Source organism: Labrus mixtus, chromosome 7 (assembly GCF_963584025.1).
Source record: "Labrus mixtus chromosome 7, fLabMix1.1, whole genome shotgun sequence".
Taxonomy (NCBI): domain Eukaryota; kingdom Metazoa; phylum Chordata; class Actinopteri; order Labriformes; family Labridae; genus Labrus; species Labrus mixtus.
Window position 1 is genome coordinate 25,241,225 of NC_083618.1, and position 144,179 is coordinate 25,385,403.

Consider the following 144,179-nt stretch of genomic DNA (forward strand, 5'->3'; position numbering starts at 1 on the left):
CACTCCATGAAGACACACAAAAAAAACGTGTCTTCTCCAATGATTAGGCCTAATCGAAATAATTCGTTTTTGTCGTAATAATATTGGCCTGATTTGAACTGTGACACGCTGTTGATGTGAAAACCCAACGAGGCATCTACAAAGTCTCTGTCGGTCACTGAAGGCAGCATTTCTGGGGGCGAAAGTTTGGAGTTATTCCCTACCGTAACTACTCTGATAGCTGCGCATTTACATTGAGCCTGACAAATAAAAGCAATGTTGCTGTTCAAATATAAAAGTTCGATATACATTACAAGTGGTTCCATGAGAAGGATTAAAATCATCTACTTGTAACCTCTAAGTAGCCTACAGCATACATGGTTACAAGAGTAATGTCAGACATGAAATGGCCTTATAGGAGGAAATGTTTGTTTCCATACAGAGGCTAAACGTTTGCAGACAATATACTATTGACCCAGTAGCTATATTTCCAACCTCAATTCCTCTACACAGCTTTTAAAACGTAAATGTCAGTCAGTTTGGTCCGCCTCACATAGGAGAGATGTTTACTCTTAAAATGGAGTTAGAATATAAAACAATTGTTTTTACAGACTGTGTTGGAGTCATGGCAAGCAAAAAGTTGAGAAACTGAAGTTTTTGTATTCTAGAGCAACGGTATGCTATCTTCTGTACTGGTCGGTTCAGGAATGTTTTCCATGAAGTTGGGAGAAGTGGCAACAGGGCTTATACCAGTCCATGTTGGGCCAGCCCCAAATACAGGCATCATTCCAGTGGAGATAAGAGTTAATCCTAGTCCTCCAACCTAAACTGTGAGTGAAGGACCAGGACACATCAGCCCTGCAGGCCAAAGAAGCATTTGAAGATAATGTCCACGCAAGACCCTTCTTGAGTTTCAATCATTCTGGGCCGCATGGCTGAATGGCACACAAATAATGTGGTGAAACAAACAAGACGTAAAAGCTTAATAACTGAGCTGTAGATATCCTTTTACTGTGTCCTCCAGCCAAAACAAGGCAAGCTTTTTAACCTTTATAGTATTTATGCTAAGCTAAACTAAAAGCCTGCTCATAACTTTATGGTTAGAGAACTAATATGAGTGGTATCAATCTCATTTTCAAACTCTTAACAAGAAAGCAAATAGAGTCATATCCCAAAATAGCTATTTTTACATCTTAAAATATCAGCAAAGCCTTATTTTCCTTATTTTCTTGAACAAATGATGTACAAATGTCTTGGTTGGAGATTGTTTGCAAAGTAATCCACGCTTTTTGTGACATTAAAAGGTTGGTTCCGAGGTGTCCTTGTTACATCCTATCACTTTAGTCATGAGCCATTTACATGGCCTCAGCATAGCATCATGACGTCATTATCACCATGCTTCTTTAGATATGTCAAAGGCATGAGGGCAATGTGGGAAACACCTGTAAAAAATTATTGCTGTTGTTTTTTGCTAAACATGGGAAGGATTTCACTTAGGGAGGTAAGAAACAGGATGTGGGTCAATGGAAGCCAGATTTACCCCAAAACAAAACTGCAAAACACTATATGTACTAAGTCAATTCTGAAAAACAAAACAAAATTTGCAACCATGTGTCTTTGAATGGCTTTTTAATGCACTGCCCTTTAGATGTAACAAAACAAACTATTTAATTATTACAAGTTTATTGAGTTATTATAAGAAAACTCCTGTTTCTAATTTTGACAGGTCATATAGCTGTGTAGTTCACACTTGAACAATCCTACATGAAGCACACCTGCCTGGTTGAGCACTGGGAGCACGATTCATCTTGTGGAGTCTCAAATTAACCCATCTTTTCATTTTTATATTTTAGCACCAACCACAAAGGTGAACCAACAACATAAAGTCATAGGAATCCCATAGAAAACCCACACAGCTTTATGAGGATTATTCCATCACAGCACATCTTTTTGGAATCCTTAAAGAAAAGGAATGGGTTAAAAATGAAACAAACAAGCATACAAAAAAAAGCTGCCTGATTGGAGCACACAAACCAGTAATTCCAGCACAACATGGCGAGAGCAGTTGACTGAAAGATAACTCAATATACAAGGAAATAAGGCCATGTTCTGTGTGAGTCAAATTAGGAGCTGATTGGAAACAAGCCCCTTCCAATTAGCCATTACCAAAATAACAGACTGAGGTCATCGTTATTACCTTCCCTCACAGCGGAAGGTCATAACTAAATCTGGCTTTGGTTTTACGTAATTTAACGTTATGCAGAAATAAAGTACTTTTCAGCACTGAATTTGAGATGCAGGGTTTTATCTAAACAGATGGCCTCATGAGCAAAATTGTTCTATGATGTTGTTCCTTTTCCTTTCATGTGAATAACAGAAGTACTTTTCAAGTTGGATTTCATGTTTACTTTTGTAGCTATGTTTTTCCTTGTCTGGTTTTCTTTTTTTTTCTGGCTGAAGTCAGTCTACTGCTGCCAACCTGGCAGTGTTTTCTTCTTACGCTGTGAGCTGTGTGAAATCAAACTTTCCTCCAGTTTGAAGGCTAGTACAAACCTTAATGCTATACAATATAAATGTATACATTGATAAATCAATAAAGAACACACTATTGGTCTTTCTATGATGCATGTTGTATAACTGTGATCACAGTTCGAGATAAATCTCACAGCGGGAACAATGGGTGGGCTCTGCTCAAAATAACATGCAGTAGCTTTGGTTTAAAAATATCAAATGCAAAAATATGTTAATTTTGAATAAAAAAAAACGAGTTTCCTCTTCAGCATTCCAGTTTCTGACCTACTTGTAAAACATAAATGAATAAGGCTTTATAACGTGTGTATTTGGTATAAGGATTCGAGAGTGTTTAGCTTGAGGCAGCTTTAGGAGTGTGTGTCTGAACACTTTTTGCAAACCTTTTGGCTGCTGCAATATCTTAAGAATTAAATGCGATTTTTTTGGATGGCACATTGCAAAATTTAGAATATTAGAAAGTGCATGTCTTATTTTCAAAGTAAAGTTGAAGTGTACATACCTTGTATTATTCTATTATTGTATTTCTTCTCCCTTTATTTAACTGATATGTTTGATTTTTAACTTCTTGTTATTTTTGTTAATTATATTCCTGTTTCCTGTTTCTTGAGCTGTTGTGACGAAAACATTTCCATGGGGATCAATAAAGATTATCTTTATCTTTTATCTTTTAAAAAGAATCTCGTTACACTTCATGTCAGCCACAGACGCCAGACAAGTCCAGATTAGCATCCTTTTTACTGAAGATATTAGAAAAGTTTACTTGATAATTTTCCTAAAATGAGATGTAGAATCTTAAATACAATGTCTATTTTCAACAAACTTAAGTTAACTTTGCACAAATACAGTAAGCCTCAGGGAGACAAAGTTTCTTCACATACAGGGTTCAAAAGAATGAACAGTTAGCACTGGAGTGAGGCCATTCTACCTGTCGCAAGTTATTTATTACTAGATTAACTTTAAAAGTACTATTTTATGGCAGGACAGTTATTTGCTGCTTCAAGCATGTTTCTATGGGCACTTACAAACAAAGACTTAAAGCATGGACAGTGATAAGCAGGAGCAAAGATAACATACACAACAGTCCAGTCAGTGCACATTACATAATGCAACAAAGCCAGTAAGCTTTAGCTAAAGAAGAGACCAAAGAGTAACTACTCCTCTGAACATGTTAGTTAGAACATATCTTTAGTCTTGTTAAAACCATCCAGTGCCTTTATCTTTTTGAAGGTACCAAATTTATCAACTAGATTACTACTTACAAAGTGATCCCTAAAACAAGGAAAGTTGAATAAATATCAAATACACCTTCTTTTATGTTGTAAAACTAAGTCAAATATTTGTAGACTATGCTTTTTTTGTATTACTGGCTTTTGAAAATTGGCATGGGCTTAACACATTGAGAAATTGAGAATTCTACATAACACAGAAGATTATCTGACAAAATCAATCACTGTAAACTCATAAAATGACATACAATATTTACCATCACTGTCATATTACATGAGAATATTTGAAAATATAGCTTATCCAGTATGCTTGATATTCCAATGAACATTATTGCCTCTTTGCCTGAGTTATTCATGTGTGAACTAAAGATGATAATATTTCACATGAATTTAGGCTTTAGAAAGTTTGGCTATAGCATAATACTTTCATGAGGATAATGTTCAGAAGATCTATTAAAGGCTATAAGTATGTGTTTTTAGATATTGTAAGGCAGTTTGAGATGCCTGTGCAAATTTGTATGCTGGATCCAAATCCTTCTTTTCTCATTTATTTACTGTATGTTGACTCTGCCTTTGAATGCAACATGGAAAACAATCTATATGTTTTATATAGTTTGCTGAAAAGAAAGTGGTTGTCTCCCTTTAAGTAAGTTGGTTTAACATTTCCAAATGGTTAAAATATCAAAATAAATTCCACAGTTATTCATCTATCTCAATATATCTTAAAGTAAACTTTTTGCTGTTCTTCAGTTGAGCATCAACTCTCGAAGCGAAAGAGAAGACGAGTGAGAGTTTGTTCTGGGTTTCAACATAGATGCTGCCCTGCAATTAGTGTTTGAGATTTGGCAGCTGCATTAAACCACAGAGTACATACAGTAAATTTGTGGAGTCCCTAAGTTCAAAGCTCATCATTAACCTTCTGGATCGGCACCAGCAACAACTGAGTTCCACTTCTACTGTCCACTGTTGCTTAGTGATGGACAACCAACCACACAAAACAGACACACAAATCAACTTTGTACCACGTATAACACGGACCAACTCTGCTTTTGCCAAAATGCTATGTTACAAAGAAGGTTTATAAGAAAGCTAGTGAAGGAGCTTGTTAAAAATCCTAAGGGCAAAAACTTTAGAGCTGCTAATGATTATGCCCTGCAATGCACAGTACAGGCACACAACACATTGGATTAAAGGCTTTAAAGCTGATTTGTAAATGGCATATATTTTATTTGTGTAAGTGTTGCTCCACCAGCTGATGTTTATTCTGTCTGTTGTACCCAAGCTTAACCAGACTGGTGAAAGCTGAAAACCTCATGGCCCAAGAGTTTGTAAACTATCTCAACCACACGTGTGCAGCTAGGCAACTGCATCTGAAATTAAGTCATGATCTAATCCCCTCGGTAAACGCATAATTAAAAGGGCCTTGATGAGCACCTGGCATTGGTTCGAAAATATTTGTCCACAAATCCACAAGAAAAACAGAACAAATAGATGTAGAACAGCATTTTTGCTTTGCATCTGCCGTGTGTAAGCTCCTTTCTGGAGGAGCATGCAGTGAGCAGTTTGATACTCAGGACCTCAGCTGCATTACATATGTCTTCCATTACAGGTTTTTTTTTCCAAACAATTCTTCAATACTTGTGGGTTTTCAGTCTGCCTGAGAAGGAGGATTAGGCCCTGATGAAATTGATTTATTTCTATGCCCTAACTGTTTATTAAATATAACTGGCCATCAAAGTTGTCATAAAGAGGAGGGGGGAAATGAGCTGCTACATGTACCACAAAAAGGGGAGATTTCTTTGAAAGGCCATTTATCTAAGAATGTCTTAGTTAAAGGCTAGACTTTGAGGCATAAAAAGTGGGACACTTCACCCATTAATTAGAGACAAAGTCAAATTAAATAAATAGGAGGCTTTACAGTGCTTGAACAAATATTGGTTACCTTATTATGTTCCCTAAAAAAATAACAGTAAATCCATCAATCTTACAATATTGGTAAATTCAGTTCTCTGTAAATTTACTGATGATTTTAGAGAAAACGGTAAAAAGCCCTATGCCTGTGAGTGTGTCTGTTTTTATTTAAAAATGGCTTCTGATCCTGATTGCCTGGCATGAACTATTGCAACATTCAAAGCCTTTCACATCCTTGATGGTCAGATCGACAATGTGTGTCATAAACAGATATGGGTCTGTTGTCTTTAAATGCCAAGCTGAGAGCAGGCACACTGAAAAGGAAATTATTTTAACACTCAAAGAGAAAATGATAAAGCTATGGAAACATTATTGATTATTGTGTTCTTATGATATCAAAGATAACTTTCACCCTCATGGGTTTACCCCATGTTTGCCTATCTTTATTCTATATTAAGTGCATTAAGGACACATAACCTGAACATCTTTTAGCGTATCTCTTGGCATTTCTGATTAGGTCAATATGAACCTCTAACCCTTTCAAAAACTTACCAACAAAGTCACATTCAGCTTCTCACAGTGATAAATACCATTAAGACGATACAATTTGATGATAGCAGGGAGAAATCAGCTTCCAGGTCATTGTATCAGACACAGAAGCAATCGCAAATGATCTGTGTCATTGGTGAAAGCTTCCCACAAAACTTAGCTGCAAGCTATTTCTCAGAACACTGACTCCAAATGATTTCCAACATCTGGAACAACTATGGAATACATAAACAAAGAGCTTGGTTGGGGTTGGGGGTTGGGTGCCATCATCACAAGGAATTCAAAGAAGAGTTGGGCAGTTTGAAACACGGTTTCTCCAGAGTTTAAAAGATGGAATGTAAACAGTACTGACGGAGGGGTCAGTAAAGCTCTCTGGAAGTCAGCTCTAGAGTTGTAGGATCCCCACTAACAGGCCCAGATTATGAGGAAATGGGATCTTTGCTCTGTGGAGAGCATTTTCTGCTCATGCTGTGTTCTCATAGAGTATGAATGTCACATCTGAGGCTTCCTTGTGTGTTTTTTCTCCTGACATTTAACCTTGCATTCCACTTGGGTAGTAGATAATGTAGTTGTAATAATAATACATCACATTCCACTTTTCAAAGCCCTTTCAAAGCGTTGCTCTCTTAACTGGGAGGAATGGATAGAGATGGTAGCCTGCTGTCATGATGGAAATGATACTTAAACTGCAATGACAAAGGGGTGATTTTAAATGTAATTTTGGTGTGGTAAAATCACTATCTTCTAAGTAAATCAATACATATAAAGCATATACATTTTTCTTCAGTTGCTGCATTGTAAGTCTGACCCTATAGGAGCTCTATAGACCGCATGAGAAGACAGAGGCAGGAGATAGGCAAAGCCTATAGAATGTGGGCATTTAATTACTCATCTATTATTATTCCACCTGGACACTTATACAACAGCAAACCCTAGATGGACTAACCTACCATTTTCTTCTTCTCTGGATCTCAATGGTAGATGTTATCCATAGCTGTTGATTTACTGCCACCTTCTGGATTATATTAGTTTAACAGGGCAAAGTATCCCTTTCCGTAATATTTCCATTGTTGAACTCGGACAAACGTCTGGCTTTGCTCCAGTACATCCTCAGGGATAAATCCAACTCATCCCCAGTCTTTCCCAGCTCCTCTTCCTTTTTAACACTGACCTCTTCCTCAGTTCTAACCCCAAGTTGCTCCCGCTTCTTCGTTAATTCTGTCTGTGTGATTAATTAACTCCAATGGGCACTTTACATAACAGCCTCTGCCATCAGTTTATTTAGCTGTGACCTGTGGTGTAAAAGCGCTTTGAGCAGACAGGAGAACACAGAGCATCTGCACTTGGGGGGTTGATTCTTCTATGACAGCCATTATTGCTGCCTTTAACTGTGGATAGTGCAGATCAAGTGAGACGTTAAAAGCAACCCTGTTGATGATATCATGCATTGTGGGACTTGGGATACCAAATCCTTGTGATACAACACGATAGGAGATTATTCTTTTCAGACAGGAAAACTCGAACCTCCAGATCATAACCCTACCTTGTCAGATGTATAGAGAGCAGGATGTGGGTGAGATTGACTACCATGGGTACGGCCCTAACCAGCTGAGGTCACCAAGGTCTGGTCCTCGCTCAGTTTTTCAAATACCAGACAGAGAAAATTGTCACCAATCAATGCTAGATGGCTTTTATTTTCAAAATACTCATACAGAAATGCTACACAGTCACGCTGCCTCTGATTGCAGTGTTTCTCGCTGGGCTTCATGGTTAAATCAGCCGTCTTAATAACATGCATCCTCAACCTAGTTGTGAAAAAAAAGTCTGCAGTTGGCTAGAGGGCGAGAAAGAGATTTCCGCCGTTAAGTCTCAGTGTCCGTTATTCTCAATTTCAAATGCAGTTTTCTTGTTGATAACAAGTCTTCCCACACAAGGCTCACTTGTTGTGATAATGGAGATGAAGTTGAACGTTTAAAACCAGAGTTCTGTTGTGTTGCATATAGCAACTGAAGGCTCAGTTGACGCAAAAATAAAAAGCCATTTGCAAATCCCATGGTAAACATGTCATGTTGTGCATGCATTTACAATCTGTGGGCATGGTTTCCAGTGCAAATCCGGAGATGTTTACAAATCCATGAGTTCTGTGAGGTCATTGATCAGACATTGTCAATTATTTCCGTGCAGCATATCAGCTCTCTCGCTCTTACACTCTCTCTCAGGCAAGTTTGAGAGTCAATGAAACCTCCCCGAACCCTCTTAAAACTATAATTCTACAATTAATTTAGCAAACGCTTTTGCCCGAAGCAGCATACATCAGAGAGTAATTACAGCACAAGCAAGGATCTAGGAGAAAACAACATTAGTAAGGAAAGCCTTAAGTCCGATCGACAGGTGCTGATGGGCAGTGCACTGAGGCAAGCAGAGGTTAACAAAGTAAAGTTAATATATCATCATCAACCACAACATCGACATCTGCTCTTGAGAGTTCTTATCGACGTCAAAACAATCCTAAAAAAATGATGACGATCATCATCAACATCACTGAGTGCTTAGATGTTCATGAAAGAGTTTGGTTTTTAACTTTCTCTAAAGGTACAAAGGGACTCTGCAGATCAAATGGAGTTAGTTCGTTCCACCACTGGGGCCCAACAAACACAATATCAAAAACACTAACCAAGAAAAAAACTATAATAAAAAGATCACTGTGTCACAGAAAATGAATCACAATCTGGATTATTTTTAAATTGTCTTATTGTTTGCCATTTACAAGTGCATCAACAAAACAAACTACTGCCATACTTAAAGGGATACTTCACTCATTTGCATTAAGCTTTGTATCATTAGAAACCTGGTAGTGTTTTTGAATGGTCGTGCATCCCGCCCTCATTTTCCCCTGAGATGGGAAATCTTTGTATTTCTAAGTTTGAAAAGGAGCTTCCAGTGACGTAAAATTAAGATTTTTGCATCTCTGGAAGCTGTTGCGGTTAGCGGGGTGAAACTACAACGCTAGTTCCTCATATTTTCGACCACTGAAGCTACAGACCAATCACAGATCAGTGGGTCGAAAAGAATCAGAATCGAAACTTAACGTCCGCCATAATGCTTGGCAGCTATGCTAACAGGCTCTATGGGGAACGCTGATAAGAACTGACAATGGCGAAAAAAGTATGTTTCAACTTCAAACTGATGTGGCTGAAGATATGATAAGATATTAATTTCCTCATTATTTTATTCAGTCCGTGTCACGCGCGTGTTAGTGAGAGATTCACATTTTGTCTGAATAAAAATCCAACTTCTTTTAATATTATGCGTTAGGCATACTAGCCTATAGCCTATAACATGAACTGTTTTGTCGAAATTACTAAAATAAACAGGATAAAGCTGAGAGGACAACTGGCCTATGTGTGACACCAGCATTATGTTGGGGATAAAGCGAATGCACATTCAAACAGACACTGAATGAAGTTTATTTTGTTTAATATGTCAAATATGTTAAATATGTTAACACTTTTTTACATTCCAGAAAATCTAATACCCTAACCATCTTCTGACACTCACAGGAAAGCACCCGGGGAAATTGACGCCATCAGCTTCTGCAGCCTGAAAGCTGCTTCCCAGGTAGGGAATAGTCTGAAAACAAAAAGCCATTAGTCAGGCCCTGACCTGTCTAACGAGATGTTTCTGCTTCAGTGACATGTCACTGATATGAATGATTTACTATGTTGAGTATCACAGCCTTACATCGTGGGCCTTGTCATAGAATGTAAAATGTTTCGCTAGAGGGGATTTACATTTGTAATGAGAGGCCTCTGTCAACCTCACTGCATGCCACTTAACATAGTCTTTCAAATGTTTTGGACATTTACGACAAAGGGAAGTTTGAATCATCCCAAAACTGTGTTTCTCATCAATAATATGCCTTAAACAATGGAAAATACATTTTAAATAACGATGAAAATTACATTTAAGTCCAATTAAAAACATTTCTATGTTTGGGAGAATTCTGTTAGTCGAAACGCAACAACGTTCATATTATGCTCATTGACTTTGTAGATTATTCACTGCAAAAACAACTTTCTGTAGTTACCTATCAGTCTTTATTGTTTTACTTGTTTAACTGTCAAATTTTAACATTTCTATTTTTTTTAAGAGAGAGCGAGAGAGAGAGTGTACAAATTCTTAATGAGGAGGTTCACACAGTGCTAATGGGTTCTTCTAAAAGTCTGTTGAGAACAGACTTTACTGTCAACAATACATCCTGTTCAAAACTTACCAACTAAAGTGCTTTCATTTTCAAAATAGACATGCTCAGTCAGCTGCGCATGAATAGTAAATAGAAATGTTGTTGCCATTTTATCTGTGTTATGATTGGCTTGGACACTGTATGAGATTACTTTCTTGAAGTTTATAAGTATGTGTTTTGACACGGCTGACTGACATTGTTATGATTGCATTCCCATGTTAGATGTAAATAAAAATGTGTAAAAACCTCAGTCCAAGGACAATAAATGATCAGAAGGATAAGTCAGTCTATATACTGTCCTGTTGGAGAATAACAATAAACTCAACCTTGTATTAAAGTCCCTTCTCAAGAAACATCCAACAGAAACCCCCACAGCCCCCCCACATTACAACAATAACAGTAAATGTTGATGTTTACAAAGGTAAAAATGAAGTAAAATATTAGTTAGCGGATCAAACTGCTTCATGAATACAGGGCCAAAGCTATATAACTAGCAGTGGCTCAATAAGGTCACTAAACAGTCTGAAGCTAAACTGTAGAAATAAAGCTTTATTGTCTCTGAACGCCTACATGTTACAATAAACCAGGACATCTGATTATAAATGCCAGTTAAAGTATTTCATGCAGAATACCCAAAAGAATACAAAAAATAAATAAAATTGTTCCGTTTGTTAATCTATCTTAAAGTGCATCACTTATTATATCCTACAGATCAGTACCATGCACTAAAGCAAGTTCCTTTTAATTCAATCACCTTTCAATTTCTTATTTGAATTGACATTAACCAAGCTTCACTTTAAACAGAAAATGTCAGAGGCCTGATCATAGGGATTGCCCAGCGCAGGGTGATGTGATTACCTTGGACTTAACACCAGTATGACTGGGCTTCCTGTCTCAGCTCCTCAAACCTTGTAGAGCAACATCTGTTCTTGTTTAACAGCAATACATGTAGGCTCCTGTCAGCCACATCACAGTAACGCTAACCTTCAGACCTCAAGACTCACAATCATCATCATATTTCAGAGTGAAAAGTAAGCCTTAAAGTTGTCACTGGACATCAAACATAAGGTCATTATTTTGTGATTGCAGTCTTCCCCATACTGACAAACTGCATTATATACATTATCCTACTATTTCATTATTTAAAGAGATCTTGTCTCCTTGAAAATGTCGTTTGCATTTTGTGGTTTTGTGACAAAATGTCATTGGCTTGTCTGCTGCTGTACTTCTGGTCAGTTACCAACTGGGGGTTTGGCAACAACTGAACTGACCTGAAAAACTGCAGATAGAGAGAGGTACTGACTGTGTCCCAAATATGTCACTTTAGGTTAGTCTGACCCGTCACGTTTCACTGTAGGTCACCATACTGATGACGAGTAGGAGGCAGCAGAAGCAGCAAAACGCTGAAGAGATGGGTTCGGAAATTAATCTGTCCTTGACCCTGGTGATTCATTCTGTGAATCAGTCTGTCATAGGAACAACTGGGAAACGGCCGGAGGCTATGCTGTGTTCAGTGGGTACAGTGTTTCCTAAAATGAAGATGTGTGATAGCCCTTATGTTATTCGCTGTTAATGCAACTTTTTAGGCAAAAATAAGCTGAAATGAGTTGAAAAACCATTTGCAATATAAAAGTTTAAAAAAAATTCAACCACAAGGATTAATCAAATATTTGCTGCTGTGACCTGTACCAAGGCTTGTACATTTGTACCCAGGTCAAAGTAATTCTCAAGCCACTTCCCCTGAGTAACACACATGTTAACAGAGATTGGAGAGCGTACCGACAGCTTAATTAGACCCTACAGATACCAGCGGAGGGACTTTCCTTCTTTTAGAATCAGCAGGGAAATGAGGAGCTAGAGATTCAGATGGAGTAGATTAGTGGTCCAGAAGCCACTGTGGTTGGTGGAAAATGTGCTTCTGATGATAATGAGTTTAACAGGACATCCACATTAACCTCACTACCGCTCCATTTCTGCATGATGTCGCTGCAATGATATTGACTCAACAGAACTATATCCTATAGCAGTCATGCTGCCTCAAGCTCAAAGACATCTGTGTGCATTACACAGATGAATAATTAGCGTGGGACTGACACTATCCAGACATTAACAATGGGATGTAGGAGGTTATGGCACAAATTAAAGTGGAGCTTATCAGCACATTAGCCGTGATTGTGCCAAAATGTTTTGACTTCCCTCAAGGAAAGCACTCAAAATCAACACCAATAGACATAAAAGCAGTTTCCCTGATTTCTTAGACATCATATGATATTACTTGTGGCAGAATTCCACAACATATTAAATTATAAACCTAATTGTCCCTCTGCTGGATGGTTGAATGTAAATGTTTTGCAAGTTTATGTGTAGACAAGCAGGCACCAAATAATTGAACCTCACAACTCAAGTAAAAGTATGAGGTCATTCCTGTATGGGTTTGCAGTCAAGGAGAAAATTTTGAACATTAAAAGAACATCTGGATGAACCACTTTTTCTCGTTAACGTGGATTCCCTGCACAATTCCTGCCTTTATAATTCTTGTTTACAAGTCAGTGTCATAGTAGCAACAAGTATGCTCAAGCAAGGATGAAAGTGCAGATCCCATAATTGCCACCGGAAGTGGTAACGTAATCATTTATGTAATACAAATTTTAAGCCCAATAAAGATTAGGAAACAGCATGAACAAATTGCTGTGAAAAGAGGAAGTACTGGAGCAATTAAAGTCATTAACAACATCCATCTCTCTGACCTTAGTCTGGGCTACAAAAACACAGAGAACAGGAAAGCGGAATCCATAAAAGTGGAAGGGGTGGGGGAGGATTGTAAGGAATGCTGGAATCTCTTAATGCATACATCCAGGTTGAAAGCAGAAAATAGCAACATGTCTGAACAGCAGTTGGAGGAATCCTAAGTGGAGCTTCAGATGCAATCGCCATCAAGCTCTCTTTTGCTGTAGGGCTCCAATAAAACGTTGTAATATCCCATAATATAAAGAAGTAAAGTCAAATGAGCAGAAACATCCACTTCACAAGTCAAATTAAAGTTAAGAGAAATGCTATATAAGCCATATTACTTGATAAGCAACCAGACAGATGATGAAAATGTCTGGAAAAATGAAATCATCTTTGGATAAAAGACAGCTGGATGTTCTGTCTTCAAATTGAACCTTTTCTGCTATTTTAAACGGCAAAGAAACCTTCCAAATCAGCAACACTGTTTACAGAAGATTGTCTTCTATTTACGTTCTCAAATTTGAGTGTTAATTCCAATACTGGCTCTATGATCATTCATCACTCTCAGATCATTCAACCTATATTTATGAAACATCTGTTGTTGCTTCAAGAAAGACAATGACTGGCAACCAAAGGACTGAGGATTGATTAGAATATTGCAAACAATAACAAAACAAGTTTAAAATAACTTAGCTAAAACACTAGACAGACAAAGACATCAATGTTTCCTGTGACCTCTTGTCGATGTCTGATAGGAAATTTCCAGGTTATACACGTGAATGTTAGGCCATCATTTAAAACATTTTAAAACATACAGTAATACGTACTTGTAGAGACACAGATGCAGCTCAGTAGAAAGTTGTGTGCAGACCAAGAAGAAATGTCATAAATGTGTTTGATTTTATAAAGGTTCTTGTAATTCAATTTGTACAGGCACAAGTCAGCCGTCTTACCAAAATATGTATTTCGAACATGTCCGTTTTGTCCGTGACAAAAAAAAAAAACAACCAACAAAAAGAATAGTGCACAAGACAACAGGTCATTCTAATTTCATGTTCGAAAAGGAGTGGGAAGAAGTGTGAAGTTATTTAATGCCTCTCGCTCTTAATTCATTATAGGCGTCCCATATCATCCCAACTTATAAATACATAAACAATAAAATGTGAATATATATTTGTACATAAACAAATACAAATATATATATGATTTATAACCAAATACGTCCTGCAAAATAACGTTTCATTTATCCACCATTTATCTAACATATTATAGCTTTTACTGTATATCGATTTCTTTTGTCTTCCACTCCCATTGTCATTTATATAATGTGTAATAATTTAAGCTATTATGTATTCTCCGGCACCCACGCCCTTACCAAACCTATCTACATATTAGCATATACATATATGTATCTACATTCCTTTCAGCAAACAAACAGAAATAAATAAATAAACATCCAATAAAACCACCATCATAACAACAGTGAGTTTTAGAGCCCTTCTACGTCCTTGTACCTTGTGAAAATACACACAGTTTTTAAAACCTGTTCGTGTTTGGACTATGCTTCAATTTGACATTCAATCTGTTCTATAGTTTTACACCAAAAGTTGATACGCAAAAACTTCTGAGAGTGCCAGAATTTTTAGATTTGGTTTCCTCAAATCATAACCCCCTGGCCCCCTGCTCTGTCAAAGAAAGGTTTTTGAATATTTGCTGGTGGTAGACTGTTTATTGCCCTGTACAGTATTGGACCTGTTTAAAATATCACAAGATCTGTTAATTTGAGTTTGTTTTGACTGTAAGAGTAATGAGTAAGTGTGATCCCAATATCCAACATTATGAACCAACCGTATGTCGCCTTTCTGAAGAATGGAAAGTGATTGCAGTGAACTTTTACATGTGTTGCCCCAAACCTTTACACAGTAAGTTAAATATAATAAAACAATTGAACAGTAGAGAATATGAAGAAATGTGTGATTCAGAACATACTTGGCTTTACTCAGGACTGAAAGGCTTCTTGAACATGATTTATGTGAGCCTTAAAGCCTTAAAGCTTTTATCTAGAGACAGTTAGACAGTCTCTAGTCTCTTGACAGTTATCTATTGAACCCCAACACATTTGTACTCATCCACTCTTTCGATGTTGACACCATCTATTTCTATCTGTATTTTTGTATTTGCTTTATAATTACTAAACGTGATTATTTATTTCGATCAAACCACTTTTTTTTAATTTTCCCATTTCTGTGGTGATCACCTTTAATAATTGCTGTAGATTCTCACCCAAACAATTTTTTTTTTTATATCATCCGCAAATAAGACCAGCTTCAGTTCTTTGGATACCGTACATATATCATTAATATGTAACAGTTAGAAACTAACACTGACCTGGGGGGACGCCACAAGCAATGTCCAAACACAATGAAGAAAACTCTCCCAACTTCACAAAATTGTTGCCCGCCGCTTAGATAACTACTCAATTCAATACTATGACCCTGATGCCATATCGTTTATTAATCAATATTTCATTGTTTATATTGTCAAATGCTTTTTTTAATAGTTTGGTCTGAATCCATACTAACTGTCGGTAAGTCATTTGATCAGCCTGTCATTAAAAACTTTTTCTGGAGTTTAGGAGTTCTGTGGAAGGTAGACACACATTTTTGGAAATGAGTATGACATGACCCAATGTTGACATTAATTCTGATGGCTGTTCTTGAGAGTTCTAATCAGCATAGAAACCAAATCGTCGTTATCAAGCAAAACCATCGTCTTTTTCATCATCATCATCATCAATAATATCAAAAACATCGTTATCGTCATCATTAAGGTCGTAGATATTCATGAAAGAGCTAAAGAGCTGGGGGTGCACCCGAGAAAGAGGGGTAACTCCAGCCCGTTCCAGAGGGAGAGGTTACTTTAGCTCTAAGTCAGTTACTATGGTAACTGAGTCTGAGAACCTGACCTGTTCGGGAGCAGGTTTTCTTCAGTGAACCCCGAGTTTCTCTCGGTGTCCTCCCTCTTTCAGAGCCAGAAATGCTGTTTCATTTCCTCATTCTTTCATTCAGTCCGTATCACGCGCGTGTTATTGAGAGATTCACCTTTTGTCTGAATAAAAAGGTTGTTTTAATATTACATGTTTGGTAGGCTACTCTAGCGTATAAAACAAAAATGTCTTTTAGTCGAGGAGCCTCAAGATGAAGGAATAAAAGCCTACATTTATATCGGGAGATGTTAATTTAATTAGAACTAATGAATAAACTAAACAGAGGAAGGATGAGAGGACATTTGGCCTATGTGTGTGAATACACCATTATGTTGAGGATAAAGCTAATGCAAATGAAATAGACACTGAATGAAGTTCACTTTCTTTATTAGGCTATGTCAAATATGATTAAAATAGGGTACCACCATGAGGCCAGTTTCTTCTTATAGGCTATTTCATTTTGAGCTGTTCGCTCTTCTCCTGCTGGATTGCTTCTTAATGAAAATACATTTTCAGTTTAACACCGTTCCACCAATTTCGCAATATTTGAATTCTGATTAAATATTAGGCTAAATGAATAGACTTCATTACGCGCTGACGCAAGCAGCATTTTTCTACCTCTGCAGGAGCGTTACTTTTTTTCCTTCTTAAAGCCTGTTCATATTCGCCACATGTCTGCATGAAGATGTGGCTATAGCCTATTTCAGGAGGGTTAAAGTCGGTGAAAGTACGAGGATCTCTTTTTTGTCACCTGTTGCCGTGGTGAATTGTAGAATCGGGGCTCCATTAATGTTGGCTTTTTATCGTCGTTGTGCACGCGCTGAACACCGAGTGAACCTATTTAGAGTTGATTTAACAAACTCAAATCAGCTGGTCTGGCTGGATTCCCACCTGAGGGTAAATCAACTCAGAGCTCGGGGGTTAGACTGAGAGTTTGTTGAACCTTCTTTCTGAAACGGCTCCTGGTCATATCAGTGTGATCACCCTAACCAAAACACACAGTAAACACACAACAAATAGTAAGCAACTGACAACAAACCCTGGAAGAAACCCACATCTCAGTGGTCCTGCTTCATTTTGTCAACACAACTCCTAAATGGTTAAATGTAAAAAAACAGGAACAAGAGGATGATGAAAAAGATATAGGTTTTCAAACTGACACTCGGATGAATGCTAAACAGTAACAGAAGAATATCAGAACTGTTGCTGTGAAATACCAGTGTTCCTGAAACCAAACAAACACTGTGAATGTACACTTGATTATTGAAACTTATTTTATGGTCATTCACTTAATCATGTAAATACTGTATTATCCTCCTCATTTGATATCACATGTGTATGTAAATACTGTAAAAACTCTCTACCTCATGTAAATTAACCCATCTGTTACACATTCATATAATTTAAAATTGTGTTAATTTGAGCATGCTTGCACTATTCACACTATTGTATGTTTTAGTCTTGTACATACAGTTTTAGTCTTTGTTTATTGTGTGTTTATTGTTATAATATAATTTCATACATTTGTACATGGAAAGTATGGTTTACCAGTCAAATTACTCGTATAAGCCTACCTGGACCCTCTTTCAGGCTGAGCCATTAAAGCTTATCCTTCAGATGTGCAAGGCAAGAAAAAGTGAAAGGAAATCTGAACACATGACCCTCTAAAAGGATACGCGTCAACTGGCTTTTTGTGTTGGCTTTGCTTCACAGACACCAGGTGCAGGTGCAAATATTTTGGGGTAAACACTGGGGATTTTAAAGGGCATGTGGTTTGTTCTCATTATATATAATAAGCTTCATATCAACACTTCACAAAATATTTAAATCATTAAACTGAAAAAAGTAACACAGATAACAAAGAAGCAAATGTGTGCATTATTGATATGTGTTACATATTTCCTCACACAGCAGTGGGGAGATAGACTTTAGGAGGGTTTCATCAACTAAGAAAACAACCTGCCAGAGTAAATGGACTTATAGTTACAGTTACCTATTTGACAGAAGTAACTAATCCCATTCATACATGCATACATTCATGCCCAAGCACACATTAGACATGTTGTTACAGAGGCTGGAGATTGAACCCCCAACCTTCTGGTTGAGAAATGCCCGTCTCTACCAACTGAGCCACAGCCACCCCGTGTTTGTATAACAAGAGAGTGTGTTTAACAACACTGGCTCACACTAAACATTAAAGAAAGACAGACAGACACTAATAGGTGATAATAGATTCTGGGTCAACATCTGGTAATTCTTACATCAGCAGAGGGGAAGCTTTGATATTTCCCAGACAGTACAATACGACATGTCTGCAACAAAGAAGGTCAACTAAATTTAAAATAGTCTTACTAGTCTTAAAAATAAACAATAGAATTTTTTAAGCTTTTGAAATTGAGAAAAACATTACTTCATCAAGTATTAAAGGCAGAGCAGATTAGAAGGCTGATAATAAATTCCAATGGCATGTTTTCATATTCGTGGCAGTAACAGCTTATGTTGGAAATTTTGAACAAGTATTGTAATTGTTAAACTGGTGATTGAACTCTAACCAGGTAATCTGTTTCGGCAAAGGCAGAAGAAGAATTTTCCGCAGGTGTATTTATAGGATGGTTTTGGTTGCTTATGGGTTTGCGTGTGTACACTTGCATGTGTAAAACCACAGTCATCAAATTCAATAGCATATGATTGTTGTTTCACATGATTTCTCTATTTAAAGGTGTGCAGAGTTTATGGACGACCCCTTGCAACTTGTCCTGCACGGTTGTCTGTTAAATGTCCAGAGGCTGCGAATTTTGTTGTTTTCTGCTTTTGCAGACTCAAATGATCCAGTTATTCAGAAGTATGGAAGCCCATTTCCGCCAGTTAAAAAACATAAAATTTGTTGAGATTTTTTTTTTTTTTGCCTATATTAAGTCGAAATTGTGAGTTAAAAGTCGAAATTATGAGATAAAAAGTCGTAATTATGAGATAAAGTCATAATTATGAGATAAAAAGTTGAATTTCCTATTTTTTTTATCGTGTCCCTTGCTCATGGGTTTAACAATAAAGTGTTTTATTCCATGACTTCTGCTCCAGGGGCCTGTGTGTACATTCCTTGAATTTAGTCTTAATGTGACCACGAAACATCCTTGAATGTCTTATTTATGTATTTATTTCTGTTGTCCTTAAACTGTGCTTTTTATCTGGCTCTTGTGGGTGTCATTGCCTAAAGAGACCACACGAGGGCATCAGCGTGCGCTTACCTTTGTCAAATACTGATTTGTTTGTTTGTCTCTCATTAATCTCCTTCTGTTGTTTGTTTGTAAATGTCTGGATTGTCTGGGCGGACTGTGGAACCAAATTGCCCTCCGGGATGAATAAAATTGTCTAACACTAAGAAATTACGAGATAAAAAGTCGACATTATGAGTTGGTAGGTGTGCATGTGCTCCAGCTGGCATTGTAGTCCCTGCATCCCCTCACTCACCCAGCCATGTAAATGATATGCCATCCTAAACAAGGCAATCCTAATTCTGCCAAATGTAGTAAATGTCAGATGCATGATAATAACTATGTCTTTTAATTCGGTTGTCGTTAGAACTGAACACATTACATTACTGTTTATGTAGCGTTGACTGTACTGTTTAACTGTCTATGCACCATACAGTTATTTTGTAGGCTAACATTCAGGGTACTAGATGGTGTCCCTGATTTTTTATCTCATAATTTTGATTTTTTATCTCATAATTTTGATTTTTTATCTCATAATTTCGACTTGATAAGGGAAAAAAAATAAAGCAAACTGGCAGAAATGGGCTTCCATACAGAAGCCAATTACAGCAAAAAAGCTTATAAGAACAGAGGACAAGTCTTCTCAGACAAGTGTTGTTTCCTATTTCCAACTGGAATCTGATTGGCTGTGATACAGTCAGGCTAGAGTGAGAGGCCAGAGATTACAGAGGACTCCTGTGCTTTGATGTTAGTCTGGCAACACAATAGCGACTACTGCAGTCTGACCTATAAATCCCCTCAGCCCAAAAGTTGGCAGCTAAGAGGCTAACCTGGCATGTAACCTCAGATGCTTGTTAAGCAAACTTTGCACTATCATGACCTCCCGATCCCCTCAACCCTTCTCCTCACGACACAGCCTTTCACAAGAAACCATGCTAGAGCTGTGCATTCCTCACAGCTTGGCTTGGAGAAAGCCTCCTGAACCACAGCTGGTTTTGTTTAGCGGAGAGCTCTGCCCCATTCAATTGGGACTTAACAATACAGTTCAAGTAATAAATGGAGGGGAGTCCATCTTATTTGTTCACTGTATAATGAAATTACGTGGGCTTAAAATGATCACTTCCGTAATTGCATTGGAAGTAATTTACAGTTACATTTACTGCTTTTGGGATGCCAAATGAGATCAACTCTAATAGTTATAGCAGTGGAGTAAGTCAACATTTATTGAATCTTCCCTGTGGATTCTGTTATTTTAGCTCAAGGAACATGTGTGCAAAAAATAACTGATAGAATTGATGAGGGCAATGGCATACTGAAATTAGTGTGTGTGTGTGTTTGTGTATGTTGGGGAGGAGTGTACATGTGGTATACACTGACTTGTACTTTCACAAGAGAGCCACTGGAGGGCAGTATAAGAACTGTGTGAGGCAGGCAAGCTCATCGCTGCTCAAGTATGTGCATGTAAGGCCAGGAAACAATCTTTGGGATGTGAAAGAGAGGTCATCATCGGCATCAAAACACAACATGAGGGTCTTAAATCGGCTCCTTTTTCCAATGTGAGTTTAGGAGACTGCAGAGCTGAAGGCGGTTATGAAGCTGCCACTGAATAATATTTTTTACAACAGGTAGAGGCTCATTCAGTACAAGATCTGCCAAAATATGGTTTAATGTACCTGTACTCGAAAATAAAGTTATGTTATGGCCATGGCTAAACAATGTTAAATTGTTGTATTTGCTGAACACTGGGGACCATTTCTTTTGTGTGGAAAACAACTGAGACAGATGTAGAAGGATTTAAACTCACAGTAATGACAACAACCTAATGGAGCCATGGAAGTTAAACAGACTGCAATACACAATGCAGACTCTCTGTTGAATGTACTGCGCATTTAATAAGGCCAGTGTTGCCTTTCAAGACTTTCCAGTTACTGGCAGGCAGACAAAACCTTTTTTTTTGCCAACAGCCGTTATTCTTGAAGAGGTAACACCAAACGGTTGCAGCCCTTCTTGATATAATTATCAATATTTACATGTAAACTAAAGATAGTGTTAAGTGAACCAAATGACTGTACATGCAACCACAATTGATATCAAATTCTTAATTTGTCAGTTTAAAAAAGACTCTCTGCAGACAAAGCACATTTGTATTGAAGATTCAAGACTAGTAAGGTGTTTGCATTTAATGTCATTTTGCACAGTGGCATTGGAATCATGGGGTGCCTGCTTTACTGGATTCATGTCTGGAACCTTTACAGTAAAAGCTTCAGCCTGTACTGGTGCCTGGTGCTTCAAAGGAAGAGTGTCTTTTTTAGTGCAAATCAAAGCACACAGCTTAACAGCTCAGGTCATGCGCTCATACATGCAAAGGTCACAAAAGGACTGACCACAACTTTCATAAAAATCTTGCTGTGACAGCAGCTGACAGCTGATCAAGTTGACTTCCATTTTTCTTTTTTTCATGCTGTCAATCACCTGTTAATTCATATAACATCACTGAGAAAACCCTGACGGTCAGTATAATACATTTGACAGGTACAGTTCCCCTCCAGTCTTGGCTTACCTTGTAACTTTTCACCCAAATTGTTTTGCATTGATTTTTTTGGGGGGATATCCAATAAAAATCTAATCTTTTATTGTGAGCTAATACATATCACTATTAATAAGCAAAGAGATATTCAGATCAAATAGGAACCATCTATCAAGTGGGGTATTGGAAAATAATTTTCAAATCTTTCAACTCGGGGGTAGAGTTGGTCGTCCCTTCTGGAAATGTCGGGGGTTCGATCCCCAGCTCCTGCAATTACATATCTGATATGTTCATGGGCAAGTCACTTAACCCAACATTTTTCTGTGAAATTCTTCAAGAAGACTTCATACACATTCAGAACATAGTCAGGCGACTAGGAAAGGGCTATACAAGCTCAAGTCCAATTACCACATAAGGCTCATGTAGCGATGGTTTCTGGTCACGGCATGCAAGTAAAAATGTGGTAAGAACAGAAAAGTTAAGAGAATTGCAGATGAACAAGAGATATGGGTTTCATTGATAACATTGAATCAAAGTGAGATTTATAATCAGAAACATGAAGTGATACTCAAATTTGAGCTAATGACTGTTTGGTGTCGGATAGAGGAATAACTACTGTATGTATCACAGTAATGGTTTTCTACCTTATTTTATTGAACTGTATTCACAAACACTTCTAACCTCTTCACCAGTTTCTGTTATTTCCACACATACTGTACCTAAACCTATGCTCTCTTTCTGCACACAGCTGCTTGGGCGATCTCTTTCCGTCCCTTTCGCCTTGTATTTTGTCTACTCTGATGCCTGACTGTTTATGACTTGGAAACTTGTACAGCACCTTACAAGCTTTTAAAAAATGAGTATGCATGTCTCGATTAAAAAGGAGAAGTTGCGATGCATTTACAGTTGTGTATCATTGTGATGTTATCTCGGCAAGCTTAAGACCCATACATACCGCTGAATTACGCCAGCGTGAAGCCTTTGACGTATTGTTTACAAAAAAATGCTCATGATAATTTGAACTGTATTGTGATAGGACATCCGATGCAAGAAAAAGGAAATATTGTGGGAAATATTGTGACATACAAGGAAGAGAAGAAGGTCAGAAATAAAAAAAATGTTCCTCTGCACAGAGGGCTATATACACCGCACATGGTGCACACACTATTCCAACTGGGCTAAGAATGCACAATAGTATTTTTATTATTTTTACATTAAAACTACTGTTTAACCATATTTGGTAGAAACGTTCTGTCTGTTAACTGCTACAGTAAAGGCTAAGAGGTGAAAGAGATAATGCCAGAGCTACAGTAGCAGATAGGACTTGACTGCAGTATTAGGCTTGTATCTTCAATCTCCTAACGCATTTAAGAGTAGTTATCTTTCCTTAATTTGCTTTACTTCGGATTTATAAACTCCCCATTCGTAGTGGGCAATTCATCGAGTCTCAATTTCAATAATGATTTTGACTTCCCACAATCATGAAATGAAGATAAGTGAGATGAAACGATTACTGTTTATGTTTGTACATAGGTTTTGTCAAGTGTGGTCAGTGTTTCAAAGTGTTTGTTTGGCCAGAAGAGTACATCTCTACTACCTCAAAAACATAGTCAATTTGTATTTATTTATTATTATATTATTTTTTATGAAGATATTTTTCCACTTTTTTGATTTTATTTATTAATTGTTTTTCAAAGTGTTTACAAAGTTAAAGTGTTCAGTGTTGAAGTTAGCTTAAAACATGTAATGCAGATGTTGTAAAATAAATTAGTAATTGGGTATGTCTCAATATCAATCAACATATTTGTGATTATGATTTTCGCCATAATTTAGCAGCCCTACTCTCCAAAGCACTTTTTTTTCTTTTTTTTTTTTTTTTAGATGTGTGACTGCCTTTTTTCTCCAATCAGACTTATTCGTCAATTGAATGCACCGTACCGTGACATCAGAACCGTGACGGTATGGGACAAATACAAAATCCTGCATAGCATGCAAACGCCTCACTGCGGCATAGAGAAAACAGAAGTTTTAAAGTTTTCCTCTGTTATATACAAAAATGAATTTATTCTGTTTTGAATCAACAATTATAAATATTTTTTTACTGTGCAGCATTTTTGAGAGAAAATGATTAAAGGCCTCTCTCATTCACCAACACCTGTCAGGACGTAGCAGGTTAGGCTCATACATTAAAGAAAACAAAAGCCAATCCCTTTTAACTTTTACAGAATTAAGGCAACAAAACTGGTTGGCTGATTTTGAAATCTTAAACGAAAAATCTGTAAGAACCTTCTAGGTCTAACTAATTGACCCCAAGGTAAGACAGCCACACAACTTGCTTGCTAGTTTAAGCTGCATTTCATTACAAAATACAAAAAGATGAATTAAAAAGTGCTGTGGGAGACATATGCTCAGTGTCATGTTGATAGCCTTAAGTACATTGCACTGAGCAGACTAAAGAAATGATGGCACCAGCACTGAACTGATGGTTAAGCACTCAATTACTGGGGTTATTTGACTGCTTTAAATTTCAATAAATATCATGTGGGAATTATAACAGTAATCATTATAAAACAGTGTTAGATAGTGTTTTAAACCCACATTTAATTTAGGGCAAATTCAGGGCTGGTAATTGGGCATGTTACTGGTAAGTGGACACATTTTTACTCAATATGACTTAATTAAAAAAAAACCAAAAAAACATCATCTGCCCATTAAGAAGGTGTACTTTATAATGACTCCAAGCTGGTCCAATCATCTCTTTTGCCATCCCAACCCAGCCTTCAGCCTTTGTTCTCAGTTTCTCCTGCTCAGAGCAGACTTTCACTGATAGAGGCATTAATGTCAAATCATTGAGCAAAGCACAACTGTAACTCAAAATCTCTCTGCAACAGCAACAGTTGCAGCAAGGGATGATTAGCATGCAGTGAAACAGAGATTTTCAGGGAGGGTGTAGGGGTAAGATCATTATTTTAACCCCTCAAGGTTTAAACCTGGCATATTCCCAATGTGTTTAATCCTGTGGAAAAAGAACCCAAAACTAGACAGACCAAGGATTGTGGTCCGTTGGTTATATTAATAAAAAAAAAGGACTCGCCCAATCCATCTCCTACAGGGGCAACACCACCCCTTGCCCTTCCTCCTCTAAGCTTTCCTGCTCGGTTCTTGAAAGTTTCTGGGTAAAGTAACACGTTAATGTCAAAATTATCCGGTGGAAATACAAAAGAGTAGAAATACGAGTAGTTGTGCTTTAAAGTAAAAATAATTCAAATTAGCCTGGCCAAGCAGTGAGTTATGTCTTTATTGTAGCATAAAGTAAATAACATTATTACCCCTTTTAAAAGATGTATCAGAAAGTTGTTAGAAATGTAATCTCTGCTAATGTATAGGGATTGTTGTTTGTCATCAAATTAAGTTAAATGCTTTTAGTATTGATGCATTTAGATAAAATGCACCCAGTGAGAGTAAATATTGGTCTTAAGTATTTACATTTACATACATACATACACATACATAGTACATTTATATTGAATTCTATTTCTTTAGATTTTCAGGTTTTACATGTGTTCATAAGGGTAGAAAAACATGTCCACATCTCAGAGGTAATTACTGAATTACTGATTACTGTTTAGGAGTAGAAATATAAAGAAGCCTATCATGACATTTTCATACTCAAGTAAATCATTTAAATTTAAGTGTATAATTGCCTAAATTAAATAATTCTGGTAAAAAAAAACTTGAACCTCATTAAATTCAACTGGATAAACTTTGGACAAATTGCTTACATCTTTGGTACCTCTTTCTGCAATGTGAATGCAATCTTCATTTGCCAGCTTGTACATTGCAGCATTTTATGGTGTTCACATTATTAGTAGAATATGACTTCTCTTTCCTTATGACAAATGAAAAATGAAGTCCAAATGTGAAATTAAGGCCATAGAGAAGTTCAGTTAGTGCACATCAAACCAAATTTGCTTCTCCACAGTTATTGAGAAAATTTATGGGAAGACAACTTCCCTATCTTTTTCAACTTTCCAAATTATGACAGAAGAAAAACCCCCCTAGCCATGGGCTGATAAAGTAAGATTAAAACCTTATCAATTTTAAATACGTTTAAAGGGGATATCCTGAGCGAGAAGGCTCAGGGAATGCTGAGCACAGCTCCATCCCACTCTTGTCACAGCATCTTTCTGTGCCTTGAGCCCCCTTTTGCCACATACTGTGGTACCCTCAGTTAGTGTCACAGCAGGTCTCCATGCTTGCCTCCATTCTCTGTCCCAGAACACCCAGCTTCTTTGGTCTCATCAAGTGGTATGAGCCAATTCAGACGTCCATCTCCCTACAGCTGACAGCTGAGTTACCTCTTCTGTTTATATCATCAACATGTGCTTTCTTCATGCTCATGGGAAGAACTGGATGTTTTTTTGCCTTTTAAGTAGTAAAGTAGCAAAGTTTGTTGACTGGACCTTCCTTAGTTTATATGTCTGACAGAAAGGCTGTTTATGGAGTGGGGCTGACACTTCCATCAGCCATAACACAGATATGACACAGCGCTCATAAGCCCGATGAAGCATTGGTTCTTAGCAGTTGGCAGACAATCTCGGGGAGATTGCTTACTGCAGTCACATGGTCATATAGTTCCCACTGACTGAGCCTGACTTCATGAAGTCGGCTATCACTTTAATTTAAAAACTGCAAGGAGAAAAAAAAGTAATGAGAAAGTCAAATTCATAGATAGGATGTAATTGACTTCGCTGAACATCTAGGAATCAGAACAAGTTTGATTAGTGGAGCTTAATCATAGTTTAATTAGTGGACTTTGACTAGATACATTTTCCACAATGCGCCTCATGGAACAGCGGATCAAGAAGGCAGAAACAGACTGTGATTGAGATGTCATCCTGCTGGAGCTCTCCATCTCCTCTTGCCAGATTTGATCTACTTTCTCCCCCTTCACACTCCTTGATTGCAAGCTGCTCTGCTAATAGAGTACCATGTATCTTAAACTGCTGCTGACAGCAATAAAGCTCTCAGCCTTAGACTTATCTTGGGATATTGTATGGGGCCTTGTCCACCAAAGAGTGTCATGGACTTGTCTGTTTTTTAAATAGCTTTTAAAAATGTATACAACGTTCAAATTCCTTGTCCCTCAAAAATATGATAATATATATATATATGTTTATAGGAACTTTTCCAGTTAAGTTTCTTGATTTGCTGACATATTCATCTTTTTCTTTAATAAATGTAATATTCCCCCTGACCTTCCTTAAACGGACACAGCTACTATTCTTTTTACACCATCTCAGATAACGTACCATTTGGTGAGAGGTGGCACCTGTGTGTTTGTAGTTCTCTCCACTTCATTTCAAACAGCAACAAGTATTTTCCACGCACAAAGGATGGAAATAATTCACCTAAATGCCTCTAACAAGACATCTTCTATCTGAACACTGGAAAAGACAACACTTTCATAAATTGACATCCTCCCTTAACCTCCCTCCTCCCATCACATTAATCTATCTGTGTGCACCCTGGGTCATCCATTAGCTGTCACGGTTCAGTCTTCCCCATTTATTGAAAAACCATGCTGGCATTTAAGTAGTCAAAATCAAGCTACAGAGGATATAATTGAGAATGAGAATTAACATTCAGGTCATTAATCCACTGGCACCCTACGTCTTCCAGATGGTATTTCACCAGGGGACATGCATATAAGCCTCTGTGCCTTTGCTGTCGCTGCCACTGTCTATCTTCACACTCTCTGCTACAGCTAGTCAAGATCCTTTCACCCCTCGTCATAAGTGATTTCAATACCACCTACTCTATCCATACATATTTAAGCTTGTGCACATATGAAGGGGAAATACATTTAAATCAAGCTAAGGGAATAACAAGTGCAGACAGCTGCTGGATAGACACATCCATAAAAACTAGTCGTGTTATAGACCACCAAAGACAGAAATCTACATCTCGGAGAAATATTGGTTCTCATACCCCTGCTATGTCATGCTCCACATATTTCATTTCTGCATTGACACCTGTGATGCACATATGAAGGGATGAATGCTACTCCATGAGGGAAGGTTAAAAAATTCAACAGTCAAATGTAGTGCAGAACTCAACAGTCAAGCGTCAGGCTGCCAGAAGGTACAGGTGCAGGTTAAAGATTTTTGTTAGAGAGGAAATAAAATCTGTTCATCTGTAGAACCCATCCAAAGAAACAACTCTCCTTATAAACTGTTAATTTAGAACAAGTTTAAAAGAAACACCATAGAATGATGCCCTGTTGGTTCAGTCAGTATGTATCACCAACATGAAAGGGAGAGGGAGGGCGGGCTTGAGCGACTCTTGTGGTCTAGAGAGAGAGAGAGGGAGAGACACGAGACGGGAGAGAGAAGCTGAGAAATGAACGACTCTTTTCAGTGAGTGATTCAGTTCAGTTCGTTCAGCCAGATGATTTGTTCTTTTTGAACGACACGTCACTAATGTGCAAAGCCTATGGTGAACAAAAACAGAGGATGTGCATCATTATTAAGATTCATGGAGATGCATTTGATTTGCAGTGATGATGTTAAAATCCACAGTTTGAGTCATGTCAAGCTGATATCACAAATGTATTTTTATTGTCCTTTTGTAAAACCGATCAAAAGTCCAAATCCGATCCGAACTGACAGATTTATGATCCGTAACACCACCACGAATAAATTATGATTTAACAAATACCAAAAGGTACTGTATGGAATGATCTGGGTATTTCTGTCATCTGCGCGGATGTTGAATCGATGTTGAAGCATAGCGAACAATATTGAATCTTGACCCAAAGAATCAAAATTGAAATGTGAGGTTCTTCATAATATTTGGCCAGGTATTTAACTTCATTAGTGACAGATTTATCTGATGGATTGACGAGAAATTACACTTTCATGTTCAGGATACATTTCTCCAGGAGCTTGCATATACCGACTTTTAATGTAGCCTTATTTAGAATTAGGAAGCAAAAACATAAACATCCATCATTTGCATTTCATAAAAGCAAGGTTTGGCACACCACGAGCTATTTTTAAATGAGATTATTTAATTTTCATCATGGCCATAAAACCCACAAGTTGCTGATTTTAGTTTTTATCGTTCTCACAAAGTATCAAGTCAAGGCATGTTTCCTACCCGAGATACTTAATTAACACTCAGGGGAATTGTGTATCGTGAAGTTCAACTTAAACTTGAAAATACAGGAACCAGCAGTATAGCTTTGACCAAATCAATTAGACTTGTAATCTTTTAAAGCATCCAAGGCTTGATACAAAAGGTAACTTGACTTGGTTAAATGTCTTGATCAAATTTCATTTCTCATAAGACAGTCTGCAGGCTTTTAGTTCTTGCACTGCATCAACACTAACTTGGAGAAAGAGATGGGATGTGTATTCTTTCATGTACACAACTTACCAATGTGCAGTCAAAGAACAAAACACGATCCTGTTTTTTTTCTTAAATAACTGAAACAAAAGTGAAAAGCACACAGGAATAATAAAAGCCTGACATTGTTCCATAACAATGCCAGTCTTCAGCATACGATCCAAAAATATTTTCTGGCTGCATTGAGTTCTTTTTTTTGACTCAGAGGGCAAATCCAACAGTCTCATTTGTTGATTGTAAAGGGTGTCTTGGGACTAAACACAGCTGAGTCAGAGAAGCTGATTCAAACATCAGGGGAGAGAAAAACAGCACATCTGTTGTGGGTCACAGCATCGTCAAGCAGAGAGACCATATGGGCAGCTTGCGCTCAGCACCACCCATATTTCAGCACCTCTAATCCGACAGGAATGACACCTCCAGAGAGGCTGTGAGCTATGTTTTAATGAACATTTTTATGTTATAAAACTCATTATGTTTAGACTCTCCTAGCATATTCATCCATTATCGCTCTGACACTATTTCCAAGAACAGATACTACTACTAATGATTAGTTACAGCCTTTGGCATTTGATTCCGTTTTCTTATGCTCATTTAGTGGAAACAATGGGCCCGCTTTTTTACTTTCATGGGAATATGGGGTTTACGCAGGGATGCGCTGTGGAAAGGATTAATCACAGATAATCCTCCACCTTCACAATTGACCATTGCTTGTTTTAATCTCTGTCAATGTGAAAATCTACTCTCACACAGGAGCTGAAGGGGTGATTACCTTTATAGCCTTTGCCTTTGAGATGTGGGAACTCAGTCCCCATAGACAGTCAGGACTTGCTCCTCTTATGTGTCAAGTTTATATTTCAGCCCTACAACTAGCCCACAGTTCTATGACCACAATTTTGAGTAAGGTATTTTACCTACCTTTTTGCAAAGTGTCTTGAGATAACATGTGTTATGAATTGGTACTATGCAATTGATTGATTGAATGTCTTAGGCTTTCTATCCAAAAACTCCTGTGGCTTAGTCACCAAAGTTGGGTGCCAGGTCTTAATATGGCGCCGAAGTTTACATGGTCCATAACTTTATACTGTCATCATCTAGCTCCACTTGGCAAATTACACATTGTGGTTGTAGAGCAACTTGAGGACCACTCCATGAAAATCACAACTTTATATAGTGGTGGTTGTATTTCCTATTTTTTTCTGTCACTCCAGAATCCCTCTCTGTAACAACAAATGGACCCATTGCCTTCCGTAAAATCAATGCTTTCCTTCAACTTTGAAATGGTTATGATTATTGCGATTAGGATCATACCTTTCTCAACATGTGTGGTAGACAAAGATGCAAAAGGGCAGAGAAGAGATCATATACGTTTTATTTAATTTAATAAAGTAATGTATTTCAGACAGCATTAATTATATGAAAGGCAAACCCAGAGAGAAAGAAACTCATGTTCTGTTATCTGAATCACTTCAAATAGAAAGGCACACCTCCACCGGGGGGCGCCAGAGGACTTTACGGGAGTTGCAGCATCAGAAAAAATGTACCAAAAAAAGAACAAGATTAAACATCTGGGCTGTATCCAAATTGCCAAGTACCTACTCAATCTGTCAGTAGACAGTACCTACTATCCGTGCTGTATACTGTTTAGTACGTACTATTCAGTAGGCGCGCACAGTAGACAGATATTTGTTCCTACTTATGGAAGTGGCGTCATTTAAGTTACCCGAACCGGCTGCATCCACCCGTTTTTTTTTTTGTTTAGCTTTATTCAAGAAGAGAAATGCGCATATACAGTCAGGTAAAAAAAACAATGTCACAAGTAAAAGACAGATTAAATAACTAAATAACATACAGTACATAAAGGAAAGAACAAATGAAAGACAGTAATATACAGAATATAAAGTAAAATAAACCAATAAAGACACATTTAAATAGTGAAATCATTATTTAAATAGAGGGGGAAAGGTTTTATAATAATGCAGACATTTGTTATATTTTCTGTTGTTAATTAAAAGTAGTGATTTCAGTCGGGACTTTAACTCTTGATTAAAAATTGATTCACGTAATCCACGCTCGTTTGTTTTGATTTGGAGGCGGACGTGAAGTGACGATTTACGTTTAATTTCGCACTGCATTGTGGGTGGTAAAATACAATTCATTTCCTGAAGGCACGCATCCGATCCATACTGCATGAAACCCGGAAGTTAGTATCCACACTGAAATGTTCAGTGTACTGAGGCGGACACAAAAAATGCACACTGAATGACCACGAAAGTTCAGTATACTGAAACTCCATACTGAATAGTACGTACTGCATACTGAACTGTGACTATTCGGAAAAGGGCCCCGGTTAGCTAACCTATGTGATGTGTGGGACAAAATGGATACATTTAAGTAATAACAGAGAAAAAGTCTGGAGAGAGCAGAAAAATAAGGTAGTACAACCTATTTGTGTGGAATTGAATAAGCAAATATATTAAGTAATTGAATAGAAAAATAGCAAAGATAGGCAGAACATACTTTTGGCCCACTAATGGAGATCCTGACCCCAAACCATTGCTCTAAATCATTGAAGCAGAATCTTGTTCAGAGTTCTTTCATCTTTTCTTGTATCTATTTTTCTTATCATGGACTGAAAAATAGCACTTTGTGCATGCATAATGATTACATTTTGCTGCTTGTTCTCATGTTAGTGTGCTGAAAAAGACAAAGACAGAGCTGCTGGAAGTGAAGGGGCTGTTTCTATAGATGGACGAAGAAGGAGAGAAAGTGTAGCAGTAAGAGAGCAAAATACTTTATAGCCCTTGGGGCGTGGGCTGCTGAAAGAGACAGCCTAATGGAGGGTCCCTGTGAGGAGTGTTGACAGTCTATTTGCTTCAACCCAGTCAGCAGCTCTCCATGGTACCACTGAAAGCAGGTGCGCTATAAATTTAGAATGAGTGGGGTTGTGTTTGCCTCCTAATCGAAAGTAAATACACATGTTAAACACTAAAGTAGTCTAATTTTAACCTACACTGTAGGGCTTTATTCATTGTGCATCCATGCTGCAACAATTATTAGATTAAACACAGGCTTAAAGAGAATAAGTAGAAGGTAAGTATAGTGGGTGAATTTCCAATATTAAGCAATTTATGTTCTCTGCATTACATACATTTCAGTGAAACACTTGTTTATATAAGTATACAACGTTGTAAACATGCTGATACAAACCTAACCAATGACAATTAATGCATTTATTTTTAGTTGTTACTTCCCTTACTTCCAAAGCACTTTGTCCTCCCAAGGCAGGCCTTGGGTTTAAGTGTGCATAGCAAGATACCAACTGCAGGCCCCTTTAGCTGCAAAAAAGAGCTTTCAATTTTAAGCAAACCACCAATAACACTGGCGTTATAACACTCACTATAGCAACACAATGACTCTGCCCCCCCCCCCCCCCCCAACCCCATTTTTCTCCTGAAAGGAAAAATGTCTGCCAGGATTCAAGAAACACAGAAAAAGACATAAACTCTCCAGATTTCTCTGGAGATCTCAGGAGGTTTACATCAGCTAGGAGTATATTTTTTTCAGCCTTTACTTTATCTATGCCATGGTCTCAGAATAGACTTTTTTTCTGACTGTGTAGAAGGTGACACTTTTTAGTAAGCAGCTTTACCATTGTGAAAATGATGTCTGCATGTATCATAGCAAGAATAAATTATGATTGTGCTACAATAACAATCAATAACCAAACTAAAAACATCTTTCAAAAAATGATGGTAAAGGATGCATTGAGGGGGGAAAGCCTGTGTAATCGTATTGGCATAGGGATAAAAATTAATGTTTTTGACCTTGTGACTCTTTCTATGGTCAGAAGCATTATTCAAAATTATTCACACCCCAGGTGCAACGTCACCTGTTGTACATTTTATGTGTGTCACTCACACACTTCCTATTTCTATGGACTGGGAAGTTAAGGACAAGGTCAACTTCCACCATCAAGTCACAATAAATGGTTACATTCATTCATAACTGTGATTACATACTTGAACATTCATTTTATTCCATCTCAGTGAACCTGTAACCTTGTGGCAACAATATACCAAATAATTCCCGAGGAGTGAGTAGGCACAACATACAGGTCAAAGGCCATACAGAGGTGAACTCCACCAATCATAGTAAACCAACAGAATACGATCAGTTGAGCTTAAGCTATATTTATATACTGTATATATATATTTAAATAAACCTACTATTTTACAAATGAAGTAAACGATAATACTTTTGTCTTAATTTAATGAATATAATAATTGATTTAAAAGCAAATGTCTGTGCAGGGCTGCAAGGTGGTGCAATGGTAAGTGCTTTTGCCTCACAGCAGGAAGGTTGCTGGTTCCTTGTCAGACAGGTGGAGTTTGCGTGCACATGTTCCCTACAGTCACTCCGACTTCCTCCCACAGTCCAAAGAGATGCTCTCTTAGATTGATTGGCGTAGGCACAATATGTATCTGTCCACAAATAAAACAAAAATGGATAATGGAATAATTAGCAAATCAAAAAGCAGCATGAACAATGAAGGACCTTTGACTGCTACAAAAAGTTCAAACAGTACTTAATGTCTTTGCAAAAAGTTTGGAGGCCAAGTAGGCAGTATGCTTATTATGCTGGAACAGCAGCTAAGACTGTAACACCACAGCAGAACTCTCATTGTGCTCACAATAGCCACTAGCCAAGAGTTTTAAAAATGTATCTTAAGCTCTCTGTTAATCCTTTTTCTTTAAAATATTTATTCATTTTCACGTTTTGAAATGAATAAAAACCTGTTTATTAGACATTTAATTTTCCCTATCAAGATACATTTAATCCTTAAGCAGACTGCTACTCAGTCTACTTATATATAAGGATCATTTGAAATATCTTTTGTCATTGTGGAAAGGCTTTGACAATTTAGACAAATAACCCAGCATCAAATTACATGTAGCTTTTTTTTAAGCCTCTTTAAGCAGATTTTGATATTTTGGTTAAGTGTCCCAACAACTTCTGGATGATTTGTCACTGCTGTTTGAGTCCACTTTCACACTAAATAACAGACACAAAAACTGCAAAAATATTGACTAGTCCACTGTGGACTAACTGCAAAATACTCAAAGCAATACACACCTTTTTTTTTTAGTTTACTGTGCATTAAGCAACAATGCATCGCATAGCAGCACATTGTTTTGCCTCCTAACTCGTGTGCCTTAAATCAATACTGCACAAATCCAAACACAAGCTAGGGAGATACAGATGGCATCAGTGTAGCAGTCAGCCAAGTCTCCCAGAGGAACAAACTGATGAAAAAATAATTAACTGCCTCTGGGCTAAAACAAGATTTTCACAACCTATACTAGATATACGACCTTGGGCTTTGGCCTTGTGCTACGACAGGGAAAGCTTAACAGGTTTTGCATACCAAAATGGCAGGTGCCTCCTTCAGACTAGTGGGGAGCCATATAATAGCAGGGAGGGCAGGTTAAACAATCCCTCCCAACAACGTCCCCTCTGTTTACTTTGTTCTGAACACCTGCTGTCTCAGCCTAACAATTAGAGGGTGTAACACTGCAGCAGTGTACTGTATTTATGGGAGTTCAGCACACAACCAGAACTCAAGCCTTTACAGCTCCAATTCATTCATTTGGAGTTCTGCAGGTACATTTCAGTTGAAGTGGGTGTTTTGAATGGTTGCATGACAGTCCCATACAATGAGAAGAAGGGGTTGAGTATGTTTTTACGTCAATTTTGGTTATTTTTAAATGTACGCTTCCAATAAAATTGATTGGATTTCACTTATGCTCTTTCTCTGTTCTATGAGTGAAAAACTTAAATGTCTTGTCCATGCGTAATGGTGTCTTGCATTGGGTACTATATTCATCTTCAACTAACAAAATGTCTTTTCTTTATGTACTGTATGTTATTTAGTTATTTAATCTGTCTTTTACTTGATTTACATTGTAATATTGTTTTTTGTTTACCTGACTGTATATGCGCATTTCTCTTCTTGAATAAAGCTAAACAAAAAAAAAAAAAAAAAAAACGGGTGAATGCGGCCGGTTCGGGAAACGTAAATGATGTCACTTCCATACTGAAAGAATCAGAAGAAGTAGGAACAAATATCTGCCTACTGTGTGTGCATACTGAATAGTAGGTACTAACAGTATACAGCACGGATAGTAGCTACTGACTATTGAAAGATTTAGTAGGTACTTGGCACTTGGCAGTAGGTACTTGGTACTTGGGGGAAGAGATTGGGGAGAGAGGCTGTTCCCTTTTCCTTGTATCATTTTGGAGTTTGTGTCAAGTGAATAAACTTGTGTTGTTTAAACGTAACTCCTGGTCTCCTCCGCTCATTTGTCACGGTTTTTGAGCTGGTTGTGACAATGTTTAGAAAAATGTTACCAATAGACTATATGTAGGCTAGGTTTTGGTAACCTACGGTCCACACCACCACAAGAATTTTGAACAATTCTACTCTCATTGTAAACACATTAAAACAAGATAAACAGAGCATCATGAAACGCAGCACAATGCTGTGCTACTGAAAACGTAGGCAATACTGAATGAATTAAAACTGAATTGAACACACCAGTTATGAGTCATACTGGTGTACTCTACTTATACCTGTGTGTTAGTTTGCATTTGAGTCTTCCAGCAGGATATTAGCTATCCTTCACAGGCAGTTTCTTCCAGACTCAATGAAGTCATATTCAACACTAATATCACTAAAAATCACTGAGGCTCGGACACTTACTGTACTCCTGCCAGCGCTTGTTGCCATCAGGACTCAGCACCATACCAAGTTTTTAAATTACTGTTTACTTCCTGTAATATCTATACTTCCATTTTACAAATCAAAAGTTCAAATTTGATCTGTCTACACATGACTGACAGTATAATTAAGTCTCCGACACAGATTAGACTCAGTAGAGTATTTAATGTAACAGATGGTAAATCACCAACTGCAATGCCAACACAACTCCCAGATACAGTTACTCATTTGCAAAGCTTGTAATACATTCATGTAATGGTATATTGCCATCTTTAAGAAATTAAATTGTGACATTTTTCATTGTGTTTTTGTCATCACACCACCATAATGAATTTGAAATGAAACATTCAAGCAGTGGTTGAAAAGCAGACTTTCACCTTTAATTAAATTTGACAGAAATATCACATTAAAAACACACTTAGTTGTTTCAGCCACCATGGGGATCCCATCAAAACAACAATAAAAAAAAAAACTGAGTTGGATAATGATGTGAAAATACATTAAAATGACACCCTGCCTTTAAAGCAACTTTGGGTACATCCCGTGTCTTTTAAATTATCTCTCTTCGCTCCTCTCTACTCGATCGAATCAGAAGTATTTTCCGACCTGCCATGTTAAGGAGCGTCCCAAAGCTCTGAAAGGGGGTCACTTCATCCCCTCATTATGCCTGCCATTCAGATTGAAGGTGCAACATGACGGTGACAAAAAAACCTGGTCAAACCAAACGATCGCTACAATGTAGTCTAGTGTTGCAGGTCTTAAAAGAAGCAGCACCCGGAGCGGACCGGAGGACGCCAGCCGCACCCCACCTGAAATAATCCCAGATCGTGGAGCGAGTGGCTTCTTTCATTGGTTCAGCCTCAATATCAGGCACAAGTGGTACAGGCGAACCTGCATCTGTGTCGGATAACGTCGGCTGCACTGGCAGCTCGCCATTAATGAGACTTTAAAAGAGAAGAGAAACCTGAAACGTCCTGCATCACATGAATAAAGTGTTTGATCAAACGCTGTGCAATGTGCACCTCTCATCCGATTAGCCTTCTTTCCAAACATAAGAATTTAACACAAGAAGGTCCTGACACCCGTCTTACAGCCCCCCGGATTTCTTTATTTGTTATTAAGTCACATGTAGTCTCTGGCCTATGTGCGTCTGCTGTGCGCAATTACGCATGTGGCACATCAGAGTATTTATTATTTTAATCTCCGGACATACCGATTAGTTATGATCTAATGTTGATGTTCTTGTCAAGGTTGTGGGAAAACAAGGAGGTGTGGACCCAAGTACAGAATAACAAAAACTATTTATTTTTTTAAACAAAAAGGCAAACAAAAACTTACTATCAAAATCCAAAACGAAAAAACAAGGAGACACTAGTAGACTAACAACTGACACAGAAGGGAAGAAACACAGAGATTAAATAGACTCAGGGGTAATCAAACACAGGTGAAGACAATGAGGGCAATCACACTGGAGGGAAACACACAGAGGAAGGAATACAATACAAGAAACACTAAGGACAACTACAAAATAAATACATGAAACACTGAAGACACTGTAGAATGAAAAATTAAGAAACACTAGAACATAGAGGGAAACACCAGGGAAGAATGAGACCTAAAAGATAAAAAACATCTAAACTGTGAAAAACTTAACAGAACAAATAATGACAGTTCTGTTTTCCTAAATATTTCAGAGGCTAAAAGTTGTATTTACTATCCTCTTGAAGTTTTTCTGTCCTTTTAAAGTAAATGTTTTTATTTTTTCTGTTTTAATTTGTCTCAGTATTTTCTGCAGTGATATTCCTGTGTGCATGAACGTTCAACATGAATTTACTGAAAGCAGCCTCTCTAATCTTTAAAGTAAATCGATTAAACAAACAAAAATTCATCAAATAAAACACACAACTGAAGAAATCACCTGACAGCTCACGCTGCTCAACATTATTTAAAAAGCAATGTAGCCTACAGAGAACGTTTGAGGTGGAGCGTAATATAAAATACATTTTAGATGCCATATCTTATCTAACGGTAAACCTGTGAACCTCTATTTATCCGTCTTAACAAGCACTGTTATTGTATGATCTAATTATTATCCGACACAGACAGATTCGCTGCACTGCAAGACCACACTGAGTTGAAAACGTGCATACATGAACTGAGACCTGCCGTGGGATTTGAGTAAATTCAAATTGATAAGTGCCGAACTTTGCGTGGAAATGACCGTACACCCATTTTTCTGCCGTACGTACATTTGATAAGTGAGTGCCAATGATTTTATACCTGCCTGTAATGAAATTGATCAGCACAGACACACTGTCTCATCTGCAGTCAATGCTGGCACTCTGGAGATGGACTCACTGTGTTGGCTGTTTTATCAGCAAACAATGATTCAATGCTTTGTGGTCTACCACAAGCTGTGCTTCTCACACATCAAGTGGATAGCTATTAGAAAGTACTTGAGATGGGGAAGAGTGGGGGTTGGTACCTTGGGATGAAGTCTCTTTGCATGGCAGGGATTGTGCTTATTAAGCCATTCTAATAGACAGGCCATGTCTGAATTCAGAGCTCAGCTAGATTTAGGAGCACAGCAGCAACGTATGAAAATGCTGCTGCTCCAGTCTGGTAGAAAGGTTTTTGAGCGATCACTTCCGGCATTTGGTACATTCCCTTTTTCCGTAAAGATTCTGTCAATTGTAAATTTGTTTAAAACATGTAAAAGTGTTTTGTTTTTGTTTTATACAATGCAAAAATGTTATCAAAATGTAAATTTGTCTCACATTTTATAAAAGTATTTAACAAGCAAAAGTGGCAGCGGATGGTGGTGTACGGAGTATGGGGAAATTGGTGGTTACCATTACCATTTACATCATGAATTAAAATGCATACAAAGGAGCTGGCCGGTCAGAGGTTTCCCACAGTGAATCACTATAACAACTGGAATTAAAATTAAATTTCCGTCACAAAAAATCGAGGTAATTGTGTATGAAGGGGCGGATAGACAACCCATACTGTTTGCTTGGCAGTGGGGTCAAAAACCAGAATTGACACTGCCGCTTCATTCATCATTTTTGAAAAAGTGTCATTTTTGCAAAAGTGTCATTGCGGTGTTTACTTGTTTTCCCTGCAGTTGACACATTATGTCAGAGTGCCCACATTAATCAGCCTCCTTAGGACGGCAATCACAAGCTTTTAATTTGTTCTAACCTTGTCTGCATGACTTAATATGAATATATGTAATGGTTATGTGAGAGCTCATGTCCACACTTAGTTAACACAGTAAATGCATGCAGGTGATGAAAATGTGCTGAGTGATGACAAGGCAGACCCTGGTGTCTTATCAGCACTGTGATCTATATTAAAACTACATATCACATTGTTGATATGAGCAGAAACTACTGGCATTATGATCCACAGTTGTTGCATGCTTTTTGGTGTTACTTTAGGTTTATACATCAAACAATTGAGTTTCAATACATTCGGGTCCCCTGCTATCTGTGAATGTAGGTGAGACCATGCTGATGACTTATATGGAGGAGTTTTTTTCATATACTTTTAATAAAGATCTGCCAATAAAATGTGATACTTGATGAAATTAAATGTGCATCAACATACAATCACACTTACTGTCAAATTCCACCAGATGTGTGTTCAGTCGCACATGATATTGTAATTACCGCAGGAACTCCTTGGTCTTGGGACTCCACCTCTCCGGTGTTGCTGCTCTGTAGCTTGTTGGCGTTGTCGGAAGATGGAGCGCCGAACCGGAGCAGAGCTGACACTCAATGAACACATATCTGGTGGAAGTTCTAGGTTAATTTCACCCTAGCATCTGTGTCCCCAATTCCCCCAGTCTCCAAAATGTACAAACTATCATGGGTCAGAGTTTGCTTAATGGGGAGCATGTTTTAACCAATCAACTTAGTCTTTATAGATCACAAGCGTTGCATGGGAAATGGCGTGTACAAGTTTCAGGCCAAGTTTCTTTCTAACACTGTGCAAATTTTTTACACAGTTTTCTAGTGTGTGGAAGGCATTAATGTTATTTACTTGTTGGAGTAACACACAAGGCAAGTAGAATCTATGATACTACTTTGATCCTTACATCCTTTTACAGAATCCTGTGTCAGTGCATCAAAAATGGTAAATGGCAATTTGACTTGAGATAATATAGATAATATATAATCTTTTCTAGTCTTCTGACTACTCAAAGCACACACCGATGGCAGAGGTTGGAATGCGAAGTGACCATCAGAGGTAACTAATCCCATTCAAACACATGCATACGCGGCTGACGAAACAGTGTGAGCAATTTGGTTTTAAGTGTCTTGCCCAAGGACACAACAGACATATTGCTGCAGGAGCTGGGCATCGAACCCGCAACCTTCCGGTTGAGAGACCACGGACTCTGGGGATTCTCAAATAGACACCCCTCATTCAATATGAAGAAATCTACTTGAGAGTTAGAAAACACCTTAGTCAATAGATTTGCTTGATGGATTTATATTACACCGAAAAAACAAATATGTTTTCACATTTCATTCACAAAGTTATCTTTTAAATAAAATATTCCAAAAAATTAATGTGCTATTGCAATTCCAGCCTTAACATATTGCAACATGAACTGTAATACAATTTAGGTCCAAGGTGCTTATATCAACATATGCTTATTTAGGCTACAAGGCTTCAGCTGTGGTTAATGTGTAAGGATATGGATATTGCGATGTCAAGCCTCTCTAGCAACTCCACAAGCTTACAGACTTAGGTTAAGTAGAATTTAACAGAGCTATTGAAAAATACTATACCAGTCATATCATTTATTATTTCAGCCTGAATATTACATGGTTTTATTTCCAAAGTGTAGAGAATCTATTGAAGAATCGTTTAGAGATTTAAGAGAAATATAAGAAGCCGACACAGAGGTCAACACTGTATTTGGGTCCACTGCCTCCATCATGTTCGAGCCAGTCGTTGCAGCATGCGGGTCATGTGCTGAGGTATGTCTAGGGTCTCTGCGGTGAAACCACGGTTGAAGGATTAATAGGGTGGGGGTCTGCTGATGCATGCTCTTGCTCCTTTGGGTCTCCATAATTCACATTGTCAGCTGAAGAGCCTGTGTCGAGCACCAACCCGGAGCTGTCGCTCATCATCACACACAGTCAAGAGCCTGTCAGAACAGATGAAGCCACCGGCTCAGCACTGTCGAAGAACATTGAACATTAATTCACATTCTCCTGACCCGACAGGCCTCACTAAATCCAGGTCCTGCCTTGTGAATCTGGCGTCTGATTACGGAAGCCCTGTGTCAAACTCTCATGAGAGCCACGATGCTATAAACTAGATTAATGATCCACTCGCCCTGTCTCCACATCACATGATATTGGCACTACGGGTAGGTACTGTGTGTTGCCTTCCATAGCAGTTTTAGTTTGTGAATGTGCATTAATTCTCACACTGTAAAAATAAAATGTTATTGTTTTTCTTAGGCAAATGCACATGACAACACACTGCAGTGTTCTTTGACAAAGCTATGACTGACAGGAGTTCTTCACATCGAATGTAGCTGGATCTGAAAACAAATCGTCAATCATTCAAACAATCTTTGTTTGTAAAGACCGAACATTAATCCATCATAAGTACCAAGCAACATTTAGCTACTGTCCAAGTTCTTCTAGTTGTCTTGCAGATGTCTCATTACGAGATCTCAGCTAAGAAAAAGATAAGACAAGTATTAGATAAGCCCAAGTTCTTTAAATTGTCTTCCGGTTGTCTTCCACCTATAGATCAACTTAGAAAAATGTAAGACAAGTGCTAGATGCAGTCAAACTTATTAAAGAATCAGAAGTGGTGTTTATGGCCATGTACATTTACACATACAAGGAATTTGACTTGGTGTTTTGGAGCAAAACAATTAACAAGGAAATATAAATCGGCAGAGCACTGTTTGACAGTTTAAATAGAATAAGGTACAAATATAAAGGCTATTAGAAAATATATAATGGAATATGAAAACACAAAATGTGCAATGGAGGAACTGTGCAGGTATGTTCAAGATTTAGTTTTAGGGTTTTCTCATTCATAGATCTGATCTTAAAGCAAAATCAGACAAGTTTGAGATCTAAAATGAGTCTCATTATGATCTACACAATAGAAAACACCTAGGCCTATGACTTCTATACATCTTATAATATAAATCTTATCACCTCTTTGCTATGTTAAGACTAAGAGGACTCATTTTTGTGATGTACGAAAAAGTGTTTTATTTACATGGAGTCTGTGCAAGTGACCTACAGTCAGTTACTTTTTCAATTCAATTCAAAGAACTTTATTTATCCATTAGGAACTCCAGTAGTGTAAAAAGCATCAGTGCGCAGAGTCCTCAGTCAAGCCATAACAAATGACTCAATAAATAAATATGTAGGATATGCAATGCAATAAGTAAAACACTTTAAACATATTTATTATCATAAGTCTCAATAATATCAATATATGGGAATATTATTATTTGACAAATCAAATCATGCACTGACTGAATAATAGAGATACTTACTGCACTAAACCTCGAAGCTGTAAAGACTTGTAGTCAACTCTGTAAATGTTCATTGCATTCTGTAATGAGAAGAGCTTGTTCAGACAAACAGGCTGAAGACCAGTATGACTTACCATGAATATGGATGGACTGTGCAGCTGATTCATTCTTACTTCCAAAGAAATTTAGAAGGATAAGTGACCTTTAAAAAAACACACAAGAGCATTGTTCATGCAGTGCTGTGTCTCTGCAGCGTATTTTATTGTTCTGTGGGCATGTTGCACAATTTACACATGTGCACCTATTGAAAAATAAATTAAACTAATGCACATAGACACCAAAATATACATGAAGAGGGATACAGACATAAAGGGCCCGAATGAGGCTCCCGCAAAGCGTTTTGGCTTGCAGCACAAATGTCTTTCCTATTTCACACCTGACGCAGTCATTTTAACGCCCAGCACGTTGCGCTCCCGCTAGCGCCCAGTGGTGTGTTTGTCTTAAAATGAGGTTTGGTCAGGTGCAAAGCTGGAACTATTGCTATCAGGAGGACGCAGAAAACAATTGCACTTAAGAAAACCTAAAACCTGGTCTAAAGTCTAAATTCTGTGCTCCTTATGCAGGGGTGTAGTGCTATTTTTATTATTACCAGAGCGCACCTATGATGCATGTGCATGTGTGCACGCACACGGTTACAAGCTGTACAGTCACAAGTAGTCAACTGCATAACACACGATTAAATGCTTTATGAATCATTCAATCATGTTGAGTCTAAACATAATGATGTGATGATATTTGATTATGAAAATAGAGTCGGTGATGGTGCACCTGACAAAACACTTTAACTGATGACTAAGGAGGACACCTGCACATATTCATCACATACTGCAAGTCGTGAGTATTTTTTAAAAACACACCCATGTTTTTCAATAGATAATTCATCCACCATAACTCAGAACAAGAAAATAACAATTGATCATATCTGATTTCATTAAGAAACATTTAATTGTGTAATTTATAAAGGAGAATGATTGAAAATGATTGGAAATGAGCTGATCTGAAGTAAAGAAAAGAGTCAAGAACAAAGTAAAATAGGGGCAAACAGCACTGGAGCACAGAGACATGGTTTGCTTTGCAGAGCAGTTTGAAAATACATTTTTGTTCTTTGCTTGTGCTTCGTGTATTGAGAACAAGTGGCCTAAAAATATGTACAGCTTGATGACTTATTTCGACTGAAGGTCAAGTCTTTGTGTTAGCTCAATTGTTGAGCAAGTATGCTGTTGAAAACAATGAAACAAATCGGTACTTTATAAATGTTATTGCTTAAAATTGTCACCAAAAGGTAAGGTATGGCAAATTTCCTTCAACTTCAAACCTAATCAAATCTCTAAATGAACAATTGTTCTCCCATCGATTTTGGAAATAAATAATAAAAACCTACAAAAGAATGTGTAATTATTGTCGTAAATCAATGATAAAAATGTAAACTTTCTTTAACAACAGTTTTTAAATGGCAAGATTTGTTGGGTCTATTTTATCTAAAAATACAGCTCTCTTCTGTTATGACATTTTACATAACATTTAATTGGATTTTCATATTGAAAAAGGACATACTAACATGGTTGATACTTTCAAGGCTCTAAATTTGCAACCTGACTTCCACGCTAGGCTGAAAATATAATGTGTTCATTATCATCTATAATTTAGTTAAAGTTAGTTTCAGCCCTATTTTGCATGGATACAGGGTAGGATTTAATATGAAAGTATTTTTAATCTGAGACTGGACAGAAGCCTTTCAAGTTGTTTTAATTGAAAACTCATACTTTATGGTATAGAAAAAAAAAAAGACACATGAGGAAGATGATCTATCAATGTCAACCACAAGGTCCATGTACTGGATTCATTTGCTGCCATGCACTGCAGCACAATTTAACTGGCAATAGAAATATTAGTCACAGGACATTAAGCTAAATACAATTTGGCAAGTTCATAGAAAAGACTACAGGCACAAATGTAATAAATTTAATTTTCTACATTTATTCTCTCTCTCACACACACACACACACACACACACACACACACACACACACACACACACTCACACACACACACACACATATTGTCACCTGCATACTCCCTCCCGTCTGACCAACCAGGAACCATACAGGATCAACCCCTTAACACAGACTGCTATCTCCATTGCCTCCTCTAGTTTTTGACGACACTTTAAGATGTCCAGGAGGGAGGGTCAAGACGACACAATATGTTAACAGAAGAATGATACTAAAAACAGAAAACATGTGCTGTTGTTGGGAGGCATCTTCCTCTGGTCTGGTGGCCCTATACCTACATGTATACACCTAAAACTGTCTGGGTTTATTAAGGTATAAAGGTAGGACTTGCGGTGGCAAGTCTTCTCCAAGGGTTTTGGGCCTGCTATTTTTGGCCCTGAAACCAAAGCAATCATCCCATCAAACCCCTCACAGCGCAACCCTTTTATCACCAGCAGTGGAGCTCCGATCCTAAAACTCATGCAGCCCCAAACCCTGTCATCTAAACACTACCCAAACCTTCATCCTTTTGTTTGTTTGTTACCTTGTTTCTTTTCTTTCCTAGATTTTTGTCTAAGTATTTTGAAAATGTCTTTACTGTCTCCTATCTCCTAAGCTTTGTTTTGCATTGTCTCACACTTGTACTATTTTTAAACACTTTCATACAGTAAAGTAAAAACAATTCTAAATATACGCCCAAATCTGTGTCATACTTATTGACAATATATTTGGAATACTAAAAAAATAGAGGCACAGTAAGTAGGTTTATAACAATTTCCACATTGTAACACACTATCCTCTCTTGCAAACAAAGTTTTTTAGTATTTTCTTCACATGATTACTTATTTTCCTGGCATTGAACAAAAGCATTTTTCTGTAATAAATAGGCTTTCTACTTATACATAATTGAAAATATTCCAACTATTACCGGACTTTTAGAGCACTGCTTTGAGGATAGCAGTATTGTTCAAAAATTCTTGAATTCATGTTTTTATGATTTTAAGGACTCATTAGCTGTTGCTCCCAGCAAGCTCATCAGCCTGCTGCTTTAGCTTGAGTTTAGAGCTGCAGGAAGTTAATAAGACACAGGCTGAACTAATTCTGTGCATTTGTTAAATAATGCCCTCTATCCTTCAGTTATCAGCACGTTAACATAATCAGTGTGAACACATCCGCATGCTGAGGTTTGCCTTTAGCTGAAAAACAGAGCACAGCTGTTAGCTGCCCCAAAGAGCTGCTCACATCGCTGCTGGCATGGCTACAGACTATTTGTACAAGCCTGGCTCTGCCCAATACTATCAAGATCCACTCATACTGTTAAGTTTGAAGACTTTAATGCCCAATATCTAATTTCATCTACAGTATATGAAAACCAAAAATGTGATGAAATTAGCTCTTCTTCCCCTGCGTCTTGCCAAGATGTGGCTCATCTATATACCACAACTTTAGCCTAAAATTTCTGAATCTAATTCAACTTAGCTTTTTTCTTGTATGTCAGTGGATGGGAGACAGACTGTGTTAAGATAACTGCTTTATATTTTTTAATTAACTCAATATTCCAGCTAATCCTTCTGAATAAATCTGCATCGAGGGAAGTTGGGACTATTCAATTCTTAGATGTAACCATGAAAAAAAAAAAGATGTTCAGATGTCAGCCAGCCTGCTCTTTGATCTCTTTGTCACTTAAATGCAGAGTATAAATTAATTGGTCATTTACATGTTTTTAATGCAGTTAGCACAATGGCAGATTTCTTTGAAGAGACCAGAAGACTTTCATTTCCAAATCCTTATTCTACATCCTAGAGTTGCCTGTAAATGAACGCCCGATTGCGCTAAATAGGCTAAAGTTCAGTTTCTATTTACACAACATGGGCGCTGGGCAAGAAAACGACAACTGCATTGGGTGGAAAATACCATTTACATGTGCACCGTGTGCCAAAATGCTTTGCACCAGATGTAAGATAGGGTCCTATATAAATTTAAGATGACTTTTTATTCGAGTAGACTTTCCCAGTGATGAGCCTTAACAAGTAATTGCAAATTCCGCTGATGCAGATATCTAAATCATATAATAACATCGCAACTGCAGATATGGACTGATACAGTGTATAGGGGGGGACAATGGTGATCCTTATAATAACTAACCAATATCCAAATTGCCCTGTCTGTCAAAAATCTTGGAATCACTGGTAAATAATCAAATAAAAATTACGATTACGGTTGGAAATAGTCAATCTGAGTTTCTGTCATTAACAAAAGGCGTTCCACTGGGGTCAGTTCTGGGCCCTATCTTATTTACAATCTATATTAACAATGTTGTTTGGTCTATCACAAACTGTAACATTCATCTATAGGCAGGCATCATTGTATTACATTGTTCTGCTGACTCTGCACAGCTTGGTGTAGAGAAACTACAATTTGCTTGTAATACTCTTCAGAAGACATTTATCAGCTTAAGACTAGTCCTTAAATCCAGCAAAACCAAGTACATTATCTTCACCAAAGCCACATATATTGATTTTAACAGTCTACAATTATCCACGCTCAAGGCAGCAGTATTGAAATGGTCAGAGTGTATAAATATCTTGGCGTTTGGCTGGACGAATCATTTACTTTTAAGCATCATATGGAAAATCTCACAGGCAAACTTAAGGCAGAAACTTAGGTTTCTGTACAGAAACAAAGCTAACTTCCCTCTTGATTGTAGATCGTTGAAGCAGTCTTAATGATTGATTATGGCGATACCATCTATAGTAAGACTCGTCACTCATCAGCAGGCACAGAGACGTTATAATCACACAGTAATGATAATTTGCAATGGATGAATGTTGTTAGTGTGATTTTTGCAATAGTAGACAAATGGCTGGCTGGCTGGAATAACCATTTTTATTAAGGTATAGCTTAGAAAAACCCAACACAAATTCATAAACAATGATTAACATGCACATTAGTATAGAACACAAAACAGTTACTTTTCAATATGAAAATACCATTCTACATGTCAGTATCTCACAGAGATCATTGATTAATACACCAGTATTAAGGTAGGAGAACACACTATATAAGAGCAATAAGGTTGGCCTTTGATGGCTATGGTTTAAAAATATATGCAAGCTATTTACACTGTTCCAGGTACACTCCTTTCTAATAACAATATAACACAGAAAGCAATAAAAAAGACTCACCTTGTGAATATTAATAGATATGTTTTGTTCTGGTATCAATATATCTAAACCATTTCAGCTGGTGGCCCCAATCATGTCCTTTAGATCGTACTTTAAATTTTATTGAAGCACAAGGCCAAAAACAATAGGTGTGTTTTTTTATATTATCATGACCAGAAGTAAGAAACATTAAGCTAAATCACTATTGTGTAATAACAAGAAAGCTCTGAGAAACTACCACACATTGAAGCACTTTTACTTAATAGCCTATGAGTCTGACATCTGGCTATAAGGTTACCTTATTTGGATATTAACAGATATACTAACATCACTTTGTTCAAGTATTTGCATACACTGCTCTGAGGCTTGGTCACACCAGAAAGTGGCAAAAGGGTTTTCATCTGCATATCTTTGTGAAACAAACTTTGCTTGAGGCTTGTGGTAACATAATAATAAGTCATTTCGTTCTCAGGATTGAAGGACATTTTTTTAAATCAATACAGAAGTGTGTTATCACCGTCAGTGACTTGATTAATAACAGGTCACTTAGTTTAAGTTAATCAAAAGTTTAAGAGAATCAAAGCTGGACACATTATTTGCCTAAAAACATGTCGTCTCTATTTTCTGCAGGTTGTGGGACTTCAAGGAAGGATACAGTTAAAGTGGTGAATGCAACAAAGCAAATGAGCTATGCCAGCTTGCCTAATTTTGGATTCTTCAGTTCCTTCACAGGTAAGCAATGGCAAGACAGCAACAAAAATCAAATGAATTGTTCTCAATGCAAAATTTGACATGGATTTTCTTTTCCATATACGTGATCCGCTAACTACAGCAGTTGAATGAACTGATTTAGCAATTCATTCACTTTAATTGCTGGTGTGACTGAGCTTTTATGCTACAGTACAGTTTGATATACAACTCAAAGAATCAACTGTAGGTCAGTGCTGTAATCCAAAAGTCACTATGTACCAATACAATTTAAATTACATAGAAATAAACATATGTGAGCCGCTGAAGTGGGATTTCTTGTTTAGGCAAACATCAGAAAAAGATTGGATTTGAAGGTCATAGCAGTGAAGGACATCTGAAACATCATTGACTGTAATCCAACAAAACAAGTCCAATAAGAACATCGTCATTAGTCAATCAAGCAGCTATATGGTGACAGCTGTAATGATGGGACAGGAAAATCAATATCCCATTGACTTGTCTGCAGCAGTCTAATCAACAAGCACAGAGCTTTGTGAAACCAGTAAAAGAGCAGCACATAGGACAGCCTTATTATGTTCTTATGTAGGCTGTTTGGACTTTTTATGAGGCCTCTGGGGTCTGCACACCTGTTCAGATGGCTAAGTGAGGACACGCAGTCACCTTGCATCAAGTCGTTGTGCTTTCATTCGACTTTGGGGTAGCAGGGGAGGGGAGTAGGCAGTGCAAAAATACAGACAATGACAGCTTCCAAAGCGTATGACCTACCCAGCCCCATGTTCATCAAAGGCACAGTTATGTGTAGCATTTCAGCTGACAGTATACTTCCACATCTCCAGGACCGCAGTGATCACACCTCAACTCTTACTCAGGTGGGTGGCTTCGAAAGACTCAGTCGCACAGTAAAAGAGCAAAAAGTAGCTCCCTCAGCAGAGTAGCAGTGTTCTTTTGTAACTGTTCATCATTGTGGTATGTTTCAAATTGATGGTAATTGGGTTGGGGTAAAGTGACAGTCATTCATTTCACTCAATTTCATGTCAGGGCTCCACCACCGTGGTTTTAGCATCAATCATTTTGATGCCTTGTAGCTGAAAAATATGCCACAGATGAAAATATATATATACACATACAACTTTCCTAAAGCTTACAGATTTCACATACAGCTTTCCTAAAGCTTCCAACCCTTTCTGACCCTTTGCCTTTCTGTCTTTGACCTCCTTCTCTACATTTGAAGTTTCTTATAACCCCTGTCTGATGTATTAAAAAAGAAAACAATGTATCATCTACTCCTAAGCTATGGGGAAAGGAAAGGAAATGAAAAGAAAGGAAAGGAAAGGAAAGGAAAAAGGGGTGGTGTGAGCTCTAGTGAAGGCACTGTTATTCTTTAGGTCATTGTGCAGTAGGCCTGCTGGTCATCAGGGGTGGTGACTTTGCATGTTTAGTAATATGAGATATGTATCTAAAGACCAACATTAAACAGGGGATCTGTTTGACTTGGTAAAAACCACATGTCTCAATTCTCTAGATTGCCTGCTCTCTTTTTAGACCAAGAATGTGGTGTGTAATATGCATTATTTATGGTAAGATGAGATAGAATGCCAAGAACAACCACAGTACTGAGAAGCCTAAAGTTATGTAGCCTGTGGCTCCCAAATAGATCTAATATCAGTTTTGGAAATATCTGAGTTTCAAGTTGATTAATATGTTATTCATTTCTGATGCAAGCTTTTTTAACTTTTAAGCCCCAAATGGGGGTTCTGTTTTTGCAAAAAGTTGTGTAGATAAGTGTGGATTCCACTTTATGTTTTATAAAGGGAACTGGTTGAGTTTAAAGACAATTAAATATTGATGCAACCATTGACTATCGGCATATCACCAGCTGGAAAGTTGACTTTTAGAAGATTCATTCTTCTGAGTTCCCTTTCTTGGAAAAAATAAAACATTTTTAATGCAAGCAGCCTCTGTCACCTACTTTGGTATGGACTAAAATGGGTTTTAAGGCAGTGGTATCTCATATGATACCAAAATAGATAACTCATGTGGACATCATAACTAAAGTAAAACCTTGAGCCAGCACTAATGACCCTGGTAAAATGGTGAAAAAAAAAAGTATCATGCATACGTATCATCACATCTCTATATGATGATTGAAAAGAAAATAACATGGTCATGTTGAGTTCTGCAGAGTTCAGTCCTTTTCAGTCTTTCCCAGCCCTGAATCTGTAGCGCGGGCCTCGTGCCAGTCCAGTTGACGGTTAACAAAGAACAGGCTGACTGAGGGGATAGTGGGGAGGGAGGGCTCTCTGTAGGCTCTGATTAGACATCATCACCAGATGGAGAAGTGCAGCGCACTGATGAGGACTGAAGGGAGGCACCATGGGCTGATGTGGATCGCTCCTGAGCCCCGCGCTCCCATACCTGCAATAAAAAAAAAACATCTAGGAAACTCTAAAGAATCAAGAGAGTAAAACCTGGAAACACATGATACGTTTCTGACAAGTCATCGGAAGTCATAGATAACTCTGATTTTTTTTAAATGTCTACATTATGACTTGCGTGAAAGTCAGATTTATCAGATAAAGTTCACATCACATCAAAGGGCAGAGCAGCAAATTGAGCTGCCTCAAAATTTTTGCCCAGACGTTAAACGATAGCACAGAGCTGCTTACTATTCTACAGCATTATTCAGCAAGTCAGCAGGGAATAATAACCCAATGGCAGAGATTGATGACAATTTGCACACATTTTGAATAAAAGCGGTTGCTTTTATCAGGGGTGAAATGGGTGATCTAAAGTCAAATTAGTCTGTAGTGTTGCTTAACCTGTGCAAATGAATCAAACAGACACTTGTCTATTTCACATACCACAGGTTAAGGGTTAAATGCACCGCTAACTGTGCTGCAGAGCAAACGTCTCTGTGAGCAGGTGATGTTTGTGCACATTGCCTCTTTTGATGCAAATTGACCTCATTGCAAAAAAGTGTCTAATTCCCACTGGCCACTATCCAGCGCAGTTAGAATGGAAAGATGACCATCTCTTGAGGCTAGGTTATAACCGTGTTAAAATATTTATAAGAGATGTCCTGCAAACTTTCCAGTGATCAGGAAGACAATCTCACCTCTGTATGACTTCAGATTTATTTTTATGTCAATAAAGTCTGTAAATATTACTTTGACATGACTATTATTAATATAACCAGAGGTAAAATCACTCCTGTACAACGGAGGATTAGGGCCACATAAAACTTTTTATTTTTTAGAGATTAAACTCGTAAATTTACAAGAATAAAGTCGTTAATTTACGAGATTATTCTCGTAAATTTACGACTTTAATCTCAAAATTAAAAAAAATAACATGGCCCTAATCCTCCGTCGTACTCCTGGGCTGTCAGCGGCAACACTTCTTCCAAATTTGTGGAGACACTATGGAGCTGTTAAAATGTCGAAAATGCAAGTGTTGTTTTTTCCTCTTGATACAATCAAGGAAGAAACTGTTGGAATGATAAAAGCCATACCCTATTTTTTTAGTCTGGTCTCTCAATAAACTTGAAAAGTTTCCCCTTCCTTCCTAGCTCATTATTTGTATGCCAACAAAATGGTGCTGCTTCAGCATGAGAGTGCAGCTCCACGCAGAGTGGAGGAGTATATACTTCTCCCCACGTTTAGATGCAAAACAAGAGAAAACTGCACGGGGCAAGAAATCTTTAAGGGCATGTTTGTGCCCAAAATCATTAGCGCTACATGCTTTGTGAATTAGACCTTGAGATGGAGCAGATAGTGAGAGCAAAAGTTAAGATGAAGATGAAAAATGCTTTTACCAAAAAGTGTCTGCAATCCATTCTTAGGGAATCAGGTCCAAAGTGTTATCAATTACCAAAAGGAAATGGTACAAAGACTTAAAAACAACATTGAACTCACTCAATTTCTGAATGTGGATAGGTTCACTGCCCACACCTTCACCACCATCACTCATGACCTTGATCTGAATGAGATAGTTGTCATTTGCAGAGAGGTTGAGCTCCACAGTGGTTTTGTCGGTCAAGATGGTGTTGATGTCATTGTAGCGATGTCTCTTGAGCAGCACCTGAAGCAGCGGAGGGTGATGCAAAAAAAAGGTTCGCTATCCAAGAAACGTCATTCTTTATTTTGAAGATATATGTGGGTGCAGCAAATTGGGACCTACCAAATATCCAGTGACCTTTGACTCCGTCTCCGAAGCTACTACAGGATCCCAGTGCAACGTGAGTGTGGAGCCAATCATGGTCCATTGTATGTTGAGTGGGGCCCGATCAGGAGCTATAGAAAAAAAACTCAGAGTTAAATATATGCTAAAAATCGCTTTTCTAATGCTGGTTCAGTTTGTAGAACAATTAATAGAATTTCTGCTCGACTTAAGTGCTACAATTAGAAAGAGCTGCAGCAAGGCACCCTATAAGGACCCTTCTGCAATCTTTGCTGCTGTAACAATGTAAATTTCCCCATTGTGGGATAAATAAAGGATTATCTTATCTTATCTTATCTTATAAAGTGATTCATTCTAAGGTGGCCCTGAGAGATCAAAACACAATAATAATCACACAGTTCAAAAATGTTTATGACACAAGGCACATTTTGAAATCTGGCCAAGTTAGAAAACACAAGTAATTTCAGAAAAACATTGCAACATTGCATGGTCTCTGGCAGCATATCTCAAATATATATTCATATAGCCTACTCAAACACTACTTTTTTCCACTCAACCTTGGATGTATCCGGTTTTCTTTTTGTTAAGGTAAACTGAAAGCTCTCTTGTTAGAACAATTTTCCACAGCCTTATCAACAAAACTAAAGAAATGCCGTTCTTCTCATACCGACAATACAAATTTAACTTAGAGGGGATGACTAAGTTTATGCAGGACAACCATTTGGAAAAAAAACAAGTTCCCCTGTGGGACGGACTCACGTGGTTTCTTTGTGGTGGTGTTGATGGGCGCCAACTGTGGCCCAGGGCCAGCTGTGTTGAAAGCAGCCACAGAGAGGTAGTAAACTGTGTTTGCTTTCAGCCCAGTGATGTTAACTAGTGTGTAGTTTCCAGATATGCGCACTTTTCCGACACTGTCAGGCTTTGTGTCATCTTCCCAGTAAACGACCTGTTGGCAATAAAAATAGTGCAAACTGTAAAAGACCCGTTTCTATTGATCTACTTTATATGAATTGAAATTCCATTATGTCATTTAACTTGCTAATTCAACACTTGCTTTGGGTTATCGTTAATATTCATGTGTCTAAAGTGACAAATTAGTTAAATAATAAATAATTAAATTGAAATGGAAAGTGTGCACTCAGAAATAATCATGTTATTCCATTGCCCATTAATTATTGTATTTCAAAGTTGTTGTCAGTTAAATTTGTGAACCATAAGCACAATTATATTGTTTACAAGAAACTGAAAATAGATTGCATTTGTAGACCTGAGAATATATAATTAAGGAATGATTACAACATATACATTGCTCTGGATCCATACAAAATTGTGGCCTATTGAGATTCAGTGGCTTAAAACCAGTCCAGGATCAGGTTTTGAGATGTGTTCTGAAGGACAATGTGGCCACTGCTATGGCAACTGCTGGGCCAGAGTTGACATATATTGTAAGAGCACTAGGAGGGGGAAAAACAGCACAGCCTTCTTTGTATTCTTGGAAGGTTTTCGGGGAATTTTGATTTTCCTCTTTTGAGTTTGGTGTTGGTGTACCCACAGTGTTGAGGTCATTCTAATGTTTAAAACAAACCTTCACAGAAATACATGCAAAGGTAAAGTAAAATGCTACGAGTAAACCAAGGAGAAAAACTTTGATTAAAGGGTAGATGGTAGCTGTAAGTAGCCCAACGAAAAAGATAAATTATCATGTTATTTGAAAAAACAAAATTACAATATACCTCGTATCCAAGCACTCTTTCAGGGATGGCAGGGAGAGCTTCCCAGATCACTTCAATGTGGTCTGCAGACACACTTCTGGTCATAACCCTCGTAGGAGCCAAACTGGGAACTGCAGAAATAGAGCCCCAGAAGCTTAGACACTCAGACAGCACCATCACACACACTAATGGCAAAAAGACCTGTAGTTTCACTGAAAAGCTATTTCCCCTGCTCTCTTTTAATGGGATCTGTGAATGACATAAAGGAAGACTATCTGCCCCACAAATTCAATTAACAGCATACCTCCCTGACAGAGCAGTGTAGTAAGTGTCTTCTAGGATTTCCTGTAATCTACCAGCATGATAACTAATATCAAGTTGACATTCCCAGCATGAGAGGGAAGGGGAATAACAGTATGAAAAAAAACTCATTTAATCATTTTTATTCAAGGTCGTAGGTGTGAAAAGAGAGATTATAGCTTATTAAAGCCTCACTCTGTGCTGCAGACGATGAAGTATTTCCCATACCTTCCTCTGCCGAATAAACTGTAGCAATCGAGCTGAAGGGCCCTTCCCCCCTGTTGTTGTACGCCCCCACTTTCACATCGAAAGGCGAGAAGGGTGAGATGGTGTCATTGCGGAAGACATAGCGGGCCACGCCAGGTATGGAGATAACGGCTCGCGTCCACATGACTGTGCCCAAAGCCCTGAAGGCGATGATGTAGCCAAAGCCCTCTCCGTTCTGTAGTTCCTCAGGAACAGGCTGGGAGCAAAACACAAAACTATAGTGATATTAAAAGGCATACAGACAAAGAAATAGATAGGCCTGTCTCTGCAGTGTGTTGACAAGGGTCTCTGTGATTTGACACTTCCCCTTTCTTTGCTGTTACTGCCCAGAACACTCAGCAGTCACCTTTTACCTTATCTTTCCTTCTAGCACTGCTATGTAATTGCGGCCAAAGTGCAAAGCTCTTCATAGGAAGTGCTCTCTGTCCCTGCGTTTGGAAGGATAAAATGGCACTTGGAGGCAGAGTCAGAGGTGAGGTGTCTCGCTCTAATGAGGGTCTTCGAATTGCTCCATTCAATTCAGCACAATTAAGCAAAACCATTACTCGGCCACGGAGAGAACAGTAAAACGTGACTGATGACTTACCTCCCATGTTATCACTAATTCAGACTTTGTGCCGCCTCCTCCTCCAACATCAGTGGGGGCTGTATCAGGAACTGAGGCAAAGGTCCAGAGGCAGGCAATTAGAACACAGTATACATGGCCCAAGTACGAGTATTCACTATACTTGTAGACTAATAAAGTGTTGTATTTCACACCACACAACTCCTCCACTTCATGCAAACAGTTACATTTCAGTGTAACTGAAATAGTGTTTTTGCCAAATGTCTCCTTGCATAAACACTAAGCAAAGATTTGTAGTATTTTAGAAAATGACATTTGACTCTACCCACTCCATTCCTATTCCAACTCTACTGCTTGTGCACTGCAAAGTAATGGCAAAACTGATGCTGTAGGTGGGGAGTACTCATTCATGTCCATGTAGTATCCTTTAGTAAGTGGAGGATCACACTTAATGTGTTGTTGCAGCGTTAATGTTTGATTCCCGTGGTTGGCTGTAAGAGGGGGGTTGATGTTGGTAACAGTTTACAGCACATCACCATGTGGGAACCTCAAACTTTACAGTGTTTTTCACGTTTGGCTCTTTTGAAAAACATAAAAACACGTGCACGCTATCTTCGTAGCTATATACTGGCCTTCAAATGCTTCAAATGATTAAGTTATATAACTTCTATGTGATTTCAAATCATTATATGGCATCTTTCTCTGATGTTTATACACTCTGTCTTATGCTGTCACTCTCTCCTACTTAGTGGGTTGCCAAATAAAAGGAAGTTAAAAAGCAGTCCCAAGGTTAAAAATATAGTTACCGTACTTATTATCTTAGCAGCAGACTTTTCTCAACTTCAAACATTTTATTTGTTTTTTTGACAGATAGGCACATATGATATTCTCCAATATCTTAAAATCTGTTTTCAGTGCTGTGTTTTTTCTCTTTTTCAGTTTTCTACAACTCGGCATCTACTGCGTCTTGAGCTGTCGACTAAAACTACGTTTTACACAGTTTATGGACTTTGTATATGTAAATGAACAGTGCATTCTGGGTCAGTTATATAACACAAGAATGTGGGGAAACATCTCAGGAAAGGTAACTCATGGTATGTAATAGTGCAAAGCAGTAGCAAATCTTTCGACACTATTTTCATATATATTCTACAGTGTTTGAGTGGACACTTTAGTACAGAGTTTCACTACCTGCATCCTCTGTCCTGGTCTTGGCTGAGGCTGGGCTGGGCTCCCCCAGGCCTACAGTGTTGCGTGCCACCGCCCTGAACTCATACTCCACCCAGGCATTTAGACCCACAACTGTTGCTGTTAGTATGTTACCGCTGATCTCCTCTGGCACTGTAAAGCAGAAACTGGTTCTTTAGAAAAATAAGTTGTTACACTACAGGTTAGAAAAATGTAATATTTGAAAATGTATTGTATTTTTTCCTTTTATATTTCAAAATGTAACTGATTATTTTACCTAAAAATGCATTTGACTCCATCAACTTTTCAGAATTTGTATTTACCTTGACACTTAAATGCAAATATTAAAATGGCATTCATACTTATAAAGCATTAAAATATGGACCTGAATTAAATATCAAAACACACAAAAGCTTATAAATAGGGAGCAGAGTTTAATGATACCTGTGTCAACAGCCTGCCAGCCCACAGTGAAAGGTGTTCGGCCCTGAATGATGTAGCCAGTGATGGGACTGCCATTGTCCATTCCTGGACTCCAGGAAAGCTGGGCTGTGCTGTCTGTAATCTCCTCCACTGCTACCTTGTAAGGGGGACCTGGCGGACCTAAATCAATTAGACAATGAGATAGGTTAACCTTAGGTGCTCAATCATTGTAAAGCAAAGTGCACTACTTTTTCAAACTAAAAATCTACAACTTCAGGGTTATTGTCTCCAAATACGAGACATATAGAAAAAACACAAGCACATAGACTCTCTTACGAAGACTCACACATGACAGTCACCTGCTGATGGTCACTGCAAGAGCAGCTCCCCCTACGTTCTTTACACTTCATGACTTATCAAGCCCATTCTGTACCTTTAATTTAAGAGCCATCTTTAATATGTGTGCATTCATGGACTTTTCTTTCACTGTGTGTGGATATGCCAGGCCACAAAGAGACAACTCAACATGACTCATCAGACACCGGATTGGATTTTTTATGATAAAGCATGGTGTCACACAGGAGCAGACAATGTTGAGAAGAATAAAAGGGAAAGAGAGAGAGAGAGAGAGAGAGAGAGAGAAAGGGGAATGCATTTGTTTGTAACATGTAACATGTTCTGACTTTGTCCGTTGGTTATTTTTTGCTCTAATTATTCAAATGTTTTCAATGGTATTTTTCCAATGTGTAAATAAGCTAATTATATTCATTTTCTATGATAAACATTGCATTCTCCAAGCACCAGGGACAGCTATTTCAGTTCAGTTAAAGGGCATGAATACTAATGAAAATCACCAGATAGACTTAAATAAGCAGGATAAAAACAGAACATATCATAAGCACTATCCAACTGGGCCAGAAGTCACACTAACCAGTGTGAATGTGGAACATTTGTGAAATTCAGCAACTCGTACCTCTGATTGAAATAGTATTCTTGTGTCTACATTGCAAAGAAAATGATTGGTAGGCTCAGGGGATTTCATTTTATTTTTATTTTTTTATTAAACTTGTGTTCTTTGAACATTTTTTACAAATGTTTCATGCTATATCATCGTACAAGCTTTTGAAATCAAAAGGTTCTCTTACCTTTGACAACCAGGATGGCAGACGTGGACAGGCTCTCAACATCAGTGTCAATAACACATACATATTTCCCTCCATGGTTCAGCTGGATGTTTCGAACCATCAGATCCCCTGATATGCTCTAGAGAAAATGTATATTTGAAAGAAAAAAAAAAGGCTTGGTAAGAGATGCTAAGTTATGTCATCACTCTCCTTTGGCTCTGGGTTGTTGTCACTTTTATAATGCTTTGCACAATTACATCATCTTTAGGCCAATGATTTTTTTTCTCCTCTTCAAATAGTAAAAATACACATGGCAGCTGTACTCTGCACAAACAATGCTATTGGCTGCCCTTCAGGCAATACCCAAGCAACCGGCACCCCAACCCCCATACAAACAGCTACCAGCTAAACATTCAACACACAAAACAAACACAGGCCAGTCAATTTGACATTTTGACATTCCTAATTATTCTGTAATTACATAAGCTCAAGCAAGATAGGAGTGTATTTCAAATATTAATTAACATAAGCTGTTGCATGTAATGCCCATGAGGGAACACAACAAAACATGGTAAGGTGATCTTTCATCAACTTTCCTGACTGAAGAGGTGTGGTTGCTTTAAGGAAAATTTGAAAAGTTGAATTTTGAGGATCACAAGTTGATGATTGTGATAGCTATCAATGCTAACCGGCCACAATGTGGCTGTAACGAAATACTATATGTAACACAAAATTAGCCTAAATCTTGATTGCTTGTGAAACCTGATACCTATAGTGTGACATAAACAACGTAGGGCACAATCGTAAGCCCAGTGCAAATCCTCTTGGCATGCATTCCTATTTTCCTCCTGACACAGTTGTCATGTGAATTGCCAGCGCTCACATTGTTTCAACAGCAAATGGGGGTTGCTGTTAGCGCCCAGGGGTGTGTTTGTTTTAGAATGAGGTGAGGTCACTTGAAAAGTTGGGGGCGTTCCTATCTTGAGGATGCAGAAAAGGACTGCGCCTCAGAGCACCTAAACCTGGTCCACAGTTTAAAGTCTGTGGCACAGCATGTTTCTGATATTAAGAGGAAACATTAGATAAATGGGCATACGAGTTCACAACACATTTCTACTGAGCTTAATTCAAACTCATGTCATTGCATTTGCTGATACATTCCAATTCCATTTTTAATGGCATAGAGGCTGTGGAGCGGTTCTATTTCTGTTTGTTTCCAAGCTCCTCTACCTTGTACACTCTTCCAGTGTGCGTTCTGTCTAATACACACAGAAACACATACTCTAGTTCAGCAGAGACTCAGATTTATAATACATCTTATACATAACTATAAATACCACAGACAACCACAGATCTTCATGTAGACACTGTTCATTACCCACGCATTAGATAATGTAGTCAAGCATTCCAGCAGAGAAGAAGTAAATACAGGTTTACAGCCTGCATGTATTTTGATGTTAAGCCCACTGAACATTAGTTAACATAGATCCTGTACGATTCTGTCGGCGTGTCTGGAGATTTTAATAATTAATTAGGATATGCTTTTGCGCCTCATGCTGAAATATTCACCATGTCTATCTGATCGTTTCTGGTGTTGTGGGAATAATTCAGTGAAATATGACCTCAGTCCGTCATAATCATATTCCACTGTCCTGTGTTTGTTCTATTTAATTTTTTCAGGGGCGCAATGAAAGCAGAGAAGTTAAAGGATCAGGCTGGAGTTCGATCCATCAGAATAAAAAATTCTGCTGTGTACAGTATATAGCAACGTGCAAGCCTGCAGGGGCGCATGTGGCTTTTAAATGAAATGGGATCTGACAATGATTGCTTTGATTCATGTTACACCCAAAACACACCCATGTATAATCAAGTTACATAATCCATCTTCTTTGCACTGCGTAAATACCGAAATATAGCTGCGCACGAATCGCCGTGCGCCAACCGCATTACACAAGACCCTTTATACCATCAAAATCAACCTTTAATGTATGCCATGGATCAAATAAAAAATGTATAAAAACACATTAGATCCAGACATTATCATTACTTTCTCATTCTGACTTTGCATGGTAATCCACCCTCTAAAAGTCCCCTGTTAAAGTGGTCTGTCACAGAACATGTAAACTCATACAAAGAATGAGGCAAGTCACCAGAGGGTTAAGGCAGGCAGAACTCACTGCAGTCAGATTTTACTACCCTCACCTAGCTTCAATCTGCAGCAACTTGGAAAGACGACCAGTTGATGTCCAGCTTGCTGGAGCACCTGATAAAGCAGAGCTGAGCGTAATGGCACCTCTATGCAGCCACAGGCGTAAGAGACGACCTATCCTGCTATCTTTCCTCTTCTGACTCTTTTTTTTTACGCATTGGCTGTTCCATGTTTGATTCTCTCTTGAATGTCACCCACCACCTGTCGACCTGAGAGCTTGCAATTTTGAGCAAGGCGCCCTGCTTGGCAAGAAGGACGCGATGAGCAGATTTGCTTTAATTATGTAAATTAATTCATCAGAAGCTGTTGAGCATGGGGCTGGTAATCTCTCTGGACAGGGGAAACAGATTCTGTAAAAACTTTATCTCAATATATGCCTATGCACACAACAATGTAAATTTCATCCACAACAGCACAAGGGCGTTCAGATATGATATCAGGCTTTTACACAAGAACAACAATGATCGGACAATTGGCCTAGGAAGATAAATGGCACAAGAAAACCAAGGAGGGTGTGAAGTGATTTTATAATGACAGGTTCTGAACAACTGACCTCGCCCTTCATCAAATGGAACAAATATTTCAGGATGATTTGTCATTCATTTTTATCTCAGAGCATAAGGATTTCAAATGAACATGGACTGGTACCAGGACATGCCTTTGGTGAATGCCGGTCAGCTCATTACTTAACTATTTTTGGGCTCAAGCTCTTTAAAGGAATGCAAATTAATGTATGGCGGAGGGAGAAGATAAGACATGTCCTCCTTTGAGGTAAGGTAAATTAAGGTTCAATGGATAAAAATAAAAATACTTTACGAATAAAGACCCTCTATATGACTGAACCTGCATTTCACAATTACATCTTCAAAAGTGTAACATGTGGCACTCATGCAGCCAGTTAAAAGTTAAGGATCCTGAACCCTGACTTGATAGTTACAGTCAATGAGGCTTTAATGGCATATAAAATAAATAATTAGAGTTGAATTCTTTGTGAATATCTATCTTTTTTTAAATATTTCATTCACAATCGACCCATTGAAAAGTTGTAAATGAACCAATTTTGGCATAAATTTCCTTTCTTGGGTATTATTGGTGTCTAAGATCCTTTATCAAGGCAGAGGAGCACACCCTTAAGCATAACACAGTATATCCCTATTAATCCCACAATAGCCAGAAAGCAGCTGAGCTTAGTGCTTTAGATGACTCACCCCACCCACTCTTTCAAAATGATCGCTGTCTCGCTGGAAGTCGATGAGCTGTCCATTGAATGCCCACGAGAAAGACACTTCCAGAGCTGGATCGCAGGCAATCTGGCAGGGTAACACGATGCTCTCGCCAACAATAATCTCCATGTTTGTAGGCCTCATGGTGATTCTGGTGGGCTCTGGCCAAACAACAGATGACAACAAAGAATGTTAATATCTCTACCTAAAACCTTTTTACACCACCATGAGCCCGTCTAACTTAAACACAGCTCCTTCAAAACACTGCCATTTAAGTCAGTGGACGTACATCAGTTCATTTTATTTCACATTGTTTTACCATGATAATGCAAGATTTTGGTTGTTTTCTTAAAATCGTCACTCTTTAATTTTGTTGTCTATGGATAACAATGCAGGTTTTCCTGTGATAAAGAGTTAATTTCTCAAGATTTGGAATAAATGGCAGAAATCAAATCAAACCTAATGACGGAAATTAGAACCAGCGTTGTTATAGCTAGACTACGAGATAAATAAATTGAGATCTTGATTTAACAACTGTGCTGTGGTTCAGTGGTAGAGTCAGTCATGTTCCGCAAGGAAGGTAAGGGGTTCAATCTCCAGCTCCTTCAGCCACATAAAGAAGTGAAATTGAACCTAAATTTTTCCCGCTGCTACGTCCGCAGCGCATGAATGTGTAGACATAACATAGCAGCCTCTGCCATCAGTATGTAAATGTGGCCTGCAGTGTAAAAAGTGCTTTGAGTCATCTGAAGACTTTAAAAGGACTCGACAAGCTCGAGTCTATTTACAATTTAACAAAATACAGAGGAAATATCCTATTTAATGATATCACCTTGCCAGCTAATGAAGTAAAGCAAAGACTTGATCAAGGAGGAAACAGTTAGCCTGGCTCCAACACTTGTGACTGAAATGCATTTTAAAAGTTATAATGTGTTAAGATCCACTGCCTGTGACTGGCGCCGGAATAGGGGGGACACCGAGTCCCCCCACTTTTAGATGTTAGTTATACAAAAACTGTTAACTCAGCTGAGATAGAAAGGAATTATTTCACTCCTTATAAGGCCAGGGAGGCAGAAGCACCATGATAACCAGATGGGCTGTAAATACATAGGGCAGTGATCGTTTCAGCATCTTACATTCTTCACTATGTTCCTCGAGCGATTCTGGCAATAAAATGAACTGTCACCATGTCACTGCTGTGTTATAATATTACCTGCAATGATCTCACAACAGCAGAAAGAAGTGTGAGTTTGCACAATTACACCAGAAGCACCTGGAGTAGTCATCTTCCCGATGGATCCAGAGCTCCATCACCGTGTAAAAATATCAATCTAAGCAGCTTAAAATGTAATTCTGTTTCCTCTGGAGAGTTTCCTCTGTCCTGTCAGGTTTATCTAAACTGTTCCGTGATATTAGCTGCTGTAATGTTTAAAATGCTGAAAGCAGCCTCTTAGATCATAAATGTATATCATTAAAGAAACACTGTATACAAGGGCTTAGTTTGAGTGATTACAGACTATAAATGCACTATGTATGTGTAGTCTGATGGCCATTGACTTGAATGGTGGACTCACCAGTGATAATCAACCTCCCAGTTGTGCTTGCTGCCCCAAACATATTCTTAGCAAAGCATGTGTAGCTGGCTGCATCCTGTTTGGTCACATTGGCGATCTTCAAAGTCCCATTGGGAAGCAAGATAATTCTGAGGAAAGAAGAACATACTTTTACTGTACTGACTTATGTGGACTCTATTAACAAACCCAAAAATGAGATTATTTGTTGTGGGTAAACAGCAGGCAGGGTGAACTCCACACTGGCTCAGTGGTGGGCAAGAGCACTGGTTCACATTAATAAATAATGACTTATTTTACAAACAGTAGCACAGAATCATTTAATGAGTAGATTAAATGTGCCCTACAGGCTTTGCATTGCGAGGTTGAAAAGAACACTCTCGTGCTGTGAGTTCTTTGATTAGTAGGATATATAATTTAATACAAAAATTCAGAAGCTTTGGCGCAATACAGTACTATATAAACAAAGCATTGTCCCATAAAACATGGCACTGTAAGGGTTGTACTACCCAGCAAAAAGTGTTAAACTAAGTGATATTGAATTATACCATCCATAATATGAATTGATTAAAGTAATTTCTTGTACCATTAATTATCAACTAGATCAAAATAATGGCTTTGCTCTGTGAAAACAGGATACAGTATATAACTCACTTTTTTTTTCATTACTGAGATTTGTGGATTTCTTGAAGGCAGGTACATTTCAAATTTGCTTCTCTGTTCCAACTACAGCTACATAAATCATTCAGGATTAAACCTCAGTGAGGTATCTGACGACTTGCTATACCAATGCAACATACATCATTTGTGACACAAAGTTGTGAGAAGAGGACAATGTCGTACCATCAAGCAATCAAAAGCTTGGCTGAAAAGATTCAATTTAGTCTTGTCCTGCCTGTGTGTGTGTGTGTGTGTGTGTGTGTGTGTGTGTGTGTGTGTGTGTGTGTGTTGCTCTTGGTTAGGATTCTAAGTGGGTGTGTGATGACATGCAATGGGTTTAATCACTATCTACTTCTCCTTCCATCCAGCAAGATGGAAAGTCTATAGGAATCATAAATTGCTCAGATGTTTCATTACTTGCATTTAATTTGCTTTGGGATTTTTTTCCCCTTTTAATAGTATTTTTAGTTTTTGAAAATCCAACTTTGTCACATGGATTTAGTTGAGAAGTTACTGGGAAATTCACTTTTAAAAAAAAAATACGTAATGAAGAGTTGGTTATGCTTTCAATTTAACCGTCCAGAGGGAAGAAATTAGGTATTGCAGGAGGTTTTATGGTTTAATTAAAATATTGTGATTAGAGAGAAGCCCGTTTCTGGAAGAGTCTTTTTGAACAGGGTGTTTTGTATCTAAATTACCTTGTTAATGGAGAGGGAAAACGTATGGACTACAACCAATTCAATGAAATGGATGGAACTTTTTGTTCCCTCTAATTCTTAAATCAACTGTTTTCTGCTCTTAAAATGCACTTGGAAAGAAAAAAAATAATTGAGATTCTAAACTGTTAGTTTATCAGCCAGATATAAAAAAAAAAAATCAAAGATATTTACAAAACAGGAACACAAACTAAAAAAAAACCAAACCTTTATTTAACACACTGTTCCTTGGGAAATATTCCATACAGTACCTTAAAGGGAGGATACTTTAGACTGCCCTATACCGTGGGAATTAGTTTCTGGTTTGATGTTGTTGACTTAATCACAAGGTACTGCCAATAAAAAATAATTTATAACTTTCTGGCTAGTTGAAACATGTTAAATATTTGAGGTATTAGAAAATCAGATGAAAGCTGGTCTTTTTGTATATCACCCGAGTCAACAGTCCAACTTTTCTGGTATTGTCATATTGTATCTGTATTTTGGGAAGAGGTTTAAAAAATGTGCTCAAAATAAGTTTCTACCTGGAGCTGGATCTTTTCTCCGTAATGTTGGGGGATCTTACAGAAACAAAGACCTACATTGTTAATTTAATTATATTATTGAGAAAAGGTTAATTTATAAGGCAACCAGAGTAGAATCTTTAAGTGTCTTCAGATTTCAGGGCCTCCTCAAACATCATTTGACTCTTTGACCTCCTTACTCACTCAGAAAGGAGATGGATTTATCTTAAGCAGCAGCGTCGTTTGTTTATCTTCTTAAATATTTAATGCATGCAGTGTTGATACAACAGCATCTTCATCCCTCACATCAAGCTATTTGCACATGGGGTGCAAGCAGCATGTTAGCCATGTGCAATTTCCCCCATGGGTGCCATGTGCTCATTTTCCTCATTAGCCTTTTGTTCTATGCACCTGCACAAATGCCAAATACAATATTCAGACAAGTCGTCTTGCAGTGAATCTGAATAAAAGCTGCTCGGAATATGCGTTTGAACTTTTATCCTACCTTTCAGTTCTCTGCAGGATCTCATTCCCTTTCTTCCACAGGCTAATTGCTGGGGGTGAGGCCTCAGGCTTGCATTCAAGAGTGACTTCAGTGCCTGATCGAGCTTTTAGCAAGGCCTTTAATGGAGTTTTGGAGAAGCTGGGAGGCGAAGCTGCATGGGGGAGAGAAGCAGAGAATGTAATGGGATTTTTTTTTTTGAAAGTAAAGTAATCTGAATCTTTGCTGATCAGACATGCCATATTGACTTTGACTTTAATGCAGCTTTAGCAGCTAAAATCTTATCTTAAACGCAGCAGAAAAACCTATTGAGCTGAAGGCAATAGTTCCACCTGCCACCCCAACTCAATTTAAAACACAATATCCAACCTTAGCTTCAAATCTCAAATAGGTGTAAGCTGTTTATCTGTACCTGAAAGTGTCATATGTATCAAGGCAGGGTTGAATAGCTCACTGAACCTTTCAGATGTACGTAATAAAGCTTTGCAAATAAGTCAATACCACATCTGCATGAGCTAGTATGCACAACTATGAAAAGCAATGTGTTTGTAGTCTTCAAATCAATATGATGATACAACTGAGAGAGACACGAGACACTCTCTCTGATTCATATTTTTGCTGGCAGAGCCCAGTGACAGATCAGATGTGCTTACGAACGATTGCTTGAAGAGAGCTTTAGCAGTCTACTCCTATCCTGGGTGATGATCAAACACGCAGACAGATAAACAGGATAAAAGCAGAGGGAGGAGTGCAATCTTACCTAACACCATTAGTTGGGCACTGGAATAAACAATTCCATGTTTGTTTTCAACCACACACTGATACATCCCGGAATCTGACAGGTCCAACTCCGTTATAGAAAGCGCCCCATTTTCAACTTGCACCCGGAACTGCACAGAGAAGAGAAACAGTTCTGCATGTTCATTGTCCAAAAGCACAGCAGCAATTATTGGCGCACCGTTAAGGGAGGAGGGCGGCAGGAGAGGAAAGAAGAAATTATAGATGACTTCTGTGATGACAGCATGGAAGATGATTCAGTTACTTTTTTTTTATTTTTTTTATTTTTTATTAGGTGATGCAGAACAATACAAGACAAGTGAGGGATATGACAAGAACAAAAGTATGTAGGAGACAGGGGAGACGAATAAAACAAGGCAAACAGACAAGAAAAACAGACAATCATCTGGATTGGGGAAAGAGAAAGAGAAAAGAAATAAATAAAATAAAAAGAAATGCATGCCAAATGAGAGTGGCTGTGATGAGAATTTATGATGATAAATGTGATATGAATATAAGGGGGGGAGAGGAAATAAATCAATAAATAGGTCATAATGAAATGGTGGCTAAAGACAATAATAATAATAATAATAATAGTAATAAAAAGAAAGATTAAATTTGATGGTAAGAGGAAAATAAATTCATAAATAAGTTGTGATAGTTATACAGAAAGGAAACAAAAAGGAAAAAAAAAAAAAAGTTGTGTGTCTTTGTGTATGTGTTTTTATGTGTGTGTGTGTATGTGTATTTATGTGTGTGTATTTGTGTAAGTGTGTGTGTGTGTGTCTTTATGTGTGTGTGTATGTATTTGTATGAGTCTATATTTGTGGTAGTGAATATCAGGGGTTTGAACTATGTTGTTCGGGAAGTAGTGAGGTGAGGATTGGCTCCCAAGTTGTCAGAAATTGGTGTGTTTTATTGTGGATGTAAGTTTTTCCATGGTGATGTGTTCGACAAAGAGGTCTAAACATACTGAGGTGATTCAGTTACTTTTTTAATGTAATGCAATAATAAGTAATGCTCAATGCTTTAGCAGCTCCTTACAATTAAAGACACATGTGGAAAGCATGAACTTTGAAATCTACAAATAGAACATATAAGTTACGAGCCAAGTCAGCTTACTTCCATGACAATACTACCTGTAACTGTTAACAAATCTCATCAGTATTTTCTTGTTATTATCTTGAGAATTATTAGAACATTTTGGACCTAAACATCACCTGAAGTGATATAACACCAAGTTGAACTTTATCTTATCTCCTCAGCAGGCCCCATTAGTGATTTTCTCCAAGTGTATAACTCTCGAAGGGATGAGTAACAACACAAACCTCAATGTTGTGTTTTTTGTCTTGTGGACAGCCATACCTCAGGTGTCACTGGCTCCCCATTCTTCAGCCAGCTGTAGGATGGTTTGGGCTTTCCACTGGCCTTACACTCCCAGAAAAGACTATCCCGGATGGACCGAACTGTGTCAGTTATTGTCTGGATCCAGTGAGGTTTAGCTTTGGATGAATCAAAAGATTATGTTTTCAGTCTTCTAAACCATAGAAGCAGTGAATCAGTAAAGATTAGTATAATAAAAATATAAAGCTGGAAATAAAACCTTGTATTAAGTCATCAAAATGATTGTCTTGTAAACTTGATGAGGACAATGAGATTTTCAGCAGATCTGAATACTGATGACTTTAAAATAATTAGGAATCTGTTTCATAGTACGCTTTTCCATTTTGATCCAGGAACCATGGCCTGCCCTATCATTTCATAGTATCATTAAGGCCCACATGCTATGAGCAAATTGGTTTTCTGTCATACAAATGGGAAAACAGCTGTTGGTCACACATATTTTCTATTCAATGATCTCCGTTACAGACACACATTTGTTCTACGTCTCCCTGCGTTCACTGTCAATCAATCTGAAACGGTACACTAACCATGGAATGAAACACGACCCCGTGCAGCGTTTTTCCCTCGCCGATTCTCTGCCATGCATTCGTATGTCCCTGCATCTTCCTGCTGCAAATTGGGGATTTCAAGGACTGCATTTGAATTCTTCATTTTAACTTTGGTGGGGAATGGGATACCACTGGTTCTCCTCCAGCTTATTTCTGGGACAGGGCTGCAACAGATGGACAAAACATAACAGGAATCATAGTTTGGTTAAGAACTTAAAAAAGCTAGTTGAAAAAAGTGACTTGTGAATTATTGTCAAACTTTCTAAGGTCAGAGTTCCAAAGTTTTTTAAATGAACTGGGGTTTCTCCTCCCCTGGCATACCGCTGCCCTTACTCCCCAATGATTTGAGGAATCTGAGAATTAATATAGTAACACTTGTGGATTCTTAAATCCTGGGTAATACTATATATGGAAGCGCCTACAGCTTATATCACACATTAAATTAGGCTGGCTTACTTTCCCAGAGCAAAGCATTCCAGTTTCACCAACGATTCTTTAGCAGCTGGAACTGTATCAGGGAAATGAACTTCTATTTTTGGTTCGTATTCACCCATCACTCCTATAAAAGGAAAACAAACAGATGATAAGCTTTATAAATGAATGATTAACATAACATGTTACACAGATTACAGAATCCGAAGAGTCATTTTGCCACTGTATTACACTTTACTAATGAGCCATCATCCATGCTGTCATGTATGTTATTGAATCATTTATGTATAGGCTGTATTTCACAAAAAAACTAAGTTTTAAGGGATGCCTTGTAGAGAGCAGCACAAATAACGCCTAGATAAAAATTAAAATTAAAATTAAATAAAAACAGTACTAATAGAATAATAGGTAGTTTTCTGATTATAACGTTTTTTGTTTCATTCAAACCAATATCGAAAAATTGTTAGTCATCCCTTTCCAATAGCTTTTCATTATGACTAAACAGCTTATGTACCTAATGCCACCTTCACAGTCTGACAATGATACCTGAAGTTTGAAGAAGAAGAAGTGGGCTCCAGCGCTAAATACGTTACAAACAATAGGTAAGTCTAGTCAGGTGATTTAGTTTTTCTGACTGATTGGTTTGAACCATGTAAAAATATCATAAATGAGCTAACATACTTGTAAAATTCGATCAGAACATAAATGCAGTTCATGAATATATTTAATTGACCACAATGTAAATTGCTCAAATAGGTTATCTAAAAACAGTTACAATGGGGTTTTTTTTCAACCAAATTGAGCTCTTAACTTTTAATCTTTTTTTGACAAATCTAGGCCGCTTTTTGGTCTAGAAATTTTTGAAAAACTGCCAACACCAATAGTTTTGAATTTGCCAAAATAAAAAAGAAACTAAGAAGGATTATTTCTAATGGAAGTCCAACATGTATCTAAATGAAGGGTGGTGTGTGAAATAACAAAAAGTTAAGTCATTGATTACTGTCACAAACTAAATGTGACATTAAAATGTCTAAAAAACATTAGTAGATAAAGATTTGAAGTACAGCATAGACGTTTCTTGTAATTTAAAGTATTTACCATCACTTCTGAGAACCAGTGGCGTAGGAGAGCTGAGCACCCTCTCCTTTGTAACAGTGTTGTTAACCACACAGGTGTAGTTGCCAACGTCTGAGGGCTCCACTTTTGCGATGTACAAACTCCCAGTCTCTTGAGAGATGAATCTACGACTGTCTTGTTGAACGAAGTACGGGTACACATTGAAGATCCAGGCAAATGTCAAATCTGGAAAACATAACAATACAACACATAACAATTCAAGTTAGAAGAGTGTTTCTCCACTGCTCTACCTTTTTCTGAGCATGACTTATCCGTCTATAAGGAAAATCAACCTGTATGGCATGGGAAGATACCCAACATTGGCCTAAAAATATAAGCACATCACACAAATTTTCTTTCCTTATCTCTGTTTCCTTTGGAAGCGATACCAGTGCAAATGTTAGCGCTAACAGTGCAGAAGAAATGGGACCTTAGGAAAGGGAGCGAAACAAAATGGATTACAGTGCGTCAGTGGCTCTCCCCTGACACATGGCCTCCATTCCCCAGGTCCCTGGGTGACATAGAAGCCTCATGGGAGGCATGAACTAATGGATGGATGGATGGATTAAAGGGTGGATGAATTGAAGTATGGTAGTAGAAATATGTTATTAAGCCCCTTCGAAGTGATACGTCTACGGTAGAAAGAAGAGGCATGCCATTACCAATGACTTCATCTTTTTGAGTGATCACTGCACACATTTGCAAAAGCAAAGCAATGTTCTGTGTGATCTAATATTTTGGAGTTGATAGGCTCAAAGACAAAAGCTGTATGCAATGACCCTCATATCGCCAAGCGTCCTGAGCTTTGGATGGGACAGAGAGCTGGGGGCAGTGATGTAGACACCAAGCTCCTTACTGGGCAAGCATGAGCATTGTAGCCAGAGACAGCCTAACCTTTATTTGAACTACGTATTGTAATGAACTGTGACAGAATTTAAGTGGTAACACAAGGGGTTTGAAAATGAAACAGTGACTTGTTGCAAAAAACTATTTTAATAAAAGAATTCCTAAAAGTGACACAATTGCATTCGGTTTGACTGCCTTTTCAAATGCATGGGTTTATTTGAACATCACTGTTGACTGGCTAAACCCTTAAGCAAATCAACCAAATCAGAGGAAACATATCTGAAAGCCCAATTCAGACTGTTTCAAAAATTGCATGTCTTCAACCTCCATGTTGGAGCTAAATGGGGCATTCAGTTCCAGATTGAACTTGCATGCGATGGCAGCATTTCAGTTGCCAGCTCCTGTTCGCACAGCAACTCAGCAACGTAAAAAAGTACTCTCGTATTCTCCATTCAGACATCACCAGTTTGATGTTTCTCCCAATGTTGGAAGGACATAAACATAAGCTGTTCAGTGTCATTCATTCATAACTATTTTTCTCTGTGTGTATGCTTTTTCTAAAATTTCCCTTCCAATTTCAGCATCACTATTTCCTGCTTTGCTTGGCTTGCATGCTTGTAATGCCCACGACTGTTTCCAGCTAGCTGCAATCATGCCGTGCCATGTATCCTGAGTCCTCCCAATTCATCTTCTCTGCCATCTGCCATTGCCGGCTATCATCATTCCCCTCTGAACTTTGCAATAAATCTTCTTTCACCAGTTCTTTGTCATCCGAGTCTGAACTTGGGTCCGTCCTCACAGACAGTAACAATCTGAGTGATGTGATAATAAATGTGGTTGTGGGTAGAAAAGCTTTTGCAGAGTTCAAAGTCAATGAAGCGTAATGAAAACTAAGGAATACCCCATAGAATAAAGCCCAGTGGAGTACAAGGTTATGTAGCAAATCAATGGTTTAAATTCAAGAGTGAAAAAAAGCGGGTGAGTGAAAAACAGGGCAAGCAATGAAGAAAGGGATAGCAGGCTCTAGATGCTTTACTTTCATTCACTTCTGAAAATATGAGAACAAACAATAGCGCTACGGAGACAAGAGCCAACTGTGTATACGGCTATGTAAGGGGAAAGCTGTCAAACTGTATTTCACACACAGTACTCTGACCCATTATCCCAAAGACCAGCGGCACAATACACTGCACTACAAACTGTTCTCTTGTGAAAGAAATTGATTGTTCCGAAGTGCAAGCTACTGTATCAAGAGTGAGACAAGCTCAGCGGCAACAATTGTCCATGTCCCCAGTTTTCTGTCTCTTCTCAAAGAAGTGTGGCGCACCTATTTTTTTTCTTAATCTCCCATCTGTTTCCCTACAGAACATATTTTCAACCCTTAGTTAAACAATACACAAACGACAGTTAATGTGTGGATTTAGTGTTTTAAAGGTAAGAAGGTGATAATAAAGAGCATGCACACAGTTTTGATATAATAATAATAATAATAATACATTTCATTTGTAACGCACTTTACATTTTTCCAAAAAAATCTCAAAGTGCTACAGGAAGAAAAAATATGTTGACAGTAATTTTCTCTAACAGACAACATGCACAAAAGGGGCAAACTAAGATAAATCAAACTTACCTCCAGAATGTGCTGGTGGTCCACACAACAGAACCACACCTTGGCCCTCGCGGACATTTACAGTGCTTCTCACAGTTTGACTTTTAAAGTTTTCAAGATCTGATAAATCCACAAAAAAAAGAGTGAGATAGAATAAGACAGCAGCAAAAAAATAAATATGAAACAGAAATAAGTCAACTAGAAACTGTGCTTTCATGTAATTCGAAGTCTCGATGGTTTCTTTTGAAAAGAAGTCGTGAAAATATGAGACATCATTTCCCCCAAACTTCCCTCATGTGTTTTCACAGGATATTCTTGCTGTTACATTGTAGACACTAGAAATGTAATATGGCATAACTGATAGCCATTGGACAGTCCTGACAGCGTGCGAAGCCTTCACTGGCATCTGGGTTGCTAATGAAATAGAGGGACCTGACTTGGTGATGTTTACCCTGCAAGACTGCACGCAAAGAAGACATACACTGGAAATGAATCGGAGGGGTTCTAACAGGCTGAGCAAACAGAGAGGGAGCTCGCATGACAAATAACCCGTTACCGTGCCAGCAGCAATAAGTAACATCATTATTAAATGTAGTGTAAACTTGCACTTAAAAGCATTAACTCTCCTATCAATACTCTCGGTACAATCTATCCCCACACAACTGAATAAGCAAATGCTGGCAGACAAAACCCAAACCTGGGATGATAAACCACCCCTGGCTTCATGACCGATGAAGAGAAGCTGCCGCAGTCTGATCTGTACTCAGTCTGCACCCTCTGGCTACCAGCCTAGAGTAAGCCTTCCAAACACAAACAAAAGAAAGTCAGTGTGACCGATAAGGGAAATTAGGAGGGGGAAGATTATGGAGAGAAATGGGAAAGAGTGCTGGTAAGATTAATGAGCTGCTCTCTGATGACCGCAGTGGAATCAAACAGAGCCAAGTCACGGTAGGACACAGAGGAGGCCACAGGAGGAGATGGCTGACTTGAAATACAGACAGATGTGATGCCCGTCTTATCTCAACAGGATGCCACTGACTTCATCTCTAGAATGCTTTTGTGATTCTGGGCAGAGGTGCAGGAGGGAAATACATATAATTGATTCAAAAGCAGAACAATAAGCAGTAGATTACAACAACTGCAATGTTTTTGATGGAGCAGGAGGTCAATCAGAGAGCTCACGATAACTTCTTGGTGGATATGGAAAGAATGTAATCTTTACCAAGAAAGTGCAAAATGGCAAAGAAGAGGGATGTAGCTGGGCTGAGTGCTGCAGGGGATACACTACTCTCTTCTCTGGCTTCTGAGTAGAAGAATAATGTACAGCACTGGAGTGAACTGACCACACACTGTAACTCTGTGAGCTAGAGGCCAAACTCACTGTAGCTGCAGTGATTCCTTTGAAAGCAGAAGTAGCCTATGCCATAACAGAATTGCTGGACTAGAGATTACAGGGAGCTACCATTACATTTCAAAGATGATTGGTCTGGGCAATAGAGCTGCAGTATAACTTCCCTTCTTATATATTGTGTTCAACTCTTAAGCAAATCCACTTGTCCCTGCTCCAGACAAAGCCAAACAAATGCAGCAGCCTTATTGTGTGTTTGATATTTTCATTAAAATCTGGTCATATAATGTTTTTCCAGTGTTTGTTTCAGTGTAACACTGCACTAGGTACGTTTTTGCTGAACATTGGGGAAAAGGACAACAATCAGCTGTTGACACTTTACTTTGAACTAGTTTCGGTTTATTTTTGACCACATGAGGGGATTTAAACAAGTTTTAAACAAACACTGATAAATGAGTTGATATTGTGGTTGATCTGATAAGATGGTCACTTGTTAAACATCATGTATCAGAGCCAAGTATCTGTCATTTGATATTTTTGCATCAATACAACCAAAGAATGTACAAACAGTAATCACTTCACGGTAATCTTTCCCTTTAGCGGATAGATCGGTCACTGTGGTGACTGTGAGAGAAATTTCTTCCAAAAATATGAGAATTGGTCGTTCTCAAAAGAAATACGAACACGATGTGACATGATTCAAAACCTTTTATAACGTGATCGCGGATAGAGAAAACATTGGGCTGGTTCCCTCCCAACAGTCAGCTCACACTGCTTCTTAAACACAGAACTAAACTGAATTAAGACTGTTCAGAGCACTCTAACTAAATGTTCCAGGGCCATAAAACAATACATTTCAAGCAGAAGTTGCATCGCAATGCATACTTTCCTCTTTCTCACCTCTCACACTACAAATACTAATTTGACATGTCGTACATGTAAACCATTGATTAATGACGTCCATTAAACTAAATGAAGTAACCAAGTTGTCCTCTTAACTTAATGTATTGAGAAAGCCAAAGAGGCACCCCACCTTAGTCTTACTGCTAGTTTCCCCAGTGGCCAATCATGATACTTGAAAAAAACGAAACAACAACTATAATAAATTGTGGCTTAACAAGTATTGTAATTTTCTAAATTACCATTATAGAACAAGATGAAAGAACTATGTCATCATGAAACAAAGAGTGCCAGTTTGTATGAAATATTTTTAAGGCAGTATAAAAGTAACTAATTTTTTAAAAGGCGCAATATGTGAAATATCTGCTGAAATAAATAATACGACGGCAAACCACACCAAGGTGTTGAAGCGACGGTTCAGATATTACTATCTACTCAACTTAACAAGCCTCTGCATTTTCTAATATACGCTATACAACCAGAACGTGGTAAAACTAGGATAAATATTGGAGAAAATGGAGAGAGCTTCGAACGCAGAAAGTTTTCAAGATCGATGCAGAGCTGGTTAAACACTGAATCTTTCATGTCCGCGATATGGCAACCTGCGTGCGCCTCAACTTCAGGAAGGAGGGTGCGTGGTGAGACAGCTCTCTTCAATGCTTTGAAGTGGACTGCAGTACCGGTTTTAAACGTTACTTGTCAGAGTTACATATTGATCCATTAAGACAGGTGCTGTGATTTATACTGCACATATGTATTGTTTGGGGAGATGTAAGCCTATAGGTGCAGCTGGAAGAGAAGGCATGACAGTTCTATCATAGGGCAGTGGCCTCATTACATGGAGAAAACTAAGCATCAGCCATGCTGATATCCTAGACCTCCCTAACTTACATTAGTGAAGACAATAAATGTCAATCAGGTCTGCTCTTCACCCGGTCCCCACAAGTGAGATTCATTACTGGGCAATGAAGATAATAGCAGTCCATCTCCTGAGAGGAAGTGAAAGGTTCTCTATCCTTGGGACATGATCAATAGTCAGCAGACTTGATCAGGAGAGGAAAGGTTGGCTATAGAGTTACTGTCTGGAAGGTAGAACCTCACTCTACAGCATTACTATCCAACCCACTTTTTGTCTTTTAAGCAGAAGTATGAAACTAAACAGACCCACTGCCTCATTTGCACATGATCTATTTTATATATAATAAAGAAAAAATCATAATCATGATCACAAAATTGCAAACACTTCTGCCACTGTCTCCCCTAAAGTTTATATAACAGGAGCAAGCATATCATTTGGCAAAACTATAAGTCACATTGGACTGAGCATTGATGCTATCAGAGCTCGTGAGAATCATTTGTGTTAAGACGCAGGAAGAAAACTGTCATAGCCACTATCTGAACTCTCTGAATCGTATACATTCCTGAAACTCTTCCAAGGCAGTTAAATGATAAACTGTACATTAAAAAAGAAGGCCTTGGCCTCGGCTCATAACACACATGTTAAACTGATATTTCAGCAAATACAAAGAGATGGCAAAATGTTTGAAATATGTCAGAGTCGAAACAGAAACATGAATCCGTTGTAGCCTCACTTACATGCAAATTGCAGACTGGCTCTATGGCTGAGAATGGACCCCTGTGTGTTGAAGGCGGTGCACTGGTACACCCCGGTGTCTTGGTCCTTGTCCAGGTTGCTAATGATCAGGCTGCCCCCAGACATGTGACGCCTGTAGTCATTCCCCAGATCAATGAGTGTTCCGTTTAGTGACCATCTGGAAAAACGCAAACACAATCAGTAGTTGATCCCTTTAGAGTTGCTTGTGTGTTCCTCACAGAGATCAATATGATCAGTCCGCCCACAACATGCTGGAAAGACAAAAGGTGAGTAGCACAATACAATATATAATACAATATAATATAATATATATATATATAGTACAAGTAGGGTTCTGTATTAATTTAAAAAAATGTGCATTTTTTGAGTTTCCCTTACAGCAAACAAGGAAGAAATTAATTTTTTCTTCAAACTGGGAACAGTTATAGCTCCAGTTTTTGAACAGTGCGACTTAAGGTGTTTTTTCTTTCCCATTGAGTAAAGAAATATTCTAAAGCTTAGCCAGTTTTACTGTGTTGAAATTGATTTTCTCCTACTTTGCGGAGGATAATTGATTTTGACTTCAATAATAATTCTTTTGAATTTTCCTGTCAGTACTTTCCCAAGGTTACATAGCAGCCTCTGCCATCAGTGTGTAACCGGTTGTGAACAGGTAGGTGTGACCTGCCATGTAAAAGTGCTTTGATCAGTCAGAAGACTAAAGTGCTATACACGCTCAAGTCCGTTTACCATTTACCAAGGTTGACAGTACTGTAATACCTTAACAGCTGTTGGATGCTGTCATGAAATTTGGTTCCGCAATTCACCTTACCCAGAGGATGAATCCCCATTATTTTTAAATCAGATATTTAGCACAAACAGCAGGTCAAAGTTTTGATATTCTAGCCAATTCTGATTCATTTAATTGAAAAGTAGCATTCCTGTTCCCTCTGATGTATTCAGATGACTGCAGGAACATTTTCCTTTCAGTGAAATAAAATTGGTTGTTATCCAAAAAATGTATAAAGTATTTCTTCACTTGTCCAGTACCTTAATTTGGAAATACCTTTTTCAAAAAGTTATGATCTATCAGCCCTATTTCCAATCACAACCATTTGAAAGGCAAAATCCCAATTTAAAATGTAAAAATGTCACAGGTGTAAGTCTTGGTTAAAAATTAATGTTTTAAAAGTTAAATAATGAAAGTACTTCTGATAAAATGTGCCCTACTAAAAGTTTTATAACTATATTATTTGTAAAGTTAGTAGTAGCAGAACAGTGCTGCCAAAGGCCAACTCTTTAATAAAAGGTAGCATACCATATTTAACTCTGAAAAGTAGAGTAGTAAAAATTCAAATAAAAACTTCCATGGACTGTAACCTGTACGGGCATGCACAGAAAAGCATGTAAGATAAGGGTTTGGAAGAGAGTTTTTGTCAAGCCTCCAATTCCTCTCAGTTAATAAACATTATATTTTGACTCTCAATGTGAAAGTGAACTGAAATGTGACATGCTGCTGTGTGCCTTGCAGATGTAACAAGCAGAGTGAGTCCACCTTTCAGAACAAGTCACTCTTCTTACATAGAAGAAAGACACTAGGCTGCTGAGTTTATATTAGGTTTTTGTTTGTCAAGGGCACAATTGCTTTCTGCTGTAAAGGAAAGCAAAGTCCCAACAATGCACCAGCCTACACCTCCATTTAAAATCAACATCCTAATGAGCACACAAATCTGCTCAATATATTTGCAACTTATTCACGTATGGTTGGAAGCATTTTGAAGCTGATTAAAAATACCTCAATATTTTTGCAGCAAAGTGAAATTACATATGCAAAGGACTACAGCCGTGGCAGAGTAATGTACTCTCTGAGTGCTTTCTAATTAGCCTATGTGTGTTCTACTGTGTTTCTAAGTTATTGCTTTCTGACACCTTTATATTGCATTGTGTACAGACCGTTTCCCTAAAGGAAAGGTCACAAGATACTTAGTTATGAAAGCTCAGATCAGGTAACGAAAGCAGTTAATCACAGTCCCAACAGAAACAAAATGAGAATGCTTATGCTGCAAGAAGAGGACATTTACATTCACTGGGATCTTGAGCTGTTTATAAGAGAAGCAAGCAGAGTCATAAGAGTCTGGAGGTTTGCGGGACTTTATCTCAGATCATGACTGTAGAAGGAAAAATACTTTTCAGTATGAGATTTAAGAAACAAATATTTATTGGAATGCCATATAGAGTTTTTGTCTAAGGAGTATAAAATTACATTTCACATGAGGAAGGGGTAAAAATCTGTATCATCTTTTCCTTCTCAGGCAAACTAACAGGCAGTCGAAATGATGCTTCGTGAAGTCTTGAAACCAGTGATGACCTCCCAAGTGTCCTACCTGACAGAATACAAATGACTCAGTCTTTCATTTTGTAGCTTGCACTATTCAGTTCAAGTCTTTGCCAATCATTTAATGAGAATGGATTTGTCACAGAGAAAAACATTCCACCCATTGGTTTGAACAATGACATTCCTTTTGAATGCCCAAGACTTGACATTAAAACGTTTATAATTCTAGGAATATAAAAACATACACCCTGATTGTCATGACCTGCTCAAAGGCAATGGCCAATAAAGGGAGAGACACCAACTTGACACTAAATCATACCGAATCAATTACAAAAACATTAATTCAATTGCGAAAGAGATGAGGTTTAAATGTCAGTAGGGTCAGTATTGTAAGTGGGGCTGTGATAACAATGTATTGACAATACAAATTTGCAAATTTATTCATTCATTTTTAACTTGGACTTTAATTTGAAAAAAACATTAGCGAAACCTTTAACTTCTGGTAAATTCTGTTTCCGTTAACGTCCAAAGACAGGTCAAAGTGTGTATACAAGAAGCAGGAACTTCACATAAAGACACTAACTGCACACACACACAGTGCTGTTTCACCCTGCTGGCTCCAACATTAACAGTGACACTGTTTCGCCCCTATTAAGCCTTGGTTATACCTCTGATGCCACTTCAGCCACAGGAATTATTCTAACAATATGCCTCTGCAACCTTTACTGTACATTCTGAGCCAGATGTAACACAGGTAAAGTCCCGCCTTAACCTGGAAATGTAAAAGAGGCAAGTGAGAGGTAAAAAAAAAAGGGAGCCTTCATAGGCAAAATAAGGTGAAGAAACTTCAGCACAACTAACATCTTTAGAAACCAAGCTGGGTTCTAATGACACTGAATAGAATCATTCTGAAAATATAGCGTTATTATAACATTGTGCTCTTCCCAGCTGTTTGCAGATCTTATTGGATTTTGTTCAAATGTGCTGCCTGCCATCCTCAAAGTCCAAATAGTCTGCAACAAGATAACACCTAGGGGGCTCTCACTCTTGCATAAAACTCTTGAAAACTTTTTTTCAGGATGAGCTGACTTTTAAAATGTTTTACTTATTAATCCTATTTGTTGAATATTTATTTAGAGATTGGGGTCATTTAGGTAAAAAAAATATAGGGTATGATTCGTCTCTGAATACCTTCAAACCACACTAGGAAATCCCCCAAATTCTAACTAGAGAACAGTATAACACAAAAGTGAAGATTAAGGGCGCGGTCACACTGGCCATCTGTACCGTGCCGTACTCAAGAACGATTGGACCCCCGCTGCGCCATTCCTACGCTGGCCGGCACGGCCCGTGGTCACACTACACAGGACTATCCGTGCTTAAGCACGATTACCTCTTGTATATAACATCGTAATACAACGCATGCATGATGTTTGTTATTATGAAGCGTGCTCAGTTGACAAACAGGCGGAGAGAGAGAGAGGGAGAGAGAGAGAGAGAGAGAGAGAGAGACGGGACGCGCAGTCAAGTCCGCGTCTGCACATCGGAGAACAACACAGAGAGCATGACAGCTACTTTACTGACTTTGTAGCCAAAGTAAGCCATTTTAATCAGACACAGCCATAAATAAATTAAAATATAAAATAGACGCGCGGCCGCACATCGGAGAACAACACAGAGAACATGACAGCTACTTTGTGGCTTATATTGTGTCATTTTAGTCAGACACAGCCATGAAACTCTGGATTTCTCCATAATGAAGGCTGTCAGCGTTGTGTACCCGCGTGCTTGTGCTCGTGCATGAAGTGTACCGTGCAGAAGCACACCTCTCCGAAGTGTGCCAAAGCCAAGGAAGTGTACCGTGCCTGAGCACGATACGGAGCGGTCACACTGGCCAAAGGAACTGGACTTTAGCGTTGAAGCGTGCCTGGGCACGGTACAGATGGCCAGTGTGACCGCTCCCTAAGGACACTGGCTCTACTTTACTGAAGATACTGAAATGATTACCAACCCACCATGATATACCCTGAATGGTCCTGCCAAACTAAAACATATGAGTAATGCTGTGTCTTTTGGCAATACTGTAGATGTTTCTCTATCTCAGTCAAAATTCCAGTAAATTAAATAACAACTTTTAGGGAAAATCTTTCCTCAGTGAATGCTGACAAATCATGTCCATACCAAGGTCTTTTATGGGATTTCACAAGTAAGCATTGCTTCGTTTTAAGTGGTCATGTCCTAAAAGTAAACCATATTACACAAATTGCATGCATTTAGATTAGGGATATTCAAATTGAAGAGCCAATAATCCATAAATATTTATCTTCTAACTAACTAATAACAATATATCACAGCAATATTTCTTAACAGAAGTTACCTTCCTTCTCCATTATAATGCCTTGGCTGCGACAGTGAAACAAAGGTGAAGCAGACAGAGGATAAGTCTTAATGTTAGCTCAAATTAAACTTGATTATATTGAATGTACCACACCATCAGGCCGAGAGCAGCTTACAGTAAGTCTGACAGTGTCCAGAAGAACATTCCCTTTTTGCTGTGCTGTGCTGTGCTGCAGGCTCGGCCTGATCTGAGCATGCTCTGAATGAACTCACCATGACCTTGAAGTTCACATCAATTTTGCATGAGGTCTCCTCATCAAATAGACTATAGGGATTGTACTGCAGCACTGGCTCACCTAGCTTTTCCTCGAGGCCAGACACCCACAGAGACAGCAGTGACCACTGTTTGAAGTCACATACTGTACTAACACACAAACGCACACGCGCACGCGCACACACACACACACACGATTCACAGCTGATAATGGAACAGCGGTTAACTGCTGATCAGGGTACTCTTTGCTATTTTGTTCAGAAGGTAATGGACGCTGCCTTTTAATAAATTGTTGTTTATTTAGCCTTCAAGTTAAGTGTAGCACAATATATATCCAGAACACCACCATGTGTCATTGTGAATGTTTTTGTGCATGTCTTTGTTTGTGGCTATATCGCCGACTGCATTTATTAAAACAAAAAGAATAAATCCTTGTAATCACACCCTCCCAGTTTCACTTATTCCTACCTACAATGACCTGTAAACAGATGAACAGTCATGCAATGCCTAAAGTAACATTATATGAGAGTAGACACCAGTAAAAGAGTGCTTTTTATCCCCCTTCTCCAATCACTGCTGTGCCCTTGATCCTGTCTTACAGCAGATTCATAGTAAACACAATGACAGGTGTATTTATAAAGCACAGCTCTGAACTCCGGAGTGTGCTGCCTGTGGCACTACACTCGGCGATGTGTCAACTGATGAACTGTCAAGGTTATTGTTCATATATTCACCGTGTCGCCATGTGGGCGAGGTTGAGTGTAGCACCACAATCTTTGAAACAAAATTCAATAGGATGAAAACTTAAACGCAGATGAAAACCTGATGCACTTCTTTAAATATATCTGCTAGTTGTTTTTTTTTAGCCTTTCAGTCAATTAGCCAACATGTCAAGCTGAATCTTAATTGACTTATCTTCCTCTACATTACCGTTCAGTATCATCATAATGTAATTTTTAATGTTTGACAGGATATTTTTTTGTTTCTCCCATCAAACATTTCTGATCTGATGGGTCTTTCTGATGATGGATTTGGCTATCTGTGGTCCCTGAGCATCAGTGCAAAGTGATGAGGACTGTTGTGAGATTGACAGTCCAATTTATAATTCTTGTTTTTACTGTTTATTGATCCCAGAAAAAGACCCAACCAATGTTTAATTCAATCTCATGTTTTTGTCAACATCTCGTATTGCTGTATTCCTCTGGTCTAGAGCTTCATTATCCAAAAAGGGGTAAAAACAGATAAATGAGAAAATCGGTCACTTGGTGGATCTGGGTGTCTCTTAATTAGTTTGAGCATGAGCAGTTTATCTACATCTCAGAAAATTACACGCACACAACCACAAACACAAAAACACACACACGCTCAGAATTTATGCTTTCTATTTTATTACCAGGACAAAAAGTCCTCTCCTTGCCCGAAGGGAAACAAGTCTAGGACGATCAGTGTCAGAAAAACTGATGCAACCCAAATTAGGCAAAATGGTTTCTTTCCTCAAGTAGAATTAAGGGTAGAAATGGAAAGGGTTTGAAAAAAAACCAAAACAGCCAGTTCACAGCAGTCATAGTTTGCTTACTCAAACATCAGTCATTTCCTTTGAACCTAGTTTCATACTTTTAATCATAACTGAAAGAACTGACCTCAAAGAGAAGACTACTGACTTACATGAACTATGGTGAGATATGTGTTTGACTTTGTGATACAAACAAAAGCTGTTCTGGAAAACTGTGAATGTCAGAAAAATCTGTGCATGTCAGGTTCTACAACTCCAAGAAAACTGGTGTTTATAGAAAAACACCTTCAGAGTGGGGCTTCACCAGACTGAGAAGTAGGTTGAAGTTAAACAATAGCAATAGAAACGCTGTGTATCTACCTGAAATCTGTCACTCATATCGGATTTGAGTCTTTAATACAAAGCAACAATTCTTTACCAGATATACTTAATGAGGCGATGCCTGCGAGCTAGTTCAGGCAGACAACTTGAGCTGAACTGTTTTACACTGCGTCATTATCCACAAACACCTGACAACACCTCCTTTCGATTGGCGGCCTATTAAAGCTGCAAGATTTCTGGTCTATCCCTCTGCTCTTCTCTGCCAGCTCTGACCTGCACCATACTGCAGGTCAGCCCCCCCCCCCCCCCCCGTAGGCTCAGACTGGAGGTTTAGGATATCATCTCATCACTCCTCAAATCTTGCTTATAAAATATCACTGCCAGGAGTCAGAGCCTAGACGGCAAACATAAACTATGTTCAGATGCAGCAATAAATATTTCCAACAAATGCAAACGTATGTTTTCTGACTTAAATCCTTTAAGCAGACAGAGATTTGGATTATCTGCCGTCTGGCCTGTAGGTAGACAGGTCAGAGAAACTATCTGAGCTTTGCTCTTACCTCAATAGGAGTTGGTAAGATCTGTTTTTTTGTGTGTGTGCTTAATTTACCACTTGTATTATCCAGCTGTTTGTTTGGACAGGGGGATAACTGTGTTCATATAAACAATTATCAGATAAGAAATACTCACCTCCAAACAAGCAAGCAGCTGGATAGTCTGTTTTCATAGAAAAATAAAACTCTATCTATCTGTCAATCTATCTATCCATTCATCCATTCATCCATCCATCCATCCATCCATCCATCCATCCATCCATCATCCATCATCCATCCATCCATATATCTGTCTGTCTGTAGTCGGTTAATTTGATAAGAATTGTAATTTACGCCTTCATTAAAAAACTTCATCATTAAAAGAGAGTAAAGATCCTCCCCCCAACGGATTGCTATGTAAGCTATGACTATGCCAGTTAAGTGTGTCAGCTGTGAGTGCTGGGAATGCTGCCTAAATTCTGTTTATCAGAGTTTTGTAGTAAAAAAAGCTTCCATCTGATGCCACTGGACCTACAGTAAGGTCGATGGTTCCAAGTAACAGCCCTTTACCAAAACAATGATGATGCTGCCAGATATATATATATATAAAGTGAGGTGGAGGATACTTAAACACTCTATATCTATAGAGGACAGCAGAGCTACACATAGTAAATTCATCCTATGTTTATTTAAACAAAGTTCATTTTAGGGCAGAATATTCTGTGCCTATCATGCTTTGTTTATAGAGGTACTCTATACACTGACAACAACACTGTTTTCCACTTCTGCATTTACACCACGCAGAAGAATAAGTACTTTATTTTCTATAAGTGAGCAACAGAATGTTCCAAGTTAAATGTGAAGTAATGCATATGATGGTTTCAGCTTCATCCTGAGATGGCTTAGGTTGCATAACAAGAATAATGATACCCCCATCTCCACCCCCATCTCCACCCCAATCCCATCCCCATCTCCACCCCAATCCCATCCCCCCTTCCCTGCTGTGCCTGAACCCTGTTTTCAGCGCGGACACATAATAGGAAATGTACGCATTTAACAGAATGTCACTCACAAGGTTATTGCCTCTCTCTCTTGCTTGCTCCGCATCTACATGCTGCTGACCAAGCTCTGAAACACAATCTACCACAAAAAACACCGCAAGCTGCCATTTTCAGGCAGGCTCACTGCACCGCCAGGGAATAGCCTGGGAGATATCAAAGGATCTGTTGTGTAAATGAGTTGCTAGCTTCTCCTTTTCTCCCATTATAATTTCTTACACCTTGCATTATGGACTTCATTAACAGACTCAGTATGGGCAGTGGCTTAAATCTTATTATTATTAAAGTTGACCTCGAACATTTCAGATATATAATGATTTAAAACAACATCATCGCGCAGGAAAATAATATTCAATACTTGTTAAATAAAAAAAGAGATGATTAATTGGACCCTTGCTCATTGAGGCCTGTCTGTCAGTTTGATCGTGCATAATGTCTCTCAAGCTCATTTAACATCCAGAAAAGGTTGTTCCTTAACCTACTTAACAGCAATCAGGTCTGTTGGTTCCCTCTTTGATTTCAGTGGAAACACCATAAAGATTCGCACAAGCAATTAAGCAGCAATTCATTTCAACCATGCGATGTTGAGCAAAAAAACGGTAAACAAGCCAAGGCTTTTGGGAAATCTAACTTTGATGTGGTAATTTACCTGTACTGTGGAGAAGGGCTCCCTTCTGCCTCGCATATGATTGTAGCCTGCTGGTCTGGGGTGTTGATTGGTAAAATGAGGTCACTTGGCTCTGTCCTCCATCTTGGCCCTTGGAATATGACATCCTCTGTACAGGCTGGGGAAAGGGGAGAAAGTGTACGGCAGCACAAGCCTGTTTAGCCTCTATGTCGTTAAAGGACCATTATGTAAGATATCTACTGAATTAAATCATAAAATGACCTTATATATCATCAGACGCTAAGAAAACATGCTATGTTGAAGGGATAGCTTCTCTCACAACAATGCAGTAGCCAGTATGTCCTCCTTCCAAGTTTGTTTTTGATTTGACCAGAGAAGAAAAGACGGTTTAAGGACACCCTCACACAGCCGTTTTGGACGCCCCTCGGCAAGCGGCAAAATAACAGGTGTTGCAGCTATGGAAGCTGGCAAGTGAACTGGTTCAGATATAACTGAGTCTAGCCGAACTAAAAAAGACTCGGCATTCAGCTTGCATAAGCACCACGACAGACACATGGCAAACTAGGATAAACATTACAAATCCTTCTGAAAAATGGAGAGAGGTTAGAAATGTTTTAAGATCGATGCAGAGCTGGCTAAACACTGAAGCTTCAGTGTCCGCGACATGGCAACCTGCATGCACATCGACTCTAGGACGCCGGGGGAAACAGCTCTCTCCAATATTTTGATTTTGGACTCTCAGTACTCATTTTAAATGCCATGTGTGAGAGTTACATATTGCCCCTTTAAACCTTACATTTAAAAACACAGCAAAATTGCAGATAACTCAAGGGAAACAAATGAACTGTTGCAACTATTCTTTCATGATTTCTGATAAGTTACAGGGTTGATGAATAAGGCAGAGTGATCTATTTTCAGAACATCTATGTCATACTTTGCATGCACCGGTTAATTGAGGCCATAAGGATATACTCATCTGCCAGCAGCTTAAAGGGAAAGGATGTGGAACACAATCTGGTACTAAACGAAAGCTGAGCCAACAGAGTAGGCCTAATGAAGATCCTGCAGCTAACAGATTTCAGCATGTGGAGGTTTGACTACACCTGGTTTGAAACTTAAAAAAGAACTAAGAAATATATACATATATCATTTATACTATATATTTTTCTTTGTGACAGATTGAGAAATAAAGGGCAACACATTTCAGCAACTCTTGGTAGTTGAGTTATGGAGAAGTTGGAATTAGTTTCAAACTAAACTGCAAAATTGGATTTTAGTTCCACACAAACAGCTGAGGTCTCTTTTGTAAGTAACATAGGATACATCTACAGAACATACCTCAGATGTCTTAATGATTGCTTTCTAAACCTCAGTGATTTGTTAGGCTTTTCAAGAATACAATAACAACACTGTATAAGAAATTGCATTTCTAGGCAGTAACCAAGACCCGCTTAGAATCACTTGTCCGCTAGGAAGGTGAAACTGCTTGGCTCTCACTCCCTTGAGTACTGGGTGTGAAATACCCATGAGCCAATTTGAATAGCATTCATGGAGATAGAGAATGTAATTTGAACAACGGTTGACATTCTGGTATAGTGTCTTTGCTTCTCCTGCTCAAATCCCAGGGGTACATGCAAGGGCAGAATGAAGCCCAGTGGCAAGTAGATTGTGCTAAAATGCAGGGCTGTATTCATTGCATGGGTCCTGATAATGATCTGGACAGACCATAAACAGGAATAGGATCGGACCCCCAGTTGTCCCTGAGCTCTAAATGTGCAGCTGGACGCTGCCTGAGGGGGGTGTTGAGGGACAACATTCGCAAACACTGTACACATAATTGCTGCAGTTTTATCAGTCTAACCTTTTCAGTCAGGAAGAAGAGTTTTCTGAGGATATTTGACACTACAGTACTCTGATTCTTTCTCTTCCTCGCTAATGGATGGCACTATGTATAATATAGCAATGCTATGAATGAACTGAAGCTTTACAAATGTGCATTCATACCCAAAAAAAGATAGCAGTAACATTTTCCTGTGATAAAATATATGAAATAGAAAATACAACTTTAGGAGGAATGTTGTCGTTACATAAACAATGACTTAAAGAAAACTGAGACTTAATGTGTGAGTTCAAATAATCTTACCTGCAAGGCATCCAGTGATTGATAGCAGAACAATTTGTTTCCATGGAAACATCATCTTTAGGTCCCAAGGGCTAGTAACACTTTCATCCAACAGTGTGTGTATGGAATGCTCTTCCTTAAATACAGGATTTAAAATCTGAAGGGAAAGTAAGCATAATAATTATTGTAATATGCCATTGTGACAAAATGAGACAAGCAACTTATTAGAAAAACACATGATCATTAAACCGCTAAGTTTCTAGTTGTTTCATGTTATGTGGTTTTATTTGAAGTGAATGAAAGTAAAGAAGAAGCGAGTCTTTGGAAACTGAGAAGCAGTCGGGAGAAAACAGCAGCCGACACGAAAACCTGCAGACCCAAATCGGCAGTGCGGTATTCAGGTGGCACAGAAAAAAGAAACAGCTGTTAAATGAGTATGTTTTCTTCTAAGATATTCTCATCCTGCCTAACGAGCTGAACTCTGAAGCTTTAAAGACAAGTGAGGAAGGAAATGATTGACCTCAAAAGATGCTTTTCTATTCTTATTTGACTATTAAAAGGAGCTGACAGACTGTGTACTAGCACTCCACAAAATGCCACTTTATACTTTAACAATGTATTTGGAGGCAAAAAGAATCTCAGCAAACCTGCTTTTTTTGTCTTGCATCCTTCTTTTGGATGAACAGAGATATAAAATAAATGACTAAAACAAAGAATACTGTATAGTTTATTGAATTGAAGTATTTTCTTGTTTATTCACTTACAGTAAGATGATATATGTATGTTGCATCCTTTACTGTTTTTAACCATGTTATTTATTTTAAATGGGGGACACAAACAATTCTATATAACAAAGTTCAGGGTGAAACTCCTGTAGCCTCTGAAAACAGTCAAATGTCTTCTTTAGAACATTTGTCAAGCCTTACAAAGTGATTATGACTTCTTTTCTGTAACTTCTTTTCTCTGACTTTGACATAATGAGGCTGGCCTTGTTTGTTATATAAGTCTTAGACGTGTTAAGTTAAAGGATAAAGCAAGGGAGGAGGGCATCCGGCCTTTATCAGAAGGGAAGCTATCCAGTTAAATCAATCAATCAATCTTTATTTGTATAGTGCCAATTCATAACAAGTGTAATTTCGAGACAATTTCGAGACACAAAAAACAGGTAAAAGACCTTAGTCATTGTTTTATTACAAAGACCCAGCTTAATCCATCAAAATTTGTTCTGGTTTTTATTTTTTATTCAAATTACCGAGACTGTTGTTCTCTTGGTTGAAATAAAATGGAGAAAACTAGAAGCTGTGCTGCCAAGATAACAGCACGGATAGAGCTAAAGTGGGTCCTTGATTCTGAAAACTATAACTACAAATGAATTCAAATGACTCGTGTGTTATTTCGTTGGAGATTCTTGGTTGAGTTAAGAAAAAGAGTCAAAAAAGTAAATTAACTTTTCAGTGAGTAGTTAGAATAAATGAATCGATTTCAAGCCCAACACTACATTAAACAAAAAGATGTTGTTACCATCTTTAGTAGAATATATGTTAATGTTGTGGAAACAATACTAATTAACCAAGTGAATCATATAATGGTCCCAGAATGCAGGAGAACAGTTTTGATATCAGCATTATGAAGACATTCTAAGTTGCCATGTTGCATGAGCAGACTTCTGTATTTGTATATCTTCTTGTTGAAACAGGTATTCAATTCCTTTGCCTAGCCAAAAAGACAGACACCTCGATGGCACAACACAACATTGGCATTAATGAATTTTGTGATAGAAGATTTTATTCTTATAGCTCCAACAGTCTCCCGCCCCATAAATATTAGTATCAGTTGCAGCTAAACTTCAAGACTGCACATAAGGGAGCGGTCTGGGTTCGAGTCCGGCCTGCGGCTCCTTTCCTGTCGTTCCCCACTCTCTCTCCCTGATTCTCCCTCTCCCTCATCCGACTCTGTCCACTGACCTGTCTCTCGAATAAAGAAATAAAAAGCCCAAAATAAATCTTTGGAAATAAAGACTGAGCATAAACAGATGTAACGGTCCAAAAGATGCCTAATCCAACGCGTGAGCAACGACCTAAACCCCGTTAAACTTTTCTGATAGAGGGATGGAATGGAGAGCCTTAAGACTGTAATTGTAGCATCAGTGGCAAAAGAGGGGCTTTGCACAAGCTTTGACCTACATCACAGTAAATGGAAACTGATACGCCTCTCAGGATTAAGAATTCATCCCAATCTCTCATCCTTACACAGAACACTGCTATGTGGATTAACCCAGGGCTATCTTTGGAACTCTTGAAACAGCTAAATACTAACCACTTACTTGTTTCAGCAACTTGTAACTGTGGTAATGTGGCTACGTAAAAGCATAGCAACAGTCTCAAATGAAGGAGGCAGAAGCAGAGTCATAACGATGAGCAGACATAAAGAAGAAAACTACAGGGGGCAAAAATCAACCTATTTTTCCTTATCATAACTTAATAGCCAGCGATGGTTAAGCCTGAATGTTGTGCTGCTTGTAATTGTTCCTCATTTTTCCGTAATCGCAGGCAAAAGGTGATTCAGAGTGGAATTTCTTGTGTCTTTCAAGATTTAGGGGGCGTTTTGCCACTCTGAAAACCCATCACATTGGATTACACGGTTTGGGATTCTACTGGAGCAAAATAAAATAGGTGCTGCATTTTTCAGTTTTAGTGCAGTATTAAATGTCATTCTTTTTCTGTACAATCCAACCAGCCCTAATGGTACAATAGCCTCAATACTCCAGAGTGAAATCTCCTCAAAAAGACCGTGTTTACAAGTTTGGGTTATACAGTACTGCTAATGACACAGTGTCTCTGCTAATGGGTGTTTTTTTTTGAATGAGCACATTCATTCTGGAGTTTGTAAATGTGTTCTTTTTTTTGCATTTTCCTCATTGTCGATTAGTTTCTGAATTGATAGCTCATTAAAAAGGCACACTATTCGCCACTTTTGCAGTCATTGTGTTGGCAGGGTGTGACAGTTTTACATTGCAGAATTTCTTATCAGGACATCTTGTCAGGGGGCTCTCAGTGGAGAACTAAAGTGTCTCATTATGCTCCAAAAGCCAAGAACAAATACAATTCCAGACAGAATTGTATCATTTACAGCCCTAAAAGAGCAGCACCAGTTTAAGGCTGTGTATATGCCTTGTATAGTTCTACATCAAGCAAAAGAAAAAAAAAAACCTGGACACAGAGAGAAACACTGAAACAATCTTCTGGGCTTTGTGGTAATGAAGGTGAGATGGCGTTTTCCTTTCTCTGGCTTTCTCAACCTAAATGATGAGCAACAAAATGCAATGCCAAAAGTAATGAGGTGTCACACTTTTCCCCCCCTCAAAGAAGCTAAACCTGATAGAAGTCATTGGCTCAACACATTGCAGAGTAAATTAGATGACTTCTTGCTTAGTGGGGCTGTTGTCTGGCACATAATTGATAGGAAAGGTGGTTAAAGGCATCCATTTCCCCCGCGAGGGCAGCATAATTGCAAAAGAATCTAATGAGGGAGGGAGGAGAGAGGTTGTATCGTAGGGGGGGGGGGTGTGCAGGCTTAAGGTCTGTATTCAGATCACACATGGTACACAGAGTTGGGAGATCTAGATACATCACATCTCTGTGTCATGATTAGACTCAATGGAATGCAAAACAGAATATACATTCATTTACACAATTCATCGTCCTCGTCACCATTTGCTGCCATCTTCGTTAAACGAATCAGTAAGAGAACCTTTGAGAGCAGGATCAGTCACCAGAGACGGACTCCATCTGAATACACAGCTGCTCTGCTCTTCGGCAAGTGAATGAAGAATTCACCATCAACTGTGCACTGATTCCTCCTAATTTACTGTGGCTGACTGTGAAAGTCCATTTCACATGAGCCAATAAGGAATCAAAAGAGCTATTAACAAAACGAAGGCCGTCTTTAATGTCTGCCTTTCATGGCATGGGCTACAGCAAAAATAAATGTTAAATGAACAAAAGAAGCAAAGTAGGAGAGGGTTTTCAGTATTATTGATTGTACAGTAACTTTGCATAATCTTGTTAGAGCATAGGCCTATATAATGACCCCCATGGTAAATTACATTTAATGAGGTTTCCAATACAAGGACATTTCATGTTATTATTCTATAAATCCAATCTCAAATGCTTTTACATTAACTTTCATAAAAGAACTACTTGGATGCATATTCTCTCAAGAGGTTCCCCCCCCCCCCCATTTCATTTAACTTAATTTCAAGCACAGCCTTGCACGCTAAAAAAAAAAAAAAAAAAAGAACACACTTCACACATGTGACTGACATGTCACTCTGCATGTATGAATAAGGAAGCATGATTAGAACTGAGGCTAAGGTCAAGGCTAAGGAATGCTTGAGGACAACACGCAGCTATGAATAAAAGGGTGAATAAGTATATCTGCCTGTGAAACTTCACTCAATGTTTGCAGTTCATTGTGAGGTATTTAAACAAACACATGCAATCTGTTCTCTCCCACTCTTTGGTAACCTATTTCAACTGATTTTTTTTTTTCATTCCAAATATCTGTTTACCACCGTAGAAATAAGCATCTGGACAGAACACTCTCTAGACATTATACAGCTGTGTATTTTCATGCGTAAAATGATAGAATCCCTGGAAGACAGCCGAACACCCCCCCAAAAGACTCCCTTCAACGTTAAACACAACTGCATCCCTCAGCTGCAGCCCAACACAGGGGCAGGAGAGTAAGTGCACTTAAAAGAGAGGGGAGCAGCAATCCATTTCTCTATCCCCCCATCAGGCACATCCATTGAACCTTATTCTAGATACAGCCACAAATACATGACTGGAGGTCAAGGATGAGGAGCAGGAGACACTCAGGCAGGCTTTTTACATATTTTCTGTGCTATGAATCCATTTCACCGCCTCCCTGGAAGAGAAACTGGCTGTAGCATGTAATTGCCACTCCGGTTCAATCAAAAAAAAGGGTTTTTGAAGCAAATGGTACTCCAAACTCATCCCTGCACTAGAGTCCTGGATATTGCTGTGTAATAAAATAATTCACTGCATGGTTTCAAAGATGTGTTTCACCTCTCATTTGGCTATTGCTCAAAATATGTGCAAAGGATCTATAAATAAACATGAATAGAGGGAAGAATGATTCCAGTCCCTGCTGAACAGTAGGATACTTTGAAGATTGAGGATTCTGGGTATTTTTCACTCTGTTGGGTCTGTCCTTTTGCAGTCTGGGTGGGAAAACAAATACTTGCATACAGACCGCTGGGGGCCTAATATTTTCTTCAAAATAATTGATGAACCTGAGCTGTTTCATTCATTTATTTTCACACTCCTCTGTTTTTTTTTTTTGTTTTTTTGTTTTTTTTACAGCTATTGAAGTCCTGCAAGATTTTTAAAAAAATAATGCATTACAAATAATACAATTTAGATTTTCACCGTACAGGTTTAATTAAAAAAAATAAGTCATATTCTTAAAAAAATACAAATGAGCACAAAGCTCTCTCTGTCTCTAGCAAGTTAAGAGAGAGAGAGGTTCTTGATGCTGTTTTTTCATCCGGACAGAAGACAGCAGCACCATATGGACTTTGTCCTAGATGAGGTAAATGAGCCACAACAGTAGAAATCCCTACAGAACCATTCAAACAATTTGAGGCTCATCTGGAAACGCAATTATCAGCATCATGCATGTGTGACCCATCTAAGCATACAAGCTGTGTTATTGCCGCTTTCTTAAATTGTAACAGAAACAGCATCTAATAATTGAGGTTATTTTTATTTTTTGGACACATGTAGTTTTTTTTTTGCTAGCCTACATTTTTCGACAAGATAAAGATGACAAACTTAAGAGTTAATTTCATAATAAAATGTTAAAAAAAAAAAAAAAAGTAAAATAAGGAGTTTGCACGCCAGAGACGTCTAATGATTGGTTACTTACCTGTAATAGAATATATTTTTTTCCTCTTCATTAAACTGCTTTGGTTGTAATTCCAGTATCCTAGGGCTGTGTTATTTCCGGCTCAAGTGAGCGGATAACATTTCTCAAAGCAACTCTTGTCCTCTCATGAGCCAAAGAAGAGGTTGTTCTCTGCTCCAGCAGTGATTTGCTGGTTTGCCCTTAATTTTTGCTCCGTCTGAAACGCGCCTCTCGGTCTTTAAAGGATGTGATAAACGTAATCCTCATTCGCAGTATATTCCACAATCAACGAGTTTTCTGTTTGGGGACGACACGCTACAACGTGGTGCTTACTCGACTTCCTCGCATTACACTAACAAGATACTGAGCAGAAGCACAGAGGACCCGCGGTGCCTCTGAGAGGAGGCTCACATTGTGCGCATCCCCGGGCTCTGCTCTCTTTGTGCGCAGGAAGAAGCGCCCACTGGTGACGCGTGAAAACACCCATCGCAGCACAGTAATGCACCACCAGCCTATGGGCACCTGCCATTCCAAGTGCGTTAGTGAATGCACATTTGATTTGTAGATATTTACATGCTATGAAGAGCGGAGACCAAATGAAAGCAACCGACCGCAGAAGATGAGAGTAGGTGGTGCAGAAATGAAATGCGATGCACAGAACTGGATCACAAGAGGTGTTTATGCCTCCAAATCAAACAATCTGGAATCAACTTGATTAAAGAGAGTCTGAGCCTTTGTAAAGACTGCACTTTGACAGCTGCAAAGAGACAACACATACAGGTGCTTTAAGCCTTTGAATAAGGCGTCAGTCACTTAATTGAAATGTAATTGTATGATGCAACCACCTGAAATCGGTGTATTTTGGTGGAAGTTTTGTAGCTCTTTGCTGTGCACTTGTGTACAGTGGCCAATGAGGACAAAGGCTCGGCAACGGCCTTAATGAGTTACATTAAGAAGAACTTTAAGCAAATTCAGAAACAATGCAAAATCAAAAGCACATGCTGAAGTCCAAAACAAAGGTGTTGAATTAAAACTTACGAACTGAAAAAGTTGACAACCGCGTTGACACCAAATAAATGAATGATGCATGATTAAAAACACACTCATTCAGAATACGACTGCAAAAAGACAAACACTATAAATCCAGTCTTCAAATCTTGCTTCGGACTTGCTTTAAAGTTCTTAGTTGCTGTACATTTAATGTTACCCTCATAGAGTTGTCAGCATGCCATTTTCCCGATCTAACAAATGGTATCCCTTTCTTGTCCCCGTCAGTCTCTCTTGTTAATAATGAACTTGATTTGCAGAGTTTGTGTTAAAGCAGATGTTTTCTGAATATTTGTGATTATACATAGTTTATGGATTTGCAGCATGTTTGGTGTGAATGGAGTTGTTTTGCCTTTTGCAGCACGTTCTTTTTTTCATTTGCAGCACATTTCAGAAGTTGCTTTTTTTTTGGACTATTGCATGTGGTTTTTGAATTTGCATCGTTTCTGAAATTGCTACAGGTTATTCTTTACATGTACCTTAGTGGTTTTGAATGTTGCAGCGTGTTTGCCAACTTAAGCATATTTTCCCACAGCCACATGGTTATTACTACACATATGATACATAATTCTTTAGTCTTGTTTTCTGCCAAGCACATGGATGAAGAAATATCTATTTTGTGAACTAAATCTAGGTTTTATTTAAATGGTGCTCTGATTGTTTAAAAGTACAAAATTGTCACCTGTCACTATTGGCGCTATATGGAGAATTTTAGCATCTTTGAGCTCATTGCTACAGTTTAATTTCAACTTTTGTGTTTTCATTATGACAGACTAAGCTAGAAATAAATTTCTTGAGTAAAATATGATGCCAGATATTGTTCTTTTTTCTTTATCTTCAAAATAAATAATGAGGATCTGAAGAAGTCAGTGCCCCTGAAACCACAGTTATTTCTACCAAGTCATAAATGATTTATAGGTAAAAGTAAACCAAACCTTTGAGCATCAGTAAAGCAACTACAACATTGATCATAATTACAATTTATCATTATAGAGAATTTATGATTTCCATTTTTTTTGCAGATCATCTGGAAAACTTGGAAGACATTTCCTCCAATAGATTTATCGTACTACTTGTTCCTGCAAACAGAGGAAGTGCCAAACAATTGCTATGTTTGTAATATTTGCAGAAATTCAGAGTTATTTTAGCCTCTATTCAGGATTATAAAGTGTAGATGGTATCCAAGTAGCCCACACAACATCGAGGCCAAAACTGTAAAGGCTTAGTATTGTTCATTCTCAATAAGAATATTGATCTGCTCCTTTAGCTTCATTAGCCACTATACCCACAACATTATATTTTGTAGCACCACATCTTTTAAATCTTGTGTTTTCAGCCACATTGAAGGGTCTGTGTCATTTTTTGTTAGAAGTGGATATCTCACTTGTAAAACTCTTCATAAGCTGTGCCAGCAATTCTCTTTCAAGTTAAGGGAAGACTTGACAGACGCACTGTTGTCACAAAAATGAAAAATTGTCAAAGAAGTGGTAGAGCGGCAGACATTCAGCCTCATATTTCACCGACTGTCACTCATCACACTACATAAATATCCCCATCACTGCATAGATAATTGCTGTTAGTTTTATCTGGTGCAATCCATTTGATTGACTTAAATATTAAAATGATGAAGAAATGAATATTTAATGTTTCTGGGCAGCAGAGAACTCCAGGGGGGATTCAGATAGACAGATGGAAATACAGAGATGTAATTAATTAAGGTCATTCGGTATCATATTGGTTGTGGGGGGGTATACGAGTGGGGGTCTGTGTTATGAAAATGACAATTCAAGGTCAGCAAAGATATAAGGGTACCACATTCACTGCCACTGCAGATATTACACCAGCATTCATAAGGTGCAAAAATGAGTATTGAGACGTTTCTGTATGTTTAAGCATCAGTTCAGCGGGCAGAAATCCCACTGAACAATCTTGGACCAAGACACTGTAGGTCAGCCAGGATCCTTTATTGCTGAATCTTAACTCTGACCTGGCCTCATGTGGATCACACCCAAAAGACAATGGAGGCTCTTTTACAATCAAACTGAAGCCCTGTGTATTTCAAAGCTATTTTCAATCACACCGAGGAATACCACATTTAAAGTAAATGTCAGAATGTCAAAGTAAAACTTTTGATTAAGGCATAAAAGAGAGTGGCTCTTTACTGATAAAGCACTGAACTATGGACTTTTTCTCTTTATTTCCTGATAGAAATGTGAATGCGTTTTTTATATATATATATTTCTTATATTGCTATTTTAGAGACAACATTTCTTCGAAGGAAAAAAAAGCAATGTAGTGTGTCTAATCATCAAGGTCCACTCATTCTTTTTTTAATTAAAACTCATCTTCTGAAAGGAAACTGCGTTATGTGAAAAAAAAGAAAAAAGGCAAAGAAAAACAAGAGGAAAGTGATGAAATTTACCCGAAGGTGTACAGTGGTTTCCAGTGAGATACACAGTTTTTACTGAGCGACCGTGAGTTTTTAGCGCTTCAGGCTTGGCAGTATACAGTACTGCTCGCATTGTTGTTACTGCCAATTCTCTAAAGTTGGAGGTATAACAACATCCACCGGCGAGAATACCAGTTTATGTTTTATTGGTGCACTTTGGGCCTGCGCTGCAGAGAAACCGAGAGACGTGGGTAACAGCTCTCAGGGAACTTGTCAAAGGTGGAACAAGTGAAAAAGAAGGAAAATGTAAAAGAACAAAGAAAAAGGAAAGCAAGAGTGTAACGTACCCTACGATGCTCGCAATCCATTGCAAAGGCTGCTGGAGAAATTAATTATATTTGTTTAAATGTAAAAAAAGATGCAATGTAAGGTACATTTGAGTTTTACTTGTATTAAAAACATAATCTTATAAAGACTGATATGGCAAACATTATTTTTTGAATCAGGATAAGAAACACATTGGCTATAGTTATATAAGAAAAAACAAACAGTATTTTTAAACATTATGATAGCATTATAACGACATGACCACAATTTACAATCATATCCCTGTATCTGGCAGAGCTGCAAAGCAGAAATATGTCTTGCTGACATGTAAGCAACCCATTGTTAACATTCTGACAAAGCTAAGTTGAGCCACACTGTACAATAATAATGATCTGTTCAAAGGAGAAGTGTGAGAAACACAGGCATTGTCTTCATGCCAAGAAGTGATCAAAAGTTGATACCACAACGATCCTATTCAGTTTGCCCGATTGGTACAGAAGACATGAAAAAAAAAAAAAAAAAAAAAAGGTTGTCATGTCAACAACATTGCAATGAGGTAAATGCTGGAAGTGTTCTTTGCTGGGTAAAAATAATTGCTTGCAGACTTATGGACTCGAGCTTGTATCGTGCTTTTCTTGTCTTCTGACTACTCAAAGCGCTTTTACACCGCATTTCAAACCTACCCATTCACACACTGATGGCCGAGGTTGCTATGTAAAGTGAGACCATCAGAAGTAACTAATCCCATTCATACACATGCATATGCCACCGACGAAGCAGCGGGAGCGATTTGGGGTTAAGTGTCCTTCCAAAGGACCCAGCGGAGATGCTGCTGCAGGAGCTTACGGTTGAGAGACGACCGACTCCACCAACTGAGCCACAGCCGCCAGAAATGCCCCAACTATAGCGGTCGTTTCAATTTCCTTTCTCTGCGTAGCCAATTTCACACACAAGCACTTCTGAAAATTTCTGTAGAATTTCAGGAGGACTGCTCCTGAAATTCTCCTGACCTGGTTGTTCACATGCACCTTACAGCCGGAGCCTATCTCAGTCAGATGGTAGGGGTGGCAGCGGGACACAAGACATGACATAAAAAGGAACAATTCGGATGAAGTAACGGAGTCTGCTATATGATGCTATAATGGGAATATTTGCCTGAATACCAATTCTACGTGTAGTTCGACAGAATCACAGTGTCAACCAAAGAGCTGTGAAGAACATACTGCTGAGCAGAAAACATAATGCAGCAGTTTAATTACATCCACAGAGATCGTTGCACCGATTCGCAGGGAATAAATGTGACCACCCCTTCTCACTCGCTCAAGGTGAATTCTTAGCATGAGGATCAAGGTGACATGTTTTTTACTGTGATATTTCAATACATTGTACAATAAGTGCAGTTATACTTACTTATTTACTACAACAAAGCCACTAGATGCTCGAAATAGACGTTGAAACATGTATGTCATGCAAATTTAACTGAGTAAGTGCACTCCACTACGTTGTTTTAGGCATTCTGAACATCCGCAGACAGAGAAGTACATCCAATCTTTGCATTCCTGCAATACAACAATTTATTATATGAGAAAATGTGTTCAAAAAATGTTTAATTGATTAAAGAAACGTATTACTACACCTGCATGCGGCGATCACTCATGTACTTTGGAAAGACATTGTTGCAGCTTTATCAACAATGTATGAATCTTTTTATTTTTTTATTTTTTTTACCATATTGAACAAAAACAACAACAACAATGGTCTTGTAAAAAGAAATAAAAAAAACGACAGCTTGACGAGAAAAATGTGTAATAGAAATAAGGGCAATAAGCAGTGTGGGACAGTAACTGCGCTACAAATATTGCTGTTAGTAGTTTAACTACATTCTCCAGTGGTTATTTATTTGTATACAAAATTGAGACACAACTTGGACAAGAGGACTTTCTGCACCAGGTAAAGCTGCTTAACATGAGACAACGTTACCAAAGACAATGATTGTTGCTTTACCATTAGCAGTGAGACAGGTCATACTTGCAGGGGCATTTGATGACAAGTGTAACCAGTTTGCAACCATCTCTTAGCCTTAGCCGTTGTATCAGACAGTACCCAGACGGGCTAACTGGCTTCTTTTGACAACTAAAGGCTGCTGGGCAAACTCTTGCAGTGAAGCCATGTGCACTTCTAGCCAGATGACTTCAGCCTGCTGCCAAAGTTATTAAGAGCTGATGCAGGCGACAATCTGTGGAAATGGGATCGACGCCAATCTCCCTGTTTAAAGTTATTGTGCCATTAGACCGACCTTTGCAACTACTATTTTAAGCTGGAAAAGTTACATATTGTTGCTTTAACTTATATAAGTTCAATTAAAAAGGAAATAGCTTTGTTGTAGCAAAGCTACTTTGCTTTATTGCTGTATAGCTTAATAAATAGTAGAATAACTAGTGGCTTTTTTTATGACATTTTACAAGTACATTGCCAAACACTGGTTGGAAGGTCACTCAGGGTAGAGTTGAGTGTTTCAGTTAGGAGGTAGCTCCTGCGGTCCACATGTCGAAGTGTCTACTACTTACAGCTAGCTGGATACAGCTCTTTTTTGAAGCTACTTAAAATTGTAATTAATTATCAGTTCAAATGAATGCAATATATTGAATCATTTCACCATTTCACCTTGCACCTTGACAGTCCTTTACCTTTTGTACGCTACCACACTTATAAACAAACAGCCTTACTATTCCTATGCATGTCATTATTCATAAGGCATCACCTGTTGTTATGGTACAAGTGTAAGATACAACTAGCATATTTAAAAGTTTAGTTTAACCAACCTTTCTTAATTTCTTTTGTGGAGAACCACGGTGAAATGATTTGTTCTGTTGAGTTTTCTGTTTTGTTTATTTCAGAGTTTAGATTTCCTTTATTGTTTTATTTTGTCTCATTATTCCCTGGTTTTGTGTTTTTTCTTTATTTAAATGTTTTCTAGTTTAGTCTTTAGTGTTCCCTGTTTTATTTTGTCATTTCTTATCCTTGTGTTTCTCTATGTCCTAGTGTGTATTGTTACTGTTACATTCTTGATTTCTCTGTATTTCTTTAGTGTAACCTGTTTTATTTTTGTAGTTCTTGTCCCGTGTTTCTTGTCTCGTCTAACTTTCTCCCTTTGTCTGATTGCCCTGATTGTCTTCACCTGTGTTTTATTAACCCTTTCTATTTAGTCTCAGGGTGCATTTGGATTGCCCCTCCTATCCCCTTTAACTATCCACTTTACCTTAACCCCGGGGAACACGTCATGAGGTTAAGGAAAGATGTTAGGGGAATTCATAAGGGACTAAGGGAAAGGCGATCGCGTTGCTCTGACAGTCTGACTGCATTTCCACTAGGCAAAGTAATTATGCGACGGCAGAGGTTAATGACGTTGGTATGCCGATGTGAAACAATTTTCCAAAAATGGACTAAAAGCGCATCTGAAAAACTTTCCCCTGTGCCTTCTTACCGGTGAAATAATCCTAATTACCACAAGGAATTGAAATAAACGGAATATACGCTACCAGGCTACGAGTCACAAAATTGAAACAATCACCTCCATGACCACTAATAAATCAACATTAATCCAAAATAAGTACAATTGTATGAAATTAATTGTTACATTTATGCAAGATATACATAATGTTTTAGGCATACAAATGTAAAACAGCACAAAGCATTCTTAAGTGAATGAAATATGTTCAATAAAACATCATCTGGCTAAAAATGTCTCTTATCCCTTCATCATTAGTTTTCATGAATGGTAGAACGCGCGAGTCGCTTTAAATATTGCGGCCGCAAGGAAGTGTTGGACGGCATATCTCATCTCCTTTTGTAAAGGATGGTCTAATGTACCCTATGCTAAAGGAGGTTATAAAGGAAGCATTGATGCACCTTTCATTAGCTTTTGAGAATTCAAACCGCTCTTATTGTGGCCGCCACTTAGATGCTTCCAGGTCATCTCACTCAGTTAGGAACAGTTGGTAGGAAGTAAAACATTTGAATGCACCCTAAGTGTTCCTTCCCTCTTGTTGTCAATTCATTGTCAGACACCACCGTTTGTCGTTTTTATTTGAACATTGTGACACAAGATTAATGAAATAACTCAATCTCAATCCACAATCCTTCGGAAAGGTTGGTTCAACATTATTATTGCTTATCCAGTACAGCAAAGACAATAAGTGTTTTCTCTCTCCTCCAGGCTAAACTATACTCATGTTCAACTCTGATCCAGTAATATCAAAAGCTTTCACTGACCTGTTCATGAACCTCTGGAACATGTTGCGACAACTAAACTGATGCTGTACCAAAGTGATGTTGATCAATTATTGCACCCTTTTAATGAGAAAATTAATTAGAGGCTATAATGTAAAGACTAAGGGAGCGGTCACACTAGCCATCCGTACCGTGCCCAAGCACGCTTCAAGCCTCATGTCCAGTTCGTTTGACCTGAGCACAGTACACATCCTTGGCTTTGGCACACTTCGGAGAGGTGTGCTGCGGCACGGTACACTTCATGCGCGAGCACAAGCACGCGGGTACACAACGCCGACAGCCTTCATTATGGAGAAATCCAGAGTTTCATGGCTGTATCTGACTAACATGACTCAATATAAGCCACAAAGTAGCTGTCATGTTCTCTGTGTTGTTCTCCGATGTGCGGCCGCAGATTCGGCCACGGACTGTGTGACCGCAGGCCGTGCTGGCCAGCGTGGGAATGGCGCAGCGGGGGGGGGGGGGGCAATCGTGCTTGAGTACGGCACGGTACAGATGGCCAGTGTGACCGCGCCCTAAAAGCAGAGTACAGTTAAAGATTTAAAAGAACTCCTTTGAGGAGGTGGGGACATTGTAAGGAATAAATAAAACAGGCTTTGTGTTGGGAGGCTGCGACTCTAAACCAGAAGTTCTGGGGTTTTGATCCACAGCTCCTGAATCACATGTCGAAGTGTCCTTGTGCAATACACTGAACCCCAAATTACTCCAACTGCTATGAATGGATACTGTTAAGCAGTTGGGCACTTACAGCAGCCTCTGCCATCAGTGTCTGTGTGTGAATGGGTGAATGTGACATGCAGTGTAAAAAGCACCTTAATAGTCAGAAGACTAGAAAAGCTCTGTGCAAGTCCAATTACCATTTATACATTTCAGTCTGTTTTATAACCAGTTAAAAACTTCCCTCTGTACGTTTGAATGTTGTTGACTTGCATTTTGTTCATGATTTATTATTTATATAACTTGCTTTTCTCTGCTTTTGGGCTGTCTGTGAAAGCAATGAACTTGAAATGAATTGAACTGAAATGAATCACAGATCTTGTCATACATCCACAGTGTTTTCATATGTTAATGAATCGGTCTTTCACTAGCAGTGATAGGACATTTAAAATGATGGTTACATCACACAGTAACATAATAGTTTGAATTGGATGTTTATTTCAATGAATATTAAGGAAGAGCAAGGACTCCTTAGGGAGCAATATAAAAAGTTATATGAAGCTAAGAGCCTCTGAGTGATCACACATGGCCTTTTCTGCAGTTGTTGATGATGAACGAATATTCAGAGTTGAACTGTTAGTAATTTCCAAGAAAGAACCGATGGAGGCATTTATCCAAATTTGCCAGGAAGGAAGGATCATGAGGACATTAATTGGTATGATTAACTCCAGCACCGAACACAATAAGCAGCTGTGTTTCCACATCTGAGTGAGACTGCAATCTTCTGGGGTTATGACTGTGCACAGCTGTTTTTCTTTACCTGTACAAATTTGAACGTTGTGCTGGGGCTATGAAGATGTTTCTGTTGTTCTGTCACATGGCCCTGCCAAGCTATGGCCTTTGTTCCTTGGCAGCATGCCACCCCACAAACCGCTGCCAGAGGAAGTGTGTCATGGCCCGCTCAGTTTGTAGACAGAGAACACAGGGAATAATCCATTCCATTTGATAGCTCTCTGGCATGAATTTGAGTGGCTGTCACGGCAACTTAAGAACAGATTTGCTGTCAAATCGGAAATATTATGTATATCACTACCCATCTATTAAGGCATGTTCAGCCCCAGGCCATACTCTGCTCTATAAGATGAGAATTGCTATTTATCCATGATCTCTGCTCAGTATGTGTACTTCAGCAAAAAAGTTTGAGAACAAGAAGTTTAAAAAAAACAAATAAAAAACTTGCAAGAACTCAAAGCATCACTCTCCTGTTGAGGGAAACAGTGGGCTGCTTGTAACAAAGTGGAAATTAAATGTTCTTCCTTCTGATCAGTTGATGAAAAGAATCCTAATTAGTATAATTTTGGTGTCCAACTAAAGAAGCAGAAAAAAAGCCAAACATAATATTAGGAATTTCACCTCAAAAATGTTCTTGTATCAAAGCTGACTGATTTAGGGCAAAGTCAGCCAAGATATTATTTCACAGCTGGGTGCAAAGGACCAATCTGGCTAATAATTAACGATACCACAGGGTTTCCAAAGATGTGGAAATGTAAAAACAATGGCTTGCATGTTGGAGGATGCAGGGTGTGTGACAGGGTCAGAAATCTGGGTTAACAAATTAACAGTGCCAGTCTTGCAACACCTACTGCTGGCTAAGCAGATGATGTTTGCATTGTTTCCTTACTGCCCCTTTAACCTGTTCTATTCTCAGCCTGTAACACAGTGACGACAATGTCAATCTAAAAAAAACAAAAAAAAAAACAAGATTAATGGAATGTGCTGGAAAAATCACATCTGTCAGATTAGAAACAACATGGAGTCAAGAAGGAACAAAAGCCTGACAAAAAGCTTTATTTCTTAACAGTTTGGAGACGGCAGTTCTTACTGAAATAATAGTTTTTTGATATAAAGTAGCATTTATCAAAAGTTATCACACAGCTGCCTTAAATACTTGATTCTGATTATGCATGGTCTACTATTCCTTGATAGACTGTTGCAATCAAGTACAGACCATTGCTTGGGACACAGCTCTAACTCCAGTCTCTGGAGGACCATCCTTATATCAATTTGCAGAAAGAAGTCTACAGAGCTGTAGATGGAGAAGATAACATTTTACAGAATGTGTTGTGGGAGCAGCAGTGTTTTTAAAGAGTTGGTGAATGGGAAAAGAAAATGTCAACAGACTCCGACAGTAACCGGAAATAAAAACTAATTTAAGCAGACGTTCATCCCGTCTCACTTGAGCATCAGTGATAATGTGGTGGAGGTTAACACATTTTAAGGAGGCTACAGAGTTAACCATGGCTATGTAAACAGTTCCAAGTCTAACAGACCATTTTTAATCGTGGGAATATGTAATGGTTTTCTTAGCTGTGTAAGATCTCTGAGACGAGATCCCTCTGCTTCACGCTGGTGTCCTCACACCCTGTCGGGGTTAAATTTTGCTTAAACAACCTACTCACTATACATAATCCCTAACATAACAACTGTGATTTAAAGGCCAGTTTGACAATGCAAAAATAACTAACACCGAACTAAAGAATCATTTTCTTGTATCCAAACTACTTAACAGTATTTGAAAAAAAACATTCTACCAAAATATTAACACATTTAACTGGCTTTCACAGAGATCTGCAACTCTGTGGTTGGATGAGCACCTAGCTTCGATAGCTTCCCACTCAGAGGCCTTTGAAGGTCCACTGGTATTAATTAAAACCAGAACGATCTTCTCAACACAGCTCTGGCACAACTTCAGAGCTCCTAAATTTGCTGCCAAACAACCCGGCTTCTTGTTGGTTTCCAAGGTTACATCATTTCAGAAAAATTAAGCCTCTCATGAGACCTTTGGTCTTTGAAAGAACTCCTACAAAGTCAAAGTGTTCTCATCGTTCACTTTCTTGTAAAGCAGCTTGTTTTGTACTCTGTTGTTTATCTGCCTTCACTGATAGTACTGTACAGGTAACTGATGGAAGTTGTGCTGAAAGAACATCATTGAATGATATCTAAAAGTGATGATGATAACCCTTAGAACCACCAAAATGGTTGTTTTTATAAAAAGTACAGCCACAAGGCATATGTAATATAATTCAACATGTGAAGCCCTATCAGCAAAAACACTGAACTTCACTATAAATGTACTGCTGAACAGCACATAGATAATTGAAAATGTGACAGAGCTGTAAATGAGCAGTTGTGAGACAATGAAATCAAATCTCACTTCTATGAGCCTTCTGAACTTCTACACGGGCCGCCGGATAGCCTAGCGGTTATGTCCTGCGCCCCATGGAAAGAGGCTATGGTCCTTGTTGCAGTGGCCGTGGGTTTGAATCAGACGTCAGCTCTTTGTTGCATGTTCCCACCCTCCTCGACAACATTTCCTCTCTTCAGCTGTTCTGTCTAATAAAGGCAAAAAAAAACAGAACTTTGAGATTGTCTTTCCAGCTGCTTTTTCCTTTCACACGTTTATTCAAAATGTCCTGCTTTCACTGCCTGAGGCTGTCAATCAAGCAATCAGCAGTTCTCATCATTGCAAATTACAATGCTACAATGTTATTATTTCATTTAGCAGACATCCATCCAAAAGCACTGTAAAATACCTCTATTGTCATCATCTATCTATCTGTCTCTTTGAATAGGCTATGATTCTTTCTATGTCTTTATCTTCACAGAGATTCACTGGTTTCTTCATTTCTTAAGCTCTGGCAGCGGTCATTAGACAGCACCACCACCAGAGTCTCAAATTCATGAGCGTACTTATCTTGCTGCCACTCAGGGCAGATGCCCCATGATTGAAAAAGAGTTGAAGTGTCAAAGACTTACTAACAATACTTAATTATCACATTTTATCAGTTATAATAGATAATAGTCTTTACACCATTCACTTCTCTCTTCCCTTTAAGGTTTCCACGTGCACAACTAATTAAAGTCAGATTATATCCTGCTAATGAAAATCGAATCCACTACTTGAAATGCCTTAAACAAGGAAGATTGAGCCATGTCGCACAGTGTCTATGAAAAAGGAAACTGTCCTCCAGGGAAGAACAACCACTCTGGCTGGCCAATGCCCTGAAATTAAATGTGATTGTGTATGTGTGTTATAAGTTACAGAAGTGCAAAGCAAACCTTGTCATTATGAGTATTATGAATCAAACTATTCAGTTTATTTAATAAAACGTTTTTTTGGAGCAAGTCTACTCACAGGGAGAAGGGCTTTTTAGATTAACTATATGAAAAATGTAAAATAAAACCAGTTCTATATTTTTTTTAGGAGTGATTACTTACTTCTTAAGATCTACTTTAGTAATTCTATTGTGTACTCCATACTCACATTTGACCACAAAGGAGTCTGTCAAAAGAGAATGAATTAGCTGGAATAATATGTTTTTATAATAAAAGGGGTCTCAAGGTTGGTGTACATGTGTTGTGAGGGGCAATGTCAGCGAACATCCGTAAATTCCTATCATACAGAACATTAAATTGATCTTTTAAATCTTAGTGTATTGTTCAGTGGCCCACACTATACTTTCAGATAACATAAGCTTCTGTAGGTCAGGCATGACGAATCAATCAAAGTTGCTCTAATTGTTTTGTTTAGTTCCTGCCTAAAATGAAGGTGCTCCCAACCTTGTGTCTAATGCCCAGTGGGTAAGCTAACTTCAGAATTTCTACTAATCTTGCTTTCAATATGCATTTGACATCTATCTCAGTACAAAAATGTCAAAGTCTCAGTATTGAAACATTATATGAAACGTAGTGCTTATGCCTAGAGCATGCTGAGAGGGTGCTGGGTAGGTAGACTGGCAACACATGTGTCTTGGGTTGTGAATCCTCTCAGACTCAGAACTTCTGGCATTTCCTGCAAAGAATTCTGTCGCTGCATTGGCCACAAGCAAACCCTTCAAATCTCAGCCAAAGACAATCGCACCCGTCCCATCCTTTTAAATGTCAACATGGTAGCAGAGCACCATTAGTCCGAAGAGAGAAGGTGGATACAACTTATCATCACGACACCATTAACACGTTAAATGAACTGGTGCTACCTTTTAAGACGAAGCTCTTAAACTCCCCCTGCAGAAGGTCATTTTCATCTGGCTGTCCAAGTCAACGAGAATTGTGTCTCAGGAAGCACCAGTAAAGTAGTTAAAGAGCTGCTTTTAGTTATAGAAAGAAAATCAACCTGATGTTACAGTGTTTCATTTGTAGGGTAAGTGTTTTTTTTTTCTCTCTCTCAGAAACAGGAGGGCAATTTAAGCCTCAGTGGGGATTGTACTGTTCTTTACTGTGTGCTCTGCTTGGCTGCACTCATTAATAGAGGCATATCTTCATGTTGTGATTGCTGTTGTGGATGAGATGTTATTTTGAACATAAAAAAGAACCCAATTCTGACTTTTTTTTTTTTTTTTTGTGCTAATTTTGGCTCATTTTTTGATGTCTTTGTCACAGTTGGTCAGCTTCTCTCACAGTGCCACTGTTAAAGAAGAACCTGAGCCTTTTGTATCCAGCTGGCCCCCGCACAGCACGAGCTGACCCGTACTTTAAGTTCACCACAGGAATGATGAAAAAAAACCCACATTTATGGTCCATTATGGTCTTATTGCCATGCTTTGAAGGCAAAAACAAGTCCTATTTATTATGAATAACAGTAAACAATGTCACTGCTGCTGTTGTACTTGAAAGAGTTTTGCAATTTTTAAGTCATTATTAGAAACCGCAAATAACTCACTAACCTGTACATTATGAAATACTGGGTTATTTTATCAACCAAACATTTGGTTGAGTAGGTTTGGTCGTTTCTCTGAATTATATTTTCAGGTAGTTTGGTTGTTTAAGGCTAACCCAGTTGCTGGGCAGTTGTTTGGGTCAGGCCTGGTTGATATCCCACATAGCCTGTACTTTTTCCAAATCCATATTTTCACATGATTTAGGGATTACATATTTGTTACAGACTTTATTGAATTGTTTCTATCATACTTAAGCATTGGATTTACATTCATTTTAAATATTTGTTGACTCAGTTAGTTGCTGAGGGTTACTAAGACACAAATAGGGATCAGGATTTAAGAATAAATGAAGATGTGTTACCGTGTAAAAAGCTATCCCTTAAATACCACAACAATCTTGTCTTAATTTACTAATATGAGCTTTTACAAACTAGTTATTTAAACTATATTGTGACATTAATGCTGAATTAGGCTTCTATATGAATTGTAAGACCCCTTTCCAGGAAAAGCAACACGATACAAATTACTTCAAGGTTGATATTTATGGGACTCTTGTTGTGTCCATTTACTTCGATTACTAGATTTTCAGTCAGCATGACTGAGTGTCCAAAACCAGCTTGATTGGTATTTGAATCACAACTGTATTAAGGTAGATGAAGGAAGATGTTGCTAAAAATCATATTCGAGAACATTTACTCGTTCAGGGGAGCCATTTGTTTCTGTACAGCTGTTCATGCAGTGGCATACAGCGGCGTCAGGTCAGGCGCAGAGCTGTTTTTGTCTGTTGCAGTCCCCTCAGTAGCGACAGCACACTGGTTAAGCCGAGGCTGATTTCAGTCTCTGAGTATGAGTAGATAGGGAGGTGAGTCTCATATCTCCGTCCTGACAGGCTCAACACACCCCCGCCTCTTGGGATTCCACACCATCCGTGATAGCAAACTACTCACTTCTTCTCTCATGCACTCTGACACACGCACACACACACACAAACACCTACTCACACACCGCACACACACACCTACTCACACACACACTCCCATTCGGGCCAGACTCGGCACTAGCCTTTTTATTTAAATGCAATAAATATTTAATTTGTGAACGCGTTGTGAAAGATCACACGAGCACGCACAAAGGACCCTCAGCTGAATATGCAACGCGCTGATAAATATTTCACTACTCCATTTCCCCAACCCCCAGTTGACTCACCAGGAACCTGGAGCTGATCCCGACAAAAAATTAAACACGTTTTCCCTTTCATATTTATTCTTTAAAACAGATATTTCCTTGTGGATTTGTTGGCTTTAAGAGGTTACCGTCACTGGGAGTGATCTAGTGTCCATTTAAAGATGTGCACTTTAATAACATAATTCATCTTCCTAGCTCTCTCTCTTTCATGTGTGTTAACGCAGTAGCACAGGAATCCTCCAACAGCGGAGAGTCAGGAGCGCCAGGACATTTCCCAACGGCCCGAGGGTCTACTGTAAATGGTCAATGTGAACAGCCAGAATTAGTGAATAGTCCTCTCTGAATGCTTGTATCATTGTACGAGTGAGATTCTCGGGATTTGTATTATTTTGCCCAAGGAGTTGTCGTTAGTGACCCGACTGCAGTCTGCAAAAAAAATCATAGTGTCCCTCGCGACGCACATATACCAACCATCTACCTACTGGTTCTCCGCTGACTTTGACAACATTATCAACAGGTGAAATGGACATTCACAAGAACAGGACAGGTGGAGCAGAGAGAAAGAGAAAGAGAAAGAGAAAGGCCAATGACAAAGATTCAGTGAAATGAGGCAAAATAAGTGACAGTTCTCCAGTAAGGGACAAGGTTAGGTTACACATACCAAGCATGGCTAGCTAAGTTTTTACCAAAGTTTTATTCCTGGGCCCTCCATGACCCAACTTTTAGAGACAGGACAGCAGACGGAGCCAGAACTCAAGGAGAGAGAGAGAGTGGGGAATGACACGAGGGAAAGGAGACACAGGCTGGTCCTAAACCCGGGCCGTCCCCCCAAAGGACCGCAGCCTTGTGTGGGGACACAAGGCGCGCCCACGGCTACCTAAAAAGCCTGGCTAATAACAGTGCGACAAAACGACCTGTAGGCTACTCAGTGAGCACTTCAACTGAGTGTGAAATGTAGAACTAGGGACACAGTCTACACAACTAGTGATGTCGTGGTGGCCTGGTGATGACGTTGCTGCTTTTTTTGTTTCTGTTACTTGTTTAACACACCATAAACTTCACCCCTCCTTTCTGACACACTAACAACACTCACATAGCCGTGGCACTACTCCTTGTAACTTGTTTATGCGTCCAACAGAGTTATGCACGAGATCAAGTGTTACTTTTATCATTTTCTTCATCTAAGATTTCTTCTGTTTATTCTTTAATGTATTATTAATGTATCCATAAGGACGACAATGAAACACAATCGGGTTAGGTGTCTTGCCCAAGGACACATCGGACATGTTGCTGAAGGATCTGGGGATCGAACCGTCGACCTTCCGGTTGAGAGACGACTGAGCCTCAGCTGCCTACAATTAACATTTTAGCGATTTGAAAAAAAAAGTAAATAAAAAAAACTGCACTATTTTACGAGCGCTCTCTTAACAGAACCAATGCGGCCCAGATCCGGATCATACATGAAAGAAAAAAATACATTCATTCAATATTCATTCCATTGTGGTGAGAAGCCCTATGCCAGCCTGGTGTTGTGCTCCTCCTTGTATGAGCGAAATTCATCAATAAAGCAATTGTTTAAGCTCCCAGTAGATTCCTGCACGGGCTGTAAAATTTATGAGGAGTACTACAAACAGACAGTGGATGGATCGAAAAAGGGTCCCGGAGGCGGCCGGAAGAGAGTCCTTAGCAATAACAACACAATCAATCACATCCAGTGCATGTCAAATCCAACCCCAGGCTCCCCAGCAGTGCATTCAAAACATATTCCCACGTTCACAGGATCACGGCTCTGTCATCATATCTTACTGTGGTAGTGGCTGGTTTTATTATGTGACAGGGTATGCACAACCATGCAATCTTTATATGCTAATCTATCTATCTTCAGTCTGCTTTCTGCAGGGCTCCTGATGAACAAGCTGTCACAGTTACATAATTACATTTTGTATGGAACCAGTTAATGGTGTTTATTATATTATTTATTTCACTGTTCAATCAGGGATTTTTCTCAAACTCTTTTGTTATGTAATCCTGCATGTGCTGTGACTGTACCTTTTCTCAAGGCCTTGGATTCAAATTGTTCATATTTCTCCACAATATTAAAAGAGCAGCCAGGAAACTCAAGGGCATGAAATAAAATGAGCATATATACTTTATTAGTAAAAAAAAAAGAAACTCTGCTTCAACAGGACTATGTTTTTTGTTTTGTTTTATCTTTGATTGACGGTGCAATGCAACATAGTGAAAGTGTCTATATTTAAAACATCAAGGTAGTGAGAAGAATACAGACAGGAGTGTCTCCTGTGAATTCTTCTTTCCATCCATCCGTCCATGATCTATATCACTTCTCCTGCTCAGTGTCGCAGGGTGCTGGAGCTGATCCAAGCTGTCATTGGACGAGAGGTAGGGTACAGCCTGGACCGGTCGTCAGTTAATCAAAGGGCTTCACCTGAAATCTCCCACTGTTCAACTTTTTGTGTGTTGTATGTGCAACCGTAGAGCTGAGAAAAAAAGCTAAAGAGTGTCTCTAAATGTTTCATCTCAGGCTGACATTCTATTTCCCATATTATGCTTTGTATCATTGAGATCTACACAGTGAGACAAAAGACTGTCCATACCACAAAAACTATAGCTTTTACATTACTCTTACGTTCAAGCCAATTTCTTTAGCCTACACATTTTAATACAGACCATCACTGTGCTATGTTTTATGATCTGTTTAAATTAGGACAACAGAACTTTTAGTTTGCATCTTACATCCTCCTCACAACAGCAACAATAAATAATGGTAAATGGTAATGGAATCTTGTTTTAACAATTCATGCTCACCTTTAATAAACTGTTCATTGAGGTGCTTTCATTCTACTATTCTACAATTCTCCAATTAATTTAGTGGATGCTTTTGTCGAAAGCAACATACACGAGAGCAAGTACAACACAAGCAATGATCTAGAGAGGAGAAAACAATGTCAGTAAGTGCAAACTAACGGCTTTAAGTCCGATTGGACACAGATGCTGACAGGAAGTGAAGAGGCAAAGCAGTTTAAAATATATATATATATATCACAATAAACAACAACATGGAAAGCTGCGCTTGGGAGTTCTGATTAGCTTTAAAACCACCATCGAAATATCATCATTGTCCTCATCAATACCATCATAATTATCAACATCAATGAATCAGACGCCTTTCATTGGCAGAGCGTAGTGGGTGTGGGGGACCTGAGAGAGTCAAGGTAAGGAGGAGTCGTTTTTGTCGCTGTTTTGTAAGCGAGCAGCAGGGTTGTAAATTTAATGCGAGCAGTAACTGGGAGCCAGTGGAGGGAGATGAACAGCGGAGTGATGTGCTGTGATCCTGGGGAAACATCATTTTTGACCCTTAGATTAAGGGGAGTATACAGAACCTTAAAACTACACAACCTTGCAAGAACCTCCAGTATATAACCATATAAATATACCCCCCCCCCCCTCCCCCCACATAGTGCATTTAGTTGCTGTCTTTTCAGAATCAATCTCTCCTCTCCTTCCCCTAAGAGAAAATAGCACATAAAACTTTGCCGGAGGTATTAAAATGTGAAACTCTTTTAGTTCCTCAGTCAGGTTGGTCTGTTTTTTTTGTTTTTTTTTTAAGTACGCAAATCTCTTTTTGGCAGCTGGAGGATAAAAGATGATGACTCCTCCATCCATCTGTGTGCTCTTTGCGAAGATGAAATGGCATAGCCTTGAAGTGAAATGTATAAGGGAGACATAACCGTATTCTTGTCTCCGCTTCCTCTTCCATGTAAAACTTACATTATCCTGACAAAGGCCCCATGTGCTGAAACGCTCAGCTACATGCAGAGACTCAAGACTATCATGGATTAAGAAGATTTGGCATAGAGAACTCTGATATTACTAAATCTTGGGGTCCAGTCAGCTTCATCCAACAAGATGACTGGGGCTCTGTGTGTGATTTCTAACCATCAGAATGGAAAAATCCCATCCAGAACAAAACACTTACCTGGTTTAGCCGGCGGACTCAAGTGTAGATGCAACGGTACAAAAATCCAGTAAGCTGTTTTCAGAACAAGGACCCTGATATTCTTTCTTCCTGTACAAGACTCAACAGGAGACTATGTAAGCCGTCAATTAGTAAACTGACTATTTTGTTAACAGCTTGTTGCGCTGCCCTAAAGTGAAAAAGAATGATAAAAGATGTTTCCTACAACAAGACATTCAATAAGGCTCTGCCAGTTTTAATGCCCTATGATGGTCTGTATTTCAATACAGCATTGGAGAAAACAATAGATGGTGAAGATTTAAAAATAGGAATCATGATGTTTTTTTAACCTTTTTATATTACAATTAAGATCGTTTTTAAATGTGCTGTGGATCAGTTGGTAGAGTTGGTCCTCTCTCAACCAGGAGATCAGGGGTTTGATCCCCAGCTCCTGCAGCAACATGTCCGAAGTGTCCTTGGGCAAAAGACCCCTCACTCAGAGTATCTGATTCATCTGCAGCGTGTATGAATGGGATGAATTAATACTAATGGACACTTTATACAGCAGCTCCTGCCATCCGTGTGAGTGGGTAGGTGTGACCTGTGATGGAAAAATGTTTTCAGTAGTCAGAAGACTAGAAAACCATTTAACATCTACCAAAATGAAAAATATGTCCCAACCTTGGTGTGCTGTCAACTGGTCTGGAGAGACACCAGATATTTGTTTACTACTCAATACAGGAATCTAAGAACACTGCAGTGTACAAATTGAAAATACTTCTGCATTCAAATATGTCTCAAACTGCGTCTAATCACATTCACTTGAACTTAAAATCCTTCTGTTAATAGGTGAATTTTGGGGGTCTCCCTGTTCGCAGTGTTCATACTTGTAGTAACACATGCAGGGCAGATTTGCCTCTGGCATGCTCACAGCACCAGCCAAGAATTTGCTCATTATTCCTCCCATACAGCAAGTAGTGTGGCCCGAATTAGATCGGCAGACAACAATCTTTGCCCTCGGAGCTGGGGCAAGATTGCCTTCCGGTCAATGCACATGAATTTACAGTGAAAGCTAGAATAGAGAAACAGCTCTGCAATTTCATCTGGATGGCAGGAAAATAAGTATTGCAGCAGTAAAAAAAATTGCATTTGCTGCAGAGCTGTCTTTCCTTGCAAAGCAAACATGTCTTGACTGAGGTAGAAGACAACACAGAATGATAGATCTACATAAGCATTTGTCATGAAACCAGTGCCATGCCTACTTGCATATACGTGGCTTTGCCATTATTCATGGCTTTTTGCGAAAGATGTGCATGGTGCTATTCCTCATATCTTTCACAAAGCCGACAAATCACAACTGACTCTGCTGACGTGAATTTTATTGCCAAGCACAGCCCCTGCAACGAAGAAACTCTCGACCTGACATGATTCCTGAAAAATTAAACACCTGTGATTCCTTTTCCTGTAGGCAGATCTCTTTTACTGAAATGGTCCTGATGGTTACATGCTGTTTTATGTTATCAAGGAAGATTTGTTTTAGCATCTGACTATGTCTGCCTCAATAGGCATATTTGAATAAAAAGTACCTGACTGGAATTATTCACAGGCACAAGGCAAAACTCTTTTGGCAGTGGGGATTTTTAAATATTACACCCACATAAAACTTCAAATAAACATTTAATAGCCTCCGCTTTCCTGATCGAATGTAGTTTTCTCACATCTCAGTGTTGCTAATGTTGTCAACTCTTTCATTGCAAGATGTTTTTTCGAGAAATAAATCACAGGGTACAATGGTGCTGTTAACATTTTGAAGTTGAACAAAAACATAGCCCACACAAAATGGTTTTCACGGCACAGATTTTTAGTCTTCACCCCAAAAGTCATATGAACAGCTGGTTGAAGACCAGCTTTCCTCGCTGAATTTTCCTGCTAGTTGTGCTTTGGAAATAAGTGTATCATTTAATACACACAGAAAAAGCAGGAAGTTTGAGGAGTCCACGTTTTCTTTATCTATCAGATCACACACTTCCCTTTGCAGTAGTTGATCATAGCGAGGCTGGTAAGTTGAATTCCCCTTCTTCTTTGCTAGTTGAAGTTTGCATTCATGTTTTTTTTGTTCACCTTGGTATTGTAATGTGTCTAATTCCTGCCTCACAGGACATTAAGTCCACAGTACTGAAAAGGGAATGATGCCAACTCTAATGCCCGAGTGTGTTGTTAGAGGTGAAGAGAGAGGTCATTACTGCTACATGTCATGTATGCACCAATCAGGGTGGTACCTCTGTCTTTATTTCCCCTTTCTCTCAGACAGTCAGACTGTCTCTGTCACTCTTTGCCCTGCATTACAACACTGTAAGCGTAGTGTGGAGTCTGGCATTGCTCGAATCGACTGACCTTGAAAGGTGATACTCACATGTGAGTTCCTGGTGTGGCTAAGTAGCATTAGTTCTACCTAATCCTTTGAATCGTTCTGATTAACAGAATAAACAATTTGACTGAGGTACAACAAATATTCAATGTTAAATTGCATTTGGGTCATTGGTATGGCCTTAGTTGCTATACAAATTCAATGTTTTTATGATTCAAGTTATTCAAAAGGATTGTGATTGTTTTGGGAATTTAAAAGCCTGATTACCTCCTCTGCTGGAACTCCTTCCTTTTGTCTATTTCAGGAGTATTGTTTGAAGTTGGCCCCATGTGCAGAGCACCTGTCTGTCAACTTTTCCTGCACAGGGAACAAAACCTTTGTGCTCTGAATGGAAGCCATTCAGACAGTGTCTCTCTTCTAACATGACTGGCACTGTTGCTATGAGAATACACCCATCTTTTGTCATCCTTGCTGCTGAGCAGGCCGACACTTGGCCTCGTTTCTACTGCTTCAATTTGGAGGCTACCCCGCATCAGCAGCAGGAGAAAAAAAAGAAAGCGATTGACCGACCAGCATCAACATTGTCAAATGGACACAAATTACAAAAGTGCTTTTCTTCCATTAGGAGACAGTTGTGCTTTAGCTTTATGCATTTGATTGAAATAGATAATACTCCAAAGCAATTTGTATGCCATGATGCTAACACTTGTTTAAAAAAAAATATTGTTGCAACTAGTCAGCATATTTTCCTGTTTTAAATTTCATTTGGAATCACAAAAAAAGGCAATCTGCTGGAAAGCTTTTTGTTCCATTGCTTTCAAACCATTAATGGATTCTACCAAAAGCTCTCATGAAAAATGTATTGCCCATGGGGAACAACAACACTTTGAACTGCAAAAAAAAAAAAGCTGAAAAGTAGCCAGTCTGTTAACTCAGTTTAAAAAAAAACACTTTTCATCTTAAAGAAGGCTGATAGAAAATGACACCTGAATTCAAGCTGTCACAGTTGTTGTTCCTCCCTGAGCCAACAAAAGAGGCGTTCAGGGATTGATACATGTTGCCCAACAGAATATATATTGGGGTTGTTGTTTCTTAGGGAGGGGGAAAATCCTTGATACATTTTAATCAATTCTTTTCTCTGAGTAATTATTTAGCTGAAATAAATAATGAGTGGTGGGAATTGGAGCTCTCTATTGCAATTAGTCATTTCATTTCTAAATATAATTTGGCTTAGTTGAAATGTCATGGCTGTGATTTCACAGTGTCTGTCTCCGAAGGTCACTCTTAAGGTCATTCTCCTTTATCCTCTCTTGTTTTCTCTTCTCTTCACTTCCCTTTATTTTTTTCCACTTCCAGGGTTTTCACAAGTACACATGCTTTTTTGAGAAAGGCACCATATTGCTTGAGATTGTAGACCTCTATCTGCTGCAGTGTTACACAAGCTAACACAGGAAAGCACTGCTATGGTTTAGAAGACCATGTATACTGAAATTCTCAAATGTCATGACTAGTAAAACAGTTACGATACATGTTGGGCGGGGGGAACTTAAATATTGGATTCCTAAAGTAATTGCAGGTTTTACAATCTCAATTAAAGCAGGTGGCAATTGAGGATGAAATAAGGCATTGCAGTGTTATCTGAATCATAGCTTGCATGTAGACAATGCAAAAGCTGAAGGTTTGAATTTTGTTTTCCAGAGATATTTCAGTAGATTTTTTTTGTTTGCAAACTTTATGCATCCTGTCCTTGTGAATGTTCACTATGGCATGTGTTACCTACGTTAACCTAAGCCATCCTGACAGGCATCCTTAGAAGAAGCAAGCTCACAATGAACCCTTTAGAGTTTCAAGCAGTCCCCTGCCATGGAGCACCACCAGAGCAGCGTGGGGGAGTGCATGGTTTTCCAGTCTCAAATGGTTGCTCGGAGAAACAATTATCTGATTGCAACTTGAGGTGAGGGGGGAAAAAAAGCATGCTCAATCTCTACAGGGGCCTGTAAAGATATACCAAGAACAAACTCCCCATTATAGAGGCAAAGTACAACACAGAACATCCGTACTGTTAGTGAGCATGACTAATAAACAATAATTTGTGGTACACAGCTAATGGCTGCTGGAGGCTGGCTGCAAAAGGACTAAGGGGAGGTCATTTGGAAAGGCTCCAAATGCATTCTCAAGGTACAATGTCTTATTTATGCTTTTTTTTATATATATAAATAAAGAATAATTTATATTTATATTTTAATTAATTAAACATGTCAATGCAGTTGGTTGCTTCAAAGTTAATATTCCAACAAAGGACATTTAAGTGGCACTTCACACGTTTTTGAACCTGAAGATCTGGGTCCATTCTCACAAATGAGTTCGAGTCCTCCTGAATGGCACTAAAATACCTTTTTAGCAACATCTGTTCATGTTGCAAAAATAGGACACAAGCAAGACCAACACTTTCCACTTTTTAAATGCTTCGTAAACTACATTGACTGAGCTTGCACCAGCTGATTGTTGACATTTTAGGTGGGAGCTTGGCGCTTGAACTTGATGTGTGAGCGATAGCTGCGTGAAATTTGAGGAGGATGGAACAGGAGATAAGAGGCACCAAACCTTTAAAACCACTGCTCTGCATTCCATCCAATTGTTTTTAGCTTGTGCTCCACCCAGGCTTTGATCCCATTTGGTTTGCACCACGGCAGATGATTTATATACAGTATGTGCAAAAAATGTGGTTCTTAAGAGCCAGTGAATTATTTATATATATAAAACCAGACGTAATTGGCTTAATGTCTTCTGCATCCTTACAGGATGTCAGAGGAAAAAAAGATATAACCTCATGAAAGATGATTATGACAGCTGATAAGACACTTCATATTCTTTTTTCCACTTCATATTCTTTATTGGCTGTGTGAAATGAGATCACCCTCAGGCATTCAGGTTCTGTAATGCTGACCTCAGCAGACACACTGCCAAGAAATCAATCGATAAATAACTGAGAAAAAATAAAAAACAAAGAACACAGCAAATATTAAAATCTAGTTGGAGGGACAGTGCAGGGGGAATATCATTATATTAACAAAAGCCCTACCCTATATGTACCATCTGGGACATTAGTGTGTTGGAGGTGCTGTGATTCTGCCTTGAGTCATCTCATCTCAATGCACCACTGAGCTGCAACCTGCTATTACTCCATCGTTGTCATAATCATTTTCAATTACGGTCTCATTTGGAGCCATACATTTGTTTACTTATGAACAAGTGATTACTAAGAAATCAATTGCAACAGTCCAGAGACTCCAAAAGTGTACGGCTTGAACACAGTTTGATAACAGGCAAGCGAGTACAAATAGCAATTACTAGGCTCACTGAATTGTGACAGACTTTAACAGGATTCAGGACAGAAAAGGACAGATCCAGCACTATTGTGATTTTGCAAAGGCCGAGCAACTTCAACAAAAATAGCACAAAAGGGACAGGCACCTTGTGAATAAAGAGTTTAAGATATTTGAACAGCTAAAAACGGTTTACAGAGTTTTTGTTACACCTCCAGTTTTATTTTATCATAATACTGCTGCCGTCAGTCATGTTGATATATGTTAATGGCAGCGATCAACCACTATAACCTTGTTCTATAATTATTAATTACTATTTGGTAATTAATTGACACCGACATTTTAATTATTTGGACCCCTCAAAGTTTATAGTCACATTCATCATGGCAGCCAGAGAGCGATCACTCTGCTGGCAGTGTTAATTGTTGCACAGTAATGAAGCTAACATGGTCTTGTGAGAATAGCAGGAGGTTGTGATTGATTAACAGTTAAAGGATCATTGATTTACTGCTCTCTTGGCGCTAAATAAGTCCCGTCATTCCATGTCAATTCCATTATTATAATAGAAAATTACAGCAAAAGGTATGACATTCTATGAATAGAGCAGCGCTAAACCATACTCTTCATCTACAAGACCCAAAATTCAGCCATCGGACAAGCACTTGGTGAGAGGTAATGACATTTTGTTTTGATAGGCAAAAATCTCGAACAGAATCCTACTATGGATGGATATCTTTCTTGGCTGGTTTTGTTGAGCCCCACTGACACTGTCGTAAATAAACTGGACGCCCTGGGTCTAGCGTTTCACCCCTTAGAGGTGTAGTGTCATATATTTGGACTTAAACTCCGCCTAAAAGTATTAGAAGGGTTAGAAGAAGCATTAATACTGCCATTGGGTTCACTGACAATAGAGTCATTGACTGTAAAAAAAAATCCGAAACAACATTGGATTCAGAGAATGCAGGTATAATTGATGTGGGAAAGGCAGAGATACCGAAAGTATCAAAAGCCATTTTCACATATCCACTCCTGAAAATATCTAGATAATTTAAGAAGTACTGCTACGGATATTCACCTGACCTGGCTGTTCACATATGCACCTCACAGCGGGAGACAATAATCAGCAGAATCACAATATCAACTGAAGAGCGGAAAACAACATGCTGGCAAACAGAAAACATAACGCAGCCGTTAAATCACGTGCGCGGAGACCGTAGCGTCCGCACGCATCCACTCTATGCCCAGTGCAGCAGCCACTGTATATCAACGTCACCACCTCCTTCCATTGGCTCGAGGTGAATACTCTGGAGAATATCCTGCTGCATTCTCACATCAGCCCACTCTGACTTGTTGGGAAAAAATACCAGCGGTCTGGCAGGAGAAACTCCGGTTGAAGTGAAAAATGTGGCTGTTAAAACCCTAAATGTAGTGAAATAAACAAAAAAAAATAGTCATATACATAATTCAGATTTTTTTATGTTCACCCAAAGGATCAAACGTGTGATGCTTGCCATGGCAATTAAAAAAAATATACCTTGTTGCAAAGGACTTTAGTTGAAACGGGAAAGGGTTATTGATTGTGTTTTTTTAACTTTTAGTGAAGGCATTTTTGATTAAGGCAAAATGATCCCCATATGGAGCATTATTACAGGTAAACTGTTATTAGTACTGCCAACACACTGTCCAAATGGAGAACATTGTGTAATTAAAACATATACTGTATATATATATACTAAACGTTAGTGAGATGGGATGGGAGCCATTCTACCAGGATTTGGACATGAACAGATTTTTTTATATATATTCTGGCCTTGGATTCGGATGGGAGGGATTCATAATTTTGTGGGAGTGGGATGGGGCGTGTCATCCTCTAACGTGGATAGGGAAAAAATAATCAACATCAAAAATGTCCTGAGGAGCAGGAGTGTGGCTCAGCGGTTTGCACTAATGCCTTCCAGCATAAAGACCCTGGGTTCAACTGCCAGCCACTCGCCCTTTGTGTGTGTGTGCGTGTGTGTGCGTGTGTGTGAGTGTGCGTGTGCGTGTGTGTGTGTGTGTGTGAGTGTGTGTGTGTGTGTGCGAATCCACTGAGTACATACTTGGAGAAACTCTCACATGATCCCTTAAAGGGTTTTTTATCTAAAGGATAAGGCTCATGATAGCTGCCTGTGATCTACAGCTAAGAGCTGATAGGAGCTCTGAAGGTGAGACAAAACAATGTCCGTGCAATCAAGCTGCTCTACTAGCTTGTGTCAAGACATATTAATAAACCTGCTCAAAAGGCAATTGACAAGAGATTATACCACAGTAATATAACTCATTGTGACTCATTGCCCTGTGCTGCAAGTTGCAGTGTGTAATATTGGAAGCATCAAAGGACATGTCAATAACTGCATCCAATGCAATTATACCAGTGTCCAAATAAATTCACTTTTCAGGGCTATAAATTGATATTTGAGTGCTTTTTTGCAAGTTATATTCAATTTCTATGCAAATGTGTTTGCAAGTTGGTATGTTGACGATACGTCTGTCGGGGTAACCATTTTAATGCCTTCTCCTGTTCAGAACTATGGCAGTTAGATTGACACTACACAGTTTCAATCAATATGAAGAATCCATAGTTACTGTACAGCCCTTTGATACATCCACCTTCTTTGCAGCAGGAACAAAGAGCAAAGCAAACACAATTAACATTTAAACTGGTATGAGGCAGTATGCAATGCATCAAATTCTACATTGAGCCCAGAGGATTATAACTCTGCAATTATGGTCAGAAGGGCAAGAGCCTAATCTCCATCCACATCAATTTAGGCTCGCCTGAAATATTAACCTGTCAAAGTGTGTAAACATAACTGTGACGGGCCTTTCAGATAGGACGCGGTGCGCGCTGAGCTCGCCGCGGAGTTTGGCGCAGAGCAAAAGGGGGAGAGCGCACACGAGCAAAAAGCAACAGCGCGTGTTGCTAGGTGACAGAAACGATACTCGGGGGGGGGAAATAGCTCGGGAAAGTAGCTTCTGCCAAAGCACTATGTAGGCCTATGTGTCCACTAGAAAAAAAGGAAGAGGGTGCGTGTTCATGTAATCATCAGAGCGCATCAGGATGTGGGATAGTTTAGGCTCGTTCAGGAGCTGCAGCGCTAAGACGGCCGCTTCATGAGCAGAGCAAACACATTACTGCTGCAGTTTTAAACACACCTGGTACGCCAAGACTGTTGGAAATATCTTTCAAAACAAAAGCTTTTCCTGCCGATGTCCCCGGTAGGTCTTTAAACTAGAGCTCAGAAAAGTGGGACACCGTTTGCTGTGACCTGATCTTCCATCCTATTGGACGCGCAGAGGTGACGTCAGGTCGAGCTGCGCGAAAGCAGAAAACGTTTTAACTTTCGCGCAATGCGCAAGAGCGGCGCACAGGACCCGCGCGCTGCGCTCAACTCGGCGGCAAGGAGATACGCGCTTGTGCGGAGCAACCCAATACACAATGAATGGGCTTGACAGCGACGTGCACCCCCGGCCACGTCCTATCTGAAGGGCCCTTTAAAGATAAAATACATTTCAGACACTACACAATACTGTTTGAAGTGACCAAAGGAAAAGTTAACGTCCATTGGGTCTGTGTTTTTCTTTTGTCGTTGCTATCTTAACACAAGCTTGGTTTGTTAATTTGAGAATATAACTAATAGATTTGTGACTTTATAATGCTTCATCTCAAACTATGCATTCGCCCTCAAACAGGCCCTCTTGAGCTCAGATTTGCTCTCAATGCTTTCAGTCAGACATATTGTTCCCGCCCAGATTGTATGCAACCAGCTTCAGCCCTTCTTCTCACGTTCAGGACAACTTCGACTGCTCTTGGAAGGTATACTATTTGGCTCTGCCTGTAGGTTTTTGTGCTACAACACTGTTAAATCTAAAACCTGTAACATGTCGTATATGTAGAGTTTACCAATGAAATGATTCCAGCAATGGTTGAGGTGGCAACCCCATCTGCTTTTTTTTTATAAATACACTTTTTGATCCCTCCCTTCATATTTTGATTAAGAAAAGGCCAGACATTTATTAAGCTCCTTTCAGGCACCAGGCAACTCAAAGTGCTTGAAGGCATTTCATGTTTGCTATACCTGTGTATATTACAATAATCTAGCCTACTTACGATATTTCAATCAGGAGAGACGTGTGAATAAAGACAATTATTTATCACAATAACAGATAACATGTAAACGTCCTGATAGAAGGTCTTTGGCGCTATCGCACTCTATGGGGTGGTTATGTTTGGAGAATATCATTTCTGGACGGCAACAGAATAGATCCCGTGGAGTCCAGACACTGGTGGTGGAAATGTGAGCGATTGTTGGTCAGGGGATGAATGAGAAACTCACCCGACTGTGAAGGCAAATCTATAGCCTTCCCGACTCACCTTAGAGCTTCATAAGCATGCACAGGTGTTTCCTGTGTCGTGTTTAGATAGAAGCCCTTTGATTCTTGCAATGTAATTAGATGATTGAAGGCAGATTTTGTAATTATTTCAGTAAATAAAATCAGGTGTGTGGGACAATTCAAAACTTAGAGAAAGAAAGATATTGGTTAAGATTACTTCTGTGCATACCAGCAGAACTCTGCCAAAACTGAATCAGGGTATAGGTATTAAGGATAAAAAAGAAAACCCTTACATGTCTTTCCAAGGTCCTTAATCTCAAATCTTTCTTAAAGGAGCAGTTTAAGATTAGTGACATCTGGTAGTTAGTTTTGCAGATTTTAGTACATAAATAACCTACAGTGGCTGCCAGACTTGTGAGAAAATCAAAGTTAGAGCCAGTGCTCTGTTTGTCCATTCTGGACTACTGTGAAACATGACAGTTTAACTTGGTGGACTCTATGGATGGAGTCATGCTGTTGTTGTCCATTCTGTCACACAGTATATTTCAAAGATCTTTTGGTGATGGCTGAATAAATGACCTCGTTTATCACAAACTGAAGTTGTTGGTTTTCTTTTTAAATTGAGATGAAATCATTGTGCTGCCGTCTGTGTGTTTTGATAACCTGCTGCTTACTTGCACATGAATCCTGGATCCAGCAGGTCCACATAACTACATGTACACATTACAGCTCAGAGTATAGTTCTTTATGATAATCCAGAACATTACAGTGTGCCTTCGAATGTGTTATGGACGGAAATACATAACTAACTGAACATCCGTAACGGAATATGCATCAACATGTGCTCAAAGGAACATCTTCACACTTTGAGGTTACAGAGAACATTAGGAGCTGTAAGGATGTCGTCTTTCCTTTCACACAAAAACACAATAATCACACCTTTTATAAATCTCCCTGCAGCCTCTCAAGTCTTAAAAAAGTTGTGAAGTTACCACACTTCCGTTGTTGCCACAAGCGCTGCAGTGAATGTGACATAAAACATATTCACACCCACATGCCCAGATGATTTGCTGCAGATCAGAATCTCAATGTGGACAGTGTTGTTTTGTTATGAACCTGTATTTATCTTTGGTTATGCTGTTCTCAAAGAGGAATGTACCAAAGCAGGACACTTAAACGTACGTTCAGGTATTTGAATAATATGGCCTTCAGGATGTTTTCTCTAGCTTTATACATTTCCCCTCCCAGTGAATAAACATCAACAGTTTATGTATAATTTAAAAGACTTGTAATTGTCACTCCAATGCAAAGTAAACATTGCCCCTAAAATATGGTTTTAGATTTATTCAGGTATTCCTTTGAATAAGTGTTGGGGCAATGTTATAAGATCTGTCTTGTGATGAACCAATTGGAGCTTCAACACTAAATGGTAAATGGACTTGAGCATGTATAGCGCTTTTCTAGTTTTCTGACTACTCTGAGCAGTTTTACACCGCATGTCACACACTAGCCATTCACACACTGATGGCAGAGGTTGCCATGTAGTGAGACGATCAGAAGTAACTAATCCCATTCATACACATTCCATACGCCGTCGACGAAGCAGCGGGTGCAATTCGGGGTAAAGTGTCTTGCCCAAGGACACATTGGACGTGTTGCTGCAGGAGTTGGGGATCGAACCCTCGGCCTTCTGGCTGAGATACGACGACCCTACCAACACAGCCGCCACTAGTAACCAGTAGGACTGAAATAAAGCAGGTTAATGTGAAAGTTTTTCCCCATTATTGCTTTGTTCATAAAATTACACCAGTGATGTTTTCTGTGATTGTTAATCAAGCCACCAACCCAGGAATGAAATAGTGTGTTAGGGTTTTTGTGTTACTTGCATGATTCACTGAAAAAAGGGGCGTACATTGGAAGAGGAGGCAAACACATACTGTACAGTGTGTCACTCAATCACAAGACAAAACCTGACTTATTTCAAAGGGACACAATTTGTATTATACCATGTTGTTATATGAATATATAAGAGCGTGTACATGCCTTCACACTAAATATAAAGCTATTTCAGCAAAAGATAAAGATACTTGAAATAATGCATCGGTTTGTAAAAATGTCTGTTTTTGGGGGGGTTCCAGAGGGAACAAAGTTTTAAACTGTCGTCCTGCAAGACAACTTCCATGGTGTTCAGCAAAGGCCACAGTGTGTAGTTTTGGGTCTGGCTGTGTAGCTCTTTCTAGAAACCGTCTGTTTTTGTCCAGATGTGTGCCTCTGCTGGTCACTTGTTGTCTTTAGGAGTCTTTTCAATCCAACCAGCACTCCTCTAGGGACATGTATTTCAACTAAAATTACTATTCCAGAGTAGCTCATTTTATACTGCTCATCATTTTATAATGGTATGTAGCAGAAGTATATAGAATGCATCCCTCTTCTTATTAGTAAAAAAAGGTGTTAAAAGTGCACCTTTTACACCAGATTCTTTTGGTAAGAGTGGCTTCTTTCAACAGTAATGAAAACTATATTGAGAGCCTCTATTTCAAGAATTTATTGTTACATCTTCTGATTAAGTACTTCAAAAAGCATGTAACTCTTCAAGGTAGAAAACCAACGTTTGGTTTTCACCAGGAAGGAATTACCAAATCAAGGCAGGGAGCCACAACTTCCTGCTCCGAGTAACAAACACGGTATTTGCACATTTTCACCCAGTGAGTCGTGATACCTTTAATATGCACATGCTTACATTCATGAGGGCACCAATCTTATTTCCACTGGGCAAAAAAAAAATAATCAAAAAGAAAAATCCAAGAACTTTAATCTTCCAAAGACATTTTCTTCATGCTATCTGTATTTTCTAAAGAACTTTAATTTAGCATTAAATGAATCAGTATCCTTTGTGCTCACTGCTGGAACAATGAAGACTTCACTCCTTTTGTTTTAAATAAATGTGAGGTTTTTATGCATTATGCAGCAGTGCTGTATTGTTACATTTGTTCAACATAACCCTGGACACTGAGACCCCCCTCCTTATTAATATTAAGTCTGTATTTTATTATGGATGAGGACCAGGTGTTCCCCATTAAAAACCGGGGCCTAAGTTGACACAAAACACCCACACAGACACACAGCATGTCAGGTATGGTGTGAAGTTTGTGCCGCCCTTTACTAGCTGGCTACTGAGAGAGGCACGGGGTACGACTCAAAGGAATTCATAACCGGAGCTGACGCTTTTTTTCTCACAGCGGAGGATTCATTTTTGCACATTAATTATTACTGTTGGCTAACTGCTTGCTTAAAGAGGCCAAGTTTAATTCCAATGTGACTGTAGAGCGATATTTGAAGACACGCTGTCAAATAAATCATGCCATCCGTACTGACACATGAGAGTAGAGTAATTACTGTTTTTGATGCCATCAGAGTAAAAATCACTACCTCGCTCTCTTGTGTTCTGCATCTGAAGTCTCCTCCTCCTGCTTTATTGCTGTCAGGCACGAGTTGTCACACAAAGAGCACCATGCCATATTGTGCCGTGTCTGCCTTTCCATCTGGAGGAGTGCGTTTTGATTTCACTGGTGGGAACCGCGGTGACAGAAGCCAGATGATTTGGGAAGAGGCAAAGCCTAGCTGGTTTATTCCTCTGGAAGCGGCTAACTGAAGTGAGGGGATGCAGCTCCAGTTCACATAGCCCTCCATCTGCCGTCCTGGAGGAATTCCTTAAGGGAGCCGTCCAAGGCGCAGTGCAAGCTAGGCTCACTGCCCTGCCCGTCCCGCTTGCCTCAGGGGCTCGTCCAAGTCTTTAGGCCTACACCTCCCTGGAACCGAGCCAGTTTTTTTGCCTTCACAGCTGAAATTAGTCCACCGATTCCTCATGGTAGCTTGCCAACTGTGTTAGTACTTATAAACACTCTCTCTTAAATCTGGTATCTGTTTTCAGAGTGACTCAGAGAGACAGCTGACAGTTTGAGTATTACAGGTGATTGAAGCAAGGGCGACGCCAGGCAGGGGCTAGGGGGCACTGTAGCTATTCCTAGGATAACCATAGTATCCCCCAAGAAATGTCTGTGGTTTATTTAGAATGTGTGACTACTAGGATTTGGCCAATGGGCGCAGCAGGCCAGAGCACAATTGTATACCTCTGTAGCCTATTATGAATTTAATGCAATTGGTGATTGATTTGCAAATTCTGACTCCTTTTATTTCTCTCCATGCGATGCTCATTTATGTCATATTATATCTACGTTGTTAGTCCAGGTGCTGTTAACTGGCAGCATCAGTTTGTGATCTTAAAATCCGAGGCTGAAATGTGCACAAAGTAAACTTGTTTCTGTTGCTGTGTAAAGACCGAATTTCCCTTCTGGGATTAATAAAGTATTTCCGTTTCTGATTCATACTGAGGTGTGTTTACGTAGGTAGACGTGTGAGCATACATCTATATCTCATGAGCTGAATATCTAGGCTTGTGTTTGCCACAGAAGGTTGCGGATTAGGTACCTGTGTGGGCGCACGCGTGTGTGTCGCTGACTCACGGATGTTGCAGTAGAAATTAAACTGGTGAACCGGCATGGGGAACCCTAAATCTGAAAAACCTGAGCAATCCCATAGCACTAGCAAAAAATAAATAAATCTGGCGCCCCTACTGATTTGCAGCAATATCCATAGACCTCCATAAGAGTGTTAAAAGGTATCATCATCAGTCGATACTGGTGGACTATATCAAATTTAAGGCATTAGCATATTCAAGATGGACAATGGATAACATCTAATCAGGGTGAGATCTTAGTTCAAGGTCAGGGCTTCAGGACTGTATATAATCACAACAGGCAGACTTTTCAGACGTCTTAGACTCCATCAGATGAACCCCAGTCGGTGGGCTGCAGCTGTTGCTCCTCCTGCTCCACTTAACCAGAGAAGCAGACTGCCAAGCATCATCAGTAACTCATCAAGGTTTTCTGGTAGCCTGATTAAAGCCCTGCCCAGACATCATGTACTCCCAAGTTCCAGAGTTGAAGGTAATCACAGCTCCGAGGGAATGTGCCAGACGGAAAATCAGAGGAAATATCAAAGAAGGGAGGAAAAAAAAAAGGTTTGTTTTTAAAAGTTTTATGGTATTTACCAATGATGCAGCTGAAAAAAGTTGTTCAAAAATGATTTTGTTTGATAAACCAGCACATCCCAAATGAATCTGTCACTAAACACTTCTAATGTTGCTGTTGAAATTATTTGACACAAAACAAGAGGGTCCTTCCATTCTCCTCTCCTCAGCCCAGCCGTGCCTGATTTTAGCCCTTAATGTTGACTGCAGATACTGGTTTTCCACTCCGTGAGCTCTCCCGCGGAGGATTCTTTGGTTGTGGGTTATTAGACTTAAAAGCACACATAATGAAAAATGTGGAGAGGCAAATGTACAAACTGGAACACATACAGTCATCCGTACTGCATCTGTCTTACAATTGGAGGAAACGCAGAAGGTGGTGGGATTTAACAGTGTTGTTTCCAACGGCATCAGAGGCTGTGATGTTCAGTTGTCAAACCTGCAGGGCCCAGTTCAATCCTTGAATACTGAAACTTTGCAGCACAGAGATGGAAGCTGTGTTTGTGGTTTTCACCAAACTTGGTCGTATCCTGGAGAGCCATCCAGTGCCATTTAAACACAAGGACATAAACATAACTGTAACCTTTGAAATCATCAAGAAACAGAGGAGCTCTTGACAATCAACTTCCCTTTCCTCTCCTCTTCAGCTGCAGGATTCTGTTTTAAGGCAGACAGCTCATCGATGTCAGTATGGAGCAGGAACCTGGACACTTAACAGCATGATGTGATGTTGGTCTAACATTTACAACAATTTTATCAACAAATGTTTTTAATTTATGTATCTAATGTTGTGATTTAAATACAGTTACAATGCAATTCTCCCGTGCTTCGTTTCCTTGCATCTCTCCATTTATCTCTGGTGGGCGGGACTAAGAGGCGAGTGAGGGATGCACAGATGCAATCAAGGGAACTGAGACTTAGCCACCGACTCTCTGTCTCCGATTCTGGTTCTCTGATCTGGTGGCTCTGTCTCTGGTTCTCTGGCTCTGGATATGGTACTGAGCTTGCAACTCCCACGGCAGGCCTGACTACAGAACAGTCTTTTTTCCCCTTCTGTTTAGAATATAGATCTACACTTATCCATACATTCACTACATTACTGAAACTAATAACATATTATATTGAGTTGCTTATATTTTGGAAAATAATTCTACTTTTGAAATTGCCAGCTTGAATCTGTCTCCTTTTTGTGACACCTATAAAATATAAACATTCATTATGTGATGGATTAGTCTTTCTTTCCTCAAATGGTGAAGGGTAAAGGGTGTGGAGATTCAATTATGGTTCAACTACATTAAGGTACATCATTGCTCTTTTACATTTCATATTCCCCATTGCAAATAATGTTAACTGACATGAGAAAAAAGGAGAGTAAGGACTCCAGAATACATCTTAAAAAAAGAAAATTATATTTATATATATTCTTTCATATCTGACTCTTTCATGCCTGCCTGCTGTATTTAGCCAAGCAGCAAGTATGCAGTGGTATATTTAGAGTATTTTTCACTAAAAACTGCTTCCTGCTGCACCACCACAGATAAAAACAATATGAGAGATTGTGCCATAAATAAATAAAACAATAAATCATTTGGGGTAGGACAGCTAAGCTAACAGAGGTAGCTATGGATTTAGATGAGTCATTGTTGGACATTGTTTTCACATTGTCATTTCATACAAAATATCAAACATATTTGATGTCTTTTTTTTTAATTAAAGTGTCAGATTTCATAAATCTGTTCCTGTAGTCACCCATGCTAGATAATGATGAACATACACATTCAATTCTCTAAGCTCTTAGTTAATCTCAACACACTAAAGTCCTCTTCTTTTCTTGAAGTTATTTTTTTGGGCCTTTAGTGATAAAGAAAAGAGAAAAGAGACATGAAATGTTGGAAGCAAAGAGCAGGGGGATGACATGTGGCAAATGGCCGAGGTCGGATTCCAACCCTCGTCCACTGCGATGAGGATGATAGTCTCTGTACATGGGGCACGTGACATAACCGCTAGGCTATCAGCGCCCCACTTGTGTTTTTTTCATAGACGGCACTTTAAGCTTATACACAGGATAAATGCTATTTTTATTTCATAGAGCAAATCTCTCCTGTGAAAATGGATCATTAGCTTGTATGGAACCGGTCAGTGTCTTTGTGTTCATGCCTAATTTGTATCAAATAGAGCCGGCTCATAATAACACAGAGACCAAAGCACTGTATGGTCCTCCACAAAAAAAAAAACAGACAGGTGTGTGGATGATACATTGCATGCTTGGAGGGAAAGGTCAACTAACCTTTATTAAGATGTCATCCAGACTGTATCAGGATTGAGAGCTCTAGGGGCGCCCACTCTGGAAAGATTCAGGTGGGTGGTCGAGGGGTCATCAATAGAGCATAGAGGAGCTGGATGAAAAATTGCACAATAGACACACCTCTTGTTAAACGGCTGATCATGGTCAAAGCTGCAGTAAAGAGACTTCCAATTTGGTGCTAGTAATGAAATGTTCAGATAATGAGTGCTTCATATTACTATCCATTCAATGTGTGGCCTTTGCTCTTTCTCCACATCGCTCATCTATGCAAACAAAAAGTCTGTTTTTTTTCATATTCTATAACTAAAGAATTTAAACCAACCGATGCATCACTAGTCACTCTCAATCAAGGACATTCATCCTCTTAAGACATGAACTTGCGCTTCTGAAACTGCTCCACTGTGAAGGATGACAGCTGTTTTTATTCTCTGTGAAGCGGCGATAGCACAACACACAAAACAGGTGGCGGAAAATGTGTCATCTGTAACAAGAAGCTGAGATACCGATCACATAGATAACAATACAACAAAAGAAATGGTGAAGCTGAATGAATTCAAATCTTTTTGTTGCACTGTGGCTTTTACTTTCTTCTTTTAAAGAGAAAAGCATGTAGCACGGACACCAAAAGAGCTTCTGCCAATAACAAAACATTATAATGAGAGATGTTAAACACTGAAATCATTTACCAATAAAAAGCCCAGTAATCACAATGTAGGTTCAGTCGTAACTCTATGTCGTGTACACAGGTTCAATCTTGATGTTTCCAGTTTTCCAGTCAGAGTTATACGCACTGTAACCTTTGTGTAACCTATGTGGAGAAAAGGAAACTTCTTCTATTTGTAATGTGGCACACACTGTAAACACTTTAAGTGTGTGTTGAAATTGAAGTCTAGCGAAACTTTTTTTTTCTTTTATCATTTATGAGCTGTTGACCTCTGGGGCTGCAGGTTGTGTTTTGTTTTTTGTCTGTACAAACATTGAGTCAACTACCAACTTCACAGAATTTGTGTTTGCATGTGTCTCAAACACCCGATACAAACATACCAGTACTTACGCTGTCCTTATTTTCTACAGTATAATTGACATGAAATAATTAAGAGGAACAACCTATATTTTGTAAAAAAAAAAATTATAACAATTAGGGCTGTCAAACGATGGAATAGTCACAGCGATGGAAAAAAACAAAACCTGCTGCGCCTTTGAATGTCTCATTTCAATTTAAAAAAATAAAAACTCCCAGGCAGCTCAGTTGAAGAGTCAAAAGTAATAACCACCTTGTGACATTTTCACTTTTTTGCTGGTCCCTGAAGTTGTTTTCATTTACTTTTAGATCCATGTCACATTCCTTTTTCTGTGATTAAGTTAATGTCGTTACTTTCATTCGACTGGAAGTTCACAATTTTATTTCAAAATAAAAGCAGGTTTGTATTCAAACAGGAAGTTGAGTGCCCTCATCTTAAGACAGTGCAAACATTCTAACAAAAGCTCCCTCATCAGGAGCATGATATCAAATGAATGGATGCAACGTCACTCGTTGCACACTGTACAGTATGTATGTCCTGCACACACACACTCTTCCTCTTTCTATTGACGGGGAAGTAAAGGACAGGGGCAACTTCCACCATCGAGTGACATGGAATAGTTACAGGTTCACTTTCATTTAGAAGACTGTGTTTACATAAGTAAACATGAGTTTTTTTGTTTTCTTTTTTTGTTGTTGTTGGCTTTTTTTGGCATTTATTAGAGAAAGGACATTTGATAGAGTCAGAAATCAGAGAGAGGGAGTGGGGAAAGACATGAGGGAAAGGAGCCACAGGTCAGATTTGAACCTAGGCCGACTGCTTTTGAGGACTTTTAGCCTCTGTACATGGTGCGTGCACACTAACCACTAGGCTACCAGTACACAACAAAAAACTGTTTTTAAATCCCCCAAAATTGAATTTCAAACATGCAATAAAAAAGCAATTAATCGTGACCTCCTACTGAAACTCAGTTGTTAATTGCAATTTGAAAAATGTAATTGTTCTACAGCCCTAGCAGATATTTATAAGATGTGATGGCAAATACAGATACACATGATTCAGGGTTTTTTTTACACTATAGGTGTTTATATATTGTGGTACAATTCACTTTTACTTCTTTCACATTTAAAATATCTATAGCAACCCTCGCTTGGCAGAACACGTTTAAGACTTATTCCATTTTTCATTTATATTAACTAATCAATGTATTTATCCAAACCATGCAATATTCATTATATTGATTTACTGTCTGTCAATTTCAGTGTATTAGCAGTTAGACTCTGTTTACCCTCCTAAACCCCTTGTCTCTGCAAAGGTCCATTTTATAAATGCCATATAGTGATGGGGCTCAGCTGAGCGTTGTGCTAGCTATTAATGGAAATATTGTGATGTGGTATTCAAGCTCTGTGAGGAAGGACGAAACCTCCATGGGGTTGGTTTTTTCGGCTCTTATAGGCATGTGATCTGACCTTATGGCTCAGGATTGATCCGCGGTAAAAGGGTTTTTATAGTGATCTCAAATTTGACTGAGTCAGGCGGTCTGGATCATATTTTCAAAATGACATTGCTGTACTTCTCCACATTTATACATATTCTGTTGCTGCTTCATTTCATTATGTCAACATCCTATTGACTGAATGATATTTAAAGCTTGTGAGTGGCTCAGCCATCGACATACTCTATTCGAGATGGGAGTCAATCACAGATATCAAAGGGATATCAGGTTTGTCTTCAATCTTTTTCCTTCTCTATGCACAAATGATGTTGTCAATCTGTCTGCCTCCCGATGTCTTCTCCTCTTTGGTTCTCATCTGATACTCAAAAAACATGGAGTTAAATTTCGAAAGGCAAATCCATGTACGTATTGAAATATTAATTCAAACCTACAAGAATGTATTTCAATTAATTTGTGGTAAACCTAAAGATAGATTAAATATGTATGATGTTATAATAGGCCAGAAATAGACTGTAACACCAAAGTATATATATACATATATATATGGGATAATCATTCTTTGCATCACACTCAGGCAGGCCTTAGAAGTGTTTTATAACCATGCTCCAGGAATGTAGCACAACAATAAATCAAAACGTGTTGGACAGTAATTATTGCTCTGCTCTCTCAGGGGTTGAGGGGTTTCACTCGTGAACTTTCTCTCATTGGGTATTGGAGCAATAGCCCTCGTGTGTTTTGAAAGACAAGTAAGCAGAACGCCGAATGTCAGATTAATTGGTGTGTTTGCAGCTCTGGTTGCATGCTCTTCACCAGCTGCAAATTAGTTCCATGGTGAAACTCAGTGACAAAGGGCTTGACACATTGATATGTGCACACAACCCTGAAGAACATTGCGTTCTGCTGTGAAAAGAAAGCTGTCTCGTCAGGCTGTTATGATACGACACCATTCACACTCCTGTGCTGCATGCTTTCTACATCTTAGTGCGGCTGTGTTGCACATCGTGCACTCTCATTATGTCTATACGATATGGAGATTGGTAGATAAGTAATATAAATGATGCTATAAAATGTTTGCAGTGCTGCAGCAACATGGAGGCCTGATGTTGCTCCAGTTCATCATACCCCTGGTACGATGAAGCCTGTGCAGCACAGTCTCATACCTCAGTCTCTTTCTTCAGAGTTGTGGAATGCTCTGATGTTGGTCGACTTTCCTTCTTCTGACTTTGACAGCCAAAGGTGGAAAACTTGGTTCAAATATTGATGTGCTGTCTCCAGGAGAGTCCCATCCTTGTCTATTTTCTTTGTGTTTCCTGCACTGGTGAAACACAGCGAGGTGCAAGAGGCCGCTGGACATGAAGAGACTCGAGACAAAGAGCACATATCTAGTGGAAGTGTAAAATAAACCCTGTTTTGCTGTGCTGCACTCGGTCTGATCATTCATCAGCGCAAACAGAATCCATGGAGTTTTCTCAAATTCTTTCAACAATAAAACAACCTTTCATTCTCACCATGAAGGGGAACTATATCTGGAGTTCATGTATTGATTGATTGCAGGGAAATGGGAGAAGATGTGTGTAAACACATTCGATTCGTGACTAACATGACATGTGTGTGTATGTGTCTCTCTGTCTCATAGGACGTTATCTCGCACACTGCTGTACAAATCAGCCTTTATATCCATCACCTTTATAACTGACCTTGCTTTTATAGGATGATCATGTACTTATGATAAACCATTTTATATATTTTTAAGCTTCTATTGGCAGCTCTTGCAGGCTACCCAATTAGTACTGCCTATGTTCAGCTCTCAACAAAGATGAGAGGGAAGTGAGATCGCTGACTACTTTGCTACTTCCGCCAACAATATCAGAAAAAAATCCCCAAATACATTGTGTCAATTCAGCTGAACCCGTTGATGCAGCAGGAGCAAGGTCAGAATATAATGAGTTAAATCGTCACAATTCATGACACCTAGAGGCGGATAACAATAACCTATCTGTGTTTAAGTTGTTCAGTTTATTGTTGCATTAGCAAAGCAGGAACTTTAATCAAGAACATTTGCAGCAAACAGGGTCTCTATCAAGCACCAGGGGCACGAATCAACTCCCACACTTTTTGATTTCAAAGCGGCTTCTGAAGAAGAAGAAAAAAGAAGGTGTGTGTGTTGGGTTGTTAACTTGAATTGAGGGCAGGGTCAACAGGCTCTGCTGCTGAAGTTGTCACTGTATTAGAGAGACAGACACGGACCCCAGACTGTGTGTCTGTGTATGTGTTTGGGTAGGAGTGCATTTCTTTTTTCCATGTGTGAATGTATTAATTATCTGGTGTATTTTGTAAAAAGAAAAAAAAAAAAAAGCCAAATAATTATATAATATTAATTATGGAAACCTTTCAACGCATAAGTCCTTTCATTTGCATGCAAAATAGATCTTTCCAACCCTCAAAAACATGAACCTGGCAACCAAACATACAGCCTCTGGAAAGGACACATGTAGACACATCAGACCACACAATGTTCTAGCAGTGTTGGCAGCCTTGTCACACATTTTCTTATAATATAGCGTAACAGTAAACTTAAATAAAAGGTGATCATGATTGTCGAGTTTGAACAGAGTTTGACCTGTTGCTAGACTCTCTACTGGCTCAATAGTACAAAGGAGAGGACACCGTATGAATTTGCAAATCTAGATGTCTGCAAACAGCCGGTGAACTTGCTATGGTGGTGTATTCATCACGGAGAGCATGCTCATCATGAAGAGTGTTGAACTTTCTATTGACCATTTTATCAATAGAAGGAAGGCTGAATAAAATGTTCAGACTTCACCCGTCTTGCGGAATTGCAGACTGGATGTTCAGACCCTTGAATAATCCTATCAACAAGCACCCTCAAGTAGATTTACATTTATAACGGCTCGGGTCGGTGCACACTTCACTGGACCTTATGTGAATACCAATAAGTCATTACAGTATGGATGTGACATTGACGCTTGTGAGAGTGCTGTCTTAGAACATGTCCAATGTTATCAATGTGTGAAACATTTACTTGGTTGAAAACATTACTTAAATCATGTAGGCGAACACATCATTATACAGAAACTCTACAGGCTTTGTTGGCAATGGCAAGATGGGGGACATTTGAATTCATCCAAATCAGTCTACTTGAATTAAGTCAAGGCATCCAGTTTATTGCTTGTTTGTGTCCTTGGAAAGGCCGAGGAGAGCTTTGCAGTAGTTCCAGGCTGCCCCTGCATGTTACCTTGTTCTGATAATTGCACCATGCATTGCAATCACTTGGGCCCCAGATTCTATCGGCGTTCGACACAGGTTGTTTTTCAAGTTGCTTCTCGGAACAGCGCCGGGCTGTAAATAGTGAGATGTTTCTCTCTCCAGGGAGCACTGAAGCATTGTTGTATTCACTCTTGCAATCTGGGAGCATCACAACACTATTTTTCATGAATGCCCGGCTCTCTTTACTTTACATTACTTTTGTCCTACAACGCGTTACTCACTGGCGGTGTCTCTTCTCTGTGCTTTAATTGGTTTTGCTCGTATATGAGGTAGGCATGACAGATTCCAACCCATTTTTATTGAAGTCTGGAATACATAAGCACCATAGTGCTGCTTTCACCTCTCCACCGGCTCCTCTGAATAAACCTTGCTCTTATAGCAGCCATCTAGGGACATTAGATATGTTATTGCTCTGGCAGTTTTATCTCAAATTTCCTGAGATGTGTGTCAACAGCAATTCAGAATCGTAACCCAGTTCTGTGACACTTGAGCGAGGCCAGTACATCCGCCAATATCTCCTTTGTCCAGACGTATTCACTGTCCTGTATGGATTGCCTCAATCTGTTTTGCAATAAGGATCTTAGCTGGAAATGATACTGCATTACAAACTTTAGATACATTTTGACATGAAAGACATCCTGCAAATCAAAGACAGTAAGATAAGAAACAAAGAAATGCTAAAAAATGATTTGCTTCACTTCCAATTTTTTTTTTAATTCCAATGAATTTTTTAAGACTAAATTAGAAGAATATAAAAGACACGACTGTAGAGCAAGTTCTCCAAAGCTATCGTAAAGCGTCAGCCTGCAGTTTGTGGGGAGACAACTCGCGATAAATCAGTGCCGTTGTACACGCAGACTTTGGTTCTGCTCAAGGCCTGACATGGTTGAGACACACCAGCAGGCTCTTGAGCCCTTCCAGTGTTTCAGTGGAGACACATTCCAGCGGACTGCACAGCAACTAGCCACCTCTGACTAACCCTATAATGAGGTTGGTGACTGTCAACAGCTTTTCCCAGTGCTTCTCCAGCCAGCACGAGTGATTGCTCCCTACCCGCTGCCCTGCTCCCTCCAGGCCTGCCACACACTTTACACTGGTTGCACCAATTAATCAAATGGGGCCTTCTGCTGCTCATTTTTACATTTCTTTTTTCAAAGACTGCAGCCCTTGAGAAGTGGTCTTGACAGTTGTAATAATTGGGAACTCTGCTGGCCTTGTTAGCAGGCTGAAGTAGGGTGGTGACTGTGCTGTAATGCTATAATTAAATATTTGCAGAAGCAGTGGTGTTTATGCAAGTGCAAGGTTGTAGACACATGTTGTTGCCAAGACAGTATTGTGCAGGCTGAGTTGTCTTTCACGACAGTCCTCGTCCTGCAGCCTGAGGCCTGCCAGTTCTGTTTGTGTCAACTGTCAAGATCTACATATATTGAATTCTAAACATTTGTTCCACAGTGTGGAGAAGACAATTAAGATCCCTCTGCTCTCCGCTCTCTGCACAGGTTAGATTGAATTAAAAACACATCATATATCTAACAAGTGATGTTATTTACTGAAGCTGTTGAGGCTGTGCTTGACTGAGAATTGCCCACTTATAAGCTTAACCAGCTGCCATGTTACTCTGATTTTTCTTCAGTTCAGATTCAGTTATTATATGTGCAAACCTCAACGACTGAAAGTCCCAACTGAGCAATTATTTATTAGATTTTATAGATAAAGTGACTGCACAAATTCTAGTAATGGCCTTTAGATAAACTAGAAAATAGCTATTCATGCAAAATGCCAGGATGCAGCAAGATAAAGTACTGTAAAGACTTTGACCCTTAAATTATATCTTATAATCAATAACTAAATTTAGTCCTGGTACTTATAAATGTTACACATTTTCCAGTTAAAAGACACCTCCAAGCACGGCCACAAGACACGGCACATAGTTTTACAAACATAATAAACACAATTGATATTAACATTATAAATGGTAAATGGCCTTGAACTTATATAACGTTTTTCTAGTCTTCTGACTACTCAAAGTGTTTTTTACACCGCATGTCACACCTTCACATTCACACACTGATGGTAGAGGTTGCTATGTAGTGAGACCATCAGAAGTAACTAATCCCATTCATACACATTCATACTCCACTGACGAAGCAGCGGGAGCAATTCAGGGTTAAGTGTCTTGCCCAAGGACACATCGGACATGTTGCTGCCGGAGCTGGGGATCAAACCCTCGACCTGCCGGTTGAGAGACGGCGATTCTACAACTGAGCTTAACAAATAATGCACTGATGAAAATATGTTTTCACCAGTAAATATAAAGGGCATAAAGGAAATAGATATGCAAGTACATGACTGGTTTGTTTTTAACCAATTTCTGACTTTTGTTTTAAAGGTTACGTAGTTGTCACAATTCCAGATATGTGCTGATCATTTTGTTCCAGGAATGTGTTCATCTAACAGACACAACCATTTCACTAGATTTACTTTGATGCCTTGGTACACTACATTCTCCCTTTGTTTGTGTTTTGGTATTCATCCTTTTATGCTGCTTTTTCTGGAAACAATAATGTATTCACTTTACATATACCAACACATTACTCTTTGCATTTTCACATTTTTGCAATGATCGGTGTAAATGTGTAACACTTCATTGATTACTCTCCTGGGTTTGTTTGTGCCAGCATCACGTTTCAGTTCACACCAAAGTATAACACAAGGTAAAGCAGCCGTGAATAATTTCTTGATTCTATAGAGTTTTTGCGATGCCATCAATGACATCACTGGATTCTGTTTCCTTTAGTTTCATTTCCTCACATTATGAGATAAAGAAAATACATTACTTACCTGTACAATTCATGCCAGTTAGATAAATGAGCCAAGGTTTAAGAGTGGATGGGTTTGGATTTTTTGTTTAATCTAAAATAAACCCCTGTGGGGTATTACTGCACACTGCTGCAGTCTAGGGTCTTACTTGAACTTCCTTTAAAGGCACTCAGATTTTTGCCTAACGGGAAGGAGAGGTGAGGCTGTACCGCAGTTTATGAAAAATAAGGAACACATGCTCACCTCTTGGAACTGGGAGTCTGTCGAGTTTGCCTTCCTACCGCCTTCCTTGACACTCCAGCTAAACTACCTTACAGAATGTTTCATGTCCAATGGTTCACAAACCAAATATAGTAAAAGAGTAATGCATCTTCAATACCGATTGAGAAAGGCAAGAAAACAATTATTATGGATAGTGAGAACACGTAACAGTTTATTCAGGTTCAATCAAAATAAATGAAACACTGCTGTGATTTAACATTTCTTAGTGCGACTGCTTAACTCAATAATTGTATGTCTTTTAAAATGGACCTTGAGTCTAATAATAAAAGTTGCCGATGATGATGATGAATAAGTTTAAAGTGTTATACTCCGTATGGTGAGATGTACAGCTTGTGTCTTTAATAACCTGTGTGCTCCAGTCAAATCAGTAAAAGTGTTCCATATCTGCAGATGTGTGAACTGCATGTTTAGCCTTTCCCCAGAGCAAACCAATAACAAATTTGTGGGCTGGCAGCAGATGGTGTGGGGTGTGAGATTAGACTGGCATTGACACATGGAAGGGGGCTGTGCTGGTGTGAGGTTGCTGAGGGTGAAAGTGAAGTTCAGAGATCTTCTCGGTGGGTATTAGCATAAGGGTTGAGGAGGAGGAGATTTGCATATGTGTCTTTATGAGCAGCCCGGGCTCAGACTGTTTTTTTCTCTGGTACCGTGGAGGGAAAAATGTTAAATGCAACATTCTCTTAGAAGAATCCAAACCGTCAGCACAGTGCTGTGTGCTTTTTTATGCTCTATTTCTCCCTCTGGACTGAACTGTGTGCCAAAAGTTTATATATAACAGGATGAATTACTAAGCAATCACTGACCAGCCCTACTTTGCATACGGCTGCGCTGTGAAAAATAGACTTATTTATGTTATTGCCACCATAAAGTAGGAAGATACGGCTGTTACATTACTACCATTATTAACAACTTGAGCTCATACATTTCTTTGAGTAATGGGATGTGTTTTATACATTCGGGAGCGCATTGAAACAAGTGTATTTTTACTGTGGCAATTAAGGACAAGAACCTTGCCCAAGGGCATGAATATGAGTGGCTTTTTGGATTCATGTCTCAAGTGTTAAATCACTAGGCTATTGACCCTGTGTGAAAAAAAAAACACCCTGCTGACAAGGAAGAAAAGGACTTGAATTATATATTCAAGAGAAAAGGTGGGAGAAAATGGGATACCCCTGTGGCAAGGGGATCTCAAAGTCAAGAGGAGCTTGAAAAGAATACTGAATTACAAATATCACATTTTTTGATGGTAAGAGATTATCCTACCCCTCTGTGGGCAAATGTTAAATTATGATGTTTGATCATTGCCAGGGATTTGAACAGATTGACACCAGGGGATATAAAATTGAACTGTGACGCTAAAAAAAAGTAGAAACACTGTGCCACGCTGTGACTGCCTATGAAGTTTAATCTCACGGGTCTCAAGACTGCTGGTTTTTCCAAGATGACTAAATGTACAAGTAAAAGTACAGCCGCAAGGGGGCGCCTGAGACTACAAAAAATGAATGCAAAATTGTTTTTTTTTGGTGATAATATGTAATTTTTCATACAACCAACAGAGGGAAGCAGAACACAGCTTTTTGCCAGCCAACCTATGCTCAGATTAAAAAAAAACAGCCTGCAATTGAAATCTTTGACGGTTTAAGAGGATCTTAGCGCATGAATCAATTTGTCATTACTGACTGACGAGTACAAATCTGTGATGATCTTTTCTGAACCAATCACCTTCATAATTACATTCATCATTAAGGATTACGTTGCTGTTTGTGACAGTTACTGCTTAACATTAATCCCTAACACCTAGATTTCACCACTCATGCAACGGCAAACTGAAACAAAGTTGAAACAAAGAGCAGGTACAAATTTACTGATCAAAGCCTGTGATATTTTAAATAGCCAATCCACGTTGAAGTTAGAGAGTAGACGAGCACTTTAATGATTACATTGAACTTCAACTTTGAAATGAATTATTAAGAAAATATGAAAAACATGTGTGTGTTTGTCACATTGGTTCATATATCCTTTCTTCGAGTTGCCAAGAGGTTGTCATCGTCATGCTGCTGGGAACACCTGGACCCATTGCTAAACCCAGGATATAAAAACCCAACTTCCTGTGCCAATCTGTCTCTCTTTGCCTCAGCCAGACTGACACGTGCACATTAGTTGATTTGGATCTTTATGTTAGCGCACCCTTTAACACCTCACACCACATAATGCCTTCACACACACCCACATGTTCACCACTGACGATAAATGAAACACACGTCATAATTCTTATTATTGATCATTTATTCACCTAATTATTTAGTTTGATTACTTCTGACTCCTCCCGTCTTTTGCCATGAGCCATGAGTTGACAAAGGTTTATGTGAGCTACCCATTACTATTATAGTTATTATAACTCAGCATGTGAAATAAGCGACAGGGTTAACTGCAGCAGCTCTATGTTTACGCAGAATTACTGTAGTTTTGCCATATTTTGATGATAATCCTTTAAAAAGCACAAAATAATAATCCAGACTCAAAATCAGGGCTAACTTGTTAACCTGCTGGTTGCAGTATACAGCCTTTTTGTACTAAATAAGGAGATGTTAGGATAGGATAGGACAATACTTTATTGATCCCCAGAGGGGAAATTCGGGCGCTGCAGCAGCACAGACAGGTAAACTCAAAATACAAAATACACATTAAACAGAATAGATGAGATAAGATAAATAAAAAATAAAAAGTGTAGTTCGACACAAATAACTGACATTGTTGCAGTTGAAAAATAGGCAGGGGGCTTATGATTGAGTGAAAGGTGACAGAGGGGAATGAATGAAGTTTGATCATTGTATGGTCTATGTCTTCCCCTGATTTGCTTCCCTTGCACATTTCAACTACAGGTACACAACGTTTTAAACCTGGGTTCAAACCAGCGCATGTGTTCATTGTAGGTCAGCAGTGCTGACCACAAAACCACAAGTTCCCCATGAGAGAATCATTAAAAGATTGCTTGAAACAAAAGGGGGGCCAACACCAAATGTTTCAATGTTTTCCTAAATGTCAGGCAGACAAGGGGACATGTGGACCAAATGATTTGCTCCATCAGCTGTCCAAACTCAAAGATACTCTATTAAAATGTGGACAAAAACTAATTAAAAAAAGCAATGCCCCCACTGAGCTGGATCTTCTAGTCTGAAGAAGAGCATGTTGCTGAACTTGTTTTCTTTACCTACTTGTGTTTTTGGATCTAGGGGACCCACTGAGGGATGTGTTTGTCTCTTTTCATTCTCCACTGAGCTGAAACCATCATTTTGCTTAAAAAATAAATCAAACTGTAATTCCAATTTTGGATGAAAAAAAAAGGCATTTGCCTTTCTGTGGTTGAAGTATTCACATTGACTCATTTTAATTATCTCAGTGCATGGAAATATAAAACATATGTCTTGTACATCCTGTATAAATTGCTCTTTGTCTAATTATGGCATGCTAAGTGTTGCTGAGATTTGTAACTAAAGCATCATTTAGATGTTTTCTATTGTTGAGATCTTATTAAGATTGATTTGAACTACTCTGTGTCACATATTACTCACTGTAAAAATACACACGACTCGATTATTCTCAGGAATGTAAGTGGGTGACAGCAGTGAAAGGCATTAAAAATAAGAACATAGATTTAGTCTTCTCAAAGAGGGTCTGGATTGTTCTTAGGACCTATAGAGGCATCAGTAGTAGTAAATTGGGTTTGTCGCTCATAGACCGAACATACTTTTAAAATGACTTTTAATTGTTCATAATTAATTTGTTAAAGAAAAAAAAAAAGAGTCCATGCACTGAAAAGCAAGGGTTCTAACTGCTGAGTTTGATTATAAATATTTATTATGTGTAGTGAAGTGGGAAATAAGTAGACACAAAACAAGGTTAGGGGGTGGTATTCTTTACGGGGGGGGGGGGGTAAAGGCTCTGTGGAAGGGGGACTTCATCTGATCTTCATCTGATCTTCATCTGAACACAAAGAAGCGAGACAGAAACTTGATTACTGGGAAATGGAAGTCTCCTGTGTGACAGTGACAGTGTCGGAAGCGTGGGGGGGGGGGGGGGGGGGGGGGGGGCTCAGAGATACCATCAAAGTCCTCCTTTATTTTGCTTGATGAGGAAGAGATGTCGCATACCCAGAGCTTCCCGAGGGCACGCTGATGTCATCTGCCTGTCAGACACAATGACACGACGTCTCGCTGGCTGCCCGGGAACCACTTGTAAATGAATGAATAAGTGAATGGAAACCTGCTGGTGGATTCATCAGGTCTTACAAAACCGGCCAAGGCAGTAATGGACTGAGAACGCATTAGCATTTCGCCTGCATTCTTGAGACCCGATGTGCCATGATATAGCCTATCAGGTGCTGATGATAACGGCATTTAATGAATCCATATTGCTTCTCATTACTGTTGGGTAGATGCTGTTTGGGAATTCACACTGCAATATCACGAGCTGCTCTTTGGTGCATCGGGGGGCTTGTGTTGCTCATTGCTTCTGCTCCACCCTTTATCCTCAGAGACACAATAGAGCTGCAAGACAGAGAAGCAAGCAACTTCTTCAGAGTATTTATAGAGGCTAATGCAAATCAGGACAGACTAAGAATGTGGGTGTGTGTGTGGGTGTGTGTGTGTGTGTGTGTGTGTGTGTGTGTGTGTGTGTGTGTGTGTTCTGAGGACTTTGTTATACAGACAGATTTATCAGCGGGGTCTTTTGTGACGATCCTTAGATTGCAGCACCGGCACAGCGAGTGGAGACAAACACATGGTCCATCCAGATTATACCTCAATTGAGGTGCACAATGGCCACATAGAACATTTAAATGGAGCCCCCAAGTCTTCCAACTTAACGCTGTTGACAGGTCACAGATGCAGAGATTGTTAAAATGTCCCGCCTGTAGAAGGAAGAAAAAAAAAAAAAAAAACAGGATGAGACATCCTTTA

The 144,179-nt window shown here is 38.8% G+C and overlaps 1 protein-coding gene across 1 annotated transcript; it reads right to left on the bottom strand.

Moving 5' to 3' along the window:
- Positions 1-49,863: 49,863 nt before the first annotated feature.
- On the bottom strand, positions 49,864-93,714 carry cntn3b (contactin 3b). Its single transcript, XM_061041373.1, has 23 exons — positions 93,325-93,714; positions 87,394-87,529; positions 85,272-85,407; positions 76,254-76,429; positions 72,431-72,529; positions 69,937-70,140; positions 68,863-68,965; positions 68,386-68,570; positions 67,820-67,956; positions 66,438-66,567; positions 65,681-65,831; positions 63,300-63,427; positions 61,711-61,886; positions 58,315-58,432; positions 57,191-57,349; positions 56,750-56,899; positions 55,580-55,650; positions 54,955-55,189; positions 54,448-54,557; positions 53,474-53,660; positions 52,715-52,827; positions 52,450-52,615; positions 49,864-50,950 (listed from the first exon to the last, which is right to left on the bottom strand). The coding sequence occupies exons 2-23, from the start codon at positions 87,446-87,448 to the stop codon at positions 50,859-50,861; spliced, it is 3,081 nt and encodes a 1,026-aa protein (XP_060897356.1). The 5' UTR covers positions 87,449-87,529; positions 93,325-93,714; the 3' UTR covers positions 49,864-50,858.
- Between the last annotated feature and the right edge of the window lie 50,465 nt (positions 93,715-144,179).

What these genes read in the sequence shown, in the direction of transcription:
- cntn3b (XM_061041373.1), bottom strand. Translation starts at nt 87,448, where the DNA reads ATGATGTTTCCATGGAAACAAATTGTTCTGCTATCAATCACTGGATGC. An exon ending in TGCCATCCTGGTTGTCAAAG is followed by an intron (nt 57,350 to 58,314) that starts GTAAGAGAACCT and finishes TAATTGATTTAG; the next exon opens with GTCCGCCAGGTCCCCCTTAC. An exon ending in CAAAGGTCACTGGATATTTG is followed by an intron (nt 52,616 to 52,714) that starts GTAGGTCCCAAT and finishes CCGCTGCTTCAG; the next exon opens with GTGCTGCTCAAGAGACATCG.